At 47.7% G+C, this 132,198-nt stretch overlaps 5 protein-coding genes and 1 long non-coding RNA gene across 35 annotated transcripts; 5 read left to right on the top strand and 1 right to left on the bottom strand.

The window, feature by feature from the left end:
- Nucleotides 1–7,292: 7,292 nt before the first annotated feature.
- LOC105612625 (uncharacterized) lies at nt 7,293–9,934 on the top strand. Its single transcript, XR_001039128.5, has 2 exons — nt 7,293–7,439; nt 9,758–9,934. It is a non-coding gene; the product is annotated as an uncharacterized LOC105612625 (long non-coding RNA).
- Nucleotides 9,935–28,165: 18,231 nt separating this feature from the next.
- On the top strand, nt 28,166–53,288 carry ASIC1 (acid sensing ion channel subunit 1). 4 transcript variants are annotated; one of them, XM_004006367.6, is made up of 12 exons: nt 28,166–28,367; nt 29,229–29,605; nt 30,208–30,403; nt 47,757–47,907; nt 48,503–48,630; nt 48,927–49,077; nt 49,415–49,471; nt 49,938–50,091; nt 50,486–50,577; nt 50,749–50,828; nt 50,916–51,020; nt 51,178–53,288. In XM_004006367.6, exons 2-12 carry the CDS (start codon nt 29,244–29,246, stop codon nt 51,280–51,282), a joined length of 1,581 nt encoding a protein of 526 aa, XP_004006416.1. In that variant the 5' UTR covers nt 28,166–28,367; nt 29,229–29,243; the 3' UTR covers nt 51,283–53,288. The 4 variants fall into 4 exon arrangements, with proteins under 4 accessions (XP_004006416.1, XP_042102681.1, XP_060268596.1 ...); XM_042246747.2 differs by having other exon boundaries at nt 48,924–49,077; XM_060412613.1 differs by having other exon boundaries at nt 50,916–53,288.
- Nucleotides 53,289–54,160: 872 nt separating this feature from the next.
- SMARCD1 (SWI/SNF related, matrix associated, actin dependent regulator of chromatin, subfamily d, member 1) lies at nt 54,161–66,435 on the top strand. 3 transcript variants are annotated; one of them, XM_027967344.2, is made up of 13 exons: nt 54,161–54,366; nt 55,044–55,231; nt 55,501–55,543; nt 55,639–55,761; nt 56,228–56,350; nt 57,408–57,524; nt 59,046–59,147; nt 59,442–59,603; nt 59,683–59,780; nt 61,171–61,306; nt 63,280–63,402; nt 64,500–64,601; nt 64,730–66,435. In XM_027967344.2, the coding sequence occupies exons 1-13, from the start codon at nt 54,190–54,192 to the stop codon at nt 64,781–64,783; spliced, it is 1,548 nt and encodes a 515-aa protein (XP_027823145.1). In that variant the 5' UTR covers nt 54,161–54,189; the 3' UTR covers nt 64,784–66,435. The 3 variants fall into 3 exon arrangements, with proteins under 3 accessions (XP_027823145.1, XP_060268597.1, XP_060268598.1); XM_060412614.1 differs by having other exon boundaries at nt 63,280–66,435; XM_060412615.1 differs by having other exon boundaries at nt 55,485–55,543; nt 63,280–66,435.
- A 2,792-nt stretch (nt 66,436–69,227) lies between these two features.
- On the top strand, nt 69,228–74,796 carry GPD1 (glycerol-3-phosphate dehydrogenase 1). 3 transcript variants are annotated; one of them, XR_009599908.1, is made up of 9 exons: nt 69,228–69,313; nt 69,806–69,983; nt 70,789–70,929; nt 71,500–71,638; nt 71,871–71,983; nt 72,653–72,886; nt 73,115–73,221; nt 73,629–73,759; nt 73,878–74,796. XR_009599908.1 is itself a non-coding variant. In XM_060412616.1 (8 exons), exons 1-8 carry the CDS (start codon nt 69,273–69,275, stop codon nt 74,251–74,253), a joined length of 1,050 nt encoding a protein of 349 aa, XP_060268599.1. In that variant the 5' UTR covers nt 69,228–69,272; the 3' UTR covers nt 74,254–74,796. The 3 variants fall into 3 exon arrangements, 2 of the variants coding, with proteins under 2 accessions (XP_060268599.1, XP_060268600.1); XM_060412616.1 differs by lacking the exon at nt 73,629–73,759 and having other exon boundaries at nt 74,157–74,796; XM_060412617.1 differs by having other exon boundaries at nt 73,629–74,796.
- Nucleotides 74,797–76,720: 1,924 nt separating this feature from the next.
- LOC101119459 (cytochrome c oxidase assembly protein COX14) lies at nt 76,721–81,281 on the top strand. Of its 19 annotated transcripts, none has more exons than XM_060412620.1 (5): nt 76,900–76,964; nt 77,473–77,576; nt 79,573–79,683; nt 80,691–80,774; nt 80,878–81,281. In XM_060412620.1, the coding sequence occupies exons 2-5, from the start codon at nt 77,570–77,572 to the stop codon at nt 81,057–81,059; spliced, it is 384 nt and encodes a 127-aa protein (XP_060268603.1). In that variant the 5' UTR covers nt 76,900–76,964; nt 77,473–77,569; the 3' UTR covers nt 81,060–81,281. The 19 variants fall into 19 exon arrangements, with proteins under 19 accessions (XP_027823151.1, XP_060268615.1, XP_060268609.1 ...); XM_060412621.1 differs by having other exon boundaries at nt 76,900–77,124; XM_060412622.1 differs by lacking the exon at nt 77,473–77,576.
- Nucleotides 81,282–96,162: 14,881 nt separating this feature from the next.
- On the bottom strand, nt 96,163–126,535 carry CERS5 (ceramide synthase 5). 5 transcript variants are annotated; one of them, XM_027967342.2, is made up of 11 exons: nt 126,276–126,535; nt 106,669–106,774; nt 105,817–105,947; nt 105,067–105,124; nt 103,287–103,337; nt 102,169–102,261; nt 100,419–100,547; nt 100,209–100,315; nt 99,284–99,440; nt 98,369–98,477; nt 96,163–97,076 (listed from the first exon to the last, which is right to left on the bottom strand). In XM_027967342.2, the coding sequence occupies exons 1-11, from the start codon at nt 126,470–126,472 to the stop codon at nt 97,069–97,071; spliced, it is 1,146 nt and encodes a 381-aa protein (XP_027823143.1). In that variant the 5' UTR covers nt 126,473–126,535; the 3' UTR covers nt 96,163–97,068. The 5 variants fall into 5 exon arrangements, with proteins under 5 accessions (XP_027823143.1, XP_027823142.1, XP_042102680.1 ...); XM_027967341.2 differs by lacking the exon at nt 98,369–98,477; XM_042246746.2 differs by lacking the exon at nt 98,369–98,477 and having other exon boundaries at nt 126,090–126,370.
- Nucleotides 126,536–132,198: the final 5,663 nt, after the last annotated feature.

The following is a 132,198-nucleotide window of genomic DNA, read 5'->3' as shown; positions in this document are numbered from 1 at the left end:
AGTGGTTTCCCCTACTTTCTTCAATTTAAGTCTGAATTTGGTAATAAGGAGTTCATGATCTGAGCCACAGTCAGCTCCTGGTCTTGTTTTTGTTGACTGTATAGAGCTTCTCCATCTTTGGCTGCAAAGAATGTAATCAATCTGATTTCAGTGTTGACAATCTGGTGATGTCCATGTGTAGAGTCTTCTCTTGTGTTGTTGGAAGAGGGTGTTTGCTATGACCAGTGCATTCTCTTGGCAAAACTCTATTAGCCTTTGCCCTGCTTCACTCCGCATTCCAAGGCCAAATTTGCCTGTTACTCCAGGTGTTTCTTGACTTCCTACTTTTGCATTCCAGCCCCCTAGAATGAAAAGGGCATCTTTTTTGGGTGTTAGTTCTAAAAGGTCTTGTAGGTCTTCATAGAACCGTTCAACTTCAGCTTCTTCAGTAAAGGACAGAAATGGTATGGACCTAAACAGAAGCAGAAGATATTAAGAAGAGGTGGCAACAATACACAGAAGAACTGTACAAAAAAGATCTTCATGACCCAGATAATCACGATGGTGTGATCACTCATCTAGAGCCAGACATCCAGGAATGTGAAGTCAAGTAAGCCCTGGAAAGCATCACTACGAACAAAGCTAGTGGAGGTGATGGAATTCCAGTTGAGCTGTTTCAAGTCCTGAAGGATGATGCTGTGAAAGTGCTGCACTCAATATGCCAGCAAATTTGGGAAACTCAGCAGTGGCCACAGGACTGGAAAAGGTCAGTCTTCATTCCAATCCCAAAGAAAGGCAATGCCAAAGAATGCTCAAACTACTGCACAATTGCCCTCATCTCACATGCTAGTAAAGTAATGCTCAAAATTCTCCAAGCCAGGCTTCAGCAATACGTGAACTATGAACTTCCTGATGTTCAAGCTGGTTTTAGAAAAGGCAGAGGAACCAGAGATCAAATTGCCAACATCCGCTGGATCATGGAAAAGCAAGAGAGTTCCAGAAAAACATCTACTTCAGCTTTCTTGACTATGCCAAAGCCTTTGACTGTGTGGATCACAATAAACTGCGGAAAATTCTGAAAGAGATGGGAATACCAGACCACCTGACCTGCCTCTTGAGAAATCTGTATGCAGGTCAGAAAGCAACAGTTAGAACTGAACATGGAACAACAGACTGGTTCCAAATAGGAAAAGGAGTACATCAAGGCTGTATATTGTCACCCTGCTTATTTAACTTCTATGCAGAGTACATCATGAGAAACGCTGGACTGGAAGAAACACAAGCTGGAATCAAGATTGCCGGGAGAAATATCAATAACCTCAGATATGCAGATGACACCACCCTTAGGGCAGAAAGTGAAGAGGAGCTAAAAAGCCTCTTGATGAAAGTGAAAGAGGAGAGTGAAAAAGTTGGCCTAAAGCTCAACATTCAGAAAACGAAGATCATGGCATCCAGTCCCATCGCTTCATGGGAAATAGATGGGAAACAGTGGAAACAGTGTCAGACTTTATTTTGGGTGGCTCCAAAATCACTGCAGATGGTGACTGCAGCCATGAAATTAAAAGACGCTTACTCCTTGGAAGATAAGTTATGACCAACCTAGATAGCATATTCAAAAGCAGAGACATTACTTTGCCAACTAAGGTCTGTCTAGTCAAGGCTATGTTTTTTCCAGTAGTCATGTATGGATGTGAGAGTTGGACTGTGAAGAAGGCTGAGTGCCGAAGAATTGATGCTTTTGAACTGCGGTGTTAGAGAAGACTCTTGAGAGTCCCTTGGACTGCAAGGAGATCCAACCAGTCCATTCTGAAGGAGATCAGCCCTGGGATTTCTTTGGAAGGAATGATGCTAAAGCTGAACCTCCAGTACTCTGGCCACCTCATGCGAAGAGTTGACCCATTGGAAAAGACTCTGATGCTGGGAGGGATTGGGGGCAGGAGGAGAAGGGGATGACCGAGGATGAGATGGCTGGATGGCATCACTGACTCGATGGACGTGAATCTGAGTGAACTCTGGGAGCTGGTGATGGACAGGGAGGCCTGGTGTGCTGCGATTCATGGGGTCGCAAAGAGTCGGACACGACTGAGCAACTGAACTGAACTGAAAATAAAGTCTGTCACTGTTTCCATTGCGTCCCCATCTATTTGCCATGAAGTGATGGGACCAGATGCCATGATCTTAGTTTTCTGAATGCTGAGTTTTAAGCCAACTTTTTCCACTCTCCTCTTTCACTTTCATCAAGAGGCTCTTTAGTTCTTTGCTTTCTGCCGTAAGGGTGGTGTCATCTGCATATCTGAGATTATTGATATTTCCCCCGGCAATCTTGATTCCAGCTTGTACTTCATCCAGCCCAGCATTTCTCATGATGTCCTCTGCATAGAAGTTAAATAAGCAGGGTGACAATATACAGCCTTGATGCACTCCTTTCCTGATTTGGAACCAGTCTGTTGTTCCATGTCCAGTTCTAACTGTTGCTTTCTGACCTGCATATAGGTTTCTCAGGAGACAGGTCAGATGGTCTGGTATTTCTGTCTCTTTAAGAATTTTCCACAGTTTGTTGTGATCCACACAAGTCAAAGGTTTTGGCATAGTCAATAAAGCAGAAGTAGATGTTTTTCTGGAACTCTCTTGGTTTTTCAGTGATCCAACAGATATTGGCAATTTGATCTCTGGTTCCTCTGCCTTTTCTAAATCCAGCTTGAACATCTGGAAGTTCACAGTTCACACGCTGTTGAAGCCTGGCTTGGAGAATTTTGAGCGTTACTTTACTAGCATGTGAGATGAGTGCAATTGTGCGGTAGTTTGAGCATTCTTTGGCATTGCCTTCCTTTGGGATTGGAATGAAGACTGACCTTTTCCAGTCCTGTGGCCACAGGTGAGTTTTCCAGATTTGCTGGTATATTGAGTGCAGTACTTTCACAGCATCATCATTTAGGATTTAAAATAGCTCAACTGGAATTCTATCACCTCCACTAGCTTTATTCATAGTGATGCTTTCTAAGGCCCACTTGACTTCACATTCCAGGATGTCTGGCTCTAGGTGAGTAATCACACCATCATGATTATCTGGGTCATGATCTTTTTTGTACAGTTCTTCTGTGTATTGTTGCCACCTCTTCTTAATATCTTCTGCTTCTGTTAGGTCCCTACCATTTCTGTCCTTTATTGAGCCCATCTTTGCATGAAATGGTCCCTGGCTATCTCTAATTTTCTTGAAGAGATCTCTAGTCTTTCCCATTCTATTGTTTTCCTCTATTTCTTTGCATTGATCGCTGAGGAAGGCTTTCTTATCTCTCTTTGCTATGCTTTGGAACTTTGGATTCAAATGAGTATATCTTTCCTTTTCTCCTGTGCCTTTCGCTTCTCTTCTTTTCACAGCTATTTGTAAGGCCTCCCCAGACAAGAGAGTTTACATTACAACCACATAGCACAGATCTCTACTGATCCTTACTACACATAATATTGTTGTTGTTGTTTTTCAGTCCCTAAATCCTGTCCAACTCTTTGAGACCCCATGAATTGCAGCATGCCAGACTTCTCTGTCCATCACTATCTCCTTGAGTTTGCTCAAACTTGTGTCCATTGAGTCAGTGATGCCATCCAACCATCTCATCCTCTGTCATCCCCTTCTCCTCTTGCCCTCAATTTTCCCCAGCATCAGGGTCTTTTCCAGGGTTAGCTTTTCACATCAGGTGGCCAAAGTATTGGAGCTTCAGCTTCAGTCCTTCCAATGAATATTCAGGGTTGATTTCCTTTAGGATGGACTGGTTGGATCTCCTTGCAGTCCAAGGGACTCTCAAGAGTCTTCTCCAACACCACAGTTCAAAAAGCATCAATTCTTCAGCACTCAGGTTTCTTTATAGTCCAACTCTCACATCCATACATGAGTACTGGAAAAACCATAGCTTTGACACATGTAATGTACTCTGAACTATGTTTTTCCTATTCTTTTACCACCATTCCTGCATTAGCCTGTGTCTCCCTACACCTATAACACAACACATACAAGGACAGAATTTGTGTAAAGTCCTTTAAAGCACAGATGAGGAATCAATTAATCCTATCAGGGGAGTGGAAGTGTTAGAAAACTCCACAGAGACTTGATACCTGAGCTGGGACTTAAAGTGTGAATAGGAATTTACCCAATAGAAGGGGGTGGCAAATTCCTGGCAGTGGGAAGATCATGTGACATCTCAGAAATGAGTCACATGTGTATATATTATAAATACACAAGCAAAGGATTTATGAAGGTTTCGTGCTGTGAAGAAATATTTCCCTCAACATGAAGGTAACTTTGGGTGTTCAGCGGGTATGATGCCTCTTGGGCAGCTTCAGCCCAAGGGAAGAAGGGAAGAAGAGGCTAGCAAAGAATGACCAGACTAGGAAGGGATGGGACTGTATCCTATAATTGACACAATGACAAGATAATAGGGCCTGGGTTGATTATGCTTGCATTTTACATAGGTCGTGTGCTCAGATGGGGGCTTCCCGGATGGCTCAGTAGTAAAGAATCCACCTGCAGTGCAGGAGGCTGCCTGGGTGGGGAAGATCCCCTGGAGAAGGAAATGGAAACCCACCTCAGCTTTCTTGCCCAGAAAATCTCATGGACAGAGGAACGTGACAGGCTACAGTTCATAGGGTCACAAGCATTGGACATGACTTAGTGACTAAACCACAACCCCCATGCTCAAATGGCCTGGAGGATTGTTTAGAGAGGGGAAAATCTGAAGGGAGAAAGACTTGCTTCACTGTTAGGGAGAGGACCCAAGCTGAATTAGACAAGTGGCAGTGGGAATGGAAAGGAGGGGACAGGTGGCAAAGATATTCATGAAATGAAATGGATTTATTAAATGATTAGGGCTTGAGGGAGAGAAGGGGATGTAAAATGACTCAGTTCTCACCTTCTCCCCTTCACCCCTTATCCAATTACTTAGAACAAGTCTTTAAAAAAAAAAACATTCTTAGTTTTTTCTTTTATCATTTGGCTGCGCTGGGTCTTAGTTGCTGGTGCACAGGCTTCTCATCGTGGTGGCAGAGTGCAGGCTCTAGGGCATGCAGGCTCAGTAGTTGCTGCTTGTGGGTTTTCTAGAGCACAGGGACTTCAGTAGCTGTGGCCTGTGAGATTCGTCACCCCATGGCCTGTGGAATCTTCTCAGGCCAGGGATCAAACCTGTGTCCCCTGCATTGGCAGGTGGATTCTTAACCACTGGACTACCAGAGAAGTCCTACTTTAGCACAGTTCTTAAGTATCTCTTTGTATGTATCCACTTCTTCCTACCTTCTCCACCTTAATCCCAACTCAGTTGTCCAAGACATCAGTGAATCTGGTTACCCTTCACTTGCATTTTTTACACCCTGAGTGATCTTTTAAGAATGTAATTCTAATCATGCCTCTCTCTTGTTTAAAACCATTAATGACTTCAACTTCCTCCAATAAAGACCAAAATGCTTAACAAGGCTCTCCTAACCTGGCCCTGGCTTGCCCTTAGAGCTGCACTTCGTGACCCTCTGGCATTTCCAGCTCCTCTTTCCCACCGCCACAGCCTCTTCACCTGGCTAAATTCTCCTAATCCTTTGCAGCAGCTGAGATGTTTTCTGCCTTGCTCAGGGAGGTCTCCGAGGCCTAGAGCCATGCCTTTCCCTATAAGCTTCCCTAGAACGACTTCCTCCCACAGGTCAGCTCATCTTTTTCATCTTCCTGGTTCTTCTAGTCACCAGCTATATGCACTTTTAGAAGTCATCTGTGCCTTTGCTCACTTGTCTAAGAATGGAAATCATAATACCTATTTCATAGATAAGGGAGCTGTCCATGTAAAACACTTCGCACTGTTCCTGGCACACAGTGAGTGCCCAGCAAATATTCCTGATTTTACCCACAAGACCATAAACATCCAGAGAACAGAGATGGTACTCCTCTCATTTACTGCTATAATCTCTTGCTTTTGCAGCTCCAATAAATAGTCATGTGAGGGAGCAGAGGTGCATTCAATAAGACAGTGGGAGCATTCCACCCAACCACCCAAACTCTGTGTCCCAAATGATGATGGATGAGGGTTGATGATACTGACCGCCCCCCCCCGGCCCCCGCTCCCGTTCCTCTCTTCACCCAAAGCACCACCACACCCCTCCCATTCCACTCAACCCCCTTCCCTGCCACACCAGCCCTTGAGAATGTGTGTGTGCATGTGTGTGTGTGTGTGTGTGTAGGGATGTTTTAAACCCCTTTCTTCTCAAACTGTAGTTCTCTGGGTAGGGAGGCATCCTGGAGCTGCGATGGGAAAAGCATGAGAACTGATGCCAGAAATCACGGATTCGATTCCCAGTCCTGCCACCTATTAGAGGCGAGATGTTGGCCTGGTTATTTAATCTCTCGCGTTGGGAGAGCCCCACGCCCCGGGTGGTTCGGAGGAACCAGCGAGGTAATGGTTGTAAAAGGGCCTGTGCCCGCTGTACCGCGCCGTCGAAGGAGGCATTAGCACCGTTACGCCCGCCCTCGCCCTACCCGCTCCCGGGCCGCCGCGGCGCGCTGGAGCCGCTAATGGGATTTATGCTAATGGAGGACGCGGATGGCCGGTCGAGCGCGCGGCCCCGCCGCCCCCGCGCCCCACCTCGCGTCAGGCGGGCCGCCTGCCCAGAAGTCGCGACCGGGAACCGGCACCGTCGGTCGCTGGGCAGAAGGGGGGTGGGGGGATGGGAAGGCCTGGCGGGGCTGGAGGAGACGCGGCCCTGGCGGCGGGCAGTCTGGTTGCCTGCCGCCCAGTGTTTGTCTTCATCCTCTCTCCCCCATTTCGGCTTTTATCTCCCAGTTCCTTCTCATTTGCTCTCCATCTCTACAGGTCTTACTCCCTACCTCCATTCGAGAATTACTGTTCCCTTTTGTCGGTGACTCAGACAGTAAAGCGTCTGTCTACAATGCGGGAGACCCAGGCTCGATCCCTGGGTCGGGAAGATCCCCTGGAGAAGGAAATGGCAATCCACTCCAGTTCTATTGCCTGGAAAATCCCTTGGACTGAGGAGCCTAGTAGGCTACTGTCCATGGGGTCGCAAAGAGTCGGACGCGACTGAGCAACTTCACTCACTTGTCAATTACACCAGCATGTGCAGGGCACTTCTGCGTCCCAGGCAGTGCGCTCGGCACGGGGGGGGGGTGGGGGTGGGGAGGGGGTACACGCGGCGCAGAGTACGGAGATGCGGAGTGTGTCCCCAGGGGTTCGGGGCGGGGGAGCAAGCCCTCTTCTGGCTGGGAATCAGGGAGGAAGAGGCATTTGAGTTGAGCTCGAGGAATGGATAGGATCCCAAAGGGGAGGGGAATGGGAAGTGAGGTAGTCAGAAGTGTTCAGAAAAGATGGAGAAGTTAATCCAGCGTGGCGGAAGTGCAAGAATCTTGATAGGGGGTGGTAAAGGCTGGAGGGAATTTTGGTATCACAGAATAAGAGACCTTGAATACCAAGCCGTATAAGGTAAGTTTAATTCTCCAAGCACTGAGCTATTGAAGGGTCTGGTTTTTTTTAGCAAATGGCAGGCGAGAACTTCTTCCCGTTCTCTAAGAGAGGCACCAAAGCATACTGGTAAAATGCATGGGCTCAGGAGTTATACTGGCCCTGGTTCAAGGTCTGCTTCTGTCAGTTATGTGTTGTGTGATGGGCAGCTTGACTTATCTGTGCCTCCATTTCCCTATGTATTAAATGGGGGTGATAATTATAGTTTAAAGGGCTGTTGGGAGGATTAAATGAGACAGTGTTTGCAAAACTCTTAGCACAGTGCCTGGCATATAGTAAAGGCTCCACTTAGGCATTAGTTCTTATTACTTTGTGTCTCGCTGTCTTCTTTTGTTTTTCCTTTCTCTCTTCTGATGACCTCCCTCTCACTGAAAACAAAACAAATCTTCCCAAACCCATGTTTTTCCAGCCCCATGCCTAGGAATCACCCTCTCACAATGAATAATGTGTTGAATTAAATCAGACTCTAATACAACTAAGTCCCCTTATAGAAACACATCTGTGCCTCTCCCAGGTGCCCAGGTTCCCTAGACCCTTGCCTAGGGGAAGAGATGCAGTTATTGAGGTCCTGAACTCCTTTCTGCTAAATTCCAGCCTCCTTAAAAGCCAAGACCACAGTGCTTCCACGTGCCTGACCTTCAGTAGGTTCCTCCTCTAAACCAGGGGTTGTCAAGTATGCATCAGAATCCCCTCAAGGGTTCTTGTTGAAACAGGTTGCTGGGCCCACGGTTAGGGTTTCTGGTCATTAAGTCTTTGGTAGGGCCTGAGGACTTGCATTTCTAATGCATTTCCTGGTGATGCTGATGCTACTGATGGGGTGACTTCACTGAGGACCCAGTGCTCTAGAATTGCTGTTGAATGGCTACCCCCGAGAAAGTAAAGTAGCCTCACCACCCCTTTCCGGCCCAGCTGGTCATGAGAATCCAAAATATGTGTCCAAGGCCTAGAATCATGAAGAGTGAGACTAGGAAATTTTCTAAAAACTTCCCAAGTGATTCTGATGTGCAAACAAGTTTGAGACCCACTGGAAAATCCCATGGAAAGAAGAGCCTGGTGGGCTACAGTCCATAGGGTCACAAAGAGTCGAATAGGACTTAGCAACTTCACTTTCACTTTTCACTTTTACCTTGTACTGCCCCCCCATCCCCCTCCCACCAACACTATTATACTTCCCTTCTCGTTGTGCCCACCTCAGCTGACCCAGCAAGCCCTACTGCCTGCCCATGCTTCATTCAGAGGATGCTCAGCTACTCTGAGTTCAAGGTGGCTGGAACTGTAGGGAGACAGGCTGAGAAAAGGAAGAGGAAAGTAGCTGGTTCTGAAAAAAGACCAGAGATTTATATAAATTGTAACAGGTAGCAACTCTACTAATTCTTAACCCTGAAAGTTAAGTCAACAGCCAGTTCTTGGAGTCAGGCCTGGAATCAGATCTGGGCTCTCTCCATCTCTGTTCAACTTCTGCTATCTGTTGATTTGAGGTTTAAAAAGGAGATCATGGATTCAAAGTTCTAGCTGTCGCTATTCATCCAGAACTTTCACACACATTTCATTACATTCTCTCAACAGTCCTGTGGGACAAGCAAAGTATCGTTCCCACAGGGAGTGGAAGGTTCAACTGCTAGTTCCCTCCCATTTTACAGACAAGAAAGGTGAGTCTCAGAGAAGTTAAAAGACTTGTCGGAAGTACTGCGCAGTTTGGGTAAATAGGGGAAGTTCTTGAAGCAGAGCAGACTGTCATCTCTACTTATTCTCTGTCTGTTCCCTTGCTCTCTCCTCCCCCTGGGTCCCTTTTGCAACCCCTCTAGGCTTGTTTTACCTGCTCTGAATGGAAGGAAGATGGGGTGCGCTCTCTGCACTTCTTGGGGATGGTCTTGCTCTCCTGCCCATCACCCAACCCTCTGCCTGCAGCTTCCTCCCTAGTTAGGCCCCTATAGGACTGAAACTGGCAGTCCCTGGAGCACATATCTACCCTGAATTCAAATTCTGATGCAACCGTCTCGCAAGCCGTGTGATTTTAAACAGACCTCTTCCGCTCTCCAGGCCTGTCTCCGCATCAGTGACATAAGGAGTGGTTTAAATCCATGGTTCCCAAATTTAGAGGCCTTGGAGTAATCATAGGAGATTTAGCCCCTGGCACCATAAAGACTATGAGTAACCCATCTGTGTGTAACTGATTGACTATGTGTAACTGTATGATTGCTGGGGGATGAATAAAATGCAAATGAGTTTTAATGATGAGATCCAGAACTCAGTCATTATGGTGCTTTCTCAATCAACAGATATCAAAAATACAACTGCTGGAATTCCCTGCCAGTTCAATGTTTAGGACTCAGCACTTTCACTGCCAAGGAACTGGGTTCAGGCCCCCGTTGGAAGTTAACATCTCGCAAGCCGTGCAGCGTGACCCCTCCCCCCAAAAAAAAAAACAAAATAAAACAACACCAATAACATGTCAAGGTCGTGGAAGTTTTTTGGAATGAAAAAGTTTGGAAATCCTTTGGAATTGAGCTTCCATCCTGCAAAGCTACGAAAGCGAAGGGATTTTAGGCCACTAGGGGGCGCTGCAGCCTGGAAACGACGTGGAAACGGGGTGAGAAAGCGGTTCCAAACTGGGAGAGGATATCATCCAGGTTCCAGTCCTGAGTCTAGAGACAATAACGAAGATATGTTACACATAAGGCTCTGTAAGGGAGATGTACCTCCAGATCTGAGGGAGGTAAGGGACCCAGAGGAGACCCAGCACAGTGCATACACCTGAGTCAGTCTCTTCTCATTAGACCTGGAGCTTCAGTTCCTGGCCTGGCTCATAGGAAAGTTCTCACATTCCACTTCAGCTATCTCCAGACAAGAAAGGGAGGAGGAAAGAAAAAGTTACCAACAAGGCACAGATGGCCATCCTGAGGGAGTGGTCTTGGCACGAACCTCCGGAGTGCGGGGAACAGACGGAGATCTGGGGAGGCGGGGAATCCTTTCTGAAGGAGTTGGGGGGCAATAAGAGAGGAGCAGAAGGTCAGTTCAGGCAGAGATTCTGTCTGAAAAAGGAGTAATTATGAGAAGACCTTTGCTAAGATGTGGGCTGCCTCACCCGGCAGTAAGCAGCAGCAGCTCACTACCAGAGGGGAGGATAGGAGAGGCCAGCACCCTCCACTTTCAGCCCCTTGCCCACCCTTCCCCAACCCTGCTGAACCCCGAGCAGAGCTCTGACCCAGCTCAGGCTCTCCAATCAGAAGTTTCTCCCTGGCAAGGGCCAGAGAACTTTGAAGAGAGAAGTGGATTTCCACACAATATACCCCCAAGGCTGAGGCCCTGTCACACTCAGACTGTCAGGATCCAGAAAACTTTCCAGCTTATCCTGAAGGTGACTCAGACAGACAGGCGCTCCCCATGACGCGACACAGGGGCTCTGCCCTGCCCTGGGACAGACAGACACACACAGACACACAAGCTCAGGCTTGATTTTAGCCGAGCAAATGAAAGACCCAGGGCCAGAGCATTGCCTCACTCCCCCAAATTCTCCTCCCTGCCAAGCTCCACTCACCAGCTGTTCCCTTCTCACAGCCCCCAAAGGCTCAGAGCAGCAGATTCCTTCCCATAGTCGTCCCTTTGCCCTACCCAACCCCTCCCCCTCGCACTGACCCCCAGGGTGAGTGTCTCTCAAGAGCTGCTCCTCCTGCCCTCCCACACCCCCAGGCCTCCCATGAAGCCTTTTTGAGGTTGCCAAGCATGGTTGGAGGGCATCACCGGCTCAGTGGACATGAACTTGGGCAAACCGCGGGAGACAGTGAAGGACAGGGAGGCGTGCTGCAATCCTTGGGGTTGCAAAGTGTCGGACACGGCTTGGCAACTGAACAACAGCAACAGAACCTGAGTGCTCACCTAAGCAGGGAAGACCAGAAAGAGAGGCAGCCAGGGGAGATGGGGGCTTCACACTGGCAAGGCTTCTTGGGCAGCGGAGTGGACAGAGGATGGACAGGGTGGGCCAGTCACTCTGGAGGGTGTGGACAAACCCTGCCTTGCCCCATCTCGTCAGGACCATCTCCCAAGCTTACAATTTTGGCTCCAATACACACAAACACACACGCCCAGGCTTGTCTGCTCTGCAGAAGTCTGTTTCCCTGGGGCTCCAGGCCCTGGTTCTTCATTGCCCACCAAGCCTTTCCCATCTGCTTTCACAGGGGACCCTCCATCATGGGTCCCCCACAGAGATCTCCAAATTTTCTAGCCTTTTTCTGCCTTCCAGAGACAAGGCATATCAAATCTGTGATCACTGAAACTGTTCCCTTACAGCGCAGCCCCAGCACCTCCCATCTCAGTGCCTCCCCCCTGCCTCAGGAAGGCTTCAAGGCTGGGAAGGAGGTCAGAATGGAGCCCATCCTGGCGAAATGAGAAAAGATTAGAGCAATACATTTGCTGTCAGTGGCAATAAGACTGCCTGAACAGGGGAGGAGGAGTATTTGATTTCAGGCTCTCAGGGGGTCTTGATGGAGGAACACTGGCAGCCTGCAGCCCCAGGCCTGATGGAGTGGGGAAGGCTAGTCCCAGCCCCAGCCAACGAGGGGCCCGGGTGCCCCAGCCCTCCCATCTCAGTATTGACCCCATCCTCCACAGTCACATGCTGGGTTCCAGCTCCCTCCTCTCTCCCCAACCAGCATTTCTCCTTTTCCACTGCCAAACTTGCTTCCCCACAGCAGTTTTTCTACTGGTGTAGGGTGATGGAGCAGAAAGAACACTGCTCTAGGGGCTGGAGAGGAGGCCTGGGTTCTAACCCCCCTACTGCGTCTGTCCAAACCGAAAGAATTCCTGCAAGTTGCTAAGCATCTCTGAGCCTGGGAGCAGGGTGGGGCTGGAAGACAACATGACCTTTGACATCCTGAGGTCACTCAGCCATTCACTGCTTCAGTGGTGTTGGGCAACATCACTTAACCTCTCTGTGTGTGCGTGCTAAGTCACTTCAGTCTGACTCTTTATGATCCCATGGATTGTAGCCCACCAGGCTCCTCTGTCCCTGGGATTCTCCAGGCAAGAATACTGGAGTGGGTTGCCACGCCCTCCTCCAGAGCATCTTCCCAACCCAGGGATTGACCTGCATCTCTTATGTCTCTTGCATTGGCAAGTGGATTCTTTACCACTAGCGCCACCGAGGAAGCCCCTCACCTCTCTGAGCTCCCATTTATTCATCTATGAAGTGAAAGTGAAGCAAATAACAAAACCTAGCTATGTCCTGGGCTTCCCTGGTGGCTCAGATGGTAAAGAATCCACCTATAATGGGGGAGACCTGGGTTCAGTCCCTGGGTTGGGAAGATCCCCTGGAGGAGAGCATGGCAACCCACTCCAGTATTCTTGCCTGGAGAATCCCAGGGACAGAGGAGCTTGGTGAGCTACAGTCCATGGGGTCACAAAGAGTCGGACATGACTGAGTGACTAAGCACAGCACAGCTATATCCCAGGGCACTGGTGATATGAAATCTGTAAACAGTTGCATAATCTTGTTTACACGGAATTCGTGGTATGTTTCGCAGCTGAAGAATGCACCTGAGCTTCATCCAGAAGCTCTAGATGTTTCTTTCCTGCCCTAGAATCCTGGCTCTGGACCCTGCCCTCCCCAGTGGATAGAGCGTGTAGTCTCTCTGGCAAGATGACAGTGACGGTGAAAGTCGCTCACTCATGTCTGACTCTGTGCAATCCTATGGTCTGTAGCCTGCCAGGCTGCTCTGCCCATGGAATTCTCCAGGCCAGAATACTGGAATGGGTGGCTGTGCCCTTCTCCAGGGGATCTTCCCAACCCAGGGATCGAATCCAGGTCTCCCGCATTGCATGCGGATTCTTTACTGTCTGAGCCACCAGGGAAGCCCTCTGGCAAGGTGGATTAGGGGATTTCTTGGTCAAACAGGCCTGAGCTGAGGAGCTGACTGTCCTGGACCAGTCCTGAAAGATATTCAGGAGGGGGGAGATTTTATTTTATTTTAATTTTTTGGCTGTGCCATGCAGTATGTGGGATCTTAGTTTTCCAACTAGGGATCAAACCTGTGCCCCTGGAGTGGAGGCTCAGAGTCTTAACCACTGGACTACCAGGGAAGTCCCAGGAGGGGGAGATTTTAGGCGCAGTTGGTCAATAGTATCTACTCCCTAAATCCTCCGGTCCTTGCGTCCACGTGCGAATGGTGCCCCCTGAAGCTGTGCAGTGTGGCACACGATAGCAGTGTTCTGGAGAGTGTTCTCTCCAGCCCCTAGAGCAGTGTTCTTTCTGCTCCGTCACCCTGCACCAGTAGAAAAGCTGCTGTGTGGTCTGCCTGGATGGGACTGACACAGCTGCTGTCCAACCTCCAGGTGATGGACAAGGTGCGAGGCAGGGAGACTAGGGGATGGACTTAACATTTTATTTTTAGGCTGCCTGGAATCACATGCAGTGTTTTTCGTATGACATCTGGTCTACACAACAGCCTGAGAGGCAGGCATAATGGACAGAGAATAACTTGCCTATTGTTATCCACTGGGAGGAACTGTGACTCAGGTTGACTGGGTCCCATCACTCCACACTGCCTCCTGCTGGAGCAGAAGGCTGGAGGCTTCAGCCTCAGGCCTGCCTCCCCCTGGCTGAAGGTTGTGGGTTGTGTTGCGCTCAGTCGCAAGCCCATGGACCGTACCCCACAAGGCTACTCTGACTATGGAATTCTCCAGGCAAGTATACTGGAGCAGATTGTCATTTCCTCTTCCAGAGGATCTTTCCTACCCATGGATCAAACCTAAATCTCTTATGTCTCCTGCATTGGCAGGCAGATTCTTTACCACTGTGCCACCTTGGAAGCCTGGAAATGGGGCAGATTTTTAAGAGTATGGCTCTTCTAAACCAACTTAGCACAGAGAATACTTTGGAAAGTGTAGAGGCCTGCACAAATGCATTCAGAATCCATGTACTTCTTTTCTGGTTCCAACCTCATTCCCCTCACTCTTCCTCCTCTGCTTGGTCTTCCGCTCTGGCCAGATCTCCTCACTTCATTTTCACCTGGCATATCAAGCTGATTCCTATCTCCTTCCCCTCTGCCTATCCAGTCACCATCCTCTGAAGCTTCCCTTAAGGGCCTCCTCGTCCATGAAGGCTTTCCTACCACCCAAAGTGGCAATAAGCATCGACTTCCTCAACTTACTAGTCTCTTTTTATGAATGTGTCCTGATTCCCCAAGAGAGACCCCAACAGATTCTCCGAAGGCACAGACTATGTCTTCTACTTCTTTGTGATCTTGGGGCTTGCCTAGAGTCTGGTTCACAGTGGGTGTTAGAAAGACTATTGTAGCTGAAGGTGATGATTGTGGTGAGAGTTCTTCTGACAGAATACACATTTGAGTTGAAAGTAAAAGTGGGAGAACTTCCCTGGAAGTCCACTGGTTAAGACTCTGTGCTTCCACTGCAGGGAGCATGGGTTCGATCCCCGGTCAGGGAACTTAAGATACTGCATGCCATGCAGTGTGGCCAAAAAATTTAAAAATTAATTAATTAAAAAAAAACAGAGGCGGGGATGATGGTGACAGGGGTCATGACTGTGAAGGCAGTCGTGGTGGTGAGTTTGAGAGCATGGTGGCATCGGGTGGTGATATTGATGACGTGAGTTTAATGACGATGGTAGTAATGGTGGTTAATGATGGTGACAGCGGCTGTACTAATTATCACTGCATAACAGATTACTCACAAAACTTAACAACTCAAACGACACACATTTATTCTCTCATAGTTTCTGTGGGTCAGGAATCTGAGCATGGTTTAGCTCAGTGCCTCTGGCTCCAAGTCTCTCACAAGAACCCATGTTAGCATGGGTTGCGGTCTCAACTATGGTCTCCACCGGAGGAGAATCTGCTTCCAAACTCACTCAGAGGATTGTTGGCAGGACCCTGTTCCTCCTGGGCTCTTGGATCTCACTGGGTGTCGGCCTGGCTGGGTGGTCCCTTGCCACGTGGGCCTCTCCAGAGGATCGACAGCTTTCCTCAGTGCAAGAAAGAAGCCACATCTTTTTGTAGCCTCATGTTGGAATAACATTCCATCACCCCTGCTGAGTCCCGTCCACTAGAAGTGAGTCATTAAATACAGCCCACACTTGAGGGGTTAGGATCACACAAAGGCATGACTGCCAGGATGGAGGGGTCACTGAGAGTCACCTTAGGGACTGCCTACTATGATGGCCGTGATGCTGATGATGATAGTGGAGGAGAGTGGCTGTTCTGATGATGGAGAATGTGAACAGACTGGGGAAGGTAGGGTATCTGAGAGCGAAAGTCCAGTCCATATAAGAGTTGAAAAGAGGTTCCTCCAAACTAGACCTGGGGCTTCCCAGGTGGCGCTAGCGTTTAGAACCCACCCACCAATGCAGGAGACATGAGAGACTCAGGTTCAATCCCTGGGTCAGAAAGATCTCCTGGAGGAGGGCATGGCAACCCACTCCAGTATTCTTGCCTGGAGAATCCCATGGACAGAGGAGCCTGGTGGGCTACTGTCCATAGGGTCACACAGAGTTGGACATGACTGAAGTGACTTAGGACTCATGCAAACTAGAGCTGAGCAGAGGAGTCCACTTGACTAGAGCCAGTTATGCAAGACTGCTCTCCTCCACCACACTGCAGTCCATTCTCGGTCCAAGTGCAGGTCCATTCCCCTAGAGTCCTCCTTCCCCATTACTTTCTTTGCCAATTTCCCCGCCCTAGGCTGATGCTCTTCTTTAGGCAATTAATGAACTAAGTAATCGCCAAATGGAGAGCAATTACCACCAGCAATCAAAGGGAGGAGGGAAAAGAGTGGTCAGAGGCCCAAAGGAGACAGAGATTCTGCTGGTTTGGGGGCTGGGCTGCGGTTCTTTCAAGCTGGGTAAAGCGTCCACCCCTTCCTGTACAGAGTCCTCACGTCCTCGGTCTCTAGCTCCACTTCCCGCTAGGACACAGCCCACCACCACCACCACCACTCCTGACCTCCCCTCTCATGATCCTTCATGTGGCTGAAGCTTTAGGCCACAGCTTCACTGAGCCCAGGGGAACCCAGTTCCATGCCTCTCTCACTTGCCTCTACTCTTCTCTCCCTACTGCTGACTACCTGTTTCTTTCTTTGCTTTCTTTCTTTTAACCACGCTGTACAACATGCAGGATTTTAGTTCCATGACTAGGGATCAAACCCGTGCCCTCTGCAGTAGAAGTACAGAGGCTCAACCACTGGATTGTCAGGGAATTCCTTTACCTGCTATTTCTTAAAATCCCCCCAACATTACTCCTGCTTCAGAAGGAGCTTACGTTTTCTGATGCTTCATACCTTCAACGACCACTACCAAGCCTCCTAATCCAATGCCATGGTTTTCAGGTCTGGCAAGCCCAATAAAGCCTACTTCTCTGCAAAAGTCTCCTTAGGAAGCCAGATGATATTGGGTGTCAAGGGGCCAAGTTCTCTTGCAGTACATTTGCCAAGTTGAATGACAGGGATAAAATGTATTAGCTTGAGAGGCAGGAGGCTAGGGCTCTAATCTCAGCTTTGTCACTCATTAATCATACCACTTATATTCTCTGGCCTCAGTGTCCTCATCTGTTAAATGGTGGGAGCTGAAGATGGGGGGTAGATTAGGTGATCTCTAAAGACCCTGCTGGGGGCTTCACTGGTGGCCCAATGGCTAAGACTTCCAACTCCCAAAGCAGGGGGCCTGGGTTCAATCTCTTGCCAGGAAATCCCACATCCCAGGGTTTGATCCCTTTTCAGGGATCTAGATCTACACGCCACAGCTGAAAACCCAGTGTGCTACAACCGAAAGATCCCGCACACCACAACTAAGGCTGGGTACAGCCAAATCAACAATCAAATTTTTAAAAAGAAATGTATCATTTTTAAACTGTCTTTAAAAATTTTTTTTGAAATAAAATAAAGACCTTGCTGGGGGACTTCCCTGGTGGTAGGTGTGGGTTCAATGCATGGTTGGGGACCTAAGATCCCACATACTGCACACTGCAGCCAAGAAATAAAATTTAGAAAAAAGATCTTGCTGGTTCTAAACTTTGATTCTGAGTCCCATGAGGAGGGCGGAGGGTGAGTGGAGGTTGCCAGCTATGCTGGAAAGCTGAGGGGGACATGGCTAAGAGAACGGTTTCTGTTTGCAAAGGCTCATCAGACTTGGTCACCATGGGGAGCCTTCAACCTGTGCATTGTAAAAAGCCCAGGGCCACTCCAGCCTTCCTTTTCTATATCTTCCCAGGCCCCCCAACCCCAGGTGCATGCCCTCAGCATCACCAGCTTCCCCTGTGGACCCTCTGCAGCACGTCCAGGCAGTCACCATCTCCCAGCCCTGTCTCCAACACTCCTTTTCCTTCCTTTCCCCCTTCCAGACACACCCATATTGTCCCCACCTTGCTCAGACCAGACCTTTGCCTATTCTCTTCTGTGCATGCTAAGTCACTTCAGTCATGTCCAACTCTTTGCCACCCTATGGACTGTAGCCCACCAGGCTCCTCCGTCCATGGGATTCTGCAGGAAAGAATACTGGAGTGGGTTGCCATTCTCTTCTCCAGGGGATCTTCCCGACCCAGGGATCGAACCCACATCTCCTGCAGGTCAGGTGGATTCTTTACCACTGAGCCACCGGGCTTCCCTCAAACAGCCCTGCCTGTTCTGGGGCCTCCCACCCCCTTAGTCTATGTGACCTCTCTCTCCTGGTTCTTCTCTTTGACAGTCTCAGTTCCCTTTGTCTTTCAGCCTCCTTTCCTGCCTCTGCTCCTCCTGTTTACCACTTAGACCTATGTGAATTCCCTAAGGCTTTGTCCTTGGCTATCTTAAAATGACAACACAATAACAAAAGCAAAAACAACCACGATTTAATGGTGCTTATACTGTACAGAAGAGCTTTCACATGTATTTTCATTTGATTCTTTGAGGTAAGCCATTCTCTCCTGTTTAAGAGAAGTCAGTTCTGCCTTCATAGAGTCTCTGAAAACTGTCTTTTCTTTTTTATTTTCTTTGCCACTGCCCTAATTCAAGCCCTTAATGCCTCTTCTTAGACCCTTGCTTCAGCGCCTAGCTGACAATAGCATGGGTCTTAGCAGCTGCTGAGAAGGAAAAGGAGGTAGTTCCAGTTAACCAATTGACCAGGAGCTTTAGACTTAACTGAACCAGACCGGGCCCCACTCAGAACACAGCGGGCTGTACGGTAAAGATAAGGCCGTCAGAACCAGAATCATTCTAGGGAAGAGATTAGGGTCACACACGAAAATTCAGAATCTAAGCGTCAAGAGGAGAGTTCCCGATGAAACAGGCCAAGGGCTGCATAATGAAGTCTAGGAGAATCTCCCTGGAAGCCCCACCTCACCAGGATCTTTGTGCCGGTCCCAAATCATCTCCAGTCAACCCAGTCTGTAGCCTTAGCCTGCTGAAAGCAGGTCCACCTTGACTCCCTAGTTTAAGTCAGGAAAATCCTACCCCCATCAGGGAAGAGAGTAAGAATAAAGAAAATAATCTTAGAAATACTAAACAAATAAATTTAAATACAGGATTTTTTTTTTGTAGTGGACTTTTGGGGGGCAATCATCGTAATACCATTTGTTTTGTCTGCTTTTAAAGACGTTTAAAGCTTTTAAGAAAATCTGATTTATGAAGAGTTTAATTGATTTCATTTGCAATCAAAGTTTAAATATTTGGGGGAATGTAATTTGCTAAATTCATAAGTTTTGGACAAAGTGGTTGTATAAGTAGTATGAGAATATTTGGAGGGATGTTAATAACTGAATAAAGATTAATAAATTGGACATCAAAGTAGAAAAAATAATCAGTATTCCTCTCCATGCCCCAAAGTGCCCGAGACATTAAAGAACTTATCAGCCTAAACTTTCCATCAGTGATTTCTGCTGTCTTCAATTAATTTCCATCTATAACTAACACCTCTGTGACCCCATTTCCTCATCTATAAAATGGGATGATATCATTACCTACTAAAAGGGTAGTTGTGAGGATTTAATGAGAGAATTCCTTCCATTGCACTTAGAACAACACCCAGTATACAAACACTAAATACAGTCGGCTGTCTTTATCTTCCCCCAGTACCACTTTGATCCTGTCAACTCCTGCTCAAAGGCCTTTTTAAAAACATAATTTTATTTGCTTGCTTTTGGCTGTGCTGGGTCTTCACTGCCACGTAGGCTCTTCCCTAGTTGCGGTGAGCGGTGGCTACTCTTGCTGCAGAGCATGGGCTCTAAGGTGCTTGGGCTCAGTAGTTGTAGTGCTTGGGCTCAGTAGTTGTGGTTGCCAGGCTCTAAAGCACAGACTCAATAGTTGTGGCCCATGGGCTTATTTGCTCCGCAGCACAGGGAATCTTCCCAGGCCAGGGATCAAACCTGTATCTCCTGCATTGGCAGGCTGATTTCTTTACCACTGAGAAACAGAGAAGCCCTCAAAACCCCTTAATTGCTCCCCAATCACCCCAGACAAATGCAAGCTCCTCCACGTGATGTCAGGACCCTCTCTGTCCTTACCTCTCTCTGCTTCCCAGCCTTGGTCCTCACTATTCCCCCTCACCCACCAGACAGAGTTATTATCTCTTTGCTTCACCCTGGTCCCTGTATCATTCAGTTCAGTTGAGTTCAGTTCAGTTCAGTTGCTCAGTTGTGTCCGACTCTTTGCGGCCCCATGAATCGCAGCACGCCAGGCCTCCCTGTCCATCACCAACTCTCAGAGTTCACTCAGATTCACATCCATCGAGTCAGTGATGCCATCCAGCCATCTCATCCTCGGTCGTCCTCTTCTCCTCCTGCCCCCAATCCCTCCCAGCATCAAAGTCTTTTCCAATGAGTCAACTCTTCGCATGAGGTGGCCAAAGTATTGGAGTTTCAGCTTTAGCATCAGTCCTTCCAAAGAAATCCCAGGGCTGATCTCCTTCAGAATGGATTGGTTGGATCTCCTTGCAGTCCAAGGGGCTCTCAAGAGTCTCCTCCAACACCACAGTTCAAAAGCATCAATTCTTTGGCGCTCAGCCTTCTTCACAGTCCAACTCTCACATCCATACATGACCACAGGAAAAACCATAGCCTTGACTAGACGGACCTTAGTCAGCAAAGTAATGTCTCTGCTTTTGAATATGCTGTCTAGGTTGGTCATAACTTTTCTTCCAAGGAGAAAGCGTTTTTTAATTTCATGGCTGCAGTCACCATCTGCAGTGATTTTGGAGCCCCCAAAAATAAAGTCTGACACTGTTTCCACTGTTTCCCCATCTATTTCCCATGAAGTGATGGGACCAGATGCCATGATCTTTATTTTCTGAATGTTGAGCTTTAGGCTAACTTTTTCACTCTCCTCTTTCACTTTCATCAAGAGGCTTTTTAGTTCTCTTCACTTTCTGCCCCAAGGGTGGTGTCATCTGCATATCTGAGATTATTGATATTTCTCCCAGCAATCTTGATTCCAGCTTGTGTTTCTTCCAGTCCAGTGTTTCTCATGATGTACTCTGCATAGAAGTTAAATAAGCAGGGTGACAATATATAGCCTTGACGTAGTCCTTTTCCTATTTGGAACCAGTCTGTTGTTCCATGTCCAATTCTAACTGTTGCCTCCTGACCTGCATATAGGTTTCTCAAGAGGCAGGTCAGGTGGTCTAGTATTCCCATCTCTTTCAGAATTTTCCACAGTTTCTTGTGATCCACACAGTCAAAGGCTTTGGCATAGTCAAGAAAGCAGAAATAGATGTTTTTTTGGAACTCTCTTGCTTTTTCCATGATCCAGCAGATGTTGGCAATTTGATCTCTGGTTCCTCTGCCTTTTCTAAAACCAGCTTGAACATCAGGAAGTTCACAGTTCACGTATTGCTGAAGCCTGGCTTGGAGAATTTTGAGCATTACTTTACTAGCTTGTGAGATGAGGGCAATTATGCGGTAGTTTGAGCATTCTTTGGCATTGCCTTTCTTTGGGATTGGAATGAAGACTGACCTTTTCCAGTCCTGTGGCCACTGCTGAGTTTCCCAAATTTGCTGGCATATTGAGTGCAGCACTTTCACAGCATCATCCTTCAGGACTTGAAACAGCTCAACTGGAATTCCATCACCTCCACTAGCTTTGTTCGTAGTGATGCTTTCCAAGGCCCACTTGACTTCACATTCCAGGATATCTGGCTCTAGATTAGTGATCACACCATCATGATTATCTGGGTCCTGAAGATCTTTTTTGTATCATCACTTCTTCCATATTCTTCCTCTTCCCAAAACGTCATGCCTCCCTCCCTGCCATTAGGGCCAATCCCAACTTCTACCCATCCTTCAAAACCTGTCTCAAATGCTACCTCCCACAAGACACGTTCCTGCTTACCATCAACTCCCTCCATGGAGCACTTCATTAGTAGCTCTTTCCTGGCAAACAGCACATTCAGTCTCCTGCATCAGAGCCAAGACTCACTTCTAATTCATCTCGGGGAACACAGATCTACCCTGCCCCGGGCCTGGTATATAATAGGTGCTCAGCTAACAGGCGGTGGCTTCCTCTAGCTCTGGGTGGTTTTGTCAGCTAAGCAGAAGCAGCAGGGGCCAGCAGGCTCCCCAGGCCAGTGTCCCTCTGCTTGCTGGCCTCCCTGGACCACAAGAGCACAGGAAACAGCGGCCAGGCCTGCAGGGGCACTTGGAAAGATGGCCGGCACAAGGGGAGCTGTATCTGCTTAGCTCATCAGTGATTCCCCAGAGTTCAGCCCCTCAACATTTTTTTAGACTCCTCTGTGCCAGGCCTTGTGGGGCAGACAGCAAGACCACTGCCACTTCCTGAAGAGGTACGCCCTTGTGCCCCAAGCTCCGGTGTGTCCACATACACGTGCCCCTGTGTGCACCCTACTCAGCCTGAGTCCCTCTCGCGACAAAGCGAGTGTCGTTGGCAAGCCCAGGCTGAGGGCCGGCTTTCCCCCAGTTTCCAAACAACTCCCCTGTCCGTGCCAGCGCCCACCGTCTGCTTGCCCTGCGTCTCCTCCTCCCTCTGTTGGGGCTGCCGCTGATGATGAAATTTGGCTTGCAACACCCTCTTCCTCCCTTTCCTGCAGGCCTGGGAGAGGATTAAGCCGCTGGAGTCTGAAATCGGAAAGATCCCAGCTTCTGCTCCCCAGCACCTCCCCACGCCCCCTCCCCTCCCCGCCCATGCAAAACCAGAAAATTAATCTCCCCTTCTGCCTGTGATATGGCGGGCTGCATTACAAGCTGGGCGTCGAGATAAAGCGAGGAGCCGCGGGACGGCGGCCCAGCACTGGGGCCCCGGGTGGGGCCGGCCTGGGAGATAAGGGCCTCCCAGCCCCATGAATTATTCACCCGCACTGCCTCCTCTGGCTCAGAGGCCGCCCAGGGCGCTGAGATTGCACCTTCCAGAGAGGCCTAGTGAAGGTGGGAGGAGGGTCCATGGGGAAGGTGTGGGCTGTAGAGGGGTCCCCAGTGGGAGCAAGAGGGGAGGACTGTCTTCAGCTGGGGAACAGCTCAGAGACACAAGCTCCTTGCAGGGCCAACTGATGCAGAGGAAGGAAAGTGTCCCCAGCCTAGGGGACCCCAGATCCAGCCATGACCCCCAGGCTGCACTATTGAGCAGCTGCTAGGGCCAGGATCGGCCTAGGTGCTTGTCGTCTAGAGCTGGAGATCCAGACCACCCTACACCAAGGTGCCCAGGACCCCATACACCTACTGATGCGGGCAGAGCACAGGCCACCCTCCCCTCCTCCGGAGGTCAAAGTAGCCACTGCCCACTCTGGGGGGACACCCTGCCTTGGGAAGGTGTTGTCAGGGGAGGACAGAGGACAGACCTACTCCCAGAGCAATCAGAGCCCACAAAACAGAGACTAGAGCAGCTGGAGCAGGAGGAAACTGGAGGTCAGGCTGCCAGCATGCTAAGCTGCTCAGTCGTGTCCGACTCTCAGCAACCCTGTGGACTGGAGCCCGTCAGGCTCCTCTGTCCACAGGATTATCCAGGCCATTTCCTCCTTTAGGGGATCTTTCCTGCGGGATTGATGCGGGATTGAACCTGCATTTCTTACGTCTCCGGCATTGGCAGGCCGATTCTTTACCACTAGCACCACCTGGGAAGCCAAGGAGGCCAGGGTTGGGTAAGGGATTAACCAGGGAAGTTTTCTGGAAAAAGAAAAGCTCCAGGTCCTTTTCAGATCTTTGTTTCTCCTTTGTTCACTCCTCTCAAAGACCTAGAATTTTAAAGCAGTGAGGGACCTTAGTGGTCTCTTCCTTATTTCCAAGTCTCCATTGCTCCATCTCTAATTACCCTCTCTCTGTCTCAGTCTCTCTCCTCCACCTCCCTCCCCACATCTGCCCTTTCAATCTGCCTTGGCCCCAGTTTCTCCTCCTCTCTCTTGCTCTCTGCCTTTCTCTGTCTTCTTATGTTTCCTCTTTAATCATCCCTTCCTTCTGAAGCTGTGACCCGCCCCCACCAAATGACAGGATGACACACAATTTGGGACTTGTGATGGGAGAAAGGTGGCCCCCAGGGAGGAAAAGAGGAAAAAGAGGGGTCCAATGTGATCCTGGAAGTGCAGATGAACCGCTAAGACGCCGGGGAGACAGCAGGGGCAGTATGGGGAGCCTCCCAAAGGTGTCCTGGTACAGGAAAGAGACTGAGTTACCTAGAGTGCCAGGAAAGAGAGGAGCTGGGAGCAGGTGAGGGTCAGAGGAGACTCCTTCCAGGCTGCAGTGCTGGGGGCCCCACCCGGGAAGCACCCTTGAACCCACTGATCCCTGTAGCAGATACGGTGCCCAGTGAACACGGCTCTGTGTTTTGAGACCCTCACTCATGTTGGAGGGGGAGGGGTGATGTGCAGAGAAGGGGAAGAGCAGAGAGCGAAGAGGGACCAGATTGAGAGGTGAACACGGAAAGGAGAAAAGGGTGAGCCCCGCAAAGATGGAGAAAGCAGTGATTTGGGTGGGAGACAGAGGAACATTTAAGTGGGGCAGCGGAGAGATTAGAGAGAGGAATGAGGAAGAGAGAAGACAGGACAGGATTGGGGGAGGGGTGGTAAGCAGGGAGGAGTGAAGGGCAAGGGTAGCAGAGAAATAAGGGAAGAGGTAAAAGGAGCATTTGGACCAGAAAAGAGAATGAAGTGGGAGATAATGAAGGTCAAGAGACAAAGTGGAGTCTGCAGGGGTAGAGGAGAGGTGTCTTGATGGGGCTTGTCTGCCTCAGGTCCACAGCCCCTTCCCACTGTCTGCTAATTAACTCCTTAATTGTCGCCACATTTGCTGAGCTGGCAGATGAAGTGATTGCAGACAGATTGGGGTGTGTGTGATTTCACGCACTGGGGAGCGGAGAAGAGCTGCTGGGAGTCCCAGGGGGCCTTACCCTCCCCCCTTCTTCTCCCTGTCTCCGAGAGCTGGAGGGCGCTTCTGCACCTAGAGCAGATGGGGCCATCTGCAAGGGAAGTGTCCGTGGGGAATTTGCCCCATCAACCTCTCAGGGATGAAAATAATACTTGCTGCTGTTGATGGAACACCTACTGTTTACCAGGCAGACATTTTTTTTTTCATCCCTGTGGGCATTAGCCAGATTTTATGGTTTGTGGAGAAAAGGAGTCTCAGATGAGTTAAGGAACTTGTCCAGGATCACACAGCACTGGTGTGACTGAGGTGGGATTTGAATTCAGGTCAGTATGATGCCAAAGCCCAGGGTGGGTCCTAGCCAGATGCCTTGTGCAGAGGAGAGAGGGATACCTACAGGCCTATTTCTCTCTCAGCCCCAGAAGAGAAAGGCTGCCGAGGTGAAGGGACTGCAGGTGCCAGAGAGGAGGAAAGTGTGGACAAGAAAGTGGGAGGAAGCTAAAGGAGCTAGGATCTGTCAAGGCCTGAATAAGAGGGAGGTGGGCCCAGAGAAAGAGAAAGAAGAAGCGTGACACTAATCACAGTGCTTGGATCCCTCACATGTCATCTTACCAAAGCCAGCTTCCCTTTCCTCTCATCCCTGCACCACAAGCCCCTGTCAGTAGGACTTGCCCTCCTACCACTTGATGCTGGTCCATCCTTCAATTTCACTCCTGGTTTTTGCTAGACTGGAGTCAGTTGTCAGCGTGTTCATCTCTCCTTTGACACTGAGAGAATTTGGCCCATGACTCCAGGGCCAGTCCTGGGGCTGGACACAAGAAAAGCCACAGTGGAAGTTTGCCAAAATGTACAAGGATCCCTCTCACCTCAAATGAAGAGGAAACAATAGCCGGAGTCTGATATACAGGAATAAATAACCAAAGTTTTGATCCAGACCTGTGGATTCTGAAGATCTAGATTTCTCAAGACTGACTGGTATATATCACAGATCTTGAGAAGTTGGGAAATCTGGACCCCACCTCCAGAGATTCTGATTTAATTGGTCTAAAGCGGGGCCACGGCAGCAGCATTTGAAAAAGCTACCCAGGTGACTCAAATGTGCAGCCTGGGCTGAGAACCACTGTCAGATTCTACCCTGATGTGGCTGCACTGGTGGTTTTATTACTGGATTCAAACAGTAATGCTAATAATAAGTTATTACTTATTGAAGATTTCCTGAGTACAAGCTAATGTGCTGAGCTGTTTCTATGCATTAGTTCATGTAATTCTCAGAATCTCCTGTGAAATAAATATTATCCCCGTCTTACAGATGAGGAAACTGAGCTCAGAAGACCTGCTCATTCTACTGAATGGCGGAGCCAGGTCTGGGACGTGAGATTGCCCGAGTCACACTCTTACTTCCCCCCAGACTCCTCCTGAGGCTGCTCCTTGGCCTCAATCAGTCCTTGCCTGCCTCCACCTCACCTCATCACCACCCCCGCTGCTCCCTCAGTAACATCCCAGGTGACTGAAGCAATTTGCAGCCATTTGAAGAAGCTCCATGTGTCACTCAGCCTGCGAGGGTGGGGAGCTAGGGGAATTACAGATGCTTCAAAATGGCCCACCCCTCCTCCTGAAGTCATTTGGAATTCAGGAATCAGACTCTGCCCAAGATTTCCTCAGATCCCTGCTTGGGACCCTCCCAGGCTGAAATCCCATTCCCAAATGCCCCCCTTCGTGGATTCTAAGTATCTGGGAGGGTGCTGCCACCCAGTGGCTGCCCGGACACATGGCGACTCTTTGGAACAGCCTGGTGCTGCTGGACAGCTCCCCAATCCAAGAGGAGAATCTAAGATCCTCCCTTCCTCTTGGTAGCACCTTGACCAAGAATCTAGTCATTGGATCCCAGTCTCCCACCTCCGCAGCCCTAAGCCTACACTCCCTCTTGGGATCTCCAGCTCCCTTCCCTGTAGTTCCATGTGCCCCCTGCCCCCAACCCCTCACAACTTCTCATCCAACTTTTTTTCTCCGTGCCAGCCCCTCCTCATTATATGCTCTGGTTCTGACTTAAAGCCCTGGGAACACACCTCTCACCTCCCTCTCCCAGAGCTGCACCAGCCCACAAGTGGAATGAAGGAGGGGCTAGAGATAGAATTCTTGTCCCCACACTCCCCTCCTCATCATCTGACACCATCAGACCTCAACAGCCTTCGTGCTAAGAGCCCCTAATGAGCATTAGCAAATTAACAACTTCCCTTTGATTGCTCTTACTCTGTTAATTGGATAGGGAGGGCCCCCCAAGGCCTCTTAAAGAGGAGAAGGGAGGAAGAGGAGAGAGGTGAGAGCTACAGGAGAAGACCCCCCCCCCCCCACAGGCCTGGTCTTAGTGGCTCAGAATTTAGCTCCAAACCTGAGTACAGCTTCCCCTTCCATCCCTTCCTCTCCTGTCCACCTCCCCCAACCCCCAACCTCCCACCTCTCCCCATTCCCTTCTCTTTCCCTGTTTCTTGACTTCTGTCCAAATTCCCTTGACCTCTGGCTATTTCCCGTTCCTTCTCTGCTTCTTCTTTAGAGGTCTGGCAATGAGAAGCTGCAAACCTGCCGCCGCCTCCCACCCCCAAGGCAAGGCCAGGGTTACCAGGATGGGGTTTCTGAGGCCAAGGCTCTGTGTTTGTTTATATATGTACATGTGTGTACGTGTCACTTGTAGGTGGGGAGCCAGGATAAGAGCAGGTGAATACTTGTAAGCTCATGAGTTCCTGCTCTGTGGGCCAGGCCTCTGGGGTGTGTGGGTGTCTGTGGGGGGTGCATGTAGGTAGCTGTGAGTGGCGTAATGTGACTCTGGTCTGTATATGTGTCTATGTCTCCGCACGGGCAAGCGCTTGAATCAGTCAAGTGTGACTCGGAGCTTGTGTGTGTGTGTGTACGCGCGCGCGCACACGCGCTTGTGTGCCACCAGAGGAAGCAGCAGTAAGAGGCAGGAGCATCGATCCGAAGGAGACGGCGCGGGGAGGGGGACGCTGGGGGCAGACACCTTCCCTCCCGTGCGCGCGCGCGCGCGCGCGCACTCACACACACACACACACACACACACACACACACCACAGTCAGACACAAGCCACAGGGCCTCGCAAGCAGGGAGACGGCTCCGGGACCCGAGGGAGGCAGCGCCGCCGAGCGCGGCCAGGAGGAGGGGGCGAGGCAGCGGAGGGAACCCTCGATCCCGTTCCCCGGTCCGGGGTCCCCGCGCGCACACCGGCCCAGAGACACCCTCGCAGACACTCGTAGGCGCGCACGCGCACCCTCTCCCCTCCCCCGCCGCCTCCCCTCCCGCCGCCTCCCGGCCGGACGATGGATCCCTGCAGATCCCGGGGCTGAGAGCACCGCGCACCGCGCCGAGCCCGGGCGGACCGAGCCGAGGCGAGCGAGGGAGCGCGCGCGGCGGGCGGGCAGACGGAGCCGAGCCGAGCCGGGCCGGGCGGGCCGCTCCCTGCAGGGCTCTGCGCGGCGTGCCGCGGCGGCCGCCGGCTCCCGCTCCGGGCCATGAGCCCCTCCGCGGCTCGGCGCTGAGCCCGCGTCCGGCCCCGCGCCCCAGGACCCGCCGCCGGTTGCCGGGTTCCCGAAGCCCCCTCAGGTGGGTCTCCGATTCCCCCGCCTTTGGCTGCGGGACTCCCCAGCGTCCGGAAGCCGGGACTTTCCTCCCTTGTCGCTTTCCCCAGCTTCTGGGGCGCCTCAGTGGCTGGGGAGGGGGGCGGGGGCCGAGCAGGGCATCTGGCTGCGTCGAGAAGCTAGACTGGGGTGGGGGGGTTTGCGTCCGGGGCGGGGACAGCTCGTTGTCATAGGGAACCGCCCCCCCCATTTTTGTGCAGCCACCTCGGGCTGCCCTCTACCCCCCACCCCCCACCCCAAACATGCACACAGACAGCCTGTGCCGTTCTGAGAACTGGAGACGCCTGCAGGTGTGGACACAGGCTGGGCCCCTCTCTGCCTCCCTGGGGGTTTCTGACCCAGGTTTAGCTCGTGGGGTCGAGGGCGGGGATGAAAACCCAGTCCTGGGGACACCCTTGACCAGGAACTCCTGAGGCCGGGTTCAGCCCATTTGGGGGAGTTTCTGTCTCCAGGATGGGGTGGACATTCCTGTCCCAGAGTGACCCCACATCTGGAGGAAACTCCTGTGCCTGCCTGTGGGAATATGGGGACTTCCCTCTCGTCCTCGGATGACCACATCTGGGGTCACCCCTGGCCCAGGAGGCTTCCCTGGGAGGGCATTCTTTTGGCCTAAACTGACCCCCAAGTCCCTGCATTGGCAGGAACCCTCTTCTGGGAGGGTGTCCACGGGGCAGCCACCTTTGGGCTTGCCCACCAGAGAAGTCTTCTGCCCCCAGAGGCAGTGACCTCTGGAGGGGGGAACTCACCCAGATGGACCCAATTGAAGGGACGCCACGTGTACTCTCAACCCAGGGCAGTGACTGACTCCCCACCCCTCTCCCCCCAGATCCCCTCGGCCAGGATGGAACTGAAGGCTGAGGAGGAGGAGGTGGGTGGCCTCCAGCCGGTGAGCATCCAGGCCTTCGCCAGCAGCTCCACCCTGCACGGCCTGGCCCACATCTTCTCCTACGAGCGGCTGTCTCTGAAGCGGGCGCTCTGGGCCCTCTGCTTCCTGGGCTCCTTGGCTGTGCTGCTGTGTGTGTGCACCGAGCGTGTGCAGTACTACTTCCACTACCACCACGTCACCAAGCTCGACGAGGTGGCTGCCTCCCAGCTCACCTTCCCTGCCGTCACGCTGTGCAACCTCAACGAGTTCCGCTTTAGCCAAGTCTCCAAGAATGACCTGTACCACGCCGGGGAGCTGCTGGCCCTGCTCAACAACAGGTGGGGGGCTCCTACCCATCCCCACTCCCAGACACCCCATCAGGGTGCTTGTTCTCTAGCCTGCCATACAGCCTAGACAACCCTGCCCTCCAGCCCCCGAAACCTGCCACTCGCAGCAAAGGAATTGGGGTACTGCCAAGCACCCAGTTAAGGGCAACCAATCTCTGATCCCAGCGTGGTTCAAAACAGCTCTGCCCTTATCCAGCCTGAGCTGTGTGACATGGTCACACTCTCTGGAGGGACCTCTGCCCACCCTCTTGCTACTACGTCTCAATTTTCTCCTCTCTTGGGAGATCTGGGCATACTGTCTTTAAAGGGTAGAAACCATGGTATGAAAGCCATAGTGCCTGCCTTGAGCTCTCTGCCCACCCACCCTTACCCCTGTGCTCAGATGCCCGACCCCTGGGCAGCCAGTGCAGATCCTCTGTCTTCTCAGATCCCAGGGGGCAGATCCTCTAGACACGCCCAGCTCTTCTTTTGGGCCTCTGCCCAGGGCTGGATGCCACCCTTCCCCCAAAGTTGGGCATGGGACACTGGAGGCAGAATGGAGGCAGGAACTGAAGATCCTGCCAACCCATGCACTGCTCACCCCTGGGCTCCAGGTATGAGATACCAGACACGCAGATGGCAGATGAAAAGCAGCTGGAGATACTGCAGGACAAGGCCAACTTTCGCAGCTTCAAGCCCAAGCCCTTCAACATGCGCGAGTTTTATGACCGCGCAGGGCACGACATCCGAGACATGCTGCTTTCCTGCCACTTCCGGGGGGAGGTCTGCAGCGCTGAGGACTTCAAGGTGGTGAGTGAGTCCCCTGGCTGGCAGGGCGTGAGTCAGCCGGACCCCTGAGGAAGAGGAGACTAGGAGCCAGAGGGCCTCTGGGGAGGATGTTGTATGTTCCTAGGGTTCACTGCTGGCAGAAGGGGGACTTTGTTTAGTTCAGGGGGGCATTTGCTGTTAGTGAAGGCCTCGGCCTTGTGTCTGTGATGGCAGGAAAGAGAGCCTACAGTGCATAGATGTGTGTGTATGTGTGCATGTGTGTGTGCACACACAGCCTAGCAAAGCCCCCCACCCCATCAAGCTTACCTTCTGGGCCACAGGTGTCAGAGCTTGGGGTGGCAGTGGGTAAGCTGCAGCCTTGTTACTCAAAAGGAGGTCCAAGGACCACCACCTGGGAGCTTGAACAAAAGGTAGAACTTTGCCACCCCATTTCTCAGCCCTACTGAGTCATAATCTGCAGCTTAACAAAATCCTCAGGTGGTTTGAGTTAAAGTCTGAGCTGCAGCATGAAACATGGCAAGTAAGGGAAGCTTTCTCTTAAAAAATTGGACAGGTAATTCCCTCTGTGCCACCCCTGCCCCTGGCCACACAGACACACACAGACACACAGACACACACAGTGTCTGGTTGGGTTCCCCCCTGGCCACACACACACACACACACACAGTGTCTGGTTGGGTTCCCCCCTTGCCAGCACACACACACACACACACACACACACACACACACACACACACACACACAGTGTCTAGTTGGGTTCCCCCCTTGCCAGCCCATAGTCAGGGTCTGAGGAAGAAGAGATGATTTGGGGCTCATAGCATGGCTGAACTGGAGATTCCCTTTGCTTCTTGAAGTAGAGATGCCCCACAAATACTCATACCCCCCGCCCACCACCACAGATGGGCCTGACTGGCATCTCATGTGACAGGTGATTATGAGCAAGTCATACGGGTTGCTGGAGGGTTAAAGTCAGGCAGAGTGTGGAAAGGGACCAGAGGAACTGGAGCCATGTGTGAAGAAGAGTACCAAATGTGAGGATGATGCCTGGAACTCTTCTGAATACTCTCTAGGCTCTCCTTCAATCCCCTGGATGAATAGTCATATTTATCTCTATTGAACGAGTGCATAAGCTGAGACAGAGAGGTAGAATGAGTTACCCAGCTCACAGAGCTGGTTAGTGAGAGACTCAGGATTAGAACTCATGTCTTATTCAGTCCTAACGCAGTGTGCTCTTTGCATTAATATTGCTGACCCTGGAGTTACCATGTTCACTTCCAATTCTGGCCATTGCTCTTGAAAGCCCAGTCTCCTTAGGACTCTTTTTCTCTCTATGTGCGTGTGTGTGAGCTGCTCAGTCGTGTCCGACTCTTTGCGACCCCACGGACTGTAGCCCCGCCAGGCTCCTCTGTCCCTGGGATTTCCCAGGCAAGTGGGTTGCCAGTCCCTTCTCCAATTTTCTCTCCATACCTGCCCCTAGTTCTCCACTCTCAGATCCTCCCCCTTTGCTCCCTGCCCATTTTCTCCCACACTTGATTGCTTCCTCCCTAGCATTAGGGGAGCATGAACTGCATTTGTGTAGAAAGGTTAGAACCATGGTCATGCTTGTTTTTTCCTCTGAAGTTATACAAGACTTCCCAATCTCTTTAAGCCTTGCTCTGAGACCAGTTTCACGGGCCTTTGTCAATCCTGCTGGACAAAGCTTACATGACCACAGTCCTTGCTGAGCCAAGCTCATAGGGAGCTTAGTGTGAGGCAAGAACCATTTCCTTCCCACTTTTTCTTCCTCAGAGCAGGTGAGTGCTAGATTCCCCAGAGCCCAAGACCAGAGGGCTCCCAGACTCACCAACTGTATTTCCAAGGGTAGTAGAACTATAGATGAAGGCTGAAATGAAAGCCAGAGCCCTCCTCCTCTGCAGCGTATTTCACACAAGCAAAAGGGACCATCAAGAAAGACAGAGGGATGACCCTGGGGGATGGGATGGGGAGGGAGGCGGGAGGGGGGTTCTGGATGGGGAACACATGTGTGCCGTGGCTGATTCATGTCGATGTATGGCAAAAACCACTACAATATTGTAAAATAATTAGCTTCCAATTAAATAATTTTTTTTAAAAAAGAGGGGATTTCTCTAGTGGTCCGGTGGTTAGGACTCTACGCTTCCACTGTGGGGAGGGGTGCAGGTTCGATCCCTGGTTGGGAAACTAAGATACCACATGCCACGCAGCCAGAACAATTTGAAAAAAAAAAAAGAAAGAAAACCCATTAGATCGAATGGTTTGTAGTGTTTGGATAAGGACAGGAATTTGTTGGCTCGACCTGGGAAGGTGCTAAGGCAAAAAGTGGGGTTACCATTAGTTCATAGAAAGTGTACAGTTGAGGCTTCATTCGTCCTTTATGTCCAGGAAGATTCCAAGTGGTGATGCTAACATATATTTGGTTCATGGAAATTGAGATACTGAAATGTGATCGGTCCATGTTGTCTGAAGGGACAACCCTACACAATTAGATGGAGAGATGATTGGTCCACAGAGTTCCAGAGCAATGAGAATTCTTCTTCTTGCTGGGGAGAGATACCTGGCTAGAATCCCACAGCCCCAACACTGGCACTTCTTGGTCCTGGGTTGTCGGGGAAGATTAGGTTTTTGCTGTTTCTAAGCCCATGTGGAAGACCTGACCCTGAATCTAGCTGGATCCAAACTTCTCAGATCTTCCTTCTACCCTCTCAGGTTGCCCTCACTGCAGTCCCTTTCTACTCTGCCCAAAGGGATGTCCCTGCACATGGGAGTCTGGCTGACATCTCCCTGGTGGAGAAGGGTGCTGGCATTCTCCAGCTCTCTGGCCCTAAGGGGCACAAACACTCATGCGTGATACTCCACCTTCATCCTCCTTAATTAACACCTGCCTCTCCATCCTTGCTAGTCTCTGCTAGGCCAAGAGGCGTGTACCCAGCCCCTGGACAGATGAAGCACTGACAGAAAACATCTGTCTGTCAGATCAGAGCTTAGGGAGACCATCCTGGCGTCTTTTGTTCCCGTGAGAGTAGAGGTTCTTAACCAGGCATCCAGTGCCAGCTCAATGGGTTTGCAAAATAGAGCATGTGTGGACACATGTGAACTCTTCCACAGGTTCCGGGACAACCTTCATCCAAAAACAGGACCCCTGAATCTGGAGGATGGTGCAGGGGGCATAGGAAGGGCATCCTGTGGTCCACCAGCTCCCCCGGTGGGGTCTACCGTCACAAGCGTTCTCCCCAGATCTGCTTCTGAATCCTGCTCAACCTCGGGGATGACCTGGTGGTCGAAGAAGTGGCTTGGCCAGGTCCATCCCCCAGTGGTGGCAGAGTCAGCTCAGGAGAGTGAGGGGAACCTGGGCTAAATCTGGGAGAAGCTGGTTTGGAAACCTTTGGGGACTGAAAAGGCAGAGGGCCATGGGGAAGAGCTCCCCACAGCAGCCCAGTTGGGTTGACCTCAATAGCTTTCTCCTGAGCTACCAGAGACCCACAGGCCCCATCTTTCCTGGCCTCCTCTTCTCCTTCTTGATGGGGTGTTTGGTTGCCAGGGCAACAGGGTCTGAGACTCCACTCACCCACCCCACTTTGAGGCCAGCCAGGGCAAGGCAGGGCAGGGGTTCCATGGAGGAGGCTGGGGGGCGCAGCTGTCTGCTGGTGTCTGGGTGGGGGCCAGGGGGGAGCGAGCGCAGTCGCAGCTGGTGCCAGCCTCCAGCTGCACCTTATCTGTCCCTGGCAGTGGGAGCGCCGATGTGGCTGGAATGCTGAACAGTTCCAAGGGGAGGGGGCTGGCAGATGGTGGCCTAGTGTGCCCTATGCCACCCCCCTTCTCCAGCTGAGACCCAGAGCCTTCGCCTGGGGGAGAGAGAAGTGGGAATTCATCTCTGAACCCTGCGAGAGATGGAAGGGAGGGGCAGAGAATGGAAATCCCGGGGTGGGTGTGCAGGGGGATAGTCTTCTTTCAGGAGGGGGTGGACTTGGGGACAAGGGATAGGGGACAAGAATCCCTGGGGGACCCTGGAGTGGTGGCAGAAGCCTCTCAGAGGAGAGGTGCAGTGAGGAGGTAGACAAATAAATCCCCTCAAGGCTCTGGACCTGGACAGGGAGCTTCTGGAGCACCTAGGGGAGGTGAGATGCCGATAGAGGGGGCGATCCTGGGACCCAGAAGCGAGCAGAACCAGGCATGGTCGGTCCCAGGGAGAGCCAGGACTAGCAATAAGAGCTTCCTTATCTCCAGGGCTGGCTCTGCCAGTTCACTGACACCCCTCACTCCACACGACCCCACAGCAGCTCAGACCTTGGATCCCTGGGGAGGGCCTGACCTCACTCCCGGGGTCTGTTCTCTCCAGCTGGGCAGGGAGTGGAGGGGGTGCTGGTGGGGCGCTGCTCAGACTGCTGCTCTCAGAGGAAGGAGGTTCACTGGGCTACCGTGTCCAGAAGCCTGGTGGTCTTTGTCTGTCGGGGGAAGGGGGTGCGGATGGGGGAGCATGCAGGGATTCCGGAGGGACAGGAGGAGCTGGCGGGCAGAGATTAGGTTTGGGGAAGGGGCACCCCGCCCTCAGGCATTCTTGGGTACTTCCATCTCTCCCTCCCACTCTCAGAAGTGTCTGAGGTTAGAGGGGAGGTGACTGAATAGAGCCCATTGCAAGAATCCAGGGGACCCTGCATTGAGGTCTCTCTCATAACACACGACACATACACACACACGAATCCAGGGGACCCTGTATTGAGGTCTCTCTCATAACACACACCCACACACACCCCCTTGGGTGACTCAGTTTCCTCTCTCACTTCCTCCCTCTCCTCCTCCCCCATACCTTGCTGTTTCTGACTCCACCCCTCTCCCAGACTGCTGTCAGCTAAGGGGTTACTCTAAGTTAATTGATCTCGGCTGTTGGCTAAAGTAATAGGGAGTTGATGTAAGTAAGTGCCACTGGGGGCAGAGCCGGAAATGGAGGGGTGCGGAGGAGCCGCTTCCAAGCCTTGGGCTTTCTTCTGCCCCAGCCAGCGGAGCACTACCTCTAAGGTGGGGCCGCCTTGGCACCTGGTGTGCATCCAGGAAGCAAAGGGGAGGCCTGCTGAGAGGTCTGAATGTCTCTGCTGGCAAACTCTGGAGGTGGCTCGGAGCATGCTTCAACTTTGTTGAAGGCAAACTGAATTCCTGGGGATGGTGAGGGAGACTGGATGTTAGGCACGAGTGCTGGGGTTGGGAGAGTCAAGCTTCGCTGAATTCCTTCCTGTGACCCTCTGAGGACCTTAGAAGTGCCAAGCCCCGTGCTGGGCACCAGGGGGCAGTGGTGAGCAGGCCGACGGTGTCCCTGCCCTCAGGGAGCTTAGAGCCATGTGCTGTAACCCCAGGAGGCACAGAGGGCAGGGGTGGCGCTAAGGGAAGCCTAAGGGTTTCAGAGCAGAAAATCACGTGCCAGGCATGAGAGGTCCCTCATCATCTGGGTGGAGTCCTTCCAATCTCCCCAGCCCAGCTCAGCTATTCCGAATCTCCAGTTCTACAGAAAGTATGGTGTCTCCCCACCCCAGCCTCCTCCCGCTGACGACCAGTCTAGTTCTTGTCTGTGGTCAGGCTCCGGAGGCAGGAGCTGTCCCTCACTGTTCATCTGAAGTGGCTCTGAGAGTCTGTACCCTCCGCTGAGAACCTTGGGATCAGAATTCTGGCGAGGGGTTCTGGGAGGCAAAGCAGGGAAGGAGACAGCTCGCAGGAGAAGGGTGTCTGGTTTGGGTGGAGGGTGCAGCTGGGCACTGGCGCTCCTGGGATCTCTTTTGGGCATAGTTTCATCTGGCTCCATTTCTCAATTTCCTCTGAGCCAAGGGGGCTCTGAATGGATTTTTAAATTTGCCAGGGGGCAGCTTCTCCTTCAGCTTCTGGGACTCTCTGGCTAGCCCCTGCTGGCTCACGGGTGGAATGGGTGTGCAGTACATTTCCCAGATATGGGCATCAGACATCTTTGTGGAAAATTTTGAAATGATCATGAAACTGCAGTGTAGTTTCAGTCACCTTGAGGGGAAATTCCCTTAGGAAACTCAGGACGGAGACGCTCACCCCAGGCTCTCCAACGCCACTCCTAAAGGAGAAGGAGGGCAAGTTGTATCTTTTCTGAGCTCCTATGAATTCTTGGAAAGATAACCCTTTCCTGATCCTCTCATCTGCCCCCTCCATGTGGCTGACAGTACTTGAAGCCTGGGAGGCTGGGCTGTATGGCTGAGTATTGAGTGTCTCTGGTGTGTCGGCTCTTTCGTGCCTGGCTGGGAACATCCCTGGGGAGAGAAAATGCTGCAGTGGCCTTGACCCTGGACAGCAGCCAGCTCAGGCTTCCTCACCACACGCCGCACATGTGCCCTAGGTGTATGAGAAGCCGTGTGCACCTCTCTATGTATGTCTGAAAGTGGCAGTGTGTGGATGTGGATTAGGGTGTGATGTGGACAGGGGTGGATGTGCATGGGGGCACACGCAGCTCGCTTCATGTGGCTGCAGGAGAGAGCGTGTGTGCCCGTGAACCTCAGCCCCATGCAGAGCACATATCAGCAAAATCAATCCTCTTTTTTGGTCACGCTTTGCAGTTTACAAATTCCCTTTAAATCCTGTGATCCTTATAATTCTGGGAGGCAGGAAGATGTTAATATCTTCACTTGAAAGATGAGGAAACTGAAGTCCAGAAGTGTTACATGACCTGCCCGAGGCCACAGAGCCAGTAAATGCCAGAACATAAGCTTGGCTTCAGATCTTCTATGCCTGATTCTTTGTGGGTGACGGCAGAAGTGGGGATGTGTGTAGTAGAAGAGGGTGCCCAGCTCCCCATCTGTAAAGAGACAGTGGGGGTGAGACAGGAAAGGGAAGCAAAAGAAAGTAAAAGAGAAGATCCCCAATCTCAGGATGACCGCACCATCTTGTGACTCCTGCTTCTTCGCTGCACCATTTGGCCAAGTCCCAACCTTACAGGGGGCTTCCCAGGGCCCTAGTGGTAAAGAATCTGCCTGCTGATGCAGGACACATGAGTTTGAACCCTGGGTCAGGAAGATCCCCTGGAAGAGGGCATGGCGACCCACTCCAGTATTCTTGCCTGGAGAGTCCCATGGACAGAGGAGCCTGACAGGCTACAGTCCATGGAGTTGCAAAGAGTCGGACACGACTGAAGCAACTTAGCACAGCATACACAGCACAGCCTTAGATGGACCCACTACTGGCTTCCTCAGCCACGCTCTACAAGAGGAAGTCACATGACAGGCAGGCTCAGAATCACATTGTATTCATGACCAACATCCTTATAAGGGCCTGCAGCGCGGCCCTGGCAACCCCACTGTGTTTTCCTGGTCAACCTGCTCTCCCCGTGATTACTGTAAATTTCTCCATGCTTCTCAAAGTGCCACCCTTCCTAGCCCTGCTCTCACCCTCGGCAGACGACCTCGCCTCCTGCTTCGCAGGGAAGATAGAAGCCTCAGACAAGATCTCTCTGCTTCTCTGGGTTCCTGCCCCTGAAGGGGAACATCCATCTTATCTAAGCTGAAATCTCAACCTATTCTTACCGTCTGATCTCCTTTGACTTTTGAGGGAATTTTACCTTAAAGATCCTACCTCTCCCTCCTTTATAGTCAGTCTCTCTCTCTCCAGTGGAACCTCCCCATTGATAGTGAAACATGCTTGAGGTTCTTCCATCTTAAATGTATAGCTATAATGACAGCTAATGTTTATTGAGCACTTACTATGTACCAGGCTTTAGGTTAAAATAAAAACAAAACAGAAAATCTCTCAACTCCACTACCCCCACCCCCACCCAGCTCCCACAGTCTCTCTCTGCTTTCTTTCACAGACAATATCCTTACAACTGATGGATAGATTCCACTGTCTCCATTTTCTCATCTCGATCTCACTCTCTGACCCACTCAGGCTGCCTTCTTCCCGTCCTCAGCACTCTGCCAGAATGGTTCTCGCTGAGGCCACTAGTGACCTCCAAGTGTCCAAAATCCACAACCGTTTTTTTATCCCTGATGGCTCAAAAATCATTCAAAATGGTTTACCACCACCTTTATTTTTTTAAGCAAGTTTGCTTTATTTATTTATTGTTATTATTTTTGGCTGTCTTGGGTCTTCATTGCAGCATATAGACTCTTCAGAGGTCTGCTGGCTTCCTCTAGTTGCAGCGAATGGGGGTTTCTCTCTAGTTGGTGCATGCAGGCTTAGTATTTCCCCCAAAGTGAAAGTGAAAGTCGCTCAGTCGGGTCCGACTCTTTGTGACACCATGGACTGTACAGGCCAGAATACTGGAGTGGGTAGCCTTTCCCTTCTCCAGGGGATCTTCCCCACCCAGGGATTGAACCAGGGTCTCCTGTACTGCAGGTGGATTCTTTACCAACTGAGCTATCAGGGAAGCCCAGTATTTCCCTGACCAGGGATCAAACTGTCATCCCCTGCATTGGAAGGCAGATTCTTAATGCTGAGCCATCAGGGGAGTCCCCCACAACCTCTTTTTGCATGACCCTATTGCCTGATAACGGTATTGTCTTGATTCCCCGGCTTTGTCTCAGTACTCCTGCATCTTTGCCAGTTATTCTCTTCCACTTGGCCATTAAATGTTGGCACTACCCAAGTCTCAATCTCAAGCTTTCCTCTCCTTCTAAATCGTGATTTAATGGTACAGCTTGATGAATTTTTCATTCGTATATTTTTATACTGGTGTATTTATGTAATATTTTATATATTATATCAGTGTGTACTTACATTGATATAAAATTGTAAAACATGTCTAGAGTCCCAGAAAGTTCTTTCAGACCCTTTCCTAGTCAATCTTACCCCATAAGAGTAGGACAGTTAACCACTGTCCTGGCTCCTGTCAGTGGAGGTCAGGTTCACCAGCTCTCTTTTTTTTTTTTTAGTTAGAGGATAATTACTTTACAATACTGTGATGGTTTCCCCAGTTCTTAAACTTCCTAGACTATGTAACATTAATGCAATATATACATGTTTGTGTTGGTCTTCTTTTGCTCATGACTACGTCTGGAAGATTCAGTCTCTGAGTTAATAAATAGTTTGTTCTTTTTCAATGCTGTGTAGTACCTCATCATGTAAACAGCATAAGATTGATCCATTCTTCTCTTGCTAGACATGTGGGTTGTTCCTAGTTTTTGGCTATTATACATAAATTTACTGTAAACATGCTGTTCTTGTCTTTAGGTTGCCAAATGCACTCATTTCTCTTGGGTATATGACTAGGAGGGCTTCCCCGAAGGCTCAGTCAGTAAAGAATCTGCCTGCAGGATACAGCATGCTTGGGGCTGGTGCATGGGGATGACCCACAGAGATGTTATGGGGAGGGAGGTGGGAGGGGGTTCATGTTTGGGAACGCATGGAAGAATTAAAGATTTTAAAATTAAAAAAATAAAATTAAAAAAAAAAAAAGAATCTGCCTGCAGAACAGCGGACGTGGGTTCGATCCCTGGGTTGAGAAGTTCCCCTGGAAAGGGACATGGCAACCCACTCCAGTCTTCTTGCCTGGAGAATCCCGTGGACTGAGAAGCCTGGTGGGCTACACAGTCCACAGGGTCACAAAGAGCTGGACACGACTGAAGTGACTGAGCGCGCACGCACAATGACTAGGAGCTGCGGTTAAATCATAAGGTTCTGTTTAGCTTGAATGGATGCTACCAAATCAGGCCATCTTTCTGTCTTTTCTAAAACACTCTGTATTCTATTCCTGAGCGGTCTCATCTTTACTCGTGACTTCAATTACCATGTACACACTGACAACTGCCAAATGTATGTCTCAGCCCAGCTCTCTCCTCTTAGCATCAGCTTCAGTGGCCAATTTTTCACTTAACATCTCCACTTGGATCTCCCCAAGGCTCCAAGAACCCAGCATTTTGCAAAGCCAAATTCATCATCTTAGCTCCCAAACTTGTCCTGTACTTGTGTTGCCGATCTAGTGAGCCATTTACCCACTTATGCAAACTAGAAACCATCGTGGACACTCCATCTCCCTCTCCTCCCTAACCAGGTCTTCCAGTGTTGCCTCCTGAACATCTCCACTCCATCTCCGTGTTTGAGGCCACCCCATGGCTCCATGTCTCACCTAGACTGCTCCAGAGGTTTCCTAACAGAACTTGTAGAACCCCTCAGTCTCTTCCAGAGTGGTCTCTTTAAAACACTGCTCTGGTTGCTTGAAATCCTTCCATGGGGAAATGGACCAGAATCCTGACCCTGAGGGGTCTGGTCCTGCCTGCTCTCTGGCCACATCCTCCTCCTCTGAGCTGTCTCCTCTTGGGACTTTGCAGTGACTCTGTGCTCTGGAATTTCACCCCCACCCCCACCAACACATACATAAGCAGACCTTTACCTAATTACTCCTCCTTATTCTATACGTATTTACCTGGCTGTGTTGGGTCTTAGCTGCAGCATTTGGGACCTTTCATGTGGCGCATGGACCCTCTAGTTGTGGCTTGCAGACTCAGTAGTTGAGGCACTTAGGCATAGTTGCTCTGTGGCATGTGAGATCTTAGTTCCCCAACCAGGGATTGAACCCCTGTCTCCTGCATTACAAGGTGGATTCTGAACCACTGGACCACCAGGGAAGTCGTCCTCCTTATTCTTTAGATTTCAGTCCAAACATCACTTTCTCAGAGAAACCTTCCTCAGTGTCGAGTCTGGGTCAGATTCTCCTGTCATTCACTTCCACGAAATCATATTATTTTTTTCATAGCACCTATCATACTTTGCAATTAAGTATTTATTTTTGCAATTAAAAACAAACAAACACTGTTTCCCCCACCTGATAATAAGCTCCATAAGGGCCCAGTCCTTTATCTTTTTCCCATGGTGCTCAGCACAAGAACACTCAGGAAAGACTTGATGAGTAAATGCAAAAATGGAGACGGAAGGGACTTAGTGAGGAATGACCTACTTATAGTGTCAAGCCCACTGCTTGCTCTCCAGGAGACTTGAGTGGGTCATTGTGCCTCAGTTTCCCCATTTATCAAATAGGGAGAAATTACTCAAACTTGCTTATTTTGCTGGGTTTTGTATATGAATCCCCTGAGGCATCAACTGAAAAGCAGGAAATACTTCCATAGAGGTGAGGGGTGGGTGGAGTTAGAGAGATGTGGAGAAAGTCAGAGAGAACGGGGTGGCCAGGCTCGGCTTGAGAGAGGTCCTGGGAAGGCAGTAATGGGAGGAGTTACATCTTTGGACGGAGAGTGCAGAATTGAGTGTCGTTCCCAGAGTGTGTGCTGCTTGGGCACTTCTCCTGGGGCCCCCTGTGTGTGCTGGCGGGGGCGTCTGCACCCTTTCCACATCTCCCTATTACTGTGACAAATGTGGATTATCTACCTTCCGGAACAAGATGAGGAGAGAATGTTAGAGGATGGAGGAGGGAGGAAGAGCAGTTGAGGGGTGTGTGTGTGCGTGTGCGTGTGTGCGTGTGTGTGTGTGCGTGCGTGTGTGTTCCTTGCCCACAAGAGGGCTGAGTGTAGGTGTGGGTGTGGGTCTTTGTGTTCGAGTCGGGGAAGAAGTGTCCAGCCACAGCAGATCTGCTGCCCTCAGAAGCTGCTCCGTGTGTGCTTGCCCTGCTCTCTGCGGAGGCCCAGCACAGGGAACTTCCCTGCCTTGGTTTCTTCCCCCTGGAAGTTCAATCTACTTCCTCTTCCAGGGAGGCTGCAGGAGGGGAACGATGCCCTCTAGTGGGCTTGGGGTGCAAGGGCAGCTGCAGCTTCCCCGGCCCAAGCCTCAATTTAGGCTGGCCCACCCCCCCAACCCGAGTCTGGAACTCACCTCTGAAAGAAACGGCATCCTGGGCATGCACAAAGCACTCCAAGAGCTGAGGTCTGCTAAGCAGGAAGAAAACGCACAGGGGACAGGAACCAGAAAAAGAACCCATAAATTCATACAGGAGAAGCCTGAGGACAACAGCTAAATCCAGAAGGTCTCGCTTCATCTCTACAGTGACTTAGCGCTGGTTGGCCTGGGTGTTCCTGGTCTTTTCCTTCCTGTTTCTCCACGTGGTCCCTGCGTCCTGCTCTTTCATTCTCACGGCCCCCCTCCTTAAGGAGCTACTGATGACTGTGCATGCCCGAAGCGACTTGAGCATCCCTGGATCCTTCAGTCTGTTCTGAGTAGATACTCACTATGCCCTGGAATCAGGGTAGGCTTCTTGGAGGAGATAGCATGTGAATAGGGTCTCGAAAAATGAGTAGAAAGTTTCCAGAGAGTCCAGGGAAGGCATGATACTGTGGATGAGCCTAGTGTGTCTGTGGAATGAAAGAGGGCATGGTGGCTGGGTGCTGGTTGCTGAACTGGGTAGGGTGGGGAGGTGAGGCTGGAGGATAAACTGCCAAGGCCTTGTAGGTTTCGGGGTGTGGGGTAGGGGTTCAGGGATGGGGAATTGAATTTCACCAAGAGGCCCTGGGGAGTGAGAGAAGGTCTTGAAGCAGAAGAATGGTCAGAATTACACAGCATGGACTAAAAGTGGGGAGAAACTACAGGGAGGCAGGGAGTGAGGGAGACCAGCTGGGAGGTGTTGTTTACGGGAAAGAGGAGGTGGCCAGTCTGAGGGCAGTGGCTTAAGGATGGAGAGGGACCAGATCTTGAAGGCTGCTCTTCTTCTGGGGCCTCTGTGTCCCTGGAAGCAAAGCTGGGGCCACAGGTCCCACATTAGTCAGTTCTGCTGGAGCCTGGCACCTTGCCTCCCATCCTTGACACACTCTAGGGTCTCTACATATAGATGGAGGAGGAGAGATGTGTGGGAGCAGGGAGGGGCAAGGAGGAAAAGGAGGGGAAGGAGCCTGGGGCTGTGGGTTGGTTAAGGACTAGAAGGGCCCAAGTAGACTTGCCTGACCCCCACTGTCCCTCCTCTGGCCCTGCGGAGGAAGGGTTAATTTGTTTCCCCTCCCTCTCCTTCTCCTCCCCTCAGGTCACCTTCTAGGCCCTAGAGACTTGGCTGGTGGCTCAAGTTCCTCAACCAGTGGCCCTGAGTAATCAGAGCACAGAGGGGCCAGGGGCCTGGGGGTGGGGACTGATGGGAGCAAGAAGAGCATCAGAGGCGCAGGGGCTGGGGGTGCTTGTGAGGCTGAGGATTTGGGGGTACCCCAGGTTGATTCCCAGCACTCTCTACCTGACTCAGGACCCTGGGGAGGCCTGCAACTGCTCCCCTGGACTGTTGGGGGTGGGCAAGCTCAGAGGGGGACTGGTGATCTGCCAGGAAGGTTTTCAGCTGCCAGAGACAGGGTCCCTCCCCTCATTGCCGGGAAATGGCTATAAATGAGTCTGTGGTCAGTGAGAGACCTCTGCTAATGGAACCTGGGCTGCCCCCCAAGCCACAGAAGGGAGTGCAGCTCAATGTGTGTGTGGGGGTTGCTGACTGAAGCAGAGCAGGGGTCAGGGGAGGGAGGGGAGGATCCAGGGTGTCAAGGATGGCTAGGAGGAACTGGAGGCTGAGGGAGCAATTAGGGGTTCAGGGAGTAACTGATGGTAAACTGTGGTCAGCTCAGTGATGAGAAGCGAGTTGAGAGTCAGGGGAAAAATTAAAGGGGACCTGGGGTGTAAAAGTGTATGGGGAGAAGTGGGGGATAAATTAGTTAATTGGGGAGATTATAAATCAGGGGGAGTTAGAGAATAATTAGAGCTTAATTAGAGGTACTGAGTGAGTATGGGGGCTCAGATAACTCAGAGGAAAGGTCAGATCAGGTGAGAATGAGGGTGAGAAGGCTGAGGGATGACTGGAGGGTGAGAGGGAGTCTGAGGGGGTGTGTGTATCTTGGGGGAGGGGCAGAGACTGTTGCTGGCTGAGTGAGAGCAGAGGACTCCGCTACATCTCATCTCACCTGGAGAGGTGGTTACCAGGAGCCCCAGGGCTTCTCCAGGGTTTCCACTCTGTCCTTGACCCTGTCAGTCCTGCTGGAGCTGGCGACAGGCAGGGGGCTCCAGCCCCCCTCCCCTCCATCAGCCTCCCTTTCTCACTGCCATCAATTATTCATGGGCTCAGACACCCGCCCTCCCTGGCAGGGCAGGCTGGCCCTCCTCTCCACGCCCCGCCCCACCTCAGCCACGCTGCCGCGGAGGCCCTGGCGAGAGAGGGGACGGCAGAGACCTGATCAGAGGACCGGAGGACCCTGCCTAGGGCTGCAGCCCTGTCCCCGCTCTCCCGCCAACCTCCCGGGGCCAGGAAGCCCCCGGAGAAGATGCCCATCTATATCTTCTGCTCCGTGTCACTCTCCCCTGGGGAGGAGGCCCCCGGGCCCTTGGGAGATGTATGGGGTCCCCGTCGGTGGCAGCAGCGGGACAGCCCCGACTCAGAAGAGGAGGAAGAAGAGAAGCAAAAGGAGGCAGAGAGGAAGGAGGCCAGAGAGGGGGACTCACCGATGGACCTGGTGGCCTTCGCCAACAGCTGCACCCTCCACGGCACCAACCACATCTTCGTGGAGGGGGGTCCTGGGCTGCGGCAGGCCCTGTGGGCAGCGGCCTTCGTCCTGGCACTGGGAGCCTTCCTGTGCCAGGTAGGAGATCGAGTTGCTTATTACCTCAGCTACCCACATGTGACGCTGCTAGACGAAGTGGCCACCACGGAGCTGGCCTTCCCGGCGGTCACCCTCTGCAACACCAATGCAGTGAGGCTGTCCCAACTCAGCTACCCCGACCTGCTGTACCTGGCCCCCATGCTGGGGCTGGACGAAAGCGACGACCCGGGGGTGCCACTCGCGCCCCCAGGGCCTGAGGCCTTCTCGGGGGAGCCCTTTAACCTGCATCGCTTCTACAATCGCTCCTGTCACCGGCTGGAGGACATGCTGCTCTACTGCTCCTACTGCGGGGGCCCCTGTGGCCCTCACAACTTCTCGGTGGTGAGTGGGGCCCGGTGTCTGCCGTGTTCACGCGGACAGTGAGCGTGGCGATCATGCTGGTGACCGTCCTGCCCCTCCTCCCCAGGCCACCCACCTCCTGTGACATGCCTCAGAGACCCCTCACCCGGGAGCCCCAGGGTCTGCAGCTGGGCTCCATTTCCAGGGCTGTGCCCCAAAGCCTCCAGCGTCTCCCCAAATATCCTCCAGCGTGTCCAGCCCTTTCCAAAACCTCCCTGTGATCCAGCAGGGTCCGGACTGGACTGACTGTGTCACTGAGGTCAGCCTTCAATCTGGTGGCCAGTGCCTATGTGTGGCCTTAACAATTTTGACTGTCACCCCCAGACTGGAGCTGGCACCAGTGCCACCTGGTCTCTGGAGGTGCAGGAGAAGGGTGTGGAAGCGAGGCAGAGGGGTAGGGGTACCCCCTGCACCCCAGCACTCCCGTCGTCAGCATCCTCACGTGGTCTTCCTGTGCTCCTCCTACCACGTGTGTGCATGTGTGTGTGCACATGCGTGTGTGTGCATGTGTGTGTGCGCGTGTGTGCACATGCGTGTGTGTGTGTGTGTGTGTGCATGTGTGTCTGAGGGAGAATAACAGGTCTCCTCCAAATCCTCCCCCTTCTGCTTCCAGTTCAAAGTGGCCAGGGACCCGATTCCCAGGGGAAGCCTAGGAACATCTAGGGCCTTCCCTGGTGAGGGACCAAGTAACACCCCATCCTCTTCCCCAGCTCAGCTCCCAGTTTCATCTGGCCTGACAGGTGCCCTCCTGTCCCCTACAATTGCCAGATGCTAGGCCTCTCCTCCCCACACACCCATCTCTCAGCCCCCCACCTCTTCCCTAGTGCAGGGGCTGGTGGGTGTTATCATGTCGGTGCATCGTGGACTGAGTACAGACAAACTGGGACCTGGAGGTTTCGGGCTCTGGGCCTCAGACAGGCAGGGAGTTAGAGGAACACGAGACAAGGAAGGGGTCAACCTGGTTTCTGGGATCTAAGGGTAGAGGAGGCACTTCTCAAGCAGAACCACCAGGTGGCAGCAGAGTCCACTGGTCCTCAGCACAGCCCTCGAAGCCAGCTCTAGGGCTGTAGTTCCCAGCCCATCTCAGCCACCAGGAGTTCCTCACTCGCAGGGTGAGGGGTAGGCAGGGGTGCATGTTCAGCCTGAACTCTGTGGCTCAATGCCACAAAGCCTGGTAGTGGGGCTGGGGGATTAGGAGTTCTCTACCTCATCTCTGGACCTCACCCACAAAATGGGGGAAAGCTTTTGTTATTTTTTTCCAGAGGGGGGAGGAGAAGGCTGTTCTAGGAAGGGGGCAAAGATTCTCTCGCCTAGCAACCCACACGCCCTCCCAACCTCAGTCCAGCCTGGGGTCTCTCTTTCTCTGGGCTGTGTCTGCACTCACCTTGTGACTTGCTTTGTGGACTCTGTCACCATCTCATAGGAGTAAAAGCACACTCGCCTCACGTAGGGGAACTTGGAGGCATTCTGGGAGGCTGTGGGGAAAGGACCATGAAGAACTGGTTCACTTTTCTCTCTGTGGCTGTGCAATCAGAGCTGAATAAGGACTGCTCTGAGATGTGGAATGGTGGGGGCGGGGCGGTCCTGCCCCTGGGGCTGAGATCTCTTCTGCAGCCCTCACCATTCTGCACCAGCATTAGCGAATATGCCATGTTCTGGAAAATTCTGGTGATAATAGAACAATGATGGCCATGAGGGGCTAATGGCAGAGGAAAGGAGCACGCTTAGCGTGATCTCTGGCAGAGCAGGGTTTCAAATGCCTGGGCAGGGGTTGGAGGGGGGCAGAAATCTAGGAGAAGAGAAGATGCATCTCAGAAGGCCCTGTGCCTGAGGAGAGGGTCCCAGGAGGGACCAGAGGTGTGGCAGATGATGGAGCTATGTATGCAGGGGCCCTGCAGGAAAAGGGTCACCCCTTGGATGGTTTAGTTGGAAAGACTAACAAAGGGACTGTTTTCAGAGCTGCAGGAGAGTAAAGAAAAACAATGAGGGGGCCTGAGGCACCAGAAATAGTGGGAAATTGTCAGAGTCAAGCTAAAGGAACAGGAAGAGGCAACAGTGCTAGGCAGGAAGCCCCCCTGGCAGGATTTGTAGTCCGGAAGGGTCTAAGCCACCTTCAGAACCCTTGCAGATAAATGGCCCAGTCTTTCCCTCCTGTCCTGGTAGACTACCGTCCATGGGGTGGCAAAGAGTCAGACACGGCTGAGCAAACGTCATGCAGCAGCTCCCTCCTCCCATCCTCTGATCCCTCACTGATACCTCTCCTCAGTGGAACCCAACCTGAAGCCAGTCTGTTGGCGAAGGCGCACAGGCAGTGCACCCTGCGGGGATCGGCCTTCCAGGGCACACAGCCGGCCAAAGGACGACGGAGTGGGTGGGAAGGAGGACAGATGGGGAATGGGCTGCTCAGGAGGGATCATTCCTAAAGGGCTGAGACTCCACCAGCTGGAGGGTCCGGAGACAGTCCCCGGTGGGCAGAGGGTACGGCAGGACTCTCAGGCTCTCCACTCTGCCCCGGCCAGGTCTTCACGCGGTATGGAAAGTGCTACACGTTCAACTCTGGCCGAGACGGGCGCCCACGGCTGAAGACCATGAAGGGTGGGACGGGCAACGGGCTGGAGATCATGCTGGACATTCAGCAGGACGAGTACCTGCCCGTGTGGGGGGAAACCGGTATGTCGCCTATCTTGGGGGGAGCCCCCTCCCTGTAGCTCCAGGCCTCAGCCTCTGGCAGGGGCTCTGAGGCAGGGCGTGGGCTCTCTTCCCTTCCTCCCAGCATCTCCAGCTCCCACTCTACCTGACGGCCACACTCACATTTCCCTGGCTCCCCTTTCCTGGCTCAGTTACTCTCCAAGGTAACCAGCCATCGCTTTCCACCCGTGGCCGCCACTCACTCTATAAATAACTCTGTCTCTTCTTGGGCTGCCTGCAGTCTGTCTGGTCTCAGGGGCCTTGGGACAGAGATATGGGGGAGAAGGAGGGAGAGCAATGGAGAGCCTCTGAGACAGTGAGAAATAATCTGAAACAATGAGATATGTAACGGAAACCAAGTAAGAGCAGAATTGTGCAGAAAATGCAGGGGTCACCAAGGCAGCATGGGGCTGGTGAATCCAGAAGGAGACCTGGGGAAGGGCCGGGGCTCCTTGGACTAACTATCCTCCCCTAGTCTCATCGTGGTCGTCTCAAGAGAGGGAGGAGGCCCCCAGCTCTGAGGAAGGTTAGGGAGGAAGAAGAAGCCCTCCCAACGCACACCCCTCTCATCCCATAGATGAGACGTCCTTCGAAGCAGGCATCAAAGTGCAGATCCACAGTCAGGATGAACCTCCCTTCATCGACCAGCTGGGCTTCGGCGTAGCCCCAGGGTTCCAGACCTTTGTGGCCTGCCAAGAGCAGCGGGTGAGAGGGCCACAGGAAGCTAGTCCCAAGGGTGGGGCCTGGGGGCTCAAGATGGAGGTGGAGTGGTGGGCAATCAATAATGAGAAGGACAGGTGAGTTAGAGCCTGGGTAGCCATCTGACTAGTCAGGAGCATGACTGGTCCAATGAATGGGATGCTTCGTAAACTCTGAGACCCTCAGAGGCTGCAGAGGGAGAGGGGGCAGGACTCCTGAGTTCTGCATCGTGTCAGAGGAGTCCATCAAGGTGACTCGGGGAGAAGTCCCCACACCCCCCAGCTCCCCGGCTCTCCCAGCAGCTCATCTACCTGCCCCCGCCCTGGGGCACCTGCAAAGCTGTTACCATGGACTTGGATTTCTTCGACTCCTACAGCATTACCGCCTGCCGCATCGACTGTGAGACGCGCTACCTGGTGGAGAACTGTAACTGCCGCATGGTGCACATGCCAGGTGAGGCCCTGGGCCCCTCAGCCCGCCGCGGCCCCCACCCACTCCCCATGCAGGCCAGCCTCCCGCCAACAGGCGAGCGAGACCAGCTGGCTGCTCCTCACTCCAGTTCCAGCAGTCTATCCCATATGGTTCTCAACTCCTGGCTGGACCCATAGGGATTGGTGAGAAGGGTCCAGGATAGATGGACTGTAGCATGGGTCACCTCCAGTACAGACTAGGCACCGACTATTCCTGCCCTCCCACCCTCTCCCAGCTTCCATCCTTTAGGCCTCTGCTACCACCAGTCATAAGACCCCTTTCATCTCCATCCTGTACTGCTGTCTTTTTTCCTCTCCAGGGGATGCCCCATACTGCACACCAGAGCAGTACAAGGAGTGTGCAGATCCTGCTCTGGGTGAGTGCCCCTGGCCCAAGGAAGTCAGGGGAGGGAAGGAGGTGCTGCCAGCTGTCTGCATAGGGGTCTCAGAGCAAGCTCTCAGGAGCTTCTAATAACTCCTGGATCAGGCTTCGCGTGCACCCTTCTGTGTCTGACTCTGGCAGGGCTGGGCATAGCATCTCTAGAGGCCCTGTGAAAAATGAACAGGGGTCACCTGGGAGGGGTGGCCCTCACCTGCTCTCATCAGCACCTCATCTGATTGACCCCAGAGCGCCCTGAGAGAAGGAGATACGGGGATTAAGAAATATCCACGGGGAGGCTGGGTGAGGGATCGGCACTGCTGGGTACAGGGCTGTAATGAAGGACAAGTCAGAAAAAGAGAAGGGGGCTCAGGCTTCCTTTGGGCAGAGCCAGGGTGTGGGTGTTGGGAAGGTGCTGGCAGAAGGCCACCACTCAACTGGCACCTCTCACCTGGCTGGCACAGACTTCCTGGTGGAGAAGGACCAGGAGTACTGTGTGTGTGAAATGCCCTGCAACCTGACCCGCTATGGCAAGGAGCTGTCCATGGTCAAGATCCCCAGCAAAGCATCAGCCAAATACTTGGCCAAGAAGTTCAACAAGTCTGAGCAGTACATAGGGTAAGGGCTCTGGCTGTGAAGGGTAAGGGACGGGCCCTGTTGGGGTCAGCAGACAGGAGGAAACTGACAACACAGGGAAGGCCACCAAAGAGTCTCAGATGGGCGTGGAGGGAAGATCAAGTCAGAACACGTTCAGGAGGCACCCCTTTCTCATTCCTCCTCTCTTCTTCCTCGTGACTGTAACTGGGATCGCCTCACAATTGCCGGTGTGTGGAGCGACTTTTCAATTACCCCATCATGTTTAATCCTCTAAAAGGCAGGCAGGTAGCCACGTCAGCAAGTTTTATAGATACGGAGGCTGAGATTCGGTGAGGATAGCTTGCTGAGGTCACCCAGCTATTAGGGGACAGAAATGCAACTTGAACCGAGGTCTCCTCTCTCATCCCCTCTGCAGGGAGAACATCCTGGTGCTGGACATTTTCTTTGAAGTCCTGAACTATGAGACCATTGAGCAGAAGAAGGCCTATGAGATTGCAGGGCTCCTGGGTGAGCTGCTGGTAGCAACCTGTCCCCTTCCCATGACACGGGCATGGCATGACACCCTACCACCCGAAGCGGCCTCCTCCCCTGCCGGCCCCAGGGGCCTTCTGTCCCAGTGAGCTCCACCGCTCCCACTGTGTCCTGACTCCCCTGACCTCCCTGTGGGCCCCCCTGCAGGTGACATTGGAGGCCAAATGGGGCTGTTCATCGGGGCCAGCATCCTCACGGTGCTGGAACTCTTTGACTACGCCTATGAGGTGAGTGGGGGTGGGATGCTGGGGCGGGGCCACAGGAGGGGCGGGGCTCCAGACTGCCCACCCACCCGCCACCCCACTTCGTCCCAGGTCATAAAACACAAGCTGTGCAGAAGAGGGAAGTGCCAGAAGGAGGCCAAACGGAGCAGCGCGGACAAGGGCGTGGCCCTCAGCCTGGATGACGTCAAAAGACACGTGAGGGAGCGAGAGAGGCGCGCCCTCCAGCCCCATCCCTTCCCCGACCACCCCAGGACCACCCCCCTTGCCACCTCTTCTCCTTTGCCTCCCCCACGCCCCGGGGGCACCTGCGGCCCTTCCGATAACCGGTCCCTGTCCTGTGCCCTTCCCCCAGAACCCGTGCGAGAGCCTCCGGGGCCATCCTGCCGGGATGACGTATGCGGCCAACATCCTACCTCACCATCCGGCCCGAGGCACTTTTGAGGACTTTACCTGCTGAGCCCCGAAGGCCACTGTACCAAAGGCCTAGATGGGGAGGGCTAGGAGAGCAAGGGGGCCCCCAGCTGCCCCCCACATCTGCCCTGGGGACTCACTCCCCTCTCCCAAGGCAGCCCCCCACTCCTGGGCGGTCCTTTCCTCTTGAATGTGGTGAGGAAGGAGTCTCAAACCACAGAGTCCTCTCCCCGCCTCAATCCCTTTCTTTTCCTTTTTTAACAAAACTAATCTAAAACAGAAACTAAAAAGAGAGAATGGGGCAAGTGACCTCAGGCTGCCCCTCTCTGCTCCATGCTGCCTCCCACAGCTCCCAGCCTGAATTCTGTCTGTCCGGCTGTCTGTCATCTGAGTGTCCACCTACATTTTGCTGCCACCAGTCACCAAAGCCCCCTTCCAATGAGGGGTGGAGGGGATCCTTGGGGTCTGGAGTTTGGCCCCAAACCAGAGAATGTACCTTGAAGGGGAGGGCTAGTAGGGGGGGCTTCCCCAGCCTTAAGAGACCCTCTGAGCCCAGTGACCCCCCCCAACCCCAAGTCTCCAGGCAGGAATCCTAGTCGTGTCTGTTCTCCCCCCACCACCTGGTAACCTGTGAAGTCTCTAGGGAGGTGGGGGTGGGGGATCCCCTGAAGAAGTGGAGCTGGGACACGATGTGGCCCTGGTGCTGTAGGCCACATCCTGATACCTGCAAGTTCACCCCCCACCCCAGAGCTGCTGGAGAGAAATCGCAAGAGGCAGCCCTCCTCTGCCATCCCATAAGAGATCCAGCTGGTTGGCTTCCAGCTCAGGGAGCCGGGCACTGGTGCCTAACCTCACTGGTCCCTCTCCCCCAGGCCCCTGCAGAGGGCCACATCCATAAATTTTCTTATGGAATTCTCCCAAGTCCTCTTCTGAAACATTTGCTTCTCTCAACAACTTCATCTGCATTTTCTATTTCTATACGATACAGACTCTATATTGCTATATCTCTGTATATACTTTCCTCCAACTCTGTCTCTATTTCATCCCCTGTGTCTCTAAGAACAACCCTCTCCATCCCTCCTACAAGTTCCCCTTCTGTGTTTCCACCCCTTCCCTGGTCTCTGAATGCCTTCGCCTGTATAAAGAGTTGGACTCTCCCCTGGTGTCTGTACTGTGTACACACATCCCTCTAAGAAGCACAAGGAGACGACACGCGCATTGTAACCTTCGCACTGTCTCGGTGGCGACATAAAGGAAGCTGTGAATTACAAGCTCTGCCTCTTTCTGGCCTCACCCTGTCCCCCCAGCCTGGGTTTCCTTTGCCTTCCCTGCAGCCTTAACATTCCCTCCCCTGCTCCACCCACCCCACTGTCCTTTGCCTGGCTGACTGCAGCCTCCCCAGGGAAGGGGCTGCTACAGCGAGAGCCCCCACCCATGGGATGGAGATCTGCTCTGCGCACTAAGGCAAGGGTGGCAGAGACGGAGCTGTGAGCTGATGACTGCAGCAGAAGCAGCAGGGTGTGGACCTGCAGAGGCTGAGGTCTTCAGTCAGTGGCCTTTGCCTCCTTCTGGATGCCCAGGCCTCTTTGCTCACCTAATACCCAAGCCCATCCCTTATACTTCTGGTGAGGTACCGTTTGATAGTGGAACGAAAGAGACAGGCCTAGAGGGGACGTTGAAAGCTCTGCTATTCTGTTCCTCCTTTCCTCCCTTACTGAGAAACCAGCGAGATAGAGGACCTGCCATGCCCCTTCCATCAGGCACTCCTCCCAGGCCAGAGCCCTGCCCCTTCCCAGGCCTTCTCTGTCCAGCTGCCTCTCAGCCTCCAACCCCAGAACAAGACCTGTGGCAGGTCATCTGTGCATTGGCCTGGAGCTGGAGAGTGAGGCCATAGGATCTTTGGCAACTCTTGGTTCCCAGGAGTTCCTTAGAGATCAAACCTCTCCAGAGGGAAGCAGGAGCAAGGCCAAAGGGTGTGCAGTGGATGGGGAACAGCAGGCAGGGCTATGGGTGACGCATGCCTCTGGTCTAATAAACTGGGTTTTAACCATCTCCTCTTCAGTGTCGTTCTTCTCTTATTTGAATAGTATTTAGGCCTTCCCACTAAGTGTCTAGAGCTGAGCTTGGCTTGGGGCCACACAATCAGGGGAGGAGTAAGGAGGCGGGAGCAGGGGTGCTCTGGTCCTCCTGGGATGGGACAGGCTGACATCACACCAGGAATGGTTTGAACCACTGGGCAGGGAAAGAGGAAGAGGTCAAAGGCAACAAAGATCCCCAAAAGAAGTCCTAGCAGAAAGGATTCTTTGGCGAGGAGGAAGGGTCACACTTCGAAATAAACTTAAAATCTGGTAGCAGTTTAGGTTAAAAGTCAGGGGGAAAGCTGGGCTGAAGTTCCTGTAGTTATTGAGGCACTTTATGGAATGAGCCCCGGACTATGAACCGGAAGATCTGCATTATAGGTTTCGACTTTACTACTAACTTGGTTGACTTCACCAAGTCATTTACTGAGTTCACCTCGCCTGCTTGTAAAATGGAATAAACAGTGCGTTCTCTTCAGTGTGCTGGGCTTAGAGCAGGAAGAGAAGGAAAGGAAAAACGCACTGCGCCAAGATGAAGCATTTACTCCATCACCCTCGCGCAGGGATGGTGCAGTAGTCCCCCTTTCCAGGTCCTTGTCTCCCTCCGTCGGCCTGGGGGCGCCCTTTCGCATGGCCTCTCTGTCCCAGAGCTCTTCTCGATGGTTTTCCCTCCCGGATCATGAAAGCTGGAGGGAGTGGTCACACGCCTTTTCCGCTAGTTGCTCCCCTCTAGCCCACAGTCTCGCTGCCCTGAGCCTCCCGTGCCGGCGGGCCGGCCGGGCGGACAGGAGGGCGCACGGGGGGCGCGCGGGGGGGGGGCGGGGGGAGTTCCGGTTCCGGTTCTTTGTGCAGCTGCAGCAGCGGCTCCGGGAAAGATGGCGGCCCGGGCGGGTTTCCAGTCTGTGGCTCCGAGCGGCGGCGCCGGCGCCTCAGGAGGGGCGGGTGCGGCGGCTGCCCTGGGCCCGGGCGGGACACCGGGGCCTCCGGTGCGAATGGGCCCGGCGCCGGGTCAAGGGCTATACCGCTCCCCGATGCCTGGAGCGGCCTATCCGGTGAGTGGGGCAGGAGGAGGGGCGCGGGCCGGGGGCGGGGCCGAGCGGGGGCCTGGGAGTGACAGGGGTGGGGGGAGGAGGAGGAGGGACGCGCCTGGGAGGGATTCGGGCGCCGAGTTGGGGTCGGGGGAGACGCTGCGGGGAAGGGAAGGGAGGCTGTTAGCATCCCCACCTGCTCCTAGAGGCATTGTTTTCTTGGGGAGTCAGGATGTAAAACCAGGGTGGACGAAGTGAGGCCAGACGTGGGCCTGTGAGACCTTGAGTGCAAATGGACTAGGCAGGTCCAGTGCCCAGGAACACAGAAGGTGTAGCTGGCAAATTGAGGTCAGCTTCTGAGGAGATAGTGCCTGACAGTACTCTCTGAGTAAATATGGGACTAGAAGAGATGTCCAGTGTGCCAGATACAAAATAGACCGGGGGAGGGGGGCGATTTGAGTATAGTCTGGCTGTCTTTGCTTTGGGCCTATATTCTCCCGTGGAGTCAGAGCTGGAGCAGTGGAAGTTCCAATTACTTGGATATCAGAGAGGTAGAGGGCTCTCCTCCCACCCCACCATTGTGCTCCACCCCACCTTCCTGCCTTGTTTCATTCAAAGAACTCAGGCCTCCCCCACTTTCCCTTTCTTGGTGGGATTTGCAGGGGAAGCCATGACATCTCTAGGTCCTCTCCCCTCTGTAGAGACCAGGTATGCTACCAGGCAGCCGAATGACACCTCAGGGACCTTCCATGGGACCCCCTGGCTATGGGGGGAACCCTTCAGTCCGACCTGGCCTGGCCCAGTCAGGGATGGACCAGTCCCGCAAGAGACCTGCGCCTCAGCAGATCCAGCAGGTCCAGCAGCAGGCGGTCCAAAATCGGAACCACAAGTAAGATGATCCCAGGGTGGAGGGAGGGAGGGAGGAGGCCTGAGAGGACGCAGGTGCTGGGGTGCCTGAGCAGAGAAGCGCAGTGCCGTGTCAGCAGGCGGTACTCATTCTTGAAATAATTGCTTCGTGTTTGTTAGGGGCGGGGGTGTCTTTGATTTGAGACAAGCTTTGCAGTTTCTTCACTTTACTATAAATGGAGGTGCTGACAGCCTGTCTTCATGTTCTGGCTAGTTCCATCCCAACCTGATAACAGTATTTATTCCAAACAGTGCAAAAAAAAAGAAGATGGCTGACAAAATTCTACCTCAAAGGGTGAGTCCAGGGTATAGACCTTCTTGAGGTTGTGGTGAGTTGGAGAGTAGAGATGGTCAGCCTTAGATCCCAATGATATCTTTCTGTTCCCTAAGATTCGTGAACTGGTACCAGAATCCCAGGCCTATATGGATCTCTTGGCTTTTGAAAGGAAACTGGACCAGACTATCATGAGGAAACGGCTAGATATCCAGGAGGCCTTGAAACGTCCCATCAAGGTAACACAAGAGAGTACTAGGCAGAGAGCCAAAGGAGAGGACTCGGGAACCTTCAGCAGGCTTAGGATGAGAAATCAAAGGCATAGCACAGCTTTCCTTGGCATTTAAATTACATCTCTTCTGCCTACAAACTGAGAAGCGTAAGAACAGAACAGCAAAGGGGAAGGGGCTTTTGATAGTTCTTGCACCAGAAATATACCCTGTTGGTGTTTTTGCCGTAACTGCTCTGCCACCTTGGGAACCTGGCATCTTGCATGACTGTCTACTTGGCATCCCGGTGAATGCATTTGCACTGAGGCCCGTGGCCTGTGCTCCTCTTCTCATTGGAATCTGCATCCAGCCACCCCAGGGACTGGGTAGACAGTAAGCCAGTCTGTTAGGAGTCATTGTCGGGTTTGGGGGGACCCTTGTCTTCAACATCAAACCACTGAGGCCCCACTGTCAATCCTGTTTCTGCCTTCCTCAGCAAAAACGGAAGCTGCGAATTTTCATTTCTAACACTTTCAATCCGGCTAAGTCAGATGCTGAGGATGGGGAAGGGACGGTGGCTTCCTGGGAACTTCGGGTAGAAGGACGGCTCCTGGAGGATGTGAGTTCAAGGTCCACCGTGGTCGGTGTCCGGGGTGGGAGCTTCTGGGAACAAGCAGTATTGTCTGGTTGGCAGGAAGCCTGACTGGTGCTTACAGCTCCTGTTGGGAACAGCAGGGAGAGGGTCACTGTGTTCTCTGCACTAACAGACAATGGTTCTTTGTGTCTGGCTCCCACAGCTTGGCCCTCTCTGTGGTATCACATCGAGAACCTTATTGTGCTGGGATTTGATTTGTTGTTTACCTCTCTCCTGATGCTGCTAGCCATTGGATTTGGCAGTATCTGCAGATTTTTCAGTTATTTTTTTTCTTGTAAACCAAGTGAATTTGCACTTAACATTTGGGCCATGCTCTCTTCCCTGAGTCCTTGAGGTCCTTGATTTCTGCTGTGGCCTCTCCATCTTCCCAGCTCCTATTGGAAACAGCTCGCAGTTTATGTGGGATTGATTTCTGTGCCTGGCTCTTTGTTTTTTCATGGGGAACATCAGCTGCCAGGTGATAGCTTCCAACTTCCCACCCCAGAAGCTCCTTGGAGACGCTCACCTGCCATTCCCTTATACTCTCTGGCTCTCTATTTTTAGCTGTTCACAGGCAGGCCAGTGTGAACGCAGTTTTCAGAAGAAGCAGGGGTCAATGTCGGAGCCTCTGTTTTCTCTATATATGTCCAGTCCATCTGCCAGTGGTGCCATGTCATCCAGATAAAGCTGTTTTTGTTCTGGCTGCTTATTACCTGTGATTCATTTTTCCTCTAGAGTCAGAATTTTCTCTGTTCAGACTCGCTTTTTTCTGTGTAAAGGTTTGGCTTAACTTGCATCATTTCCCTTGGGAAAAAGAGGTGGGCAAGCCAATGACCCTATACACGTTATAGGCTGCTTCTTCGGGGTTCTGTTGCTACCGCAACTTGTTTAATAGACACCTACCTTGCCATTTCCTAAGATACACTCAGAAGACATTTTTGTTTTTTTCCCATTGCTTTTGTGGGTTCCTTGTTTATGGGACTTTGTTTTGGGGAATTTCTTCTGGTTTTTTCTAACATGACGTCTCATCTCTCTTTTCCAGTCAGCCTTGTCCAAATATGATGCCACCAAACAAAAGAGGAAGTTTTCTTCTTTTTTTAAATCCTTGGTGATCGAACTGGACAAAGACCTGTATGGACCAGACAACCATCTGGTGGAAGTGAGTAGTTCTGTCCTCTAGACTTTGGCTTTATCAGTAGTGGATGATGGCCTTGGGAGCTAAACTTCAATGTCTAGGGAGAGGGGCGTGGGTACCTCCAATGCAGTTTGCACATTGGCCTCCAGGTGGCACTAGATGTTTGGTTTTGGTACTGTTTGGACCCAAGAGTTCTTATAGTCTGACTTGTCCCACCTTTTAAATTTAATTATCTTGATTGCTGCCCCCACTCTCAAGAGAAAGTCTAATGGAGGCTTTTTATACATGCCAGGAATGGTGAGATGTAGCTCTCCACATGCCATTCATCTTTTTTCCTGGTAACAAGTGCTGTGTTTAAGGGGTTCATTAATAGGATTTAGTCCTTACCAAGGCTACTTCTTCTCTTTTTGGAGAAGGCAATGGCACCCCACTCCAGTACTCTTGCCTGGAAAATCCCATAGACGGAGGAGCCTGGTGGGCTGCAGTCCGTGGGGTTGCTAAGAGTCAGACACAACTGAGTGGCTTCACTTTCACTTTTCACTTTCATGCATTGGAGAAGGAAATGGCAACCCACTCCAGTGTTCTTGCCTGGAGAATCCCAGGGACGGGGGAGCCTGGTGGGCTGCCATCTACGGGGTCGCACAGAGTCGGACACAACTGAAGCGACTTAGCAGCAGCAGCAGCGAGGCTACTTTTACAGATCTGCTGCTTGCTTTTGGTTCTTGCTTTGTTTAGATTCACATTCCAAATCATCAAAAATTCTTTATTATAATGCCTGATTACATAGTGTTCTAAAGACCTTGTTAGCAGCAGTGTTCTTTGTGATACAGTCAAAACAAGAATGAGATAGTCGAGCACTCCAAGTGAACTTAACCTGCTCCTTTCTTTGCCAGTGTAGCCGCAGCCCCTTAACCTCAACCACTAAGAAACATGGGAAGGTCTTTACCATCTAATAAGGGAAGTAAGTCATAGAATCAATAGAAATTTGTAAATATATTTAACTTTATAGCAGTAGAGCATAGTGCCTGAGAATGTGGACTGTGGACTCCAACACACCAGAGCTCAGATAACAGCTCCACCACTTATTGGCTGTTGACCTTGGGCAGCTTGCTTCATTCTTGTAAGCATTAGTTTTCTCATCTGTAAAATAGGTTTAATCATGCCTTTCTCATATGGATGTTGTGGGGATTCAATATGATAATCCAAGTACATGTCCTAGAATACTTTGGCACATAGTAAGTACTCAGTAGATGATAGCTATGTTATTTTACTGTACAAGTGTATATTATCCATTTTATGGATAAAATTATCACTGAAAATACAGGCTAATTTAAATGTGACCCTGAGCAGTCAGAATTAAAATGTCTGTCTCCTTATAGACAGGAATCCCAAAGTCATATGCGGTTTTTTAAAATGTCTCATGGTGTTGCTCTTCTCCAGTAGCCTCATTAATCAAAGTTGAAAATTCAGTCATTACAGAAGCTCTTCCCTCCCACCCCAGCTCTTCCTCTGGGAGAGCACCCCCTGACATCTTCCTCTCTGTAGTGGCACAGGACCGCCACTACCCAGGAGACGGACGGCTTCCAGGTGAAGCGGCCAGGAGACGTGAATGTGCGGTGCACTGTCCTGCTGATGCTGGACTACCAGGTATCTGCTGCCCTGAGGAGGCCCAGCTTTCAGCCCCATCCCATCAGCAGTCTGACATTTAAAGGCAGTTTAAGTCCAGTTCAGGGAATTTGCCATCAGACCGTTAGCTCCCTGGATATCTTTAAGGGATAGGGTCTTAGTCATTTCTGAGTTCCTCTTCGTGTTTTTCTGCTCCAGAGAAAGCACAACATGCATGCCTGTTGAATGGCATGAATGTGTGGCCACACCAAGTGCCCCATAATAGCACATAGACTCAGCTCACTAGCTTCACCTCTGCACCCTCGTTCTCTCCAGCCTCCTCAGTTTAAATTAGACCCTCGTCTGGCTCGGCTCCTGGGCATCCACACCCAGACCCGTCCGGTGATCATTCAAGCACTGTGGCAGTATATTAAGACACACAAGCTCCAGGACCCACATGAGCGGGAGTTTGTCATTTGTGACAAGTACCTCCAGCAGGTGAGAAAAGTTTCCACTCTTTTCTCAAGTCCACTGCAGCACCAGTTGTACTCTTAGCTGCTTCTCCTCTTTCCCACAGATCTTTGAGTCTCAACGTATGAAGTTTTCAGAGATTCCCCAACGGCTCCATGCCTTGCTTATGCCACCTGAGCCCATCATCATTAATCATGTCATCAGGTAAGCATGTGTACGCAAGGCAGTGTGTGCTGGAGCTGGCTTGTACCACCTGCGCAAGTCAGTTCTCAGAATTTTTAGGAAATTTATAAGCAGGTTGTTAAACACAGTCATTATTTAGGATTATATAAACTTGCGATTAAATACATTATATAAAAAATAAGTGTAAATGTACTCAGAAGGTCATCATATCTGAGTTGTTATATTGGTTTACCGGTGTTTGGGCTTCCCTGGTGGCTCAGATGGTAAAGAATCTGCCTGCAATGCAGGAGACCCAGGTTCAATCCCTGAGTCAGGAAAATACCTGGAGAAGAGAATGGCAACCCACTCCAGTATTCTTGCCTGGAGAATTCCATGGACAGAGGAGCCGGGCTGGTTACAGTCCGTGGAGTCTCAAAGAGTCAGACACGACTGAGCAACTGACATACACATACTGGTGTGTGTTTTTGAAGTTACTTCTGTCTCTTGTGTCTGTGTGGTGGAAATACTGTCTAATGATGTGTTACTGCACATCCCTTCCCAATTCCTCGATGAGTGATATAATGTCAGCATCTTGAAATCAACCGTGTGGAGAATATTTAAAACACAGAAATTAGCAAATGCTCCAAGTCAGGGTTTTTTCTTACCGTTCTTTTTCTCTTTTGGAGAATCAGTTATTAGAATTTATCAGCTCATCACTGATGAACTCCTGTCTTTTCTCTGGGTGGTAGGACATTCCAGTCTGAGACTCCAACTCCCATTACCTCTGTCTGCTTTTCTGTTCAGAAGATGGATGAACAAGGCATGTTTAGGCAGATAGTGAAAGAAGGCACTTTCTCCTCAGAGCACCATGCCTTCTGGCTCTACATAGTCTTTGCCTTCTTTCCCTTACTCCATATTAACTCCAGTAAAGCTGTCCTTTCGCTAGACCCTGAACCATCATCACTCAGCTGATAGTAATTCCTACAACCCATACGCTGGGTCAGTAGAAGCTAGTTTGTCCTATATTCATGTGGTTAAATTTAGGCCACGTTTTATTTTGTGTGGTGTGTGTTTACTTGAATGTATTTTCAGAGTCAGTTTAAGTTTAATAAGTAAAGATACTGTAGCAGTGGTCTCTTTGTGGGGAAGGAGAAACTTACTTTTCATTGGCTATCTTTTGTACCATTTGACTTTTTACCATTACTACTGAGGCTTATATGCAGTATATTGCACCCAGTTAAAATCTGATGATTTTTGGCTGATGTGCACATCCTATAGCTACCACCGCAGGGAGAGTACAGAGCATTTCTGTCACACCAGCAAGGTCTCTGGTACCCTTTTGCAGTCAACTCCTTGCCCTTCAGTCTAAGACTTATGTAATTAGGTCTTAGGGAACAAGCCCTTTACCAGGCCCCCTTGGTTTCCTCCTCAGTGTTGACCCGAATGATCAGAAGAAGACAGCTTGTTATGACATTGATGTGGAAGTGGATGATACCTTGAAGACCCAGATGAATTCTTTTCTGCTGTCTACTGCCAGCCAGCAGGAGATTGCTACCCTAGACAACAAGGTAGGGACCATGGCCTGGATGGTTGGGTGTCACCAGCCCTCTATCACAGCTTCTTGGCTTCTTTGATTTTTGATATTCGTTCAAAATATGTTGATACCCAATATATGCTGGGCACTCTGGTGCTGGTTGGAGCCAGACGCACATAAGTTCTGATTCTTAACTATATCTCTTAATAGCTTTGAGCCTCAGTTTCTGATCTGTGAAACCATAATGCCTATTTTTCTAAAGTTGTTATGAGGATTAAATGAGACAATGTATGTGAAGACATGACGTTGTATCTGGCACATAAAAACAAATGGCGGCTGCTGCTTCTGTTGTTATTACCGTGAACGTTATTAGACATAGTCCATGCAAGTAAAGCCAGAAAGGCTCTGGGAACACAAAGGAAAACAGAAAGGCTTTCTTGGAAGAGGTGATGCCCCAACCTAATCTTGAAGGACATGGGAGTCAACATGGGAGTTGGACTATAAAGAAAACTAAGCACCAGAGAATTGATGCTTTTGAACTGTGGTGCTGGAGAAGACTCTTGAGAGTCTCTTGGACTGCAAGATCAAACCAGTCAATCCTAAAAGAAATCAGTCCTGAATATTCATTGGAAGGACTGATGCTGAAGCTGAAACTCCCAATACTTTGGCCACCTGATGCGAAGAACTGACTCCTTGGAAAAGACCCTGATGCTGGGAAAGATTGAAGGCAGGAGAAGGGGAAGACAGAGGATGAGATGGCTGGATGGCATCACCGAGTCAATGGACATGAGTTTGAGCAAGCTCTAGGAGTTGGTGATGGACAGGGAGGCCTGGCGTGCTGCAGTCCATGGGGTCGCAAAGAGTCGGACACAACTGAGCGACTGAACTGAACTGATGGGAGTCAAGAAAAGGGGAGAAAGGATGATGGTACTTGAGGGTGTGGGGGGCAGAGGACATTCCAGGAAGAGGGAGCAGGGCATATGCAGGCCCAGAGATGAGCAGAGAACCTGGCATGTTGAAGAAACACCAGCTCTTCACTGTGTTAGATAAAGCTCGGGGTGCCAGGGGGAAGAAATGAGAGGGAAGCAGGAACCTAGTCCTGAAACCGCTTTGAGGCAGGGTAAACTGGTTTATACTTTGTCCTGAAAATGGGAGGGCCTGGTGCTGTTTTATTTAGAATGCTCACTGGCAGGATAGTGGGAGGTGAACTGTAAGGGGGTCAGATCTGGGGGAAGGAAGCCTAGGTGGGGGATGGTGCAATAATGCGCATGATGTATGCTATGGGCCTAACCTTACGGCGCTGATCGTGAGGACGGATGGACGTGAGCAGCTAGGTTTGGGAGGTGTTGAGGTGGAACTGTAGGGATCTGGACACTGGATGGAGAGGTGGGGTGAGGTGTGAGGGAGAAGAGGTGTTATGAAGACCTCCAGGTTTTCAGCTGGAGTGTGCAGTTGTAGTCATTCAGATTGGGAGCAGGAGAAGCAAGCCTTGGGAAAAGGTAGTGCTTTTGTTTTGGGGAGTTTAAGGTGTCTTGAGGTGTCAAGCAGATGCATCAGTAGGAGTGTAGAAAATGGTCTGTGATCTGCAGCCTGGGGACTCGTTACCGTCAGTGGTGCTGGAAGACATACAAGTAGATGAAATTACCAGGAAGAGAGTGGAGCATCAGCGAACAAAACCCACGGACCACAGCTGCAGAGACAGCCCTGTGTACCACTTTTTTTCTACCTGAGAGTTTCCGTTTGTGCTGTGGATTAAAAATTTCCCATGTAGTGTCATCCACAGTGGACATGGTGCAGACTGTAAGGAAAACTTCACACACGGGCGGTGGACAGAGACAGCGCCAAGCGCCAGAGCAGGTGGGGCCCTGGGCAGCAGTGCCATTTGGGGGCTGCATTCTGTTCCTTGGTTGGGAGTGGCACAAGGAGAAGTCATACATTGCCTGCCACTTAACTTTGCTTTTCCCCAACGTGGAAATGTTACGAACTTCCTTTCCTTCTTCCTTTCAGATCCATGAGACAATAGAGACTATCAATCAGCTGAAGACCCAGCGGGAGTTCATGCTGAGCTTTGCCAGAGACCCTCAGGGTTTCATCAACGACTGGCTACAGTCCCAGTGCCGGGACCTCAAGGTAGGGAACCGGGGACAGGTGCAGAGAGACTTGGGCCCAAGAGGCACATGTCTGCTCTGTGTCTGTAGCGTGTGGTGGAGAGCCGGGGAGAGGCGAAGGGCCAGACTTCCTTCAGCGTGTTCTAGTAGGGAAATGGAAATGAAACCGTCAAGTGTTTATCTCGTATTTACTGTGTGCTGTCACTGTGCTCACGTTGTAGGGGATACAGACTGCAAAACTCGGCCCCTGCTTTCAAAGTAGCATCCATTCTGTTTGAGAAACCAGGCTAATGGGATTTTAAAAGTAATAAATCATGTGCGACATTATCAGAATTTCACCGGTACCAATAAGATGAAACAAAGGAGAAGGGAGATTGGTGAGACTAGGATAGCTTGGAAAGGCTTTCTGGAGAATTTGGGATTTGAGAGAGGGGTGCTCTCTGAGAGGAGCTCGCAGAGAGAGGAGCACCGCAGGCTCAGGCAGGAAGGCAGGAGTGAGCACAGTATGTGAGACGCCCTCAGTTCTCGCCTGTCCTGTGCTGACTGCAGCCAGCCTGGCCAGAGGAGCAGGGCACGGGGGTGCCAGGAAGGATCCCTGAACAAGGCAGGGGCTTGTCCACAGCATGAGTGGCTTGGGGTGCTGTTTTAGTGGTTTAGTAAAGTACCACGGCTCCCGTGGCTTAAACAAGGGAAATGGATGGTCTCACAGTTCTGGAGGCTAGAGCCTGAAGTCACAGTGTCAGCAGGGTTTGGCCCCTTCCAAGGGTGGGGAGGGAGAGTCTGTTCCAGGCCTCTCTCCTGGCTTTTAGTCGCTCAGGTGCTTCTTGGTTGGCAGCTGGTGTTCTCCATGTGTGTTCCCCTTGTCTTTCCTCTGTACGTGTCTGTCTCTGTGTCTGAGTTTCCCCTTTTTATTAAGATACCCATCATTGGATCAGGCCCACCCTAATGACCTTATCCTAACTTGATCATCTGCAGAGACCCTATTTCCAAAGAAGGTCACATTCACAGGTACCGGGGGGTTAGGAGTTCAGTATCTTTTAGGGGACACTGTTCAGTCCATAACAGATGACAAGGAAGGAAACAAGCCTGTTCTCTCTCCCGCTTCCTGTTCTGTCTCAGGTCATGACTGATGTGGTGGGTAACTCAGAGGAGGAACGCCGAGCAGAGTTCTACTTCCAGCCTTGGGCCCAGGAGGCTGTGTGTCGATACTTCTACTCCAAGGTAGGCACCTGGGGTGCAGAGGGGAGACCGACAAAAGGCAAGGGGTCTGCACCTGGTGGGGCTCAGTAGCTTCAAGAACAACTTGTGGTTTGTCTCATCCTCCACTCCCGCCACTATTTTCTCCTTAGGTGCAGCAGAGACGGCAAGAATTAGAGCAAGCCCTGGGGATCCGAAATACATAGGGCTTCTCCCACAGCCCTCATTGGCTGCACCGATTTCTTTATTGGGCCCTGTGCTGCCTGCCTTATGGCACCTGCCTTGGTCTTGCTTGGGGCTTTCCAGGGGATGCTGTCGGTTCTAAGACAACACCAGAATGAAGAGGGTCTCACGTGACACCGGCTCTCCTCTTCTCCCACCCCATCCCTTCCTATCCCCAGCTTCCCTTTGCCCTACAAAGTTCCCATGTGCCTCTCCCCTCCCCTGGTCTGCATAGGACCTCTAGATAGTATTAGAGAGAGAACCTGTAGTGGTAATCAGTGCATTGAATGGATTGGGCCTAAGGCCAAGTGGTCTTCAAGGGGACCAGCTACACTGATCCTGCCCTTCAGAGACCCAGGAGTTGGGAGCTATAGCCCCTTCTCCACGACTCAGGCCTGAGGGCACTCTATAAGCTAGTTGATCTTGGCTCTCCTGATAACAGAATCCAGTTTCCTTCCTTCCCTCCACAGGTATGGAGCAAACTCTCCCTTCCCTTGTTGCCCTCTAGCACTAAAGGAACCCTGGCTCTTGGGCTCCACTGTGCCCCAGGTCAGTCGGCAGCCCTCCAGATGGGCCTGCTGTCTCAGTGCTCCTCCCCTCCCTTACAGGGGGTCCACATCAGTATTAGAGTTTGTTCTCGTAGTATTGCTCCCGCCCAGCACACTCCCTGTAGCTGCTGTTGAGGATTCCCTCCTGTCTGTCCTAACTGAGGGCATTCGGGTGGGGGAATCTTGCCTTTCCCTGTCAGAGCCCCGGGGACCTCACCTAGGGTGCTGTCATTGCCAGCAGAGGCTGTTCCTTTCTGCTGTAGCGTGGAGGTGTGATTCATTCATTCACTCCACCCTGCCTCCCCCATCCCTTCATGGAGAAACAGGCCTGCAATCAAACGGGTAAAAGCCCTGGGCCATCCCTGTCTTCCTGCCCCTTGTCTGCCCAGTTGACACCCACTGGTGACTGCTAGGGCACTGAGGAGTGAAAGCGCCTAGGGCTGGAGAGAGCTCTGACTCGGGTTTGTGACTCTTCCCTCTCCCTGCCTCACAGGATTGTGACCCCCAGCCCCCGCCCTCAAAGCTTCAGACCCCTCAGGTAGCAGCAGGACCTTGTTGTGTGATCTTGGCCCCTTGGAACTGAGATGGTTTTGCATCTTTCCAGGAGAGCCTCAAATTCTTCCAGGTTGTATCACCCCCCCGAGTTAGCATATCCCAGGCTCGCAGACTCAACACAGCAGGGTGGGAGACAGCTGGGCACAGAGGGGGAATTCCGTTCGGCATGGGCTGTAAACCTGCAGAACTGACAAAGCCCCTGCTTCCCCACCCCCTCCTCAGGCTCCTGCGAGCACATCCCCCAGCCCTGTATCCCTGCCTGTTCCACGCTGGGGACAGCAGTACTCTCTCCCCATCTTCTTCCAGTCATTAATCCTCCCCTTCCCGAAAGGTTCTCCCCACAGTGACACTGGACAGCCTCTGTCCCTGGGGCTGGAACCATGAGAAGGAAGCTCAGCACTCCTACAGTGTCCCTGTTGAAGATAACTGTTTTTATTAACTGAATTATTATGTTTTTTTCATGGACCAAAATTTTTTTTGTACTGCCCCCTTATCAGTGTCACCCAGTTTTAATAAAAGAATCTTCTGAAGAACGGGTCCCCCTCCGTACTGACGGAGAGCTCTTCCCTGAGTGTTCTCCAATGCCATTAGCCATGCTCATGGTGTTTGTTCATTTGACAAGTGTTTATTGAGCACCTGCTGTGCGCCATCTGTGGTTCCAGGCACTGGGGATATGGTGGAAAATAAGGTTTCTACCCTATGGGTCTCAAAGTTTTGCCTTAGAGCTTGTTCTGTCAGCCCCAGTGGTCCAAGCAGGGCAGATGCTGGCTGAGATTAGCAGGCTTCATCACTGCATCTGAGTCCTGCCCTCAGTTCCTGTTAAGTGGCACTGACATCCTCTCCCTTGTGCTTCTGCATTCCCCAGGGTATCCTTGGGCACCCGTGATCCCATACACTCGATGATCCTGAGCCTCTAGAGTGCTCAGGGCTCCCATCTGCACACGGGCCGGAGACGTTTGTGTTCTCTGTGCCTGTCACTCTTTAACGTTCCACTCTCTCAACCCTGAGTAAGATTTTGGTTCTTAAGACTGGCGTGGATGTGCTCTGCTATCATCCTGGTACTGTAGATGGCCAACCCCTCACTAGTAGAGCTAACACTCTCAGGGTTGGTTCCCAGTAGCAGAAGCAGGAAGTTCTGCCTCTGTTGCCATCATAATAGGCTTGCTTCCCACCAGGTGGCTCTTTGCTTTCCTCCTCTGTGCCATTATCTAGTTTGGTTCTAACCAAGAAGGGAATTTAAGATACAGGACGAAGGCAACCACATTTCAAAACTAACTAAAAAGTTAACCTTTGCTTCCGTGGATGTGAATACTCAAGTATTGCCTATGTGCAGTCAAACCCAGCAAGGATACAACCACTGTTCCCAGTCTGGAATGTGGGGGTTTATCAGACTTGAGTAGGAAAAGCAGAAGTGTGTGTGGGTGATAACTTGGAGTGGAAAAAATTGATGTCAAGGACATTGAAATGGCATCTGTTTTCACCCAGGCTAATTACATGTGTAATGAATGGCTGATGAACCATTATTAATTTCAAGCAAATAATCTACAGTTTGCTCTTGGGAAAAGAACTCTTGTGTAACAGATAAGTTCCTGTGACAAGCTAATTCTGAATCTCTGCACACTTCATTCCTATATAAATGAACAAATTCTTTGTCTCCTAAAAATGATTGTAGGGAGAAAATGAGAGATGAAAACATTTAGGCAAAAACACGAGGTTATTTTATGCATAAACATCCATTCTTTGGGGTTCTCATCCTATGTGCCAGGGACACAAGCATTCTTTCTCTTCATCACCCATAATCGGAGCTCGCAGCTGGCAGCCTGGCACTGGTGCCTTTTTCTCAATGCCAGGGTAATAACAGTAATCTACAGGAAGCTGGCTATGTAGTAGGCTTAATTTTGTTCCTAAGAGAAATCAGCTGCTGATTTCATCTATGTCCCTGTAAGGGAACTCCCTGGCCATGGGAGCAGAGTATGGTGGGCTTTTCCAGGGCAGTCCCTAGAACTCAGAAACCATTTCTCCCCAGTCTTGGTCTCAGGGCCACTGACCCTGATTCAGTGGTTGCACACAGACTCCCCTCTGGCCCAGTACTTGGCACAGTTTGCGGCCAGCAACAGCCCAATGGGACGGAAACACCCACTCAGCAGTTGGCCAAGCCAGGAGGTCAGCACGTGAGCACACAGTGGTGTCTGCCTTCCAGGCCAAGGTGCACAGACAGCTGGAGTGTTAGGGGCCTTTGCCCCGCTCTCCACATCAGCCTAGAAACAGAAGCTCGCTGCTTAAACATTGCTGTGGGCAACGTAGAGCCTTGAGCTACTCAGTGTGTCCCTTGCACTCTCCCTCCTCCCAAAAGCACACACCCCACTTAGTCTCAGTTACAGCATCTGAGACCACAAGGCTCTACAAGGCTCACAGCTGCCCCAGGTCCTGCCTCCCTCCCCTTTCTGGCTTCTGCAAAATAGCCACTAAGCTGAAGGAGCCCCTGGCATGGTAGTAGCTGGGAAACCCCAGAGAGAAGTGAAGGAAGCTCAGTACCTCTCAAGGACAGTGAACACTGGGGCTGCCTGCCTTCTTCTGTCCTCCTCAAGCCCAGAGTCTGCAAAAGACTTGTGGACCCTTCGCGTCCAACTTTAACCCTTCCTGCCCTCCTTTCTGGAAAGCATTCAGGTGAGGAGAGACCCAGTGGTGGGTTCTGTTTCTCAGGCTAGTGGGGTCTTCTTATCCTTTGGCTGCCCCCAAAGCAGGCCCTCCTCTCACCTTCTATGTGGTCTTACGTAAAAGGGCTCACACCCTCCACCTCACTCAAACACAGCGCTGCAGTGGAGCTAGAGTGGGACCAGTGACACGTGACCCATCACTGCCAGAGGATAAACCTGCAGAGGAGTTTTGGGGTCCTGGGAGATCATGTGGGGGCAATTCCTACCTTGGAAAAGCAAGCATGCCTGTGTCTGCTGCTAGGACTGAATACAGCTTATTCCAGGGCTAGGGGACAGAAGGGAGTGCAGGGGACTGCTCACTTGTTCCTTATCTGGGCTTGCTCTTGGCAGACCTCAAGATGAGCCCATTGCAGGGAAGGAGGGGGGTGAGGACCTGGGCAGGAGCCAAGGGAAGAAGCCTGCCAGCACCGTCAGCTGGCAAACCTAAGAGGAAAAGCGGGCCCTGTCTGTGCCCCATTCCTGTTCCCCACCTGTCTCTCCCCTTTTCCCCCCTTTCCCTGGCCCTGCCAGACTGTCTCCCTGGGTGCCTGCCTTCCCTCCCCTGGAGGGCGGGGCTTGGCTGCACCCACGTGTGTTGGAGTTATATGCTCCCAGCCGGCAGGGGAGCTGGGGAGAGTGGCACCCAGCTGGCGGCTCAGGCAGAGAGCAGCACCATGACCGGCAAGAAAATCTGCATTGTAGGCTCTGGCAACTGGTAAGCAGCTCTGTCAAGGAGTGTGTTGGGGGGCAGGGGGGGGGCTCCCTCGAGTCTTCGGAAGTCAGGGAGGGAGGCTTGGTGAGCAGGAAGCGCTCTGGCTCCCGCTGCTGTCTCTTGCCTACCCCACCAGGACAGAGGGCGCCCCGACCCCTCCTGGCCCTTGCCTCTCGGCAGTGGCACCTGTTCCCCACAGGAAGGGAGCCTCCAGAGGGCTCCCTGCCTGAAAAGCTGTATGGGCGGCAGCGGTCGGGGGCAGTGTTGGGAGATCAGAAAGCTGGCCCCCTTCTGAAGCAGCAGTGTCAGGGAGGCTGAGTCTCCTTTTTACTGCCTGCTCATTAGAGACACAGTGTCATAGGGGATGGGGTGACAAGCGAGGTGGCAAGTACATAATCCAGTGGATACTGTGGTATCCCGAGGTAGAGCACAGTCCCCTCCCCGCCACTGTTCCTGCCTCATCACTCCACTTTTTGTGTTCTCCGCTCCCGCCAGGGGCTCAGCCATCGCCAAGATTGTGGGTGGCAATGCAGCCCAGCTGGCACACTTTGACCCACGGGTGACCATGTGGGTGTTTGAGGAAGACATCGGGGGCAGAAAGCTGACAGAGATCATCAACACACAGCACGAGAATGTCAAATACCTGCCAGGGCACAAGCTGCCCCCCAATGTGGTGAGCCCCAACACCCCGTAGAAAGGGAGCGGGAAGCGGAGGGGGTGCTTCCTGCTGGGAGGGGGCCATTTCATGTGCCACTGGTCTTGAGAAGCATCTCAGGAGGGCTCCTCCAGGCACAGGGTACCCTCGTGCACAGCTCCCAGAGCACTCTGGGACTGAGGACAACCCGAGTGCATACCCCTGCATCTCCACCTTGCCCCGTGGGCTCCCAGGAGGAAAGGGAGGGGGAGAAGGTGAGGAAGTTGGTCTCCATGACAACCAGAGGCAGGTTCTCTGGTTCCCAGACTTGGGGTTCGGGTAGTGCCTGCTGGGCTCTAATCCTGTTACTCATTCACTGGGTGATTAGCAGACATGGAGACTGCTCCTTGGACTTAAGGTCTTTGGTCAAATCCATGTGGCTTACTCCCCACCTAGAAAGGGCAAGCAGGGAAGAGAGCAGGAAGACTGGGGCTCTCCAATCCCAGCTGGGGGCCCTAAGGAGCAGGGTGATGAAATCTTACTTGTCCTCTTCCTCCTGCCAAGCCCAGATCTCACTGTCCCACAGCCAAGGGCTAGGAGAGGGCTGGGAGGAGGTTTCCAAGAGTTCTCAAGAGTCCAGGACAGCTGAAGCGCAGAAGAAATAATGGCGAGGGGGGAGAACAGAGTGTCTTGCTCCTCCAGGTTCAGCCCTTCCAGATTCAACCCCAAAACTACCCTTCCTTCTTCCCCACCAGCCTCACTCTGGTTCCTAGATCTCCCGAATGGGGCTCCACAGGGGCTAGAAGAAGTCTGTCAGGCCCATGAGCACTGGTCACCCCCACAGGTGGCTGTCCCTGATGTGGTCCAGGCTGCAGCGGATGCCGACATCCTGATCTTTGTGGTGCCCCATCAGTTCATCGGCAAGATCTGTGATCAGCTCAAGGGCCACCTGAAGGCCGATGCCATTGGCGTGTCTCTTATTAAGGTGCCAGAGACACCTTCCTGTGGAAGGGGGTACAGCCGCCTGCTGTGGGGCTCAGGGTTGGTGAAGTGAGACCCACAGAAAACTGCACAAGTAGGCCAGGAATCTTCTGAAGAGAGAAGAGTTAGCTCTGGGGGGGCTGGAGAAGCAGACGCCGAGGGCCACTGGGAAGAGGAAGTTGGTTGGGGAGTAGATAAGGTGTCAGTTTGGAGGCAGATGTCTTAGGGAATTTAGATGCATGAGGGATGCCTAGGGGATATGAGAAGCAGGCTGGTTTGAGGAGCTGAGAAGGGATGGAAGCTGGTTTGGAGTACTCAGGGGTGGGGTGTTCAGAGGTGTGGAGGGGTACATTACCTTGGAGAAGTAGGTTGTGGAAGAATTTTTGGATGCTTTCATTTTCACATGAAAACGCTGTCTGCTCTCCTCACAGCAAGCTCTGGCTGCGCTGGACTAGGGGAGGACCTTTGGGGAGGGACACTGACGAACAGTGAATTTGGAAGGGGCAGGATTTCTGGGTGGGAAGCCCTCAGTTGGGATAAAAGGCACCTGTCCTGAGCTCCATCCTGTGCCCAGGGGGTAGACGAGGGCCCCAAGGGGCTGAAGCTCATCTCTGAAGTGATTGGGGAGCGCCTTGGCATCCCCATAAGCGTGCTGATGGGGGCCAACATTGCCAACGAGGTGGCTGATGAGAAGTTCTGTGAGACAACCATTGGTGAGACCCCACCCACCTGCCTACATAGTGCAACTCTAGTTATATCCCCTCCCCATGCTTTATTTCCCACCCATCTAGCCATCTTCTCCCCATAAGGCAGGCGAAGGAAGAAGCATTAGAGATGAGGGGGGTTGGATGCCCCTATGGAAAGAGTTGTAGCTCCTGCTTCAGGCAGGTGTGGGAAGAAGAGTCAAGAGCCCCTTCTTAAAACCTTACCTCCTCCCCAATTTAGGTAGCAAGAACATGGCTCATGGACAGCTTCTGAAAGAGTTGATGCAGACACCCAATTTCCGAATCACGGTGGTGCAGGAGGTGGACACAGTAGAGATCTGTGGGGCCTTAAAGGTGAGAGGGGCACAGAGGCAGCTATGAGGTGAGAAGGTCCTGAAAGAAGGCCTAGCTTAGCTGTCCAACGTTGCCGGGACTCCAGGTGCTCACTCCCCATCCTCACCGAGTAGGACACATGGGAAGCACTGCAGAAGCAAAGCCAGGATCACTCAGGCCTGCAGTCGCTTACCTTCAGACACTGGGCTCCCTTCTTCCTTTCCTCTGTAGCCCCTTGTGGGACACCCTATCCCTGGCTCAAAGGGCTGGTCTGGTGGGAAAGAGGAGATGCCCTGGCGGAGCACCCGGGGTAACGGGAGATGAGATGTCCAGGACACCCAGACAGACTGATGACCAGAACTCTGGCTCCCAGACAGACCTATGGATGGCTATCAGGGACATAAAACAGCCGTGGATGGGTGGGCCGGGTAGACCGGTTTTCAGGGAAAGTCCTCAAGGATGGAGTATAGGGCAGGGCTGGGGAGCCAGGAAGCACAAGTCCAAGCTAAAAGAAGGGAGTGCAGCAAGGGGGGAAACCAAGAGTGGAAGGAGTTGAGGAGTGCACCCACCTTCCTTATGAAGGAAGTGGGCACATCATGGCTGATGGAAGAAGCACGAGGCAGGTGCTGAGGGTCCCAAATGGGGCCTGCGGGAGGGATCCTTTCTCACCCATGACTCCACTCTTCAAAGAATATAGTGGCCGTGGGGGCTGGCTTCTGTGACGGCCTGGGCTTTGGCGACAACACCAAGGCGGCTGTGATCCGACTGGGACTCATGGAGATGATCGCCTTTGCCAAGCTCTTCTGCAGCGGCTCCGTGTCCTCTGCCACCTTCTTGGAGAGCTGCGGTGTTGCTGACCTCATCACCACCTGCTACGGAGGGCGGAACCGGAAGGTGGCCGAGGCCTTCGCCCGCACAGGAAAGGTGGGCCCTGGGGAGAATGGAGCAGGGAGGGTGGAGGGTGGGCCCTGTAGGTGTTAAGGCAGAGGAACCTGGCTTGTGTCATCTCTTGAGCACAAACATTAAGATTGTTGTGAACATTCCCATTTCTTTCCTCTTAAGACCCACCTCCTGCCGGAGCCCCAGTCTCTCCATCTCACACTAACAACTCCCCTCTCCCATTCCCATCTGCCCGTCCTATTTTCTTCACAGTCCATTGAGCAGCTGGAGAAAGAGATGCTGAATGGACAGAAGCTGCAGGGGCCCCTCACAGCCCGGGAGCTGCACGGTATCCTCCAGCACAAAGGCATGGTGGACAAGTAAGTGTCGGGCCCAGCCCCACTCATGAGGGAACCATGGCCAGAAGTGCTCTCCCCGTTCATCATCTTCCTGAACCCTCCTCACTGCCCACTGTGAAGCAGGCAGAGAGGGAAAGGTGGTCTTATGTTTACACACAGAGCCAAGAGCCTGGAGAGGGCCTAGTGGGCCCACTGTCCCCAGCTAGTGCATTGTCTTTGAATTCTTTCCAGTCTAGTGCTCTTTATACCACATTGCTAGGACCCTTTACATGGCCTCCCGCTGTCCTCTGCTATGTGGGTGGACAGGAATAAGCTTCTGTGACTGTCTGCCTTTCTGTCTATCACCTTCAGTCTAAGCCACTTATTTGAGGCCATCCCTTCTGTCCTCGAATACTGTCCTGGGTGGTGAGGTGTGAGGAAAAGGACAGTCTTCTTTTCAGGGAGCACCGAGACAGTGGGGGTGATGAACTGATCTGACCAGAGCTCTGTTGATTTGAGAAAGAATCATAGAGCAAGAGAATTCGAAACAAGCTCAGAAGATCAGCTCACGACTGGTCAGGTAAAGCCTCCTGGTAAAAGGAGCAGCCTGGGAAGAAGGAAACTGGCATTTACTGAGCACCTTCACATAACTCCTAATCACTTCTTCACTACTTTGTTATACTGACTCCCTTTTACAGCTGATGATAGTGAGGCTCAGAGAGATTAAGTGGCTTGCCAAGTTGGAACAGAAGTTGATGCCAGGAAATCATGCAGGCAAGTTCAATATGATAGGGAGAAGGGCAATAAGAACCTGACCCTAAAACCCAGGGCTAGGAAATTCAACTTCTCAGCAGTTGGAAATTGAGAGCCAGGGTCTGCTTGAGCTTGAAGGCGGGAGAGCAAGGAGTAGAGGGTTAGGGGTGGAGGATTGGGGGCTCGTCTGGAGGCCAAGCTGGCTCTGTCCTTCCCCATTCTAGGTTCCCTCTGTTCACAGCTGTATACAAGATATGCTACGAGAACCTGCCAGTGGGGGAATTCATCCTCTGCCTGCAGAATCATCCAGAACATGTGTGAGCAGGCCTGAGGCCCAGGCCAGGCAGCCTCTTTATCAATGGAGACAGGCAGAAGCTTGGGGTGCCTGGCCACCAGGAGCTCCGGGACTCCCCACAGAGCAGCGTCTTCTCAGCTTTTCACTGAGTGACAGGAGGCTGAGGGCCCGGGTTCCTGCCTGGAGATCCTGAAGCAGCCCACAACCTCTTGGCCATCACATCTCACCGGAAATGGAGTTGCCTAGTCCCTCTCCAAATGGGGAGCTTTCTCCCTATCCTGTGAGAGGGGCAGAATCAACCCCAGAGTGGCCTGCTTTGGGCCTGTGGGGGAAGGAGGGGAGGGAAAGGGAGGTAAGGTAAGGGCTGCTTCGTGCTGCCTCACATAGACCAGAATTCTTGTCCCCATGCCTCAGCTACAAGAGGGATGAGGCAAGGGCTGCAGGGAGGGGTCTGGGCTTTTGAGCTGACATGGCCCCAGGGACCCCTTTGCTCTGACCTCTGCCAGGCCCCACGGGGTATCAATGGATCTCTCAGTGTTTGTTCATAAAATACAAAGATCTCAAACAACCGCCTTCTAGCTTCTCCTAGCAACATCTGTGTCCTCAGAAAGCTCTGGTCATCTCCCCTTTCCCCCTCCCCCAGGCTGCCCTGGCACCAGAGTTGCTGCCACGCTGGCATCTCTGGCCCTGGGGCTTGTCATTCTCTCTTGGGACTTCCCGGTCCCTAGTTCTTTGCCAGCTCCTCCCTACCATGCGTGACCTTTCCAGCCTCTCTCACCCTCCCCACCAGTACCCTCTTTGGGGAGGAGGAACTTAATCTGCTGACAGAGCTACACCTTTTCATAGCAAACTCAGATCAGCCTGCTCCCTGTGACCTTTGTAACTGCTCTGCCTCCCTTCTTGGGAGCTCTAGTGGGGGGAGGTGTCAGCTGGGTCCCTCCTGCTGCTGACTCCCCAAGACATCTTGGATCCTTACCTCCTCCTAAACCCTATACCCAATTCTCAGCCACCCCTAGAGCAGCCAGGGCAGCTAACCAGCACCTGTACCTGGAGGCCAAAGGGCCAGAGAGTGGGTAAGGGAGGACGAGCAGGTCGCCATCTTGGTGGTCCTGACACTCCAAGGTCAGCTCTCCTTTGTCACCTGAAGGCCTTCTCATGCAGTATTGACTTCTCTAGCACCTCAGGAGCTGGGAAACTCATGGAGGTGGAAAAACAGTCAAACCACACTACCCCCTGGGGTGAGAAGAGGAGGGAGAGATCTGTGCTTTGCAGTGGCCTTGCTCCAGGCTAGAATGGCAGCAGGGGAATGTCACAGGTCAGCAGCTTGAGCCCTTGGCTATAAATAGAGCCCGAGGGCTCCTGTCACTTACAGCAGAGGGTCTCAGCTTCCTGTGTGGCAGTGCCTGGCACACTGTGGCTCTGACCAGCATTAAGTTAATCTTCCCTTACTCCTGGACAAACCAGGCAGGAGCTTGAGAAGAGGAGTCACCCTCACCAGTGAAGGGCAGAGCTTCCTGGGTCAGGCACTGAGGCTGGGCCCAGCTCGGGTGCTGACTGGGTCCAGAAACTGCCTCTCCAGGAGGTCAAAGTCAGGGCAAAATGACAGCTCCTTCCCTAGGCTGCAGCTGCGACACTCTTGGAGAGTCAGAAACCTTTGCTTATTTTTGTTCACTCCACCATTAACTGAATCTGAGGCTTCTGAATCAGGCCTACTTGCCTATCGAAAAAAAATTTTGCCTATCCAAAAACCGATTTGTTTTTTCCAGAAACAAGTTGGGGAAGGACGCTTAACTGCACGTGGCTGTGCATGTGCAGTGGTGCATCACTACATGCGTATGTTTTCACTCATGCCACAGGAAAAAGGAAGGAAGAAATCTTTCCTCGATTGTCCCGGCCACTCCCGGCCCCTTGCTAGGGTGCCCACGTAGTCCCGCTTTCCCCAGGTGGCATCCCCCCCAACCCAATCCTTTCCGGGCGCTTCTTTGGGGCTATATCATGCCGCCTGCAAGCGGGGAGGTCACATATGGGACAGAAACATTACGGAAATGCGACCCTTGCGTTCACTCCGTGCCCATAGCCACACCTGCCGCAGTCCTGGGCGGCCCAGGCCTCGCGCTGCGGGTCGGATTCCTACCTGAGCTGGGCTTAGGGCCGGTGGCGGGGAAGAGGGCAGCTCCAATCTGTAGGGGGCGCACAGTCCCCTTCAGAGGGCTGACTCCTAGAGAACCTACCTAGCTACCGGAGACGTCACTGTGCCACAGGCTGAGGATTGGCTGGTTTTCTCGGAGAGAAAGCTCGCCTTTTCTCTGGTGACTGAGTATCCTAAAGTTCTGGTTCCAGAACATGGGTCGCAACTACAACCCCCAGAAATCAACGGGCCTCTCCGAGAGGAAGACTCGTCTGAGGATGCGTACTAAAGGCGCCTGACCCGGAAGTCGGAAGTTCAAAGGCGGAAACCAATCAGAGCTGCGACCGGGGCGGGCTCCCGCCTTCGTGGGCGGGGTTATGATGCGTCCGACGTGCAGGGCTCTACCCTCGTCAGGAGCCAAATTCTAGAGGGTAAGGGGGCCAGGGGGCGGGAAAAGTGTGGTGTTCGGCACCAATAGCGCTTCAGCATTCAGTGTTGTTCCTGGGCCACTATCCTTACTAGTCAGGTCCCGGGTGCCGCTTCCGGCTACGCTCGGAGGTCGCGCAGGCTGGAGGCCTCGGTCGGACGGGAGGCAGCGGCAGCATCCAGGTACGCCCTGAGTCAGGCCGGAGCCCGGGCCGCCGGTGTGCTGCGGCGCGCCCGCTGGGGCCGGCCTTTCTTACCGCATCCTCGCATACCCAGTCTTCGGTGTCCTTGAGGTTTACCGCGTATCGTGCGCTGCTTCCGGCCCAGCATCCTCCTCGCTGCCGTAGGTTTCTGTCAGGCGTTGACTCCACCGCGCGTTTTGTCCTCCACGCTCTGACTCTAGTAACTCGGACCCTTTCTCATCTTGTAGTCCGCTGTGCCCTGAAATGCAGCTTTCCCGGGCACCCGTTCCTGTTTTATCGATTTACTGGCTCCACTCGTTTGCTGCTTTCAATTCCTGGGAAATGTCTCCCTCCCTCTTCACTGACGTAAATCCTCCCAATCCTTCTAACGACTGCTGCCCGCCCTTCTCCACCTTTCTGCTAACTTTTCTTGAGCCCTCGCTTTGTCTCTGAAGTCGAAAAATGCCTCTTTTCTTCCGGTCACCGCTGTCTTCTACTTTATCCAACAGAATTTGGGACGCACAGCTTATCCCCATCAAACCATAAACTCCTTTGGGACAGAAGCCACCTTCTCTGCAGCCTTCATACAGTGAGGCTAGATAGTAGATGAAAGGTAAATCTAAGCTGAGGTGGATGGACCCATTTGAGGAAATGAGTTTTCCAGAGGAGAGAGATCAGAGCTTTGAGGTTCTCCCGTGTTCAGGGGGCAGAAAAAGAAAAAAGAGCCACAGTCTGAAAACGTTTTTATAGATTACACCCCTGTGTCATTTTTCATTATGGTTCTTGTTTGTTTGTTTGTTTTCTTGTTATTCTGAAACCAGTCTAACCCTGTAACAGACCCTTGAGCTTTATTAAGAAACCTGATGCCCCATAGATGAGAAGGTTCTCCTGCTAACCTCAAAATTTTTCATTTTCAAGGTTAATCCTTCTACTTGGACTTCTAATGTCCTCTTTTTCTGGGCCATCCTAAATCTTATTCCATCCCACCCACATCACTCAGTTTAGCCACCAGTTTCTTCTTTTCTTCTCTGGGAGTTGGTGATGGACAGGGAAGGCTGGCGTGCTGCAGTCTGTGGGGTCACAAAGAGTAGTATCTGACTGAGTGGCTGAATTGAACTTCTTCTCTGAAAACATTCAAATCTCCTTATCAGTAAGCAAAACAAAACTAGAATTTACTTGACCTTGTGTTACCTTCACAAGCCGCTACTCTTTCATTGCCATTCCCTTAACCAGTAAATCACAGTATCGGTTCTTATCTTTGGGGTGAAAGGGGGTTATGATCCTTCTAATCATGTTTCTCTCTATCCTAGAAAAATGCATAGACATGTTGGGGTTCATGGGCCTTTTTCATTCTGGCCCAGTACACCCGAAAGATAAAGCATACCTCTGTTAGTGGTAGTAACTTGATAGCAGTGATTTTCAACCATTGTCATGGTTAAATGAAAGAGCATTCCACGTGTTTCTGGAATTTCCTACCTGTTTTCCTTCCCTAATTGTTTGCTTTCTTCAAACTGGTGTTCCCTTGACTTCACTCTCTTTGGTTTTATCCTCTAATTTGGTATCACTTGTTATTTCCGTATGTATCTGTAGCCTAGCCTCTTTCCCAGGATTTGTTCCATATTTGCATATCCATGTGCCTGACAGACATCATCACGTGAATTTTGCATTAAGCATCTTAACTTGAACATGTCCAATTCATGATCTTGGCTGACGCTTCCTGCCACCACCACCATCCCCATACACACATATAGACACACCTGTTTCTTCTCTTTTCTATTAACAGTATCCCACTGCATAAAGTTTCCTCAGTTGTTAACTTGCAGAAACATCAACTTTGCCCTAGCCCATCCAGTTAATAAGCCTTGTTCTACTTCCAGAATAATTTCTTCATCTGTGTTCTCCTTTTCTACTGCCCTGCTTTAGCTCAGGGTCTGAAAAGAGTTTTTGTTAATTTGAAAATAGAAATCTCAGGTTGGATTAGACAGGAGAAGAGATTCTAGAAATTTTTCATCAGTAGATCTTCTATCACCCTTCTAGGCAAGATTTACCATCCTGTTTCCAGCCTTCTTCCTCCAGCTCTGAGAAGAGGTGGTCCTATAAGTGGTTAGCGTCTGGCTAGGGTAATGGGGGATAGGATGAGAAAGAATAAGTTAGGCGAAGTTTGAAGGCTGCCAGCTCTCTTTGCTAGGAGCTTATTACCTTAGTAGGACTTGCCTGTAGCTCAAATGGTAAAGAATCTGCCTGTGATGCACTAGACCAGGGTTCGATCCCTGGATCAGGAAGTTCCTCTGGAGAAGGGAATGGCAGTCCACTCTGGTATTCTTGGAGAAGGAAATGGCAACCCACTCCAGTATTCTTGCCTGGAGAATCCCGTGGATGGAGGAGCTTGGTGGGCTACAGTCCATGGGTCGCAAAGAGTCGGACATGACTGAGCAACTTCACTTTAATACTTTCACTTATTACCTTAGTGTTCTGCTGTGTGTGTGTGTGTTTCTGTCTCATAGCTTAGAGGCCTTTTAAACTTCAAATAACTTGAAAACAGCTCTTTCTTATCTTGCCCCTGTGCCATTTGGTTTTCTTCCTCTGACATTATTTAATGTTACTTTCAGTAGCCACTTGGAATTATGATTCAAGGAAGCTGTGCCTCAGCTCAGCATTGGGATCCACCCTCAAGGACTGGCTCAAAGGCAGTGTTCAACTCATGGGACTTACTTTGAAAAGTAATTAGACATCTTACCCTACTCAAGATCCCCTCAACCAGCCAATTTTGAACTTCTCTCCTTTCAAATTCTTTAAAGAAACCTATTCTCACTAACTGCAGTCAGATTTTTAATTCTCTCAGAGTCCCAGATTGAGGAACATTTTGTTCAAGATGAGAGATTCTCATTCTAAACTTTCTCTTGTTTCCTAGCTCAGAATACCCAGGGAACACTTAAATTAGAAGTAATTTATCTCAAGCAAATGTGAGTTAACAATTTGTTGGGGCCTCAGTAAGTTTCTTTTTAGCCCTTGGGATAGGTTCTTGGTTTTATGTTTGAAACTTAGAATTAATGCTGTAGGTTATGTCTAATTGAAACAATATAAACATACTATTGGCACTATTTCAAGGATACTATGGCTTAAACAGATGCTTGAAGACCAACCTGGGAATCTGAGCCATAAATAAGATGATTTTATGGGAAAACAAATTGGATATTGCCCAGAAAGTTCCTATTTGATCCTCCTTGACAGAATAATATACTGCTAATATTTAATCTTTGGCTATTTCCAATAATTCCTTACTGGCCAGGAAAACTGATGTGTGCCTAAAGTAATGCACCAATTAAGAACATTTCTAGGTGGTCTATACCAGTCACTTCATTCCATAAACATGGAGGGTCAAGTGTTAGCTGTGATGTCATTCATATACACCTGGTTTGAGCGGTGTTTCTGTACCTTGTATGCAGACTTTATTTGCCCTTTTGAATCTTAATTATCTTTCTGTATGTGCTGTGCTTAGTTGCTCAGTCATGTCCTACTCTTTGTGACCCCGTGGACTAACCTGTCAGGCTTTTCTGTCCACGGGGATTCTCCAGGCAAGGATACTGGATTGTCATGCCCTCCTCTATGGGATCTTGCCAACCCAGGGATTGAACCCAGGTCTCCCGCATTGCAGGCAGATTCTTTACCAGCTGAGCCACCAGGGAAGCCCAAGAATACTGGAGTGAATAGCCTGTCCCTTCTCCAGGGGATCTTCCCAACCCAGGAATTGACCCGGGGTCTCCTGCATTGCAGGTGGATTCTTTACCAGCTGAGCTACCAAACTCTGCATGTGAGTAGCAGCTATTCAAAACAGAGTGCAACCAGATAAGCAGGGGACGGGGCTGGGCAGATGAGGCCTTATCCTTGGGTCTAAATCCAGTCTGTCTTTATAGGGGACAACATGCCAACTGCCAAGCAACTAGCTGACATTGGCTACAAGACCTTCTCCACCTCCATGATGCTCCTCACGGTGTATGGGGGCTACCTCTGCAGTGTCCGAGCCTACCACTATTTCCAGCGGCGCAGCTCCCAGCGCCAGGCTGCAGAAGAACAGAAGACCTCAGGAGCCCTATAGAATTGCGGGGCTTTTTTCCTTGAGCAGAGAGGCCTGAGGCATGCTGTGGAAAGACTGCACCTGCAATCATTTCTGAGTCAAGAGGACCAGGGCCTTACTGGCTTTCGAACTCTGTGGAAAATGCCCATGTTTTCTCTGGTACAGCCAGTTTGGAGAGGGTATCGAATCAAAACAGGAATGGGAGGGTGACGCACACCTATAGCCATTAAATACTTTGCCATATCTGTGTCTTGGTGCTTTTGTTTACTTGAATAGGGTGTGGACCACAGAGGTGGAGCCTTGACTACCCATTTTCTAGTCACAGATTAAAGAGTATCTTGAAAGTGATGGTGAAGTCTCAGTCATGTCTGACTCTTTGCGACCCCCATGGACTGTAGCCTATCAGGCTCCTCCGTCCGTGGGATTTTCCAGGCAAGAGTGCTGGAGTGGATTGCCATTGTTCTGCCTGTTAAGTAGTTCTAGGGGTAGTAATCTCAACTCTCATGATCTCAATGAAAAGAGTGCCCCAGCACCTGTATAAATCCCCTGAGAAGACTGTAAAGACCAAAGCTTTTTTTTGGTCAGGGGCCATTTCTGGACCAATTATTATGTCCAAGTAGTGGGGTTCTGTGGTCAGCATGGCCCCACGTGTCACAGGAGGCAGAGGCTCCTGTTTAGTGGCTGTATCAAAATTGCATGAAGTAGAAGAGGGATAGTTCTTAAAATGTGAAGGACTTTTGGGCAGCCTATAGTATTGCAGTCTATCTCCTTAGGGACAGTGGGTATAAGCATCAGGTTCAAGTTCTCTTCTTGCAAAGAGGATATGAAAGAACAGCATTTGAGGTAAAACCCAACTATGAAGAGAGACTTGCCATTTCATTTTGAGCTTTGAGACTGGCTTGTTCATGTCATTCTCGGTAATTGCCAAATAACCCCTGTGGACACCTGTCCTCTGCTCTCATGTACACACTGCTCTGACCTTTGTCTCTCTATTCCTAAACCTATCACCTGAAAGCCCTGTTCCAGGATTTTAAAACTCAGCTTTCCTATATCCTCAACCCTTTCCTCTCATCCTTTCTGGACATGCTAATGGAGGACTTCACTGCCTTCTCACTTGCCTGTATAGTAGGATCATGGTTCTCAGCTCCCCAGTGCCACTTCCAATAAAACTAGTCCTTTTTGAGGAGCTTTCTTATATTCTCATTTTCACTGTTTTAAAACTTGAAGACTTTAACTCAGTGGATTCCTTCTCTTTTCTTCCCATCTGCTCCTTTGTGGCCGATTCAGCGTCCCTGTCGAGCCTGTGGCCAGAGCCAATCCTCTTAATAGAGCCCCTGCCTCCAGCCTCACCCTTAGCCCCAGACTTTGTTCCCTTAGTTATCTAATTCAGCCTCTTCCTCAGTATACGCTTGCTTAAGTGGTAGTTCCTGATTTAAAAGACTGGTTTGAAGTTGAATGAGAGAATTCACATTAAGTTTAATACTCTGGTACATGACAAACAGTAAGTGTCAGCTATTCATACCTGCTGCTGACCTCCACACCTGCATCTTCCAGGCTGACCTTTTGAGCTTCAGATACAACCAGTTGCTTGCTATATCCACTCGAATCTATAGTCCTCTCTTATGTGACATGTCCAATACTAAGCATTTCTTTGTATCTCTAGGACCTGTTCGTGTTTTTTCCCCTTTGTTTTCACTATCATCTGCGTCAGGAATATAGGGGTCTTATTACCTTATTCCCTGTATGCTACTGCCAACCAAGTAATTGTCTTACTAATTTTTACCATTTAAACATCCATTTGGTCAGTTCTACCCTTGTCATGTCTTGCTTACACTTTTGCAGAAGACTTTTCGTTCACAGTTCCAATCTTGACCTCATCAGATTTGCTGCATTGTTATCTGATAATTAGATCTATATTGGCAACAAAAGGAGATGATGGCATTCTCCTGCTTCAGATCCCCTTTGAAGCTCAGCCACAGACATCAGGTTAAGAATCGCTGACCCAGGGACTTCCCTGGTAGTCCAGTGGCTAAGACTCCACGCTTCCAATGCAGGGGGCCCAGGTTCGATCCATGGTCAGAGAACTAGATCCCTTATGCTACGACTAAAGATCCCACACACTGCAACAGAGACTGAAGATCTTGCATGCCACAACTGAGACCCAGTGCAGCCAAGTGAGTTAAAGAAGCCCTCACCTATATGGTCAAGTCCAAACTCCTTAGTATGGTGCATCCTCAGGTCCTTCAGATTTGACCCACCTTTACGTTCCTACCTCATCCTTTGTGTTCTCGTAGCATCAAACCCCTCGTGTGGTTGCACGTTGTTTCTTGTCTCCATGCTTGTTCGTGCTTTCTCTCTAAATGGAACCTCCTCTCCATCTTACTGTATCCTTTTTCCAAAAAGGTTTCTCTGACCCTTCACCCTCCCACGCTGGGCCAAATATCTATAGAAGACACCATTTTTTCTCTTAAAAAAAAAATCTTTAAAAGCACAGATAGTTGAGACAATTTTGAAAAGAAAGAAGATGGGTTGGGGCTACCAGACACCAAGACACTATAGAAAGCTAATAGTAACTAAGTGTTGTATTAGTACAGGAGCAGACAAATAGACCAATGGCATAGAAAAATAAACTCAGACACAGATCAATATCTATATCTATATATATATATGAGAAATTGAATATGAGAAGATACATCACAAACCCATGAGGAAACCCATAGTCTCTGTTGTTATGGATACATAGGTGGTTGTAAAAGTATAAAAAATGGATTGCAAGGACAACAGTATTCATTATATTGGGGATGAGGTAAGGTGGAACAGGGTAGAAGCCGAAGGAGGCCTTAGATGGAAACTCTTTCCTCTATTCACAAAACTTCAAACACCAGATGTTTTTCCCACACCAATCAATGTTCCAACTCACCAGACACTATGTCCTTAGTTCAGTTCTGCCACTAAGTTACCTGGAGTTAACACGGACACCACAGGTTAAGGGCCTCAATCCCAGAAGACTACCCCCAACTTGAGCTATCATTCACAAGTAGTGGGTCTCCAGATTACCCACTTTTGCCTGACAGCTATAGATCCATTCCCACGACTCCTGCTCAGGCTTGACAGTTTGCTATGATGACTTATATAACTGAACTCAGAGAAACCATAATTACCAGTTTATTATAAAAGATACCACTCAGGAACAGCTAAATGGGAGAGATGCCTAGGGCACAGCACCCTATCAGCACCTCAGTGTGTTCAATCCAGGAGCTCTCTGAACCCCACTGTTAAAGAGTTTTAATGGAGGTTCCATTATATAGGCATGATTGAATCATTAGTCATCTGAAGATTAACTCAGTTCCTAGCAGCTCTCCCCTCCCAGGAGATCAAAAGAGTAGGGCTGAAAGTTCGAGCCTTGTAATCTGTCTTGTCTGTTTCCTCTGGCAACCAGCTTCCATCCTGAAATTATCTAGGGGCTCACCACCATTAGCAAATAAAGACACATCACTCTGCAGATTCCCAAAGGTCTTAGAGGCTCTGTGCCAAGAACCTGGGACTAAGACCAAAATATATATTATATCACATCACAGGTCTATTAATTTTTTCTTTTACAAATAAGATTTGAAGTAAGACAAAATGTTAGAGGTATTAATTCTGGGAATTGGAAATATGAGAGCATGTAACATTATGCTTTTCTCTTTTTATTCCAGTTTCTCAAAAAGTTGAGGGGAGAAAAATACATTTGATAGCTTCCTATTATTTACTACAGAGGTTCTCAGCAGAAGTGGCACTCCCCCCCCCCCGCCCACGACAAAGGTGAAAGTGTTTTGATTGTCGCAATGATTGGGAAGCATCTCTGGCATTTGGTAGGTGGAGGCCAAGGATACTAGACTTCTTACAGTGCCTGGGATAGTCTTGCACAACAAACTGTCCCAAGTCCTACACAGCTATCAAATGTCCCCATAAATATTTAAGTGAAAAAACAATTTATAATTAGCTGAGCATATAACCTTACACAAAGTATTTTTGATACAGTTTTTGGTATACTCTGAATTCTCTAGGTATGCAACTTCTGTATAAATGAAGGGGAGATTGTACAGTATTTGTTTTATTTAGAACTTTTGTTCACCATTTAAAAAAACCATTTCACTGATGGCAGAGCCTGTTCCTGGCATTTGGCTCTCTGATAAAACACAATAGTATCAGTCTCCATTTGTAGCCCTTATATTCATCATGGTGAACGTACAAAAGTGCAAGCATCTGAGTGCTAGTATAACTATGCCCAATATTTATGTATGGAAATAATTTTATTATAAATTCTTTTTAAAAAGTATTCTTTATATTACTATAGGATATTATGCTGATTTTTAAAAATTCTGTGTGCTAAGTTAAATGTTAATTGCATTTAAGGATAGCAAAGTGAGTGTTACAAATATTTGTTATACAAAGTAGATGGTTTAGAAATAATCCATTCATATTTGGTTGACATTTGCTATGGTACTGGGTGATGGTTCAATTCATTTCAACTTGGCTAGGCCAGGGTGCCTAGTTATTTTGTGAAACATCAATCTGGATGTTGCCATGAAGGTATCTTTTAGATATAATTAACATATTAGCCAACTTGGAGTAAAGCAGATTATCCTCCATAGTCTGGATGGGCCTTACCCAATCCGCTGAGGCCCTAAGAGCAAGGACAGAGTTCCTAAAGAAGGAATTCTGCATCAAGTCTGTAGGATATAAACCCTACCTGAATTTCCAGCCTGTGGATCTTACCACACCCAATCAGCTCAGGCCCTAGGAGCTAGGACAGAGTTCTTACAGAAGGAATTCTGCATCAAGTCTGTAGGATATAAATCCGACTTGAGTTTGCAGCCTGTGGATCTTAAGGCTGTAACATCAACTCTCACCTGGATTTTCAGCCTGCTGGCCTGCTCTACAGATCTCAGACTTACCAGTCCCTACAATTGTATTAGCCAATTCCTTGAAATAAATCTTACTCTCACTCTTATTGTCTCTCTAATGTATTAGTTTTGTTTCTTTGGAGAATTCTAATAGAGTAGCAGTATATAGTATGCCAATATGTATCTGTCCAGTCTTATTTCCTGCCTAGGTTCAGTCCTCTCCTGCCTCATTTTCACTTGGAGTACCTACTGTCTTTTCAAATACAGCTTGTCAAAACCTAATTTCAAGCAATTGTTTGGTATTTACTACCCTGTGCCCAAGGTCAGGGGCGGCGGCCAAGAGGAGCTACCCCGAGCCTGAGGTAAGGAGCAGCAGCTGCGCTTTGCTGGAGCAGCTGTGAAGAGATACCCCACGTCCAAAGTAAGAGAAACCCAAGTAAGACGGTAGGTGTTGCAAGAGGGCATCAGAGGGTAGACACAGTGAAACCATAATCACAGAAAACTAGCCAATCTGATCACACGGACCACAGCCTTGTCTAACTCAATGAAACTAAGCTATGCAGTGTGGGGCCACCCAAGATGGGCGGGTCGTGGTGGAGAGGTCTATAGAATGTGGTCCACTGGAGAAGGAAATGGCAAACCACTTTGCCATTACTTTGCCAATACTTTCAAGTATTCTTGCCTTGAAAACCCCATGAACTTGCAGCCATGAAATTAAAAGACGCTTACTCCTTGGAAGGAAAGTTATGACCAATCTAGATAGTATATTAAAAAGCAGAGACATTACTTTGCCAATAAAGGTCCATCTAGTCAAGGCTATGGTTTTCCAGTAGTCATGTATGGATGTGAGAGTTGGACTGTGAAGAAAGCTGAGCGCCAAAGAATTGAGTGCTTTTGAACTATGGTGTTGGAGAAGACTCGAGAGTCCCTTCGACTGCAAGGAGATCCAACCAGTCCATTCTAAAGAAGATCAGTCCTGGGTGTTCTTTGGAAGGAATGATGCTAAAGCTGAAACTCCAGTACTTTGGCCACCTCACGCGCAGAGCTGACTCATTGGAAAAGACTCTGATGCTGGGAGGGATTGGGGGCAGGAGAAGGGGACAACAGAGGATGAGATGGCTGGATGGCATCACGGACTCGATGGATGTGAGTTTGAGTGAACTCTGGGAGTTGGTGATGGACAGGGAGGCCTGGTGTGCTGCAATTCATGGGGTCTCAAAGAGTCGGACACGACTAAGCAACTGAACTGAACTGAGCATGAACTGTATGTATTTAATTAAAAAGAATTAAGAAAATAGACTTATGTGCTGTCAAATTAAGATGAAGGAATATAATTAAGTTCATTGGTTATTACGCTAAGTATCAATGGACTGGATTCTCTCATTAAAAGACAAAATCTAACAGATTTGGGCTAAAAAGGCAAATCCAAAATATATATAGTTTCCAATACACATACTCACTAATACAGAGAAGTTGAAAATAGATGGGTAAGACGTATCAGACAAATGCAAACCAACGTAAAGCAGTAGTGATACTATTAAGAAAAGTTAAAAAACACTAAATGGAATAAATAGATCATTTGGTAATATAAAAAGACATAAATTATGAAGAAGAGTGGTTATCATAAATTTGTCTGCAACTAAGAAACTGAAGGAGAAATTCTTAGGAATACAGGGAGAACAGGATAAAAATACAATGATAGTGAGAGTCTGTATTATACTTTGTTCAGAACTGAACAGCACTAGAGGAAGAAAAACAGAAGAAATGAGGAATACAACAAACCTGATACACAAGTATGTGCATATATAATAAATACAGAAGAGATAATTTTCTGTATCTATAGAATACTTATAAACACTGATTATTTACTCAAAAATTTTTAAAAATAATTTAAAAGTAGAAATTTTATAGATCGTATTCTCTGATCACATCCAATAAAATTATAAATAAATGATAACCTCACTACTTGGAAATGAAATATTCCTGGGAAACGTTCAAATCAAAGGGAAAAAACAAAACTGAAGATTTTTACCTTCTTTAAAAGCAATAAAACAATAGTTCATTCAAAACTTCAGGATACAGCCCAAGGTCATGTCAGGAAACATGCCCTTAAATGCCTGCGCAAGGAAAAACAAAGGTAATGGGCTTTAAAAATAGAGATGAAAACCACTGGCTACTGGGTCAAGGTCAAATTCCCTATCATGATATTTAAGACCTCTTTTGCACTCCCAAGCAACCAACCCTTTCACAGCACTTTTAATATTTAAATAATACAAGGAAATCTTTTGTTAATGAATGGCAATACAAGTTTGTATACTCTTTTCCTATCAAAAATTTTAAGTGTCTATATCTTCTTACCTAGTTATTTCTGTGCTAGGACTCTAGCCACACAACTGTATGATATATTCATTCAAAGGTATTATCTGCAGTATTATGTTAATAGTAAAGAAACTTAAATAAGCTCAGGAGTTAGTTAACAAATAATGGTATACTCATAAAATGGAATGTTATAAGTAAAAACCAGCAAAATATGTATGGTATAATCTCTTATTTTTGTTTTAAAAGAAACACACTTGTATACACTTGGTTATCTGATAAGTGGTCCCAGAAGACTATATACCAAACTGTTAATAATTATTAAGGTGAAAGGAGAGGTCAGGCACTTAATTAGTTGCATTTTTTACAATGAGCATATCTGATTTTTATAATAAAAATATTTTTTGAGTTATAAACATATGAAAGCTGAAGGAACTTAGAAATAACACTTATATACTTATTCCTCAGTTTTAACTGACTTATATTGCCACACTTGCTTCAACAGGTTTTTTGTTTAAAGGGAAAAAAGTGTTCATTTGTATCATATCTACTAGTTTTGAAGTTTTTTTAAGGTACATGAATATATCCTCAATATAACATATTTTCAAATATAGACAAATAATTGTCCCTCCGCCCCTTACCCAACACCCTTCCTATTTCCCTACTCAGAAATTACCTGTGTTGAGCTTGGTTTGTTCCTATTACCATTTTCAATGTGTTTACATGTACATAAAGAAATATATGTTGATTGAATTATCTTTTCTCTGGTCTCTTCAACTATTCAGAGGCCAGAGCCTCAGGAGAGAAGGACTAATGGGCAGAGCCTGGGACCCCACAGCTCTCCCCACCGTTAGGATCAGCTTTGGTAGCAGAGCTACAGCTTGTCCTGGGAACGCTGCTATAGGGACAGAACAGCCATACTGAGGGCCACAAGGAATACATCCATACTTGTGCAAGCCACAATTCCTTATAATAAATTACTACTAGCAAAGAAAGTCATGTTATTGCTAGAAAGTTTCATATTGTTTCCTAAACATCTTTCATAGAAGCCAGTTGAGTGAAGGTAGATTCCTAATCTACTTTTATAGGCCTAGGGCTTATGGCTAAACTCTTCCTGATGAGGCCTGCCTTACAAGAGACCTTACTGAGCTAAAAGGAAAAACAGAATTGTATGTCGATGGCTGAGGTGAAGGTGGTACAGATAACCTTACCATGTATAGACCTATGCCAATTCATAGGCCCCCTTTTAAAAAAGCCATTTCCTTTACCTCTTTAAGGTCGGGTCCTAAGTCCTAGGATAACACTCTCTACAACTGGTTTTAGAAAACTCCTCTTGCTGCTTAAAACTTTGTGCCTCCCATGATCTACCAGTTAAAATTTAACTCTAGCCTGATAGTCAAGGTTCTTCACAATCTGGTCCCAAGCCACCTTCTTATTCCCATCTCTTGCTACTTTGGTCCAACTCCAACAGATTAGAGTTCCCTGAAAATGCCACATACTTGTTTTTACATTGGAAAAGCTTTTTAAAATTATGAATTATTCCAAACTTATTGAAGACCACCAAAAATAAAATTTCATATGAAATGCATACTCTCCCTCCATAAAGATAAGCAGTATCCATCCTTGTATGTTTCTGTATGTTTACTACAGAAACACCCTAAATATATTTCTGGGTTAAACAAGTAATGTAACTCTGCATCAGACGGGACACACACATATATATATATTTTTGCAGCTTGCCTTTTTCACTCAACATTATGCTTCTGATATTTATCCTTTGCAAAGGTTAATTTTATGTGTCGAGTTGGCCACAGAAGATCCGGCCAGTTGGTTAGAGTATTCCTGGTGCATCTGAGAGGGTGTTTCTGGATGACATCGATATTTGAGTCTGTAGACTGAATAAAGCAATTGCCCCCCCACCCCCAGCGTGGTTGGGTCTTATCCAATCCATTGACAGCCTAAATAGAAAAGGTAAAGTAAGCTCATACAAGGCTTCCCTTGTAGCTCAGTGGTCAAGTCAAGCATCTGCCTTCCAGTGCAGGAGACACAGGTTTGATCCCCAGTCCGGGAAGATCCACTGCAGAAGGAAACGGCAATTCACTCCAGTATTCTTGCCTGGAGAATCCACGGACAGAGGAGTTTGGCAGGCTACAGTCCATGGGGTCACAGAGTCAGACACAACTTAGCAACTGAACAACAACAAGCTCATACAACTCAACATAAAAAAACAACCTGATGAACAGAAGACCTGAATAGACATTTTTCCAAAGAAGATACCCAGATGCCCAAAAGGCACGATGTTCAACACTGCTAATCATTAAGGGAAATGCAAATCGAAACTACAATGAGATATTACCTCACACCTATCAGAATGGCTACTGTCAAAAAGACCACAAATAAATGTTGGCAAGGATGTGGAGAAAAGGGAACCCCAGTACACTGTTGGTGGGAATGTCAACTGGTGCAGCTATTATGGAAAACAGTATTGGAGGTTCCTCAATAAACTAAAAATGGAACTACCATATGATCCAGTGATTCTCCTCCTCGGTATAAACCTGAGGAAAATGAAAACACTAATTTGAAAAGATAACATGTACCCCAATGTTCATAGCAGCACTGTTTATAATAGGCAAGATATGGAAGCAATCAGTGTGTCCATCAACAAATGAATAGATAAAGAAGATATATTATACACACATACACACAAAAAATGGAATATTACTCAGCCAAAGAGAAGAATGAAAATTTGCCAACTGCAACAGCACAGATGGACTTGGAGGGTATTATGCTTAGTGAAATAACACAAATACTCTGTTATCACTTATATGTGGAATCTTTTAAAAAATATATATGTCAAACTATCATAAATCAGTAACACTTTAATTTTTTTAATTAAAAAATATTTATTTGACTGACCAGGTCTTAGCTACAGCATGTGGGATCTTCAGTCTTTAGCTGTGGCATGTGGGATCTAGTTCCCTGACCAGGGATCAAACCCAGGTCCCCTGCATTGAGAGTGCAGAGTCTTGGCCATTGGATCACCAGGGAAGTCCCTTTAATATTTTTAAAAGGTAGAGTAAGAGGGCCGTCTTTCTACTTGACTGTCTTTGAGCTGGAACATTTGTCTTCCGCTGCCTATGGACTTGGACTGCAGCTTTCCCCACTGGTTTTCCTAGTTTTCAGGCTTTTGGACTCAGATTGGAACTATACCATCAACTATGGCCTTCTTGGATCTCTAGCTTACTGACTATAGATCCTGAGATTTCTCAGACTCCAAAACCACATGAAACAATTCCCTGTAACATTTTTGAAAATTCATACATAAATATATATATGTCCTACTGGTCTGGACGACACATCCATATTAACAGGAAAACTTAGCTCTTCATTTTAATTGTTGTATAATATTCCAATTACATGAGTAGATTAATTTATCCCATTTCTCTAGTGGAAAAATCACTGATCTTTTTCCACTTTTCCCCTACTTATAAACAGCAATGCGATTAATTCCCTTGTTCTAGTTTCTACAAAAGATACTTAGCTTTACTAGTTATTAAGTTGCTTTTCCAAGTTATGTCAATGTTACTCACACTGGCAACATTTCTTCATTCTGTTGGTGTAAAGTGGATTCTATTCATTTTACATATCATTGATTTATAGTAAGGTTGATCACCTTTTTAGTGATTATCCATTGGCATATTCACTCTCTAGGAATTACCTATTCCTATCCTTTGTTCCCTCCCCTCTCCTTTTCTTCCTATTGGGTTGTCCTTGTCATTTCTTTAATTATATACACTCTGGATACTTGTATTTTGTTAGCTGTATGTACTGCAGGCTTGAGATAATCTTCTGGACCTTTTCAATTTGGTGGGGGGTGTTGGTGGTAGTGTATTAGTAAGAACTCCAGCACTGTCTGCATCATCGTGTACAGGTCTTCCCAAAACAGGCCCAGAGATAATTAATCTGAGATCAATTCTCCTGCAAGTTCTTACCTGGGGATAAGGTTAGTGGTTGTGATGTTTCCCAGACCACAAAGGAAGTATGCATTTAGGTTCTCAAATTCACATGAAGTGTGGGCCCAGAATTTGAGAATATTCTCAAGAGCATCCTGACCTCACAAGCCCAAGCATTCAAATATCTTTGCTTTCTCCTTTGGCCAACTGCGTGGATTTTTCATAGTTCCCTCCTTTCGCTGCTGCTTTAACTCAAGGTCTCAGCTCAGCTCCCTGCATGGGGCCACAGTCTTATCTCTTGTCAGTATTAAAACCCAAGTCTTTATTCCTTCAGTAACTGCATCAGGTGTTTTGCCTTCTGCTCTAGTTTTCAACTGCTTTGCATCTTTTATGTCAGTTTCTTAGAAGCTCAGCTGTGCATTAAAGGGAAAAAAAAACCAAAAACCACCTCAAGTTTATCCACCATTTCTAGATGTTTGTTTCATATCAACCAGAACTGATATCTTTCATAGACTCCCATCTCTCCCAAACATAATACCTTCCTATTCCTGTTTTCCTGGCAAAGTTCTACTCATCTTTAATGGTCCAGCTCCACTTTCAAGTTTTCTCCCACCTTGCCAAGAACAGTTTAGAACAGTTGCTATCACATTGTATAATTTTTTTTTCCCCTTTCCTTACTGGTGTCTGAGCCCTCTGAAAGTAGAAACCAGATCTTGTTCGTCTTTGTGTCTCTAGCTTCTCTGCCACAGTGCCTATCATCAAGTAGGCACTTGATAAATATTTCATTGAAGTGAAAATGTCTTCCTGCAGGCATACTGGATCTAAAGTCTGAAGAACTTGGTTTAAAATAGGCATACTACCACCCACTAACTACACTTCATGATTGGTTTTAGGATTGTGAAAGCTCATGATATATAACAGGCAATCTAAAATGTTTGTGTTTTTTGAACAACTTCTGAGACTGTTTTGTCACTGTGGCAGACTGAATTTTTCAAAGGTGAATGCAACCATTCTCCATGCTCTTTTTAAGAAAATTTTTGTCTGCACTGGGTCTTCATTTTTGGCACATGGGCTTTCTCTAGTTGTGGTGTGCAAGGGGCTTCTCCTGTTGTGGAACATGAGCTCAGAAGAAGTGGGCTCAGTAGTTGTGGCACATGGGCTTAGCTGACCCACAGCATGTGGGATGTTAGGTCCCCAACCAGGGATTGAACCCACATTCCCTGCATTAGAAGATGCATTTTTAACCACTGGACCACCAGGGAAGTCCTTTCCCGTGCCCTTCTGCAGTGACCTCACCAATCCTTCATCAAGAGGTAGAATCTACCTCAGCACTCCCTGGTATCTAGGTGGTCCCTGTGACTACTCCAATCAGTAGGATACAATGGAAATCATGTGTGCCAGCTCCAGTCAACATTCTTTAGTTTTGGCCACACTGCAAGGCTGTGGGATCTTAATTCCCCACCAGGGATTGAACCTGGGCCACCACAGTGAAAGCACCAAGTTCTAACCATTGAACCGCCAGGGAGTTCCCTCAATCAACACTAACTGGCCTAGTGACTTCTGATTCCTGCATCATGCAATGCACGAATTTGAGCAAAGCTCAAGGCATGGAAAGATACATTTAGGTGTATTAGTTGACAGCCCCGACAGTTCCTAGGGAATGGCCAGCATTAACTTCTAGCCAGACTATTAATCATCTTCAACATCCAGCTTAGTTGAGTCTCTATAAACTACTCCATTCCCAGCTGCCATCTCACTGTAACCATATGAGATACTTCCAACTGCGCTCATTTAACCAATCAAACCATGAAAAATAATAAACTGTTGTTTTACACCATATTTTTAGGTGGACATAGTGAAAGTCGCTTAGTTGTGTCTGACTCTTTGCGACCCAATGGACTATACAGTCCATGGAATTCTCCAGGCCAGAATACTGGAGTGGGTAGCCTTTCCCTTCTCCAGCGGATCTTCCCAATCCAGGGATCGAACTCAGGTTTCTCGCATTGCAGGCGGATTCTTTACCAGCTGAGCCACAAGGGAAGCCTAAGAATACTGGAGTGGGTAGCCTATCCCTTCTCTAGCAGATCTTCCCGACCCAGGAATTGAACCAGGGTTTCCTGCATTGCAAGTGGATTGTTTACCAACTGAACTATCAGGGAAGACCTGGTATGTCTTCCCAATTTATAGCAGCTTCCCACTTAGGGTCAAGGTACAATCCGAACACTCATTTATAGAATGCAGGTAACAATCCCTACTTTTACAAAGTGTTCTGAAGTTTGCTTTTTGATGTTGTAAAATCATCTTCAAAGCAGTTAAGCACTATACAAACGTGTTATCTTTTCAGTAAATAATAAAGTTAAAACTTCTTGTGGGATCTAGTTCCCTGACCAGGGATCGAACTCACACCCCCTATAGTGCAAATGTGGAGTTTAATGGCTGGACCTCCAGGGGTCTCTCACATTCTTTTATATTCAACAGAGGAGAGGTAATGCCTTGCTTCTCTTATAAATATTCCTAGTTCTCGGGTAGGGATGATGTGTTTGCATCTAATCTGCTCTCAGGCATGAAACCTTCCAAGGCCATCTATAAATCTGGCCTTATGACAGTTTTGCCATCCCAGTTAACACTATTATCTTCCAGTTCTGTATTTAAACCCTCCAGGACCCTCTCACTTCCCTCCAATTTCACCTATATGCTCAGAACAAGCCCTGTTCCTATAACCGACTCTAATCTCAATTCAGTCGTCCAAAGTTAACTCTAATCAGTCTATGCCTCTGGCTAGATGTTTCTTCAACAACTATTCTTCCTCACATGAAGTCTTGAGAAGTGCTGCATATAGTGATTAAGAACAGAGACTCTGACTCCGATTCTTTACTAGGTATCTGAATTTAGCGAAGTTAGCCTATTTTGCTGTATTTTAATCCTCTGTAAAGTACTCGATACCGTACCTGGTATGTAATAAACAGCTATGTGTTAACTATTATTAATTATACTGCGTGTCAGATTAACTGGGACAACTAATTCAATCTTATTTACAAAGCAACTGTTCAAACTTCAGAAGGCATACATACCTTGTCTGACTTTCCAAAGTATTTTCATATTTCACAATTACTATTCAACAATATGGTAAGTTGAGGAACTAAATGTAAGACCTTAGTCTTTTAGTCTTCCTGACTAGTTCTGACTAAATAACTACGTAGGATTTTTTACAACTTAATTTGCCCTTGTGCTATATATATATATATATATATAGAGAGAGAGAGAGAAAGTCTTTTTAAAATCCAGCCTCTTAGTAAGATAAATTTAGTAGGGTCAGTATCCCAGTAATGTCAATGAACATCAAATGAGTATTTGATTCTTAGAACAATAACCTACAATAACCTATTTCTTTCCATTTTTATCCGTCTCCTTAACAATGAAGCACTCCATATGTCTTAATGTACATAAGAGCATCTGGAAATATTTTGATAATCTGAATATTCACTGAATGGAAAATATTCTAAGAGATAAATACTACTACTGGTAATTTTGCCTAAACCTCAACTACAGAAAAATCTAGATTAGGAAAATTGTTTCTCCATGGGCTAAAAGAGAAACTAGAATTAAAAGAGAAAACATTGGTTTAGACTCACTTATCTCCATCTTAAGATGTTAACTGGCAGTCTCTGTATTCAATAAAATGGGAAATACAGGAAATACTCAGGTGTCTTAGCTCTTCAACCAGTCTTTGCTGCTTTGGCAATATACATGCTTTTATTTCCTAGTATTTTTTTGTATGATCACTACACGTTTGTTTTTCTTAAAATATAAAGCTTTAAAATGCAGGTACTCTCTCTCTAGCATATGCACAGAAAGGAAAAACTTGGGTGTCCAATGGCCTCTAGAATCAGACCTGAAAAAGTTATTAATCAGACTATGGATTCAGGGAACTGGGGATAGAGTCACTAAAGAGGTTGAGACAGCAGATGAGGGTTGAAGCACTTTTAATCACAGAAGAGTAAACAATAGTATAAACCGTTAACAGCTCACCCAGTGGCTGTTGTCCTCCAGCCCTCAGCTCACCCGCTCCTCCCACCCACCCCCACTTCCTGCGTACCATTGAATAAAGAGCAGGGTATCAGCAGCTGTCCCTGTCACTACCAGGTGGCAGGAAGGGGATCTAGCTAGGGGCCGCAGCAATCTCTGGCCACCCATTTCATGGTTGTCTGTTTGCATACAACTTCATGCGAAATATTCCAGCTCCAAAGAAGAAACAGTGCAGAAACGTGGAGCTAAATTCAGCTGCTCCATTCAGATGGTCAGGGCTCAAGAGCCATGGGCAACCAGGGAGGGGACACTCTAGAAACAGCATAATTCAAGATGCAGCCAAATCTGGGACTGAGGTGGGTTCAGAGGAGACCAGGCAAGGCCTAATGGCCCTAGTCCAGAAATGTGCCCCAACCTAGGCAACGAGACTCACGCATATGCACAAATGCACATGCACAGGCGCGCACATACACACACGCACGCGCACACACGGAGCAAATAACATTACTGAAAGAACCTGGAGGCTATTAAATACGAAACGGCTGAGTTTTTTTTTTTTAAGTGAAAATATTTGCTTCTTTGATTCTCCTCAGTGCCCTGCACACCCCCTAGTCCCAGGAATGTAGACGTGGGGAGGCCCAAGAGGAGCAGGTTGCCAGTGGCCCTACAAGTCCGTCTATGCTGAAGTCCCCATACCAACCACCTTACTCTTCAGCCCAGTAGCTGCCTCCCATGTGACCATTCACCCGATTGGCACCATTGCTGGAGCTGCGGCCACAGGGACCTTTTGAGTTGGTGGTTATATCTTCTTCCTCTGAGCTGCTCTCCACATCACTGCGATCATCCTTAAGCACCTGGGAGGGATGGGGGCAAAGGTAGGAAAGGTAAGGACAGGACTCTTCTAGAATCGTAAGACAGACAGAGCCCACAGAGCCCATGCTTGGGCGCTGTTTCCAATCTGGCCTACTTTCTGGTGGCACCTTGACTCAAAATACTATCGGGACCATAGAGACTTATGAATACCTGCCTGCTTTCTCTGTTTCTCTCTCATCATCTCTAATTCTGTTCTCAATGTAGTAAGTAGCTGTCCTGGTAGAGGAGTTTACCTTTTAGGACCAGCCTAAAAGAGCTAAAAATATTCACATACCCTTTCTCTTCTACCTCAAAAAGAGGAAAGGCCAACACAACAACCCGCGGCTGCCGTCGTTGCCTCCGCGGCGGTTTTGGCTATCTACAGAGTTCTGCCGTATCCCCAGAGTTGATCCACAACTGGGCCTTTTTAGGTGTCCTACTCTTCCTGGGCTCAAATATTAACACCCAATGCACTTGTTGCTTCAATTCTTTCCCTTTTCTCGTAACAGGATTACCTCTCTAGTATCCTGAAGATGCACAACATGGTGAAAAGAAAAGCAGACTGGCAGTCAGCAAGACAGGAATCCCAGTCCCAATCGTGCTATTCTCTCTGAGTCTTCACCTTTCAAACTCAGCTTTTTTTTATTCTGTATTTTCAAATGAAGGATTTGGATTAAAGCAGGGTTTTCCGATCTAAACTATTCTGCATACCTAGCAAAGTATTTCAGATTTTCTACCATGGACCATAAAAGTGAAAAGGAGAGACAGCCAGTGAGACCTATGTCAGGCTTTTGCCCTCCAGAACTGAAGGATAATAAATGTGTGGCGTTTTTTTTTTTTTAAGTAAATAAGAGAAGGAGGTGATAAGGAAACAATACTAAAACTGCTGTTACCAGAGGGTGGGGTACTTGCTTTGGTTAACTCTAAGATTCTATGGCTTATTATAGCTATTGACCTCTGAACCCAGATCACCCAGAGTTGATTATCTGATTGTCAGGAAATTTCCACCAGAGGGCAGTGTGTTAGATTTGAGCTAAAGGGAAGCTCAAAAAGGAGGGATGGGGGCGGGATAGAAGGGAAAAACAGAAATGGAAAAAAAAAGAGCAGACTCTACTCTTGCCTCAATTTAGGAAAAAGAATCTGGCAACTTGAGCTCCATTCAACAATGCCCCACAAGGTCAGGAGAGAAGGCATGCTCCATACAATGCAGGGAACAGAAAGGAAAGCGAAGGAAGGAAGAGAAACATTCAGATAGACATGCTTCACTGAACACTAGAAGCACAGATACACTTACATGCAAGAGATGAAACTGTCCAGCTCCCACCAGGCATAGAAAAAAGGAAGGAGGTGAGAAAAGAGTGGAGAGTACAGAGTCTGGGTCTAATCCTTCCTGGATAGGTCACCTGGTCAGGGAAGAAAAGCAGGGGAAAAGAGAGATGTCCAATAGCTACACCAAGATGCACAGGCACACTAAGCAAGTTCTGAAAGCAATTAAAGCCATAAGGAACAGTGTCACAAGAGATCATATATTCCTGGGAAACATTCCATCCCTTTGTCCTAGAGTCATAACCTCCAGCAGAGCCCCTCCCCTTGGGACTGTATGTTACTGAAGGCTGAATCCCTCAGGCTAATCACAGTTTGACTGACTACTTCAGAATTTGCAAAATTCAGTTATGAGTTTTATCACAGAATGACGCCTTTCTTTGTGCTTTTGGGCTCTTGAACTAAGGTGGGTATTTGAAGCCCTAAAAACCTATCTCACTTAAGACCCTGCCTCATTCAACAGTGAGGCTGGTACTTGATTCCTTATATAAACTGTATCTTGAACACCACAGTGTGGTCATCTTGGGGTAGCTTGTGAATTACCATACCACTCCTAGGCAATCTAACATCTTGGCTTCTATACGGTTTACATCTTGGAACTCTGCATATGATTTCCTTTGAAAAAAGGCTTCCATGCTAAAAATAAAAATATGAAATCCGTGATGTAGGTAAGGGGTAGGCTGAAATGGTCTCCAAAACCTAATCCTGTTTATTATTTAACAAAAGTCATTCCTATGGGGCAGGAAGAAGGCAGATCCTGCCTCTGACATCTAAGTCACGTCTTAGATGGCTAAACACTCATACTTAAAAAAAAGATGAAAACATTAGAGCCCTAGGCTTTTTGCTTGGTAATACCCCAAAGAAAGAAGCCATCTTTTACCCTTACCTTTCCTCGGATCAAGGCTTTGAAAGCAATTCGTGCAATTAGGTAGGACCAGATGACATGCAGAACCTGTAGGACCAGGAGAAGGCCATTGAAAAGCCACCAGGAGGGATAGGGCCCGATCATCTCCCAACTCTCAAAGAGGGTCGTGTTCAGGATCCTATAAGAGGAAGGTCAATGGTCAGATTCTAGAGTCAAAGCCAGACACATAGGGATGAAGGTGAATTTCCCGGAAAGCAGAACTTTGCATTTTTACACCATACCTTCTAGCAGTGGAAGTTCCAGGGATATTCATGCACAGTGAGAAGATAGTAAAGAAAGGGGCCCATGGAGTTTTCTATCTTTAGGAATAATGGAAGATATAGAACTCTTAGCAACTGACAGAATAAGTCAGATTACTAATCACTTCAAATAAGTCATATTACTAATCCAAATATGCAGAGTATCACAAATTTGGGACAACAATTCTAATAATAACCCTAGGAATAATTCAGATCCTCACACACATACAGGACAGCTGACTACTTCCCTCAGACTAAGGAAAATCTCCAACCCACAGAGTCAATGACTTGTAATATAAAGTAGTGAGTATATAAGTGAGAGTGTTGTGGGAGTGGGAGTGGTCAGAGTGGGAGAGAATATAGAGCAGGAAAATAAGCAAAAGCCCGAGAAGTCTGCAATCAGTGCAAAAGAGGGCAAAGGAGTTACTCAGCCATAAAATGAGATGAATCAGGAGAGCCATAGCTAAGTGAGTTGGATGCTCTCGGTCTATATCATACTGTATTAGAAATACTGTACAGGGGAAATGAGGTCCTTCAAAAATCCATAAAAGGTCAGGTTAGGTCAAGCAAAAAGCAGAGCAATATTTTGGGTTAGGGAATCTTGGTGTCTGTTCCCTAAACTGGTGACCAGTTTCCCTAACACTTACCAGAATGGATAGATTCCTAGGCGAGTCACCACAAAAACAGCACTGAAGATCACAAAAAGGGTGTCACAGAGACGCTGGTACTTGGCATAATTGGCTAGCTTGGCTGCCTGGATAAAGAAAGATAAGAATTGAATCGGGGAGAAAGCCAGTTCTCAGATAGGAAGAAAAGTAAAGAGGACTAGTGAGGGAAGAGTCGTTGAGGGGTCTTACCTCCAGCAAGAAGTCTGAGACATCATGTAGGCACAAGACCAGCGTTCCCACTCGAACCATGTTGTTGATGTAGGAGAAGGTAATAAGCCCAATGGTGGCCAGGTGATGCACAAACATGATCAGAAAGTCCTAGGAAGGAATGCAAATAGCAGAGGCAGGTAAAGGCAAGGCCACAGAGCTGCTACACAACTCAGTGCCCTGCACTGTTCTCGGAGGGTCTCATCCCACCCCTTAAGAGTTTCATTTTGTTTAAATTCTCCCCTAGGGAGTTGCCTAACATTTCACCCAAAACTCTCCACATCAGTGACTGACCCATAATCTACACTCAATCTATAGCTTAAAACACAGAAAAGAGCAATTTTCTTTGGTAGCTGCAGAACATGTAGACTTCAGATGCATAGCTGATACCTGGAGATAATTTCCCAGGTGGTAGTCAGGCATACAAGCCTTATATATCTCAGATTCCTTGAGCGTCTGAGATTCTTCTGCATTGATGAAGGGAATTTCAACCAAAGGGACCCAAGAGAAAGGGGAGGTTTGTGGAGGGGAGAAGCTATTTCAAAACATTTCAGAGAAATGCTAAATAGTCCATCTTACTACAAGCACTTCCTGCTCTCAGATTTAAAGCTCTAATTTCCTCTTGGGTTCAAATAACAAGGTTAGACCCTGGGAAATCTCTAAATACCTGAGTTATTACACATAGCTAATGTATACTTCTCAGCCCAGTGAGGGATAGAGGGTGGGAGGAGGCACGTGAATTCCATCAGAGAAGCAAGGATATAAAGTCTATGCTCTCCATATGGATGGATACAATCATATGTTCTAGCTCTTAAGTTGGGGATGAGTTTACAAGTACACATTCTAGAATGTTTTAAAACCTACATACATATTATAAACCTTTTTATATGTGTCATGTATTAAAATGAAATTTTAATAAGGAGACCTATGTCTCCATAGGAGTATGTGTAACTGTCTTGAGTAACCAAAGGAGGGTGAGAGGCATTTAAATTATATATCACACTTCTAGGTTACACAACAACTAATAAGCCAGATTAATGTCAATCCACTCCCACAAGTGCTAACCCTGATTTTCCTTACCAAAGATAACCATGAGTTAAGTGACAGATTAGGGTTAGAGCTGCTGGAATTGCATTATGTCAGGTGGATGCCAATAAAAGGTGAAGATTCTGCCCTTCCTGTATACTTACAAAAAACTTAAGTCATTTCCAACTTTGCCATTCTGTAGGCAAGTCAACTCACTTCTCTGAATCTGTTTCCTAAATAACAGCAAGAAAAGGGTAAACTAAAACATCTAAAACCCCTTCCAACTGACATTCTTTTAAGTAAGTGGGGTCACCAAGAAGAGAGAACAGAGAGGGAACAAGGTCACTAATGGCAAAAGTTTTTCTGGAATCGAAGCTTTTCCTGGATCAGGCCTTGCTATCCCTAAGTTTTGACTAGTTTCTTGAGCTTTATATGTGTAAGAACCTTGGAGAAAAACAAAGGAAAGGGTATGCTTCTTAGCTGGTTAACTGTTTTCATCCTGGGCTGCCCTGAATGACTCAAATATACTTCACTAGTCAGGGCTTACTTCTGAGAACATTACAAAGAGCTAAAAGTCACACTGAACCTACTTTCACCTTCTTTTGTGGTCCTAATCAGGACACAGAATCCATCACAATGACATAATGGTAGCTGCTGGAAAGGAGGGTGCCATAAATCAGGGTGTTAAGGGAGCCAACGTCCTTACCTTTCTTTTAATGTCTGTAAACTGAGAAAACATAAGAGACCAATAGAAAGCCAATTCCATAATGTAATAGTAATAAAGTCCACTTGTGAGAGGCTGGAAGAGAAAAAGAAGTAGTGAGGATACCAGCTAGTCAGACTCATTCCATGTCCCCAACTTTCTTTGTGTCAGCGCACTCATACCCCCAATTATTAAATACTCTTCCTCTCCATCATCTTCCAAGACGTGCAATAGCTAACAGACTTTGGATTGGTGTTGACACTTAAAACTCTTCGCTTCCACATATACATCTTTGTGTGCTAAATCACTTCAGTCGTGTCTAACTCTTTGCAACCCTATGGACTGTAGCCTGCCAGGCTCCTCTGTCCATAGGATTCTCTAGGCAAGGATACTGGAGTGGGTTGCCATGCCCTCCTCCAGAGGATCTTCCGACCCAGGGATAGAACCCACATCTCTTGTATCTCCTGCACTAGCAGGCGGATTCTTCACCACTAGCGCCGCCTGGGAAGCCCATACACATCTTTGGCTCATCTTTTAAAGATCAGGTAGGCTTCCCCGGTAGCTCAGCTGGTAAAGAATCTGCCTGCAATGCAGGAGACCCCAGTTCGATTCCTGGGTTGGGAAGATCTGCTGGAGAAGGGATAGGCTACTCACTCCAGTTTTCTTCGGGCTGGTAAAGAATCCACCTGCAATGTGGGAGACCTGGGTTTGATCCCTGGGTAAAGAGTTGGACATGACTGAGTGACTTTCACTTTCATGGTTAACAAGGACACGACTGAGCAACTAAGCACACACCCACACACACACCACAATCAAATCAGTGTGTCTAGAATTCTGGGCAATTTTCAGGGGATTAAATACACTAAGGCCTTACCTTCTTTCACCCTATGAGCAACCCCCTGATATTTTTCTGCTTTAGACTAGAACCAAGATGCTCTTATGGGATTCAAAAGGGACACCTGAACCAGAAAGCACCTCATTAAGTGCCAAGAAGCTGCTTTTCTTTCCAGCCCAATTAGGGCGAATATCTGGAACAAAGAGGTCACTGGATTTCACTGCTGTGGGGACACACACACACACACACACACCCCCGTGTCTTTCTTACAGGGCTCAGATCTTACCTGATAAGGGTAACTGTGCCAGCACTGTCGGGTGTCCCAGAACCAAGGTGACTAAGAAAAAACAAACAATCCAAGTCAGCTTTCAGAATTCCCTCCTGGCCCATCTACCTCTTTCTCTCTATACTTTGGGCAAAGAGATGGGAAAGAAAATGGAACCCATCTAGACAGAATTTAGGGATCCTTAAAGGCTAAATAAACAATTATACTTTTTTGCTAGAACAAGAAAGTGCTATTACGAAGAGAGAAACAGTACACAAGAGCAAAGAGAGTGCTAAGATAGCTTTTGGAAACATCCCAACCTGGAATATATAGGAAGTTGGGAGGCAGGAAGACAATGATTTCATTTAATAACCAAAGGAGATCTCTCTATGCCAAAGATTCAAAAGTAATCTTCTCCAATGGAGTTTCAATTATGTCCTTTAAGAGGGTTGTCCATTTCACCTAAGTTGTTGAATTTATTACTATTAAACTGTTCATAATGTGGTCTTACTATTCTTTCAATGTCTACAGGACCTATAGTTATAGCCTCTTTTTCTCCCTGATACTGACTGATAATTTGTTTTCTTGTTTTTTTTCTAAAGGTTTATCAATTTTAATTAAAACTTTCAAAGAACCAACCTTTGGCTTTAGTAATTTTCTCCATTATTTTCTAATGCCTATTTCATCAATTTTTGCTTTTCTTTTTTTCCTTTAACTTACTTTGGGTTTACTTTGCTCTTCTTTTTTCTGGATCTTAAAGTAAAAACTTAATCACTGATTTTAAAGTTTTCTTCTTTTCTAATATAAACAATTAAAGTTATAAATTTCCTCAAAAGTATGCTTTAGCTGCATACCACAGACTTTGGTATGTTGTATTTTCAGCATCATTCAATTACAAGTATTTTCTAATTCCCTTGTGATTTCTTATTTGATCTTTGGGTTATTCACAAGAGTTGTTTAACTTATAAATATTTTCCAGACATCTTATTATTATTGATTTGATTGCTGTTTTAATTCCATTATGGTCAGAGAACATATTTTGTAAGATTTCAAAATTTTTAAATTTGCTGAGACTAATTTTGTGGCCTAGCATATAGTTTATCTTAGCTGATCCTTTACATGGACTTGAAAATAATATACATCCTTCAGCTGCTGGTGTGGTGTCCTATAAATGTCAATTAGGCCAAACTGGCTGGACTGTTATTTAAGCCTTCTACATCCTCAGTGATTTTTTTTTGTCTAGTGATTTAATCAATTATTAAGAGCATTAAAATCTCCAAATATGATTGTATAATTGTCTATTCCCTTCCCTCAGTTCTGCTTCCTTATGTTTCACATATTTTGAAACTTCAATTATGCATTTAGAGGAAAATACTGTGGTACAGTAGGAAAAAAAAGACTAATGGATCAAAAAGCCTGAAATTCTTCTTCGACTCTGATAATCCACTGCAAAGCAGGAATAATCCCTACTTCAATGAGTTACTGATGGCATTTCTTTAACTGTCTCCTCCTTGCAAGAATAGGACTTTTGTCAAATGCCTTGTAAACCATCATGTACTACGTCAATTTCATTAATACTATTATTATTAGCATTATTTAAGGAGAAACAGAGTCATGAGGTTACTGATGCCAGGCCCCAGACAGAAGACAGTCTATTTAGCTTATAAACCTGGGCTCTAGGCATCACAAAGAAAAAACAAAAGAGAGTAGAGGACAAAGCTCTAAAGGTATTTAACTCTTATCTCTAGGGATACACGAATGATTAGACCCCAACAGAGAACCAGAGAAAGTTCAGACTCACCGACCAGAGAAATCTAATTCCGTAGCAGAATATACATAAATAAAAAGTGAATCTCCACCTAGATGGGTGAAGAGAAGTTAGACAAACATTTACTCAAAAGAAAGTCTCTGAGTTAAAGAATTCAAGGTAGCACATTTGGGGATAACACAGTTTACTGGTAAGAAACTGATGATATACTGTTACCTAAAAAGCCAAAGAGATAAAAATCTTCCATCCTCTATTTAAAAATAGATTTCTACAAGTATATACTGGTTTCAGTGAACTTTTCTTTTACATCAGACTCTGTGATGATAGTGCCTTTTTTTTTTTTTTTTTTTTTTTGCATGACAGTAAGAAATACTGCTTGGTGTCCAGAGAATAATCAGTAAAAACCCAGTGAAGTGAACTATAGCATGTCCAGAAAAGGGATGCTTCCTATTAAAATGTCAATCTATAGCAAGCTGGAACTCTCTCTACCAAGGTATATGAGGGTGTGCATATCTACCTACGTAAGTGAAAGTAGAGGAATTCATTCCCAATTTCTTTGGGAAAGGTGAACAAAATGCAACTACAGCTAGCTTAGGAGCGAGTATGTCTAAGAAACTAAGGGTGACCAGGCTTTCAGCTCTCTTCTTTAAAGCCCATAACAGAGTTAGCCTTCTGCCTCCATTGACTGTTATCCTAACAGGAGAAGTGATTTCCAAAAAGAAAACCTTAGTCCAGTCATACCCCACCCTTCTCCTCACTCCCCACCTCCTTCCATACACCTACATGCTTTCACAAAATTTAGTGAGCGTTGGGGGCTTGTCCTGATTCCTCCGATGGCGAAACCAGCACTGGATTTTTCGGACATCCCAGTCTAGTTGCTTTGATAGGCCCTCCAGCCTTTTCTCATCAGGATACTGTAGACGTATGACCAGAGTCAGAACATTGCTTTTTCTTCAAACCTTGCTCATTAAAGCCCTTTGACAAGCTGAGTGGCAGAGGGGTAATAACTATAGTGGTTTAAGTAATGTTTTTCTTTCCAGGTTTCATCCCCAAAGTCATTTTTATGTAAGAAGTACTATTTTACACATCAAGGACCTTTACCATTCACCTATACACATAGCTATTTGGTTTTCTCCCTCCAGCCCAAGTGAGTAAAAAAAAAATATTAAAAACCCAACCTGGGAGGGAGGTTTAAGAGGGAAGGGACGTATGTATACTTATGGCTGATTCATGTTGATATTTGGCAGAAGCCAACATAATTCTGTAACGTATTTATCCTTCAGTTAAAAAAAAATAAAAATTCAACCTGCAAAGGCTATTAGGACCATCACTATCTTGATTATGCAACTAGGTAATGACTAGAGCTGAAGGAGGGAAAAACAAAATCAAAATATGATGTGTGTCTCGGGGATTAGGGGTGGTGGTGACTGCTACGCCTAATATTTAAGGTATCCTAGCCTAAAGGTATTTCCTTGAGTGGATAAAGTTCTCCTAATAGCTCTATGGACTATCCAAATGTGAAAGATCATCCCATCCTATCCTTAGCCTTGGAAACACTTGCTCTCTATCCTCCCATGCCCTATGGGATGAACCCTAACAAAAATCTCCGTTTTTTTTTTTTTTTTGCCCACTTACCTTGGTAATAGACATGAACACTTTTTCAAGGATAGCATTAGGTTGTGCCTGATAAGGACCACTGTCCTGTATGCCAACATGGAGTGCACAGGGTTTGGCAATAAACCTGTAATGGAGAAAACCCAAAAGCCAATTCTAAAAATTGTTTGCTAAGCATTAAGCAAAAATTCTGATTAGGGGACTGATAAGGCGGAAAGGGGGAACACTTGGCAGGGAGCCAGAACTTTTTGATTTAATCCTGAATTCTGCCACTGATTCACTTGAGAAGTGACCTATTTAAGAAATATTGGAATATAAGCTCTCTTTCCATTTTTCCCTGGTTTCCCTTATCACATTTTAAGCTTTAGAGTAAGAAAGACCTAGATCAAATCTTTAGTCTACCATTTACTGCCTGTATGAACCTGGGCAACTTATTTCATCTTGCTAAACCTCTGGACAAGGAACAACAGACTGGTTCCAAATAGGAAAGGGAGTACGTCAAAGCTGTATATTGTCACCCTGCTTATTTAACTTACATGCAAAGTACATCTTGAGAAACACTGGGCTGGAGGAAGCACAAGCTGGAATCAAGATTGCCGGGAGAAATATCAGTAACCTCAGATATGCAGATGACACCACCCTTATGACAGAAAGTGAAGAAGAACTAAAGAGCCTCTTGATGAAAGTGAAAAGGAGAGCGAAAAAGTTGGCTTAAAGCTCAATATTCAGAAAACTAAGATCATGGCATCCGGTCCCCTCACTTCATGGCAAATAGATGGGGAAACAGCGGAAACAGTGGCTGACTTTATTTTTCTGGGCTCCAAAATCACTGCAGATGGTGATTGCAGTCATGAAATTAAAAGACGCTTACTCCTTGGAAGGAAAGTTATGACCAACCTAGATAGCATATTAAAAAGCAGAGCCATTACTTTGTCAACAAAGGTCCGTCTAGTCAAGGCTATCGTTTTTCCAGTGGTCATGTATGGATGTGAGAGTTGGTCTGTGAAGAAAGCTGAGTGCTGAAGAATTGATGCTTTTGAACTGTGGTGTTGGAGAAGACTCTTGAGAGTCCCTTGGACTGCAAGGAGATCCAACCAGTCCATCCTAAAGGAGATCAGCCCTGGGTGTTCATTGGAAGGACTGATGTTGCAGCTGAAACTCCAATACTTTGGCCACCTGATGTGAAGAGCTGACTCATTGGAAAAGACCCTGATGCTAGGAGGGATTGGGGGCAGGAGGAGAAGGGGACAACAGAGGATGAGATGGCTGGATGGCATCACCGACTCAATGGACCTGGGTTTGGGTGGACTCCAGGAGTTGGTGATGGACAGGGAGGCCTGGCATGCTGCGGTTCATGGGGTCGCAAAGAATCAGATACAACTAAGCGACTGAACTGAAACCTCAGTTTTTTTTCCATTTGTAAGATGAAAATATCAACATTCTTGCTACTGAACATAAGGCCAACAGATAAATAGCATTACTGGCTTTTCCTAGCAGCTTCTTAGAAGTGCAGAATCTCAAACCCCATCTCAGACCAGCAAAATCAGAATCTGCACTAATAAGATTCCCAGGGGATTCATTCATATTCCCATTAGAAGCGGGCCTACTTTACTTGAATCTTGCAGGTACAATGATATATAACATATATGAAGACCCTGACACAAGGAAGTGCTTAATAAATGATAGTTCTCCTTATATCAAACCATCAAGATCTTAACTGGAGGGAAAAGTAGAACTGAGATGGAGCTCTTCCTAAACAAATATCCTTGGTCATGGTCACCTTCCTGCCCAATCAAAAGACTACGGAAATAATTAGAACTTTAGAAGCTCTGAAGAAAAAAAATCCAGAAACTACAGAGATTGGTAAGAAAGAAACTACCTATTAGTACTCAGTTCTAGTCCCAGATCTACCAATAATAAGACACATAAACTTGGTCAAGTCACTTGATTTTTGAGTTTTGATTCTGTCATCTAAAGGAGATGATGCCTAAAATTTTTTCCTAAGATTCCATGATGATATCACTGATTATAATTAATTTATAACTTTTAGATTTGAAAATTGAGGAATTATTCCTTGGCTCTTTAAGAAAGATCTCCCTCTTTTCCACAACCAAAGATTTCTATGAGCCTCAGCTCTAAGAAAAGCTTTATGCAATCACTTTCAGAATAAGTCAAAACCAGTTCTAGCTCTCTTAGCATCTTAGGGAGTTGTATGATGAAATAATAACTGGGAGGTGTAAGATGGAGTGTTCTTGACCTATTTTATTTATCTGCATTCAAATCCAGAATTTCTCTCTAAGGGAGGGACTGAAAATAAGAAGCTCTGTTTATTATCTTTCTCTGTGAAAACTTCTTTTACCTTTATCACCGAAGTTCCCAAGACATGGGGAAACACTGATTCAGAGCACAAAGTAATCCACATCTGTAACCCATTCTTCTCTTTTACACAAGTAGTATAAAACTTTAATTCAAATACCAATGCTAATAGAAACATTAGTTTATATTTCCTGGTATATAATTCTGCGTACAATTATTTTAAATTCCTGCTGCTGCTGCTGCTGCTGCGTCACTTCAGTCGTGTCTGACTCTGTGCGACCCCAGAGATGGCAGCCCACTAGGCTCCCCCGTCCCTGGGGTTCTCCAGGCAAGAACACTGGAGTGGGCTGCCATTTCCTTCTCCAACGCATAAAAGTGAAAGTGAAGTCGCTCAGTCGTGTCCGACCCTCAGCGACCCCATGGACTGCAGCCTTCCAGACTCCTCTGTCCATGGGATCTTCCCGGCAAGAGTACTGGAGTGTGGTGCCATTGCCTTCTCCGTTTTAAACTCCTACCCATGTTTAAATTCCTTGAGAAGACAGAGAATACTGCTTTTGTATTTATCAAGGTTCTATGCTCAGTAATTGTATACTGAGTGAGTGGTGTAGCGGATTCCACCCACCCTTGCTGTTGGAACTCAGTTTGGACCCAGCATTGATCAGTATCCAGAAGGGTAATTAAGGCAGCCATACTTGAGACTTCCCTGGCAGTCCAGTGCTTAGAACTTCACGTTTCCACTGCAAGAAATGGAATTCCTTGGGTGGGTTCAACCCCTGGTCAGGGAACTAAGATCCCACAAGCTGCATGGTGTGGCCAAAAAAAAAAAAAAAAAGGTAGCCATTCTTTGTTGTTGAGTTGGTGCTATATCATATCTGAGACAAAAGCCCTGAATCATCTCTGAATGAAGAAGTAGACCTGAGAACAAAAAAACAGTCTTTCCAAATCCTATTCTTATTCCCTGAAGCAGGCCTCTTTCTTAATCCAGTCAGGAGATTAAAGGCCCTGGGACTAGGCAGATTTTACCAGCTAACAGACTTATGAAAGTTGCCTACAGAATGAGGATGACAATATCTGCTCCACAGGGTTATTTTAAAGATGAAATGACATAGTTACAGAAGAGCTCAGTCATATCTGACTCTTTGCAGCCCCACAGACTGCAGCACACCAGGATTCCCTGTCCATCATCACCAATTCCCGGAGCTTGCTCAAACTCCTGTCCATCGAATCGGTGATGCTATGCAACCATCTCATCCTCTGTCGTCCCCTTCTCCAGCCTTCAATCTTTCCCAGCATCAGGGTCTTTTCCAATGAGTCTTCCCATTAGGTGGCCAAAGTATTGGAGCTTCAGCTTTAGCACCAGTCTTTTCAATGAATATTCAGGACTGATCTCCTTTGGATTGATCTTGCAGTCCAAGGGACTCTCAAGAGTCTTTTTCAACACCACAGTTCAAAAGCATCAATTTTCAGTGTTCAGCTTTATGGTCCAACTCTCACATCCATTGATGACTACTGGAAAAACCATAGCTTTGACTATACGGACCATCAGGAAATGACATGATGTATGCCTACCCAGTACCTGACACTTTGTAAACATTCATTAAAGGCAGCTATTATTATTTTTACTAGAAACAGTTTGGTCTGGGTACTCTCTGATGGTACCTCGAACAAACTGAGAAAAGCAGGAAATCCTCTTTCACACAACAGGGAGAGGTTTGTACCCTGATCACTCAGGTGAAGCCAAGATAATTGCTTTATTATCTAGACCTTGAAGCAGACTTAATATCCTAGAGCTGTCATAAGCTCACATCCTGTCCTCATTAGTTCAGAGTTCAATGAAAGACACAGAGCTACTGGCATCAAGTCAGTGACAGCTGGACAGACCTTAAGAAAATCTGCTTATTTGACAAAATATTTATTGGGCACTGATATTGTGCCAAAGCATGAAGCATAAAACCCACAATAAGGAATTATGATCGAAAAAGAACTTTTCCTGTGTTAAAAAAATTCAGAACAGGGAACTTCCCTGGTGGTTAAAACTCCACACTTTCACTGCAGAGGGTACAGGTTTGACCTCTGGTTGGGGAACTAAGATCCTACATGCTGCGTGGCACAGCCAAAAACAAACCAACAAAAAAAACCCATTTCAAATCAGAAATCTGAACGAAACAAATAATAGTCATGCATTCATTCCGCATCACTTACCTGGCATTTAGAATAACAGAAAATAGGTATCTAGGTTGGTCTAATTCCAAAGAGCCTACAATTAGCATTCATCATTTCTGCTAGATCAGCACTTCTCAAAGTGTGCCTGGAGACTTATGACATTTTTCAGGAGCTCTGCTCTGCAAGGTGAAAATTATTCTCATAATAATTCTATATTTTTATAACAGTTCATTTCTCTCTCATTCTCTTATAAGTGTACAGTGAAAATTTCCACAGCTTACATGACACACAGCAAGAGACTGAAGGCAGAACTGATGAGAACGCAGCTCCTAGATGCCCAAGAGACTCAAGCCTGGAAAATAATACTATTTTCACATTTTTTTTTTGTTTTGGGAAAGTGCTGAATAAGTTTTCATAAAGCATTATTTAACAATATATTGTTATTTGTAAGCAAATGAGTAAATACTTAAAAAAATTTTTAATTTCTAAAATGGTACATATTGATTTTTAATAGTATAAAAGATTCCTGGTATACTAGTTGAAAAATACTGTCCTGGTTAACACAGAGAACTCAAACTTATCTTGTGATTTCTGTTCAGTCCAGGATCAAACTGTCGCCCAAGTTTTAAATAATCTGAAGACCAGACTGCCCTTTGCCTGAAGATCTGAGTAAGTAGGTATTTAGTGGTCTACAGCGGCAAACTACTCCTTTCCACCTGCCACACCAGGAACATGAGTCTAGTGATCCAAACCCTGATTGTAATGTATCTATCCTGCTCCACAGAGATCATTTCATTCTGCCCCTTTCTTGCCCTCCAGATACATGGTAGCAGCTGACCTAAGCCTGGGTTAAGATGAAATTACTCACCACTTTGCTCTTACATACTAAAGACAAGAGCTAGACCAACAATTCTTTTTGACCCACTGCAACATCATTGACGAATATGAACTATATACAAATATGTGTGAAAGTCTAGATTGAGTTTCTCAACTAATGTATCATGGCAGGTAACACAGATGGGCTATACTTTTTTCTTTTTTAAGGCTCATTTACTTTTAAAAATATTTATCTATTTATTTTTAGCTGTGCTGGGTCTTTGCTGCTTGGGCTTTTCTCTAGTTGTGGTGAGTGGGGGCTACTCTTTGTTGCAGTGTTCAGGCTTCTCATTGTGGTGGCTTCTCTTGTTGCAGAGCACAGATTTTAGAGCGCATGGGATTCAGTAGTTGCAGCGAGTGGGCTCAAGAGTTGTGGTTTCTGGGCTCTAGACCACAGGCTCAATACTTGTGCTGCATGGGCTCAGCTGCTCCTCGGCATGTGGGGTCCTCCTAGATCAGAGATCCAACCTGTGTCTCCTGCACTGGTGCTGCTGCTGCTAGGTCGCTTCAGTCGTGTCTGACTCTGTGTGACCCCACAGATGGCAGCCCACCAGGCTCCCCCATCCCTGGGATTCTCTAGGCAAGAATACTGGAGTGGGTTGCCATTTCCTTCTCCAATGCATTAAAGTGAAAAGTGAAAGTGAAGTTGCTCAGTCGTGTTCGACTCTTAGCGACCCCATGGACTGCAGCCTACCAGGCTCCTCGTTCATGGGATTTTCCAGGCAAGGGTACTGGAGTGGGGTGCCAGTGCCTTCTCCTGCACTGGCAGGTGGATTCTTTACCAGTGAGCCACCAGGGAAGCCCCAAGATGGGCTACGCTTCTGTCGGGATGTTGCTCTCAGCTCTCAGGGTGGCCCACGGGTGGACGGTGGCCAGAAACCCCGTCTGTAGCCTTTGGTCTCACGTACCCATTGTGCACGCACATGTTACTTTCTATGTGTGCAGCAACATAGCTGAGTTGGGAAGTACTGGCTTAGATCAATTCTGGAAGAATACAAAAATGTCAAAACTGATCAATAAAAAAGAAAAATAACCATCAAAGAAACTGAAATAGACAACAAGATGAAGACGGGAAAAATACAATAAAAAGAGAAAGGTCTTATACAGACTGATGAAGATGGTACATCATTAAATAAAGAGCACTGAGTAACTAAATATTTTGAACCTGAATGCTCCCCCTATCCATCTTCCACACACACACACAGAGATGAAAGCTGAGATATTTAAAGGTAAATGTGGAGTCCCATAGAAGACAAATTCAGAAAGTCCTTTCCCTTTACAACTGAATTCTTTTCCCTTCCTTCCATCTTTCCTTCCTCTCTTTCTGGCCATGCCACTTGGTTTGTGGGATTCTCTGTTCAGGGACTGAACCCACACTCTCAGCAGTGAAAGTGCAGCAGAGTTCTAACCGCTGGACTGCCAGGGAATTCCCTACAACTGAATTCTTAATAAACCAATCACATAAAAAATTTGAGCAGCTTCTGTAGAGTTGAAAGGGAAGGAGAAAGTAAAACAGATACTCAGGCAGAGGGAACAGCATGTGCTAAAGAAGAGATAAGAAAGGGCTTAGAGAACTATGCAATGTACAGATTGGGAGTTGGAGTGGAGACAGTGATAGGAGAGAAACTACAGGCGCCTTGCATGCTATGTTAAGCTTGAATTTCATCCCACAGTGATGGAGAGTCACTGAAAAGATTTTAGGCTATTGTAAAAAAAATCCATGCTAGATGTAATAAAGCACTGAACTAAGGCTACAGAAATGGAAAGGCAAGGTTGGATTCAACCCAAGAGACGGCAAGAAAGTGAAACTGATAGAACTTGGTGACTGGGTAGATATAAGAATCAAAAAAAAAAAGAAAAATCAAGGGTGCCTTCTGTTTCCAGGTTGGGAAACTAAGTTGATTATGGTGCCTCAACCAAGTAGAGAATAAGATAAGAAAAGCAAATTTAGGAGTGAAAGATGAGTTATCTGTATACTGAATTTGAGGTACTTGTGGAACACTGAAATGCAACAGTCTAGTAAGGCAAATAAACCTGGAAAAAGGGGCTTAAGGTAACATATACACAAAGATATGAGAAAGAAGAGAGAATGAGAATATAGGTGGTAGCTAAAATGATGAGGGTGGATTGACTGCATAAGAAAGGAATATAAACTAAAAAGAGAACGAAGGTAAGAATACTAGGAAACACAACATAAAAAGTGAATTTAGGGGGTGGGAAGGTCAGAGGTGGAGTCGTATCAAATGAGGCAGAGATCAAGTAAGACAAGAATTTCAGTATCCACTGGATTTGGCAATTTGGAGACCAGTGATAACCTTTACCAAATAAATTCCAGTGAAATGGAGACTAAAGGACAGGAGTGAGTTAGAGCAGTAAAAATATAAGGAGAAAAAAAGAAGTGGAAATAGCTAGGGCTCTCTCAAGAATCTTGACTAAGAAGAGAAAGGAATATCTTCACTTAGTGCATCAGAACCACTTGATCTAAAACTAATATCCCTGTGCTTTAGATCCATTCCATTTCCTGATCAGAAATTTCATTCTATTTAGTCCTCTTTTTTCCTATTATTTTCAGCTTTGTTCTCTACTTGTTTCTTCTCAGACCTTGAATACGCTCAAGTTTTCCCATCCTAAAACAGCTCTTCCTGTCCCTCACAGCCTTTGGCTCTCACCATCCCACAATGAAAGTTCTTGAAAAAGTTCTCTCCTCATGACTTCTCTTCTAACTCCTACTCATTCCTGAACCCTCCTGTGTCTCTCATCTGGCTTCAGTCCATATTCTCCACTGAAGCTGCTCTTGCCAAAGTGGTTAATGATCTTACTGTGAAATCAAATGGATACTTTTCAGGCCCATATCTTACCTGATGACTCAGTGCCATTTGACATTATTGAGCATGCTTTCCCCCTTGAAATGCTCTTTTCTCTTAGCTTCCTTTCTGTCACACTTTTCCCAGTAGAACTAGATTTTTCAGTATGCACTGCTAGTTTGGACAATGTGCTATGCACCTTGGACAAGCTACTTACTTTTCTGGTTGTTTCAGTTTTTTCATCTGTAAATGAGGAATAACAACAGTATCTACCTACTTCATAAAGTTAGTATGAAGATTTAATGTTCAGTACTTAGAACGGTGGCTGGGACAAAGTGAGTACTTAGTAAATGCTAACTATTGATATTTTCAGGGGCTTCCCAGGTGGCTCGGTGGTAAAGAATCCACCTGCCAATGCAGGCAAGTCGCCTCACCTTGCTGGCTCCTCACCGCCTGCATCTGGACGGCTACCACTCTTCCCAGGAGGTGATGCCCACATGTACACACTGATATGATCAAATACTATACGGCTACCATACCTCTTATCTTCTTTTGGGTTTCTTCTTCCTTTTTGTTGTTTTTCAGTCGCTAAAGGTAGCTCCTGCTCAGCTGCGTCCAACTGTTTGTGACTCATAGACTACAACCTGCTACGCTGCTCTGTCCATGGGATTTTTTTCCAGGCAAGAATATTGCAATGTGTTGCCATTTCCTCTTCCAGAGGATCTTCCCAACCCAGGGATTGAACTCACATCTCCTGCTTGGCACGTGAATTCTTTACTGCTGAGCCATAAGGGAAGCCCGTAGTTGTTAAGTCCTGTCCAATTCTTCTACGACCCCATGGACTATAGCCGGCCAGGCTCCTGTCTTCAGGATTTCCCAAGCAAGAATACTGGAGTGGGTTGCCACTTCCTTCTCCAAGCAATCTTCCTGACCCGGGGACTGAAGCTGCATCTCCTGCTTGGCAGACAGATACTTTATCACACTGAGCCACCTGGGAAGCCTGCCTTTTCCAAAAACAGTTTCCTCAGGGTTCTACGCAGATTCTTACTTTATTCTATACACTCATCCTAGGTGATCTGAGTCAATTATGGCAGAGAGTCTGTATGGTCCACAGACCCCAGAGCACCCCTGAGATACACTCTGGGGGCCCATAAAACAAAAACTGTTTTCATAATATTATTAAGACATTATTCGCCTTTGTTATGGTGTTGACATTTGCAATGATCATGCGAAAAGAGCAACAGTGGATACACTTACAGAACCTGAGCACAAATCAAAGCAGTGGCACCCAACTGTAGGAGTAGTTACTATATTCTTTCTTGCTATAGCCTCTTGGTTAACAACGACACCACTTTCACTAAAGCACGCCCTTGACGAAGCAATACAAATGATTAATTTTATTAAATGCCTACTCTTGGGACTTCCCCTGGTGGTTCAGTGGCTAAGACTCTATGTTCCCAATACATGGGACCCAGGTTCAATCCCTGGTCAGGGAACTAGATCCCACATGCTGCATGGGATTTTTTTGCATGCCACAAGAAGATCAAAGACTCCACATACCACAACTAAAACACAGAGCAGCCAAATAAATAAACAAATATTTTTTTTTTAAAGCCAATCCTTGGGTACATTTTTAAAAAAGTAGTCTGTGATAAGATGGGAAGTACACAGAAAGCACTTTTACTGCATACCAAGGGACATGGCTGTCTCAACAAATGCACTTGTTTGACTGAACTGTATGTTCAACTAAATCACTTTTTTCAAAGAACACCATTTTTACCCATAAGAATGACTGACAGAAAAACTACGGTTATTCAGGACCTGCATACTTAAGATACATTTTCTTAAGAATGAATGAAAAGAGCTTGTGACTTAAAAAAAACAAACATTCTTTCCATTGGTAAAATTCAAGCTTTTAAGTGACACTTTGAATTTTAGAGAATTCATATCTGCCTTTGAGCTCGACAACATCCCAATACATACTTCAAGGCTTTTCTAATGAGACTGTTACAATGAGATTAACTATATGATTTTTTTAGTATCATATTATGTAATGTACATTTAAAAGATTTGTATAACTTAGGGAACCAGTATTTTCTCACGTGACCAATACATGCTGCTGCTGCTGCTAAGTCGCTTCAGTTGTGTCCGACTCTGTGAGACCCCATAGACGGCAGCCCACCAGGCTCCCTGGTCCCTGGGATTCTCCAGGCAAGAACACTGGAGTGGGTTGCCATTTCCTTCTCCAATGCATGAAAGTGAAAAGTGAACGTGAAGTCGCTCAGTCGTGTTTGACTCTTAGCGACCCATGGACTGCAGCCTACCAGGCTCCTCCGCCCATGATTTTCCAGGCAAGAGTACAGGAGTGGGGCGCCATTGCCTTCTGAGACCAATACATGACACCCGTTCAAAGTGTATGACAGACTGGTAGATTTCAACCTGAATGAAAAGCTCACTGATATGGCTTCAGATTCCACAGTGCTACCAACCTTTCTTGTGTTTTGGCATAATAGCAAAGATGAAACTTTCCCTTTCCAGTAACATATCTGTGTAAAATCAGCTTTTGCTTCTATACTTCAGCCAAACCAACACATTACAGGGGACTGGATGCAGAAGCCAGAGAGGAAGTCCAGCTGCCTTCTCCTGAGCGGACATCAAGGAGGTCTGCAAAACCACAGAATCAGTGTTCTTCTCACTGAATATTTTTTGTCTGGAAAATTATTTTTCAAAAATACATTATTTATGTTAATGTAATAGGCTTATCCGTTATTTTTAATGAAATAATAAGTATATCTCTTAAATTTCTGAATTTTGATTTCAAATATGAACACATTGATAGGTATATGTAACCCACATTTACAGAACCTTTTTGGGATCCTCAAACAGTTTTTAAGAGTAAAAAAAATAGTGCTGAGGACAAAAGATTTACAAATTTCTAAATTATACTATTTATTCATTTACATGCAGTTGACTCCCAGTCATATATTATTTTGTATATTCCCTAAACATATGCATCCATATCAGTGTATTTTTCTGAGTAAATTCTTAAGAGGACAGGATTTGCTATGTACAAGCAAGTGTGTTCTACACATTTGTTGTACATATATGTGCTTGCTGTGTACGAGGTACTGCGCTTCTCAGGGATGCCTACACCACCAAATCCAAAATTTCCTGCATGGTCCATGCACAAGTAATCTTTGCAGGTTTTTTAAGGACTTTTTTTTTTTTAATTGGCCAATTTGCTCTTAAAGCAAAGCAGAAACAAACTACAAAAAAGAAAACCTTTATGACATATACTATCCTAAGCCACCACAAGGCATATACTGGATTATACCAGACTATTCTTCACTCCCATTCCCATCAGTTAGCTTCACTTAGATCTGAGCGCTGAAGAATTGATGCTTTTGAACTGTGGTGTTGGAGAAGACTCTTGAGAGTCCCTTGGACTGCAAGGAGATCCAACCAGTCCATTCTAAAGGAGATCAGCCCTGGGATTTCTTTGGAAGGAATGATGCTCAAGCTGAAACTCCAGTACTTTGGCCACCTCATGCAAAGAGTTCACTCACTGGAAAAGACTCTGATGCTGGGAGGGATTGGGGGCAGGAGGAGAAGGGGGCGACAGAGGATGAGATGGCTGGATGGCATCACTGACTCGATGGACGTGAATCTGAGTGAACTCCAGGAGTTGGCGATGGGAGGCCTGGCGTGCTGCGATTCATGGGGTCGCAGAGTCGGACACAACTGAGCGACTGAACTGAACTGTGGTTTCCAGTATAGTAGCCACCAGCTAGTACAATAGCTACTAGCTTTGAGGGGTTTCAGATGCAACTGGTCAGCATTAAGACGTGATCTAATTGTGAAATACACACCAAATTTTGAAGACTTAGTGCAGGAGAAAAAAAAGAAATGTAAAATACCTCAATTTTTAACACTGATTGCATATTGACATGATCATATTTTGGATATATCGAGTTAAAGTATATTTTCAAAATTAATTTCATCCATTTCTTTTTTACTTTTTAAAAAGTGGCTGTTAGATTTTAAATTATTTATGTATGTGGTTCATATTATTTCTGTTGACCAGTGTTGACGATAGTGATTCAAACAAGTATTAATAACTGAGAAGAGAATTTTAATATAGATTCACATTTGATTCAGTTTTCTAGTACCAGAAGGTGATTTGTCCTGAGTTTATAGGGCCAGGCTTAAACAATGGGACTTTATTTAAAAAAAAATTTATAGTAATGGATTTTTTTTAATGTAAATCTTTTTCTGAATGAGTTAAATACTAGGTATAGTCTGTTTTGAGTCATTGTTGGTTAACCGTGCATTCTAGCCAAGTATTGCTTTAGAGTTGCTTTTTTTTCACGTATATATCACCTCAATCAGAGTAGTTAATAATCTGTAAACAAACAAGTTTGTCAAGTACATGAAGTGCTACACAGCCCTGATAAGGCAATAAGAATAATCACACTATTATATTCTTCTCAAAACTATGGAGTTTGTTAAAAAGGGTATTACTTACAGTCTGTAGCTCTGGGTTAGTGTCAGCATTTGTAAGAAGTCTCAATTATAGGCACAAACTAAATCACATTGTTGTGGTTGTGTTTAAAACTTCTTGGGGGAAGTCTCCAGTTATAGAATGAAATTAGTTAATTTCAATTTCTACTGATTCTCCAGAAATCAGTGACCTCTGACATGGAGCTGGTAGGTTATCTTATGACTCAGGACAGGTGGCACATTTCCTTGAAACACTTTACCTTTTTAGTTGAGAATTAAATTTTTACCCATTTGTTCATCTGTTCATTCTTCAACGATTATGTATTGAGAACTTAGTATATATCAGATATCAAACTGTGTGTCAAGAGTGAAAAAGTAAGTCATAGTTCCTGCCTGCAGGAAGAGAACAAGAAAAACAGTGGTTAAAATAGAGTAATGAGTGTGTGCACAGGGTTAAGTCATGGGAGTTTGGAAGAGGTGGACTTGATTCAACATTATTAACTGAAATATAGGCTTAATGTCCCACTAACAAGCACTTGTTTCTTGAATTATGAAGGATGGTAAAAACTTCCTAAGAAAGAGCCTTTTGTTAACTGTTTTATCTAATCTATCTCTTATTTGGCATGCATTTGTGTTTCTGGTTTAAGCAAATGTATTAAGTAGTATAATTACTCATCCACTTAAAAAAAGGTAAATATGTTAAATATGAAAAAAAAGTATGTACGCAGTTGGAAAAGGAAGAGTTATGAAACAGTGAGAGTCTTAGGGAACTGCAGCTGTTCTCCAGATGACGAAGTGGTAAAGAATCTACCTGCCAATGTGGGAGACGTGGGTTTGATCCCTGGGTCAGTAAGATCCCCTCGAGAAGGAAATGACAGTCCATTCCAGTATTCTTGCCTGGAAAATCCCATGGACAGAGTAGCCTTGTGGGCTACAGTCCATGCGGTCACAGAGTCAGACACAGCTGAGCAAGAACACACTCACTCACACACAGCTGTTCTCCAGCAATATTTTGAGAACTGCTGCTCTATAAAAATATTCATTAGCTACTCTGTAATAAAACTACAACTTAGTCTTAAATTAGTTTGTATCAGTGAAACATTTTAATATATACTCTAAGTAATTCTTAATCTCGAGACTTATTTCCTTCATAATAAGGTTAAAGTGTAAATAGAATGTTGATCCTTCTTTTCTCATGACAGTACCAAGTAGATTCATCCAATTGCACAGTTATTAATCATCTTAATTCTTACAGATCTAAGTGAAGCTAACTGATGGGAATGGGAGTGAAGAATAGTCTGGTATAATCCAGTATATGCCTTGTGGTGGCTTAGGATAGTATATGTCATAAAGGTTTTCTTTTTTGTAGTTTGTTTCTGCTTTGCTTTAAGAGCAAATTGGCCAATTAAAAAAAAAAAAGTCCTTAAAAAACCTGCAAAGATTACTTGTGCATGGACCATGCAGGAAATTTTGGATTTGGTGGTGTAGGCATCCCTGAGAAGCGCAGTACCTCGTACACAGCAAGCACATATATGTACAACAAATGTGTAGAACACACTTGCTTGTACATAGCAAATCCTGTCCTCTTAAGAATTTACTCAGAAAAATACACTGATATGGATGCGTATGTTTAGGGAATATACAAAATAATATATGACTGGGAGTCAACTGCATGTAAATGAATAAATAGTATAATTTAGAAATTTGTAAATCTTTTGTCCTCAGCATTATTTTTTTTACTCTTAAAAACTGTTTGAGGATCCCAAAAAGGTTTTGTAAATGTGGGTTACATATACCTATCAATGTGTTCATATTTGAAATCAAAATTCAGAAATTTAAGAGATATACTTATTATCTCATTAAAAATAACAAAGATAAGCCTATTACATTAACATAAATAATGTATTTTTGAAAGATAATTTTCCAGACAAAAAATACTTCAGTGAGAAGAACGTTGACTTTATGTTTTTGCAGACCTCCTTGATGTCCGCCCAGGAGAAGGCAGCTGGACTTCCCTCTCTGGCTTCTGCATCCAGTCCCCTGTAATGTGTTGGTTTGGCTGAAGTATAGAAGTAAAAGCTGATTTCACATAGATATGTTACTGGAAAGGGAAAGTTTCATCTTTGCTATTATGCCAAAACACAAGAAAGGTTGGTAGCACTGTGGAATCTGAAACCATATCAGTGAGCTTTTCATTCACGTTAAAATCCACCAGTCTGTCATACACTTTGAATGGATGTCATGTATTGGTCTCAGAAGGCAATGGCACCCCACTCCTGTACTCTTGCCTGGAAAATCATGGGCGGAGGAGCCTGGTAGGCTGCAGTCCACGGGTTGCTAAGAGTCAAACATGACTGAGCGACTTCACGTTCACTTTTCACTTTCATGCATTGGAGAAGGAAATGGCAACCCACTCCAGTGTTCTTGCCTGGAGAATCCCAGGGACCAGGGAGCCTGGTGGGCTGCCGTCTATGGGGTCACACAGAGTCGGACACGACTGAAGTGACTTAGCAGCAAGAGCAGCAGCCTTCTTCACAGTCCAACTCTCACATCCATACATGACTACTGGAAAAACCATAGCCATGACCAGATGGACCTTAGTCGGCAAAGTAATGTCTCTGCTTTTGAATATGCACTGGAAACCACAGCAGTAGATAATTCAGAGAATCCTTCCTATCTAGGAAAACTGATTTCAGATTTTTTTTTTTGTCCTTTTGCAGTAACATCCCAATTAACTTTCCCAAAGATAAAGTAGGAGTAGATTTAAGTACAAGAGCCCAAAACTCAGTGAATTCTTTAGAAGGCAGCTTTATCTGCCTAAAACTATCTCAGATGAGAAAGTCAAAATAGGTACATCTCCCCTTCCCACTCTAGAGGAAAGCTACAGACTTCCCTTGATGCCGCCTCTTCATTAATTTCTTCTTTACCCATCTAGGAGACCCTAGTTTTCTGACTCGGGAAGTGGCTAAAGCAAAAATATCTGATGTGTTTCTTTTCTGTGATGAATACACCGTCGCCAGGAACCTGACCTTAGTAGTGACAGTATTCAGGGTTGTCTGCAGAACTTCAACACCCACTGCACAGAAAGGGCTGGGGAAAGTCTTCCAAGAAAGAAAGGTTTCTGATTATCTGGAGCTTGGTAGGAGGCGGATTCTCAGATAAGGGCAGAGTTACGTAGGTTTTTTCAATCTCACTCTGTTGGATCTGCAAACCTGATTTAATTCTGTGATTTACAATTCAATAAGGCCCAAAAGAATACCTTTAGGAATGCAGTGGAATGGGCAGTCTCCCTTACAACCTAGTCAGCAGCTGTATCCATTCTTCCCAAAGTACTTCTCCAGTATGGAGGATCAACTAACGTTGGAACATGACATGGACCTAGGCGGAGGGCAGCTGGTCTGCTAGAAAGAGGAAAAGTTCTTTCTCCACTCAAAGGAAATGGAGAAGAATGGGGGAAAGAAAAAAAAAAAAAGGCAGTATGCAGCAGAGGCAGCCAGGCTTACAAAAGGAAGATGAAACGAGTGGCTAAGAAATGTGTATACACACGCACATGCGCACACACACACACACGAGTCACTGCTTTTGTTTCTAGTTACAAGATAGGCCAATATATGAGTCTGTTTAGTGCCCTGTGCCAGAGAATGATATTGAGAAAGCTCCTTAGATATGCCAGTGAGGTTGCCTTGGAGGTAATGAGAGAAAAGGGGATTGGAATAATGAATGAGCAGCAAGGAGAGGTATAATCTATCTCCTATATAATTTACAAAACAATTTTCTCTGGCAACATAAAGCTCCTATTGCAATACCATATTCAAAATAAATGAGCCTATGTAGCTCTGATGGTATCAATATTAAGTCTCAAGCTCAAAGTTGATCCCAAGGAAAAAGTGCTCAGGGACTATGTAGACATTAAATTTCAAACAATTTTACCTTTAAGATCCAATGTACAAACACGCCAGACCTAGCTTGGACTATTCATTCTCTCAAGTCTCAATCATTAACGTAATATTATAACAAGTTTTAAAGAACAGGTGGAAGAGTTTCTTATCTCTCTTTTGATAGGATAAAAAAGTGGCCTAAGTGTGTGCATGGGTGGTGGGGAGAAAAAAGAAACTGCAGAAAGGTGTCCAACATGCAAATATAGTATGGTGAAATTTAAGGAAAAAAGGAATTAGTTTCGTCTCTCTTAGTCAAGACAAACATCTATTGCATGCTGAAGATCTAGATTCTGTTTACTCCTCTGGGTATTTGAGTAGACGAGGGTGGATCCTTCTCAAACATTCAATCAGTATTTACTGACCACATGCCACATCTAAGGTATTTTGCAAGGTGCAGGCCACCACAATACAACCACTCAGAAGAGGCCCACAGAGGAAAGCCTCTATTCTTGGGTAGGACATACTCTACCATCTGCAGTTTTTTAGTGAAATGGCTAGATACATTTATTTATGGTCAGGTGGCTTTCAAATCATCCTTATCAGATGAGGTTGCAGCTCTCCAGGGAATGTGGGAACTTAAAAAAATAAATGCTCTGTGTAGCTGATGAGAAGAAAAAGTAGGAATAAACTGTAAACTCTATTTATTCTTTAGGATATTCCTAGATAATTTATCAAAGGGCATAGTGTAAGACATTAAAATATGCAGGACAATTTGAAGCAACAAGTGCAAAGTTCAAGTCAAACACATTATATTAAGTAACCAAGAATAAGATGAACATGGATCTGTTCTCCAAATCCTAGAATACTAGGAACAGCAGTATTAAATCTTAATTCCAGAAGGGAAGTTTAAGGAATGGGAGAAGTGGCCATATTGTACAGTGGGAGGAGAATGGGGCTGAGGAAAACAATCTGAATCTTGGTTCTACCTCCTCCTTCAGGTGAGTATGCAACATGTGAAAAGCTGAAAATGCTTCTAAGCCTTAAGTTTACTGTTTATATAAAGGAAGCTGGAGTTCTAGCTCTTACAGCCTATGGTTATCATATGAATCATTTTTTAGAAACTCAGTAGTTAGGACTTGAGAAAGAAGAAAACGTAGGAAAGAGACTAACTGAACCAATATTTCAGCTGTAAATTCTATTGCTAACTAAAGTGGTTAGGTCTTAAAGAGAAACAAAATAGCAAGACTGTGGCTAGGGTTAAACTTTCCTAAGATCAAACATGAGATGAACAAGGTGCCTATTCTTACTATCCAAGAAATACCATACTAGAATGCTTTCACATCAGTATTCCCACCCATCCCTTCTCCCCTGACACTGGAGCACCATAGAAACATTCGGATAGAATTCCCGCAGGTAAAAAGGATCCTTTCCAGTGGCTGTGCCAGGGGATACATAAGTCTTCACAGTCACCTGGGGGAACTCTGGAAATTTGAAAATATATGCAAGTTTATATAAAATCAGTGTTTATAAGCAACAAGTTATATCCTCTTACCACTAACTTGGGGAAAACTTCCATATTGTTAAACATTTATATGAAAAGCAGAGAATCTTTTGCCTAGGATGATGAACGTTTTTTTTCTTTCCTGAACTGTGTATTTCCTTTTCAGTCATTATACTTTCTTTTTTTTTTAGCTCTCATACACAGATGCTATAATGGAGGGTACCTGGACCTAGTTTACTCCTAAGAGGGACAAGTGGTTTGTGCCTCCACCTCAGGGACACTTAATTTAGTGACTATACTTAAAGAACTGCAATGCTAAGTTCCCGAGGAGCCAGAAAAGGCATTTGGTTCTTTTGGTTTCATTTGCTTCAGTTAAAAGTATCTTTATTTTTACACTTGAATCTTTGGTAGAGCACTCTGATGAAAATATATAAACACTGTGAATAAATGGATGAATGGTGGGCAACACATAACACATTTTTGTGTCAGAAATAGTGGGAAAAGAAGTAATCCAAAACAGATTAATATTAATTTTTCAGACAGTAACAGAGTAGTCTATCTGCAATATGTGTCCATCCTCGAAAGGACATTCTTGCTCTGAATACTGGCCAAAAGAAAGAAAGATGTCAAAGTTCCACCCTCATTACCTGAGACCTATGCAAAAGTCACCTTTCCAGGGGGTTGAGTAGACTTGATCAAAATCACCCACAGCTACAAGTTCACACTGTAAAATCACCACCACATCAAGTCCTCAGTGAGTATCTTTATCTTAGCAGACAGGAGCCGCTCACTCAAAGAAAAGTGAAAACACTTCTGTCAAGAACACATGGTCGCTGAGAAGCTGGCTCAACACAACAGTCTTATAAGCCCTAAGGCTGTCCATCCTTTCAGTGTGATCACTCTTCCTACCATTTCAGGCCTCCAAGGCCCGTTCTGCAACTCATTTGACACCTTTTCGTGCTCTGGAAGCCTGAGACTCCACCACACCCTGCCAGATTTCTACTCTTACGAGCCCTGGCACAACTTTACTGAAACACACACACACACACACGCGTCCATAAGCTGACGAACCAAGGCTTAGGGCCCAACTAATCCTGTGCCTCTCAATTCCCAGAAACTAAAGTGCCCTCACAAATCTTAGCTTCCCATGAACCCGCTCCTTTCAGCTTGGCTCTTGACGGCCCCAACCAGTTCTGGTTCTCTTAGCTCTTTCTTGTTTCCCGCCTCGGGTTCTCAGTCGCAGCTCACATTCAACCTGTTTCCTGGTCTGCAGAATCCTTGAAGGTTGGGGAGAGGCCTATGAAACCCCCGCAAGTGACCTCGGGGCTCTAAAACTGAATGGGTCCAGCGTCCCCTGCGACTCGCACTCTTTTAATGTCCAAGCCCCAAACTCCCTGTCTTTACCTAGGCTCCACGACCACCGCGGCCACCCTCCCGAGCATCTCCCGCGCGGCCCGGACTCTCCCAGGCCCCTGCTTCCGGGCTTTCCTGCAATTCGTCTTCCGGTCCCGGACCTCGGTCTTTCGCCCTGGACCGGCTTCACCAGCCCGCGCCCCCGGCCCTTTGCACCGCTCGCCCGCGGGCTCTCACCGCTCGAAGAGCAGCCTCACGGAGAACACTCCCGCCGCCAGTGGGAACACCGAGAGGATGTCCCGGGCCCGCGGGTAGCCGTAGCCGTCGCCCTGCCCCTCGAAGTCGGCCCAGCTCACGTTCTGGGGCAGCCAGAAGCGCTCGCTCCACAGCCAGCCCCACAACAGGCCCAGGGCGCCCGCCGCCGCTGTCGCCATCTTACTCCCGCCCAGCGGCCCCAGCCGCCACAGCTTCAGCTGCCGCCACAGCCAACGGAACCCGCGGGGAGGCGGCCCCGGGGCGGGGCCGGACCGGCGGCCACCCCCTTCCGGCCCCTTCTCATCCCCGGCACGTCTCAGCCCGCCTCCTCTGCGGGGCCGGGCCTCTTCACCGCCCATCCCGCCTCCCCGCCCACCTTCCTCTCTGCAGCTTCCCCGCCGCCTCATCTCGGGACTCCGCCCTCTGGTCCCAACCACGCCCCTCCCTTTTCCGCCCCGCCTCCACCCAGGCCTGGCCCCACCCCCGAGGCACTCAAGTCTGGTCTCGCCCTTTTTCGCTACCGGTTTCGACCGAGCTTTTCCTCCTCCCTCACTCTCCCGTCCTGCTATGGCTACACCCGTTATTTCAGACAGGGCTCCTTTATGGGGACATTTTTCTCAGTCCAGCCAGCTTAAAACGATATCTACTCCTTGGAAGGCCATGTCTCTCTCTTTCCCTCCCGCTCCCAGCCCCATTTCTCGCTAGGGTTTATCTCCATCTCAGCTGGTCCCGCCTGTCAGCAGCGATCTTTTTGCTTTCTCTCCCTTTTCTCTCCACACTTTCTCTCCCTACTTGCCTCTCCACGATCTCAACCCACTTTCACTGTATATCGCTTAAAGTGGGCTTTCAAAAAAAAAAAAATCCTTTTATTCTCATGGGAAAAGGAAATAGAAGGTATCCAAAGGAAAATATAAAGGAAAAAGAAAGATGTTGATGGCCAACGTTTAATGAAGTTTACTATGTGCCAGGAACTGCACTAAACGTTTTACACACAGTATTTAACTTCCTCATTTCATGAAGTGGGTGTTTTATTTACTATTTTATGAATAAGTAAACTGAGGTCCAAAGAGTAGCTTGCCCGAGGTTATATAAACAAGTGGTAGAGGTGAGCTTCTCAACTGGAAAGTCTTTAGAGTCCAAAACCCTGAGGCTTTATCCTACAAACTTCCTTAATTCTACATTTCCACACTGAACATTGACCTCTTTTGTGGATCTACATAAACAGTGAGGGGAGCCATAGGCAAGAAACATTCAAAACACTGAACTCTAAATTGTTCCTCAATTGCTGGAGAACCTGAACCCTGGGTGCCACCCAGTCAAACCTAGCTACAAGGTTAATTACCACAGGCTACCTAGAATGATCTGAAAAAAGGTTAAAGAACTAATCTTGTTTAAAGACAGTATCTTTATTCTGGTAGGCATGCTTGCAGCAGAAGATAGAGTTTCAAAGGGAGCAGAAGAAGAGAAATAAAAGGAGCCACCTTAAAGAACAGACTAAAAGATGTGCTTTAATTCCAGTGGTTCTCAAGCCTTAAGTGTGCTACAGCTCAGACATTAGCTTGTTCCATCTCCTACATCCAGTCCCATCACTTCATGGCAAACAGATGGGGAAACAGTGGAAACAGTGAGAGACTATATTTTGGGGCTCCAAAATCACTGCAGATGGTGACTGCAGCCATGAAATTAAAAGACACTTGCTCCTTGGAAGAAAAGCTATGACCAACCTAGACAGCATATTAAAAAGCAGAGACATTACTTTGCCAACAAAGGTCCATCTAGTCAAAACTGTTGTTTTTCCAGTAGTCATGTATGGATGTGAGAGTTATAGTATAGAGAAAGCTGAGTGCCGAAGAATTGATGTTTTTGAACTGTGGTGTTGGAGAAGACTCTTGAGAGTCCCTTGGACTGCAAGGAGATCCAACCTGTCAATCCTAAAGGAAATCAGCCCTGAATATTCACTGGAAAGACTCATGCTGAAGCTGAAACTCCAATACTTTGGCCACATGATGGGAAGAACTGATTCATTGGAAAAGACCCTGATGCTGGGAAAGATTGAAGGCGGAAAGAGAAGGGGACGACAGAGGATGAGATGGTTGGATGGCATCACTGACATGATGGACATAAGTTTGAATAAGCTCAAGGAGCTGGTGATGGACAGGGAAGCCTGGAGTGCTGCAGTCTATGAGTTTGCAAAGAGTCGGACACGACTGAGCGACTGAACTGAACTGATTTCCTACACAGAGAATGTGCTAAAAGTTTGGTAAAAGTTAACTGGGCTCCATCCAAAGTTTTGATTCAGGAAGTTCAGGGTAGGCCCAGGAATGGGTATTTCTAACAAACTCAGAGGTCATGCCACTGCTGCTGGTCTAAAACCATGCCTGAAGCCGTTTTCATCCAAACTCAAATAGTTTTGATGGTAACTAACTTATAATCAAGATGCATATTAAAAGAAGTAAATGCTCCTTGATCCCATGGGAATTCAAATCAGAGCTCCAGGAAAAAAGAACATGCTAACTTGGCTTACAGGAACTTGTACACCATGATCTTGGTCTCAAGACCTATTCCCAGAAAAACACTTTTGTAACATTCCTCAACCTCTTGGTTATAAGAAAACATACTGTTGACGAAATATGTGAGAGCAAACTTAGTACAGGTTTCACTTAGGCCAGGAGTGATTTGACCTGCTGGCAGAACTAAGTTGGCAGTCATGAACAGAGTCTCCTTAATCATTTCAGGTCCCAAAGCAGGCCTTTTCTTGCTTCACCAACAGAAAAATTCACGTCATTCTATTGTTGACCTTGACATAGTCCAAGAAGTTGCCTTGAGAGAATAAATGCTTTTTGTTTGGCTGTAGGTGCTTTTGTTTTCTAAAAATATTTAGTATTATCTGGACTATGCCAAAGCCTTTGACTGTGTGGATCACAATAAACTGTGGAAAATTCTGAAAGAGATGGGAATACCAGACCACTTGACCTGCCTCTTGAGAAACCTATATGCAAATCAGGAAGCAACAGTTAGAACTGGACATGGAACAACAGACTGGTTCCAAATAGGAAAAGGAGTACGTCAAGGCTGTATATTGTCACCCTGCTTATTTAACTTATATGCAGAGTACATCATGAGAAACACTGGGCTGGAAGAAGCACAAGCTGGAATCAATATTACCCAAGATTACAGGGAGAAATATCAATAACCTCAGATATGCAGATGACACCACCCTTATGGCAGAAAGTGAAGAGGAACTAAAGAGCCTCTTGATGAAAGTGAAAGAGGAGAGTGAAAAAGTTGGCTTAAAGCTCAACATTCAAAAAACGAAGATCATGGCATCCGGTCCCATCACTTCATGGGAAATAGATGGGAAACAGTGGAAACAGTGTCAGACTTTATTTTTTTGGGCTCCAAAATCACTGCAGATGGTGACTGCAGCCATGAACTTAAAAGACACTCCTTGAAAGAAAAGTTATGACCAACCTAGATAGCATATTCAAAAGCAGAGACATTACTTTGCCAACAAAGGTCCGTCTAGTCAAGGCTATGATTTTTCCAGTGGTCGTGTATGGATGTGAGAGTTGGACTGTGAAGAAAGCTGAGCACCGAAGAATTGATGCTTTTGAACTGTGGTGTTGGAGAAGACTCTTGAGAGTCCCTTGGACTGCAAGGAGATCCAACCAGTCCATTCTAAAGGAAATCAGCCCTGGATGTTCTTTGGAAGGAATGATGCTAAAGCTGAAACTCCAGTACTTTGGCCACCTCAGATATGCGAAGAGTTGACTCATTGGAAAAGACTCTGATGCTGGGAGGGTTTGGGGGCAGGAGGAGAAGGGGATGACAGAGGATGAGATGGCTGGATGGCATCACAGACTCGATGGACGTGAGTTTGAGTGAACTCCGGGAGTTGGTGATGGACAGCGAGGCCTGGCATGCTGCGATTCATGGGGCTGCAAAGAGTCGGACATGATTGAGTGACTGAACTGAACTGAACTGGTCATTCTCTTGATATAAGAATATCCTTTAATGTATTGATTATGGAACTAATTCTTATCTTCACTCTCTATACTAGCCCTTGAAAGGCAAGGAAAAATTCTTCCCAGGATAATCGCAGTCCTCACATACCTGATATATGGTGACATACTCAACTCAGTGGTAAAGAATTTGCCTGCACTGCAGGAGACAAAGGAGATGTGAGTTCAATCCCTGGGTAGCGAAGATCCCCTGGAGGTGGAAATGGCAACTCATTCCAGTATTCTTGCCTGGAAAATTCCATGGATAGAGCAGCCTACTGAGCTACAGTACGTAGGGTTGCAAGGAGTTGGACACAACTGAGCAGGCACACACTCAAGTGATACCCTCAAAAGGCCTACCATAGGCCCTCACTGTTTGTATAAGGTTAGTAGATGTGATGAGTACCATGTGGCATGGGTTAGAGCAATAGTGAGTCTCAAAGTAAAGGTAGCTAAACTCAAACCAGGATTGGATATTTTGTAAAAGTCAGCAGGTACTTCTGGATTAACTATTCAGTGAACAGGGCTTTCAGGGCTTTCAAAATTACTTCAGCCTGTAGTAGAGTCAAGAGCAGAGTCAAGAGCAGATAGTAGTATCCAGCCATCCACTTTGATGACCAGGCAAGAAACTGGAACACACAGCAACCCTGTAAAGTGTTAACAGATGACTCAAAAAGCATTTTTATCTCCAAGGAAACCTACCTTCCCATTTAAAAAAGAAAGAAAGAAAGAAAGAAAGAAAGAAAAGCACCTTACTAATCAGGGCAGTTGCCTCTGCAAACAAGGAAATCAAACAACCAACTATACCTCTGCCTGGAGCAAAAAACAAGTCCATTTCAAGTCCAGCAGAGACATTCAAAGATTCCATTTAGCATTTAGGCATAATTATAAGGTGAAGTATACTTTACCTTATCCCGTGGACAGAGGAGCCTGGTAGGCTGCAGTCCATGGGGTCTTGAAGAGTCCGACACGGCTGAGCGACTTCACTTTCACTTTTTACTTTCATGCATTGGAGAAGGAAATGGCAACCCACTCCAGTGTTCTTGCCTGGAGAATCCCAGGGACAGGGGAGCCTGGTGGACTGCCGTCTATGGGGTCGTACAGAGTCGGACACGACTGAAGTGACTTAACTTAGCAACTTTACCTTATTAAGGTTTTTTTTTTTTTTTTTTAATGGGAGTGTAGATTTCCTTGGAGATAGAATTATTGACTACACTACAGCTTTGACTGTGGATCACAACAAACTGGAAAATTCTTAGAGATGGGAACACCAGACCACCTTAACTGCCTCCTGAGAAACCTGTATGCAGGTCAAGAGGCAACAGTTAGAAATGGACGTGGAACAACTGACTGGTTCAAAACTGGGAAAGGAGTATGACAAGGCTGTATATTGTCAGCCTGCTTATTTAACTTAAATGCAGAGTACATCCTGAGAAATGTTGGGGTGGATGAATCACAAGGTGGAATCAAATTTGCCAGGAGAAATGGCAACAACCTCAGATATGCATATAATACAACACTAATAGCTGAAAGTGAAGAGGAACTAAAGAGCTTCTTGATGAGGGTGAAAGAGGAGAGTGAAAAACCTGGCTTGAAACCTAACATTCAAAAAACTAAGATCATGGCATCAGGTCTCATCACTTTAATGGCAAGTAGAAGGGGAAAAAGTGGAAGCAGTGACAGATTTTCTTTTCTTGGGCTCCAGAATCACTGTGGATGGTGACTGCAGCCATGAAGTTAAAAGACAACTGCTCTTTGGAAGGAAAGCTATGACAAACCTAGACAGCGTATTAAAAAGCAGAGACATCACTTTGCCGACAAAGGTCCATATAGTTAAAGCTATGGTTTTTCCAGTAATTATGTACAGATGTGAGAGTTGGACCATTAAAGACGGCTGAGCACTG

This window comes from Ovis aries, chromosome 3 (assembly GCF_016772045.2).
Source record: "Ovis aries strain OAR_USU_Benz2616 breed Rambouillet chromosome 3, ARS-UI_Ramb_v3.0, whole genome shotgun sequence".
NCBI lineage: Eukaryota > Metazoa > Chordata > Mammalia > Artiodactyla > Bovidae > Ovis > Ovis aries.
Note: the sequence above shows the minus strand (reverse complement) of the source record. Positions and strands in the feature narration are given on the sequence as shown.

What these genes read in the sequence shown, in the direction of transcription:
- ASIC1 (XM_060412613.1), top strand. Translation starts at nt 29,244, where the DNA reads ATGGAACTGAAGGCTGAGGAGGAGGAGGTGGGTGGCCTCCAGCCGGTG. An exon ending in GCCCGTGTGGGGGGAAACCG is followed by an intron (nt 47,908 to 48,502) that starts GTATGTCGCCTA and finishes CTCATCCCATAG; the next exon opens with ATGAGACGTCCTTCGAAGCA. An exon ending in AAGTCTGAGCAGTACATAGG is followed by an intron (nt 50,092 to 50,485) that starts GTAAGGGCTCTG and finishes TCCCCTCTGCAG; the next exon opens with GGAGAACATCCTGGTGCTGG.
- SMARCD1 (XM_060412614.1), top strand. Translation starts at nt 54,190, where the DNA reads ATGGCGGCCCGGGCGGGTTTCCAGTCTGTGGCTCCGAGCGGCGGCGCC. An exon ending in TGCTGATGCTGGACTACCAG is followed by an intron (nt 59,148 to 59,441) that starts GTATCTGCTGCC and finishes CGTTCTCTCCAG; the next exon opens with CCTCCTCAGTTTAAATTAGA. An exon ending in GTGACAAGTACCTCCAGCAG is followed by an intron (nt 59,604 to 59,682) that starts GTGAGAAAAGTT and finishes TCTTTCCCACAG; the next exon opens with ATCTTTGAGTCTCAACGTAT.
- GPD1 (XM_060412616.1), top strand. Translation starts at nt 69,273, where the DNA reads ATGACCGGCAAGAAAATCTGCATTGTAGGCTCTGGCAACTG. An exon ending in ACAAGCTGCCCCCCAATGTG is followed by an intron (nt 69,984 to 70,788) that starts GTGAGCCCCAAC and finishes TCACCCCCACAG; the next exon opens with GTGGCTGTCCCTGATGTGGT. An exon ending in CACAAAGGCATGGTGGACAA is followed by an intron (nt 73,222 to 74,156) that starts GTAAGTGTCGGG and finishes TCCCCATTCTAG; the next exon opens with GTTCCCTCTGTTCACAGCTG.
- LOC101119459 (XM_060412620.1), top strand. An exon ending in CATGGGACTTACTTTGAAAA is followed by an intron (nt 79,684 to 80,690) that starts GTAATTAGACAT and finishes TCCCTTCTCCAG; the next exon opens with GGGATCTTCCCAACCCAGGA. An exon ending in TGAGCTACCAAACTCTGCAT is followed by an intron (nt 80,775 to 80,877) that starts GTGAGTAGCAGC and finishes CTGTCTTTATAG; the next exon opens with GGGACAACATGCCAACTGCC.
- CERS5 (XM_027967341.2), bottom strand. Translation starts at nt 126,472, where the DNA reads ATGGCGACAGCGGCGGCGGGCGCCCTGGGCCTGTTGTGGGGCTGGCTG. An exon ending in GAATTAGATTTCTCTGGTCG is followed by an intron (nt 103,338 to 105,066) that starts GTGAGTCTGAAC and finishes GTTTTTTCTTAG; the next exon opens with TCACCTTGGTTCTGGGACAC. An exon ending in TCTCAGACTTCTTGCTGGAG is followed by an intron (nt 100,316 to 100,418) that starts GTAAGACCCCTC and finishes TTCTTTATCCAG; the next exon opens with GCAGCCAAGCTAGCCAATTA.